This window comes from Buteo buteo, chromosome 3, assembly GCF_964188355.1.
Source record: "Buteo buteo chromosome 3, bButBut1.hap1.1, whole genome shotgun sequence".
Classification (NCBI taxonomy): domain Eukaryota; kingdom Metazoa; phylum Chordata; class Aves; order Accipitriformes; family Accipitridae; genus Buteo; species Buteo buteo.
In genome coordinates this window covers 52811523-52934656 of record NC_134173.1, presented here as the reverse complement: position 1 = coordinate 52934656, position 123134 = coordinate 52811523, and the positions used below count along the sequence as shown (strand labels likewise).

Sequence of the window (123134 nt, the reverse complement as noted above, 5' to 3'; positions counted from 1 at the left end):
GCTCAGAGCCGGGCCCTTCCAGTGGTCAGAGCAGCTCAGCCTGGGGTAAAACGGCTAATCCTGCATCCTCCTCCTGCCCATGCACACCTTAATGCCTTGGGAAAAGAAAAAGAAATTAAGGCCTCGATCCGTGAAGAAGGGCAGATTCAAATCATGTGGCAGAAGCAGCTACTCCCTTTCAAGCAGTTACCTCCAGGGTTACTCAGACGTCCACGTTTACACAGCCCGTGTCTGACTGTGCCACGGTCTGAGCTGCCACTAGCCAGGAGCTGGTTCTCGAGGTTTTCAGATATCCCTGCTCCTGGGATGTCAACGTCTGGGGGAGAGGCAGGATGACTAGCGGAAGCTTTTAACTATTTCAGTCATTTGGCTGAACTTCTCAAATATTTTACCAAGAAAAGAGCTCACAAAGGCTGCACAGCAAGTTTTCAATGTAGATACACAATGCAAATCTCTTTTGCCCCAGTCACTGCTGTAAGCGACTAGGTGGTTTTTCCTTTCCTACAAGACTGCAACTCATCTACTCAACAGCTACGACTGGAGATACTGCATCAAACTAGTGCCCGGTGTGGCCCTTTCTTAGCCTCAGACCATCTAACTGTCTAGCTAGACAGTGACCTGCCAGCCATAAACATTCTGCATTTTGCTACAAGTGACCCAAGGAGAGAGAAGAACTTTCCTCTTTCTCATCTTCCATGAAGAACACAAGTCCATCACACGTCCTGACTACAATGCAATTTGTTATCTTCTGTCGTGCTTGTTACTTTGTGTCTTCAGTTATTTGAGGAAAAAAAAAAATATCTACTGCTTCAAACTTCCTGAGTTACTGTTGAATGCATCCATACGTAAAATGGATGCAATTCAGAATATGAATTACAAAATAATCCTCCGGGAGATCATAGCTAGTCTGTTAGCATTATTTGTAGCACATTGTTCAAATTACTCTCTTTTGGAAGAGACATTTTACCAATAATTATGCTAAGCTTTACTTGATACCAAGTTCAGAAAAGGCTGCTTAATAAAAAGCAATAAAAATGTATATGCACTTCATGAAAATGTTCTAAGAGTTCAAGACTTTGAACAGTTGCCTTACTGGAGTTCTGAGGCTCAGCAGTTTTCATTTGCAGCAACAACATATGTAATATCCCCAGATGTAAGAGATTTTGTAGTTTCTTACCACACCATATGTCTTTAGAAAGGAGGAAAAATTTACATTAAGCAAGATGTGGCTATATGTTAATATAGCTACAATATTGATTTTTTATGACTTTGTAAGAACAACCAATGCCCAGCTGTGTAAGACTTCAGCATGAAGGAGTGGCTCATACTGACTCTTTGCTCCACATCTCTCTAATAAATATCACTATTTTAGTACCATTGATATAAATAATTTTACAAAATTAATACAGATTGTTTTATACAGTTCACATGGTGGTTTTGTTCAATCAATTTTCAGTTTAAATTATACTTGTTCTAATAGTATCAAAATCTTCCTTCTTGGTACAAAACTAATTTACATTTGCATTTTTTATGGCAAGTAAAATGATGAATATTGATGAAAGATCTATTTTAAAAACAGTGTTTATAAATCAAAGGAAGTGTCAAGACTTCAATAAAAAACAAACATTGAGTATCATGTTGTACTGGTAATTAAAAAAACACTGAGCAGAAAACAAAAAAACCTTTAGCACTCCAGAGCTTTCAAGCACTCTGTAAGCACCTATTAACCTTCACAGATCACCCCATGCATTGGGAGCTGCCCCTGTTTCAGAGAGGTAAGAGAGAAAGAACAAGGTGATATACCCATGGTCACAGAGGTGAGTGTTCAAGTCAGCGTTAGATTTCAGAAGCTCCTGACTCCCTTTTCATGCTCAAACCACAGTCCTTTTGGGGGGAGTGGGAGGAGGCAAAGGGGAACAGGGTAGGTTTCCCATGATTTCTGTTTTGAGGATCCCAATTTTCACAATGACTGTCCTGATTGAAAGAGTTCAGTTCCAACTTTTGCCTGGATGGCCTTTTAGCTTCTCTTCATACCTGCTATCAGCTCTTCTGTTTTCCCGCTGCAGACTCTGAAGAAGGGTTCCACGTGAAAAGCAAAGTTGGAAATAAAAGCTTACTGAATAGAAACTTTGCCCAGGTCTTAAAACTGCTTTTAAGAGTGTAAAATTGTCACACTAGCAAAGCACTATTTACAGCTAGGATCTTTCCACTCTTTTCCCCTCTTTACGGGTTATTAGAAAAATGGTCAGGCAGAAAAAGTCTCCCACAGTTGGGCAGCCTGTAACAGTGGGTGAGGTGGTGTGTGTGATGTCAGGGGAGATTACGGTTTAGGAGGGTAAGACAAAAGCTGACAAGAAACCCAGGAATTTTAAATGTTTTATATTTAACATTTAAATAATTATTTCACAGTCTAAAATGAATGCAATTAAAAAAAAAATGCCATACCCATTGTTACCCACCTGATAGGATTCATATTAATACTAGGGAGAAAATAATTCAAGTTCTCGCATCCAGGATAATTCCAGTAAGTCACTGTGGTCTACACAAATAAAAAGGGATATTATAATGCTATTCTATGCAAATCCTACATTCCAAAGTTTTCAAGAAAATTCATGCTTTAGAAGTCTTTGCACTTCTACCATTAAATAACTGTACAGTGCATATAAAAAGACCATTCAGATTATCACTCCTGGGAAAACTGAGTATATTATACTACTGTAACTAAAAACTTGCATCAAGTAAGTTACTTGATGTACCTTATATATAAAAAAGGGCATTTTTAAAAGTAGTGTCCATATGTCATGGTAATGTGTCAAGTTCCTTTAACTCTGGTTATAAATGTTCATTTGAGACCTTATAGAGTTCTTTAAGCTTGTCGAACTTTGACCCCCATTCTTGGAGGCAATCATAATTTAGATCTTCATCGCCACTAGTGGAGTCTAAGGAACTAAGGCTCCCTGCTAGAGAGCATTGCCCTTCTAAGCAGTAAAAATGAACAGTGTCAGCTGGAAGACTCTGTAGATCATTGTCTGCATCCCAGATGATTTGAGAAACATATTCCTTGAAGTCTGGGATGCTGGTAACAGCTGATGTTGATTGGTTTTGATGTGCATGTTTTGGGAGTGAGTCTCTTTTTTGGCCAGTGGGTGTCCTGGAGTGTGGAGCAGCTGCCCTCAAGGAGAAGTGGGGAATGGTATGGAGAGGTTTCTTCAGTTCAGCTATATCATAAGCATTCTGGAAAAAAAAGAATGCAAATATCAGAGGGAAACAACAAAAAAGGAAACAGGTTCAAAAAAAATGTTTTAAAATTCCATGCAACACAAACTGGATTCTGCGTTTTCTACAAACTGAAGAAAAGAGAGGACCTAGTTCAGATCATACCAAATCCCCTTGCGTAATGATAGTGTTCAGCTAAAGCAAGAATGCCATACACAGAGCAGCCCCCTCAAAGGTGGCCACAGATGACCAGCATCGCGAAAGGTACAGAATGGGTTGAAATAGAAGCCTCCCACTCAAGAGTACTTCAGGGTTTTGTTTTTTTTTTTTTAAAAAAAAAGCCAATTGGAAAGGACAGTAAGTTAAATAAAAGGTCTGGGAAAGGAAGGTGAGGAGAGGTTAGATTTGCAAAGACTGGATTGAAGTTGCATCATACCTGGTCACGTTCTCCACCTCCTTCTTCATTGTAATTGAAGACATTTTCTCTAACATCCTCCCAACTTTCACGCTCTTCAGGAATGTGGTAAATTCCTCCTTTCCGAAACCCTGAACTTCCCCACTGACTCCACACCGTGTAGGAGACCAAGAGTGCTGGAAGAAATAAAGACACATATTTGTTATGTGACTTATGACAAAGTATGATGCATGATAAACAAGTAGATATATGACTTCTGAGACATTAAATCAACTCTTAATTTGACAATCAAATTCCCAGGTAAGAAATGCGTAATTGTTAATATATAAACAACTTATATTCAGGAATGTAAAGAATCATCTATGTATATTACATCATAGACTTCATTAAAAGGGTATTTTACTTACCTAAAGGGATCCATTTAAATAGAAGGCATTTTGGCCAATCTCTGGCCTTTCACCAATCCTGAGTAAATAAGATACCCAAAGTAAGTAAAACACTGTTTTAATGAAGGTTACAAGTGTAATATAATCATGGAGTCTCTACTATTCTGAGACGTGTATGCAATTTATCAATAGGAAAACAGTTTTATGGTGTTATTAACTTTTCAGCCAAAGTGCGACTGAAACTGGACACACTGTGAACATCTCTTTTTGCCCCACACTCTTAAGGAGGCTTGCCTGTCAAGGTCATAAACTTTCTAGAGAAAGATCTCTTCCTTCCTAATACATGAACAGCAGGTACTAGCTGTAGATCCTACCTATTACAAATGTAAGGGCTCAGGGCAGGTGAGAGTTTCAGATGGTTGTGGCTGCACACAGATTTGCACACACAGATGGAAAGCTCTTACTTAAGAAGGACTGAAAATAAGTGATTCTGAAAGAGAGAAGTCCTAAATTTGCTTGAACTGGCTTCAAAGCAACTGAACTGTAACAATGTGCTGATGCCTGTCTCTTAGCATCCTCAAATGAACTCTCAACTGGTGATCTCCAGAAAAAGTGAAACACTGATCACAACATCCAAGGGTAAAGTAGACTTGATTCAATGGAGCAAGGTACAAGATTAAAAAGAAAGAAAAAAGGGACTTGTGTTCCTACCTAGGAAGACAAGGAGGCACATGCTGATCGCCAGAATAGAGCCAGAGCTGAGTCCAACGGGTCTTCCAGCCTTCACCTGGCTGATTTCACACCATCTTCCCTTGTAACCTTCAGGGCACTGGCAGATAGTCTTGTCTTGGGATTGAGCCACACAGGTACCGCCATTCCTACAGGTCCAGTGTCCACAAGGTGATGAGGTACAGTGTCTGAGCCCTGTAAGGTTGTCAGTCACTTCTACTTTCCCAGCTGGACACCTGAACAACCAAAGCAGAAGATATCTTTTAGGTAAGCAAAGCACCTGGTGGTGTTGTCTTGTGCAAAGTTTGTTACTATTTCTTTAAAGCTGATAACTAAAGTCTTTTCAAGCAGACCACAAATCCACACTGAGAGTATGAAATACATGTAAAGTCTAACATAGTGAGCTAGTAGGCTTATGAAAACATGAACATATGTTCTGCTTTCCCTATCCAGAGATATGCAGAAGAGCTTCATTCCTTCCTTAAAAAAGGGATCCATCAGCTTCTGAACAGACTAACCCTTTTTCTACAGATGTGTTCAAAACCCCTAGAAAGAAATGGAATGGGAAAAGGGCTAGCAAGCACTTAGTATAAGCTTTGTAATGTTCACTTGGACCTTTGGGAGAGATGTCATTGACCTCCTCAGAATGACCCATCTTGTCTTTTAGGACTGCAGAGAAAGCGATTTCTTCTGATATGTAATTGGAGAGGCCATGGAGGAATACTGTGAGGGCACAGACCTGCTTTCTGCAGTCCAAAGAAGAAATACTAGTGAATAAATGGAAGAGCCTTCATATTGTGCTTTCACAAGTAGACCAAAGAAAAGAGTGTCCTAAGGCACGCTTAAGACCATCTCGCAGCTTTTTTCAGCAATGAATCACCAGGCCTCAGAAGTGCCAAATTTTGGCTGAATTGAAAGAATTCCAGTGGCTCTTTCTCCCAGTCCTGCACATATGTATGTTTGGGTTTGTTAACAGAAATGCCTATATTTTGATTTGCATATTTTAATACAAATTTTGAAAATTTTCTTTAAAGAGTGGATCTTCTCCAAGGAACTAACTGTGTAGGACACCAGCTGGTAGACTTTGGTTCTGACCCTGGGCAGCCAATTTTAGAATCCAGTTTTGTGACAGTCTAATTTTGAAAGTCTTATTGTTTCATAGAAAGTATGATTAATTTCAACTTCTTTACAAAAAATATAAGTAAATATATATTGTATATGCAATGTGTATTTATACATGTATATATACATGCACTATATATGCTATATAAGAATATATATATTTTCACACAGAGGAGAGAGCAAAGCTTTTGCAATCCACCTTTTATCAAAGGGCGTTTCACTTCCTCACTGGCCTGTGATCTTCTCACCATGGAAAAAATGATGGAGTAAATAGGTTCTGTATCAGACTTGCAGGAAAAGGCAAATGTGGTCCATGATGGGAGATGGGATGGAGAGGAGGATTTGTCCTTGGGATGCCCCTCTCTGGCCAGCAGCAGCAGGGATTTTCACTGTTAGAAGCAAATTGCCTGAACTAAGGTGGAAAGAAAGAGCTTCCCTGTAGGGTTCGGCGTTCAGAAGATCACGCGATGTCATGGAAAGTTAGAGGGTTAGTCGCAGCCTTGCGATGTACCTGTAACCCCACCTCCCCTTGTTAGTATAAAAGGAATTAACTGCACAATAAAAGGCGGAAGTTGGCGCTCACACTGTGTGTGTTATCTGTCTCTTTCCCTGGTCTGGGGGGTTGATCAGTGATCTAATCGTGGCACCTTGATATGCGGTGAACGCTACACTTCCCAACCACCCCTGTATGAAAACAAAAGCTTAATGTACCGGCACTCATATTTTCTCCACAGGTCTACACAAAGGAAAGGGCTGTAACAGGGCTGGCTGCTGCAGGCACTAGAATGACATCCCATCGTGACACCTTGCCGCCTCAGAATTAAGCCAAACTCTGTGCTTTTGCCTTCCACGAGAAGCGGCTGACCATTCAGCTGGACATCACGCATACAACCTGTATCAAAGCAGGGGAGTATACAGAGAAATACATTGAGTCAGCAACTTCCCCACCTCAAACCTTGCCCCCAACACATATGCAGGAGACCTTACAGCATTGTAGAAAACTTAAAACATTTTTAAAAAAGTTCATTATACTGCTTATCAGGTTTATTTTAGAAGAGCTACAGGACATGTGCCTATGTGCTCTGGCCCATCTACAGATCAACAATGCTTTTCCAGGACAGCTTGGCTGTACCAATGCATCAGTTTAGCAGAACTGTGCTATGAACCAGAACAGCTCCACAAAATTAATCTAGATTTAAAATATAATCTTATAAGTGGGGCTGAATGAGAAACAACAGAATGGAAAAAGCTGTCTTCTTGTTGAGCCACAATCTCAAAGTCCCAGCACCCCACCCCAGGAAATGGAGACAGCACTATGAACTGCCTTGCAAATCCTTCTCCTCCTACCAGGAGGTGTTGTGTCTGTTCCTTAAACCCTTCCAAGGCAAAAGGGGAGTGAAGATTGCAGCATGAGTTCTCTGCTTGGGGCCTTTGGCAAGGGAAGTAAAAATCTGAAGTGCCGTTTTTTCATATCTACAGGAAATCTCACATCTTCACTAGGATACAATGGCAAACAGAGAGCAGAACATTGGCTTTTAATTCCCTAGAAGAGGAGGTGGTATTATTTCATGGGCATAGCAGTCTTCATGGGAATTCTTACCTGGGTTTTAGACTCTCCAATACACTCAAAGATGCCACTTTTAGATTTTAATTCCCTCCTTTTAGGAACCCATCATATCACTTACCTTGGAAATCACTCTCTGAATGATTGGGAAGGTGGTTTCCTAGCACAATGCTTGTCCAATCCATTTCAAACCATCTATTTGTACCCAAGACAGAGGTCACTTCTTGATCACCTCCACCACTGTTAACGCGCAGGGTAAACTCATTGTTGTAGCGCTCCATGGTCAGAAGAACCCACTGGCCATTGTTTATACGTAATGTCCTCATTCTCAGAGAATGATTTTTGTCCCCCAAGCTGAAGTTAACGCTAAAGAAACCCTCAACCACCTAGAGGAAGATGATGAATATCTTTAATAACAGAAATGCACTTCTAAATGTTATTACACAGTCATGCCTCAGGAAATGGACCCCAGTTTTTAAAATGGAAATGGCACTCTTATTTTTAAGTGCTTTATTCCTGGATAAAAATTACCACAGGAAAACTACAGTTCCAGGAATTATCAACTCTTTTCTTTATGGGCCACTCTTCTAACTCACATGAACCTTTTTATCAGTCTTCCCAGCTGACCCTCCTGTTACAACTGGAATAATTAGCCTCTGTCTAGCTAATATAATCCAGACAGGTTTTTGCAGCAGCAACAAAAATGTAGAGACAAGTATTATAGCCAGAGACAGATAGAAGCAAAGGGAAAAGGCAAACAGGACAAAACAATCTTCCCCATTCATGTGTATCACATGCACTCACCTGTACATTTTGCTGGCAGTGAAACAACTAGAATCTATGCTATGAAAGGGTAATACTGAGAAGGACAACACAAATGAGAGTAGTTACCCTCATGTGGAAAATTCTTGCTCTTTATTACATTACAGAATAGGTGTCCTTAATCAGAAACTGCATCTTTTTCTCTTACTAGGGTACTCCATGACAAATTAAGAGCGCTGAAGCAGAATGGCTTTTGGACTGCTCACCTCCAGTTGGATGTATCCATTCCCATCTGCAGAGGACAAGCTGAGAAGGGTGCTGTGGGAGATACGGGTGCGGACCATCAGCTGAATCTGAGTGCTGTGAGTGCTGAGGATGCTTCTCAGCTCATAATGGATCCAACTGTCCCTTCCAAAAGCCCATTCTGGAAGAACTAAGCACAACATACACAAAACCAAAGTGAAAATCTGAGAAATTACTGCTCCTTCAGATCTCTACTGCTCGAGAATTAACCAGTTCTGAATGTCAGAGTTTGAATTCTTAAGAAACTTTGGCAACGTAATGAAGCATCATGGAAAGCATCCCCTCTCTGCCAAGGGAATTAAGGGAAAAAGAACAAATCAAGGATATAGAATTTAGGCAGGAAAGGGACAATTAGATACTGTCTCTAACATTCTGCCTGTCACAAGCAACATGTTCTACCCAATCACACCTACACTGAGCCCAATAACTTTTTTTTTAAGATCTGAAACATATCTTCCAGTAAAATAGTTGTTATTGATCTGAAGACAAAAAAAAAAAAAAAAAAAGATAATCTAATGTTTCTTTCAGTAGCTTAGTCCTGTGGTTAGTAACCTCACTGTTAGAAAATATGCACTTTACTTCCCATTTCATTTGGCACAAGAGAAAACCTCAGGGCAGGCAAAGTCATGTGGTTTTTTTTTTAATTGCAAAGAGAGATTAAGCCAGTGTTTATTATTTTAACTAGAGAAAATGCACTGAAGTTAATTCTTTCCCCATCATTCTGGGGAATCTATCTGAGAATTGCCCAGCAGAGAGTTTGATGAAGTTGCACTGCACACTTCCATGGAAATCAAAACCCACTAAAACACTCAGACCCTGGTGCTCTAAGGCAGCAGGCACCCATTCTAGTCTCACTACCTGACAGCAATCCTAGATTTCCTTGTTCTGGGCACAGCTTAGTTGAAAAAAGAAGTTTCCTCTTACCAAATAAAGACATAGTCCAAGTTAGTTACTAGACAGGAAGAATGCTGGGTCAGCAATGGCTAATCTGAGGTCAGTGTCACACAAGTAGAAATCCAGAGAGTACCCAGCTCATCCTGGGGCATTTAGTCTGGTTCCCAGGACATGAAATATCAAATGATCAAGAGACTTCATTTCTGCACTCTCGTTTCCTTTCACTGTTTCTCCTCTTTCTTTTCTTTCTTCAAGCATGTTTTCTTTTATCCTCTAGCTTATTCCCCTCATATTATTCTTCGTAACCCACTGTCGTCTCTTGTTCACCATCTCTGCAGCTACAGGCTCTAACTGATGAGCAGGGATGGCTTTTCTTGGGACACTGCAGTGACTCCTGTCCCCAGCTGTCTGTTCCTTGCTGCGAGCACAGCTCAGCCGTTCATAAATTACCAGCTGAACACCAGCATTTTGCAGCCCAATATATTAGAAGAAGCTGGAACCAAAGTTTTCCTATTACATTCGGATGTGACTTATGGATTTCGAGTAATTACTTTCTGAGCATTTGGTTTGTCCCACAGTGGTGAAGGGTAGGAGCCAATACAGCAGTTGGGCTTGTGAACCAGCATTCCAAGATGATGCAAAACAGAATAAGATATAAAGCTAGGCAGATGTTTATAAACCAGTATCATCTGTCTGCAAAACATTAATACAAATAACTGAACTATATTAACCATTTCTGTGGTCATTATAAACACATTAAACAGTGAAGGCTTCAGGCCTAGAGCGTGCCAATTACGATTCCAGTCCTCACCCCACTGGACAGACAGAGCTTCCGCTGAGCAATTTACTGTCACATCTTTTAAGTCTTGTGTGGCAGATGCAGAAAGGAAGAGAGGGTCTGGCTTTATTATTGTTCTGTACACAAGAAAGAAAAGTAAGCACACTGAGCTGAAAGGATGTGTGTAATACATCACCAGTCCTGTCTATTAATCACAGCACATTGACTCAACACTACCTCACCTGTGCTCCTTCCCAACTGCTCACTGCTGCTCATCCTCACCTGTAGCTCCTTCAAACTACAGGACTGAGGGGGCTAAGTCTCTTCCAACACTACACAAAGCCCCCAAAGTTATGGGGCACTGGTGCTCATTATAGACTGTTATGATCAATCCCATCATTTGTACCTTGTATGTAGAGGGAGAAGGCAGACACAGGGCAGAAAAAGTCCCAATAAACACCTGTAACTCACTTCTGATTTCTGCTTCAGAGAAATGGCTGCTGAAGGGATTAAGATAGGGAGGACAGAGCCAAGTTCAAGTGTTTGTCCCCTGTACCCTGGACATGACTGTGGGCTACTGGAAGTTAAATAATTTATTTCCTAAATTTTTAAATTGTGTTAAGATTTTGCACTTTCTTACTATGTCTCTGAGGTTATCATTATCCACCCTTGCATGCCTTTGTTCTCTGATACATGTTTCATGCTGGTTTTGTATAGGATAACACATTTGCTGGCGCCAGCCTGATATTATGTCCCCACATGCACCCACTGCTGTGGTCTAGGGGCATTGCACAATCTTCAATTCATTCCAGTGACAGAGGCAAATAGAATTATCTGCATTTTACAGATGGAAAATTGGGCCTGAGGACTTGAGGACCTGAGGTCCCCCAGGTTTTGCAGAGAGAACCTCATCACTCTTATAACTGCTGCAAGATGACAAATAGTACCATGTTCATTAAACTACGTTTTGTGATCAGTATGATCAGAGGAAGAAGGCACAATGCAGAAAGTTTCATCTTTCACCACTGAGAAATAAGATGCTGTGATGAAAAGGACAAAACAACCCATCTGACCACTTGCCTCCCCCACAAATTAAAGCAGGTCTCAACAAGACCCTCATCTGTGACATTATCTTTATTCAACAAGAGTTAGAAGGATCTTTACATTGCTGCAGATCTAAATCACTCCCAGCACACAGCATGGTCTTACTAGGCTACTCAGTTCAAAGTCGTGGCAAATTTAGAGCATTATGTTTGATGCTGCTCCCACAGATCCTCACCATGAATTTCTTCCTAGAACTTGCAGTACCTTTTTCACACACTGGTCCAGCATATCCTGGGGAACAGTCACAGCGAAAGAAATCCCAGCCACCAACACACTTGCCATGGGCGCCACAGGAGGCCATCCCACCACTCTGACACATTTCATCCATAGGGACACAGCCGGGAGCGCTGTTCAAGGACTCCGCAGGGTGCTCTAAATCGTAGACCTGGAAAAGGACAAAGAGAAGCATCACATCAGGTGTCTACAGTTAACAGCAGCAAACCCAAGACTGGTCTTAGTAGCTGTACCTTACTATCAACAACGACATTGCGTATGCAGCCAACAAACCCTCTGAAGTGCCTTTGTGAATTGTGGTAAGGCACAGTCTTCTTAACTCCACCCAGCTGCAGGGGCTGATGGCCACTGAAGAGCCTACCCATGCTGAAGGGAAGGAAGGGAAAGAAAGAATTAGTGGCATGCAAAATACGGCAACTTGGCTGATACTTTCTCCCCTCTTTTTGCTTAGCTCTTTTGAGTAATTGTATTTCCATTTCTTGGGTTTTTTTTACCTTTGAGATCCCACAGTCTCTCCGGAGGCTTCACAGGCAGACAGATCCATTTGGGAGATCTTCTTAATGACACTGTCATTGTCTCCAACTGAGACATTCACGCAGTGGTCAAGAATCAGCTTCACTTTCTAGAGAAAGGCATTATTTAAAACAGTTGCATCCAGAGATGTGCATATATTTTAATTACACATTTTCTTTCACTTAGCAGAAGGGGGAAGTAACTAGCAATTACAGTGCAGGAAACTTTATTAAAATAATAAAACACTTCCTCATACTAATCTGGAAGGTTATTGCATGTGGCGTATAACTAAGGAGCCACACAAAAGAAAGATCTGACTCTACCATGACCATGCCAAGTCACTGACATGACAGAGGGAAGATGGGATTTTCTTGGAGTTTTCTGCCAAATCAAAACCCAGAGAGACAATCTAGCAGAGCAGACGGTCTGCCAGGCTCCCCATCCCAGATCCTGGCATGCCCCCCAGCTTGTCTTATGCAGGAGAGGAAGGGGGATCCTAGCAGATGCATTCACCAGTGTTACATCAGCAAGATGTTCCCCTTACACAAATGCATATCTATGTCCTTTGTGCTGCGTGTTTAAAGTCACTTGGTGGGGCAAGGTTTCCTGCTGAGAGAAATTAAGAATATTTTACTCCATCAGTCCAGGAAGAATTTAGCCTCTGGATTATCACAGCTCTGTAGTCTAACTGATAGATAGGATCATTAAACAAAGAAAATAGCAGGGCCAGTTTCAAAATTGGATTGGGCTTCTCCAGGCCCTGTTCTGCTTTATTGCTTCAAGACTAAGGGGACGTCTGAGCTGACAAACTTCAATCCCTGCTGTTGCAGAGATGACAAAAGACAGATTGATAGAAGAGCTCTACAGAAGGAAGAATTTGGAAGGAATAACTAAGTACATGAATTAACACTTCCACAGGATTGTCCATATTTACACTTGCCTTTCCATCATTTACAATTTTAATATTGTGCCATCGGCGATCTGCAACATTAACTTTTCGTGACAGCTGCAGGAAAAGCTCACCAGAGCTGTGGCTCACAGTCAGCGACGGGACACCACCAGAGAGCTCTGCAAAGGAGAGACTCTTATTGGATATGCATTAACCATGTTCCCACTCAAACTCAGTTGAAACGACTGCTGCAGTTAGATTTTAATTGGAGGAGTTCTTTAGACAGCTTAAAATAATCCAGCTTCTAACACAGTGACACAGGATACAAACTGGGCACACAGGCAAATTGTTCAGCTTTCTCAACATTTTTTTTTAAAAACCCTATCAACTGTAAGTAGAATCTCACCTTCACACAAGCACAAAGAATGAATACTCTTTAAGGTGCTAACCTAAAGCCAGGAAATCTTCCCGTTCTCCAGGCTGCCCTCGTGCCACTGGTCCATGGTACAGCAGAAGGCCATCGGCGACTTCAGTGATAAACTCTAAGGAGATGCGGCTCTCAAAGCAAGGCTTAAGAGGAGGGAACCAGGCATAACCGTGGCCTCTGAAGCTGTGTTTTGTCTGCTGGCAGTCTGGTCCATGGAAATTTGCAGAACATTTGCATCTATTAAATAAATAAATAAAAGCAAAAATCCACCATCCAAGCAGAAGTCATGAAAGGCTCTTACCACAGCAGGATTCCCCACTTTAAACACAGGAGCCCATGTTGCCTAGGCCATAGTGCAAGTTAAGCACTAGCAATGCTCATGTCAAAAAATGTTCCCTATTGACTGGTTTGTACAAACACAATTTAGCTTTAGTTCTAAATGAAAATATGTCTATGCAAGAATATTCTGTGAATAAATGATGGAGCCGTTGTAATATACAAAGCACATGAAAACCTCTAATCTCTTCAGCAAAAAAAAGGAACCCACTTTTCACTAGGCTTAGTTGTCAGCTTGTTTAAAGACTTTATAATGTTGACAGGGAAAGCAAAGGAATCATAGAATCATAGAATACCAGGCTGGAAGGACCTCAAGGATCATCTGGTCCAAATTTTCTTGGCAAAAGCGTGGTCTAGACAAGATGGCTCAGCACTCTGTCTAGCTGAATCTTAAAAGTGTCCAATGTTGGGGAACCCACCACTTCCCTGGGGAGATTATTCCAACAGCTGATTGTTCTCATTGTGAAAAATTTTCCTCGTGTCCAACTGGAATCTCCCCAGAAGGGTTTGGGAAGGTAATATCACCCAGAAAAAGTGAGAAGAGGTGTGACAGTCGTATAACTTGACATCTTCACTCTTATTGCAAGCTACTTGCTGGTTTATTTCCTTTGCACTACCAAAAATAGATGCTTGGGTTTTTTTCCTTAATACTCTGGGGATTCTGTAGAAAAGAGTAATCACAGCATGACAATAACAAAACCTGTAAGGGGGAAACCAAAGGAGCAACAGAAATGGGCAGGAGGACAGGAAGAGAGACCCGCTGGGCCCCTCTTTCTTAGTTTCTGCTTCCCATAGATTGCTAATACCTACAGAGAGCAGAATGGCAGGGGTAGGATGCAGAAAAAAATCACTCACAAAACTACTGAAAATGGAGCAGAAGCAAAGAAACCTCAGACTTGAGCAAATGATATGTGGCAGAGCCTACCAAGGGTTTCTGGGCAGCAAAATTTCCCTGGTTGATTACATCTGAGCAGCAATGTCAGACTCGGATCTTTACCATGACCAGGGTTTCTGCAGCTTCAGTCTGAGTCCAGTCACCCCTATCAAGGGTGCTCAGAAGAGGCTGGCCAGTTGTTTCTGCTTTCCAATGTTAGGATGACCATTTTTAAGCAAACATGCCTAAGGCTTGCCTTCTGGAAGGGGACCAGGCTCATTCTGAGCCTGTGATTAAAACGTTTAACAGCATTAAGGTAGGCTGCACAAAATAAGAGCATTTTGCAGGGTGGCATTCGTGGAACCAGTGCAGCCTGCAAACTTCCCAAGGTTTTCCCCGAGACTATGACAAACCTAAGTACTTACCTGAAAATAGAGGTTTGTTTGCAAGACCTGTCCATGAAGCATAACAAAACTCAGATCTGCCACAGTGAGAAGACATGCAATGATGCCTCCTCAAGCTTCCAGTCGTCCTTCCTACAGACTGAACTAGAAGCATTTTGTTTGGACAAAGCAGACAAAGCTTTACCAACCTGTAGCCCAAGTCAGTATCCACGCATGTGCCACCATTGAGACAAGGGTTTGTCTGGTATGAGGAGCAGGAGAGATGAGGACTCTCCCGAGCTGCACAGCCACACAGGGCATGATTCAGGACCGTCACAGACACCAGCGAAACGCTTCCAGCTGTGGTTATTGTTGGCACACGACTCTGTTCATGCTTGCTGAGGCATCCGCTGCTATGAGTGCAGTTTGCAGTCACGCATTCATCAATGCCAATCTGGGTGATATTTATATCTAAGATGTTTTCCAGCTGTGGAGAACAATTAGTTGCATTCATCTGACTTTTCCACAGAAAGGAAACTCACAAATGAGAGCAACGAAAAGCCCAAGTCTTATTTATTTTCAAAACTGGTTGCTGTACCACTTCCTTCCAACATCTACCTCACCCTAACCAGCCAAAGGCAGTTCAGCCTGGCATCTGTTAAGGCCAAAGCTTTGGTATAAATCAATTATAGCATGAGTAAGCACTTAGATGACAAAATTATTGTCATATTCATCATAAGCTGAGTGGACAAATTTTAATCACTGATGGTTCTGATGAATTATTTACATAGCATCTGAGCTGTATTTTTAATTTGGACTTCTATCTTAAAAATACTGGGAAGGGTGGACAGGCATTGGGCAATGAAAAAATAACTTTTCTGGCAAGAGTGAGTTGGTACTGCAGCACTGATTCTAAACATAACTCTACCAACAGACACATTTCCAACAGAGCGAGTCATTTAACTCTTATCGATACTTTTTTTGCAAGAGGGGCAGCAACTTTACTAAATTGTCAATGCACATTTCCAACCTGGTTTTCCACTGGAGAGTGGTTATTTTACTGCTTTGTCCTCTTAAGTCAGAAAGTTGGAACTTTTGACTGGTTTGTGAGTTTCAGCTACAGAATATTTCTCTGTAGAGGACTAAAAATTGAAACATTAAGACACCATGTAGAAAGGCAACAGCCAAACACAGTCTTTATACAGAGTTTCACAGTCTTTTCAATAGGAAAAATATGTTCACATTCCTAAAAGCTCATGGTGTTTCAGTGACTTAATATAATATAATTAATAGGCTGGCTTTCAAAACATTGGTATTTGAAACTTTTAGTATAAGTGCTAAAGGACTGTTTGACTTTACTGATTAAAACTATCCATTTTTCTCACACATTACGCCCTCAGTCATTCTAAGTATGTGCATTCACTAGGCAATGGATATTATCTGAATAGACACAAAGAGAAGATGCTGTGGTTTCATATGTAGTATGGGTACTTACCCATGCTCTGGAGGCTGCTACATTGCCATTAAGTTTTTCTGCTTTATAATAAGGTGGACCATAAACTGCAAACCAAACATCAACCCCTTGGGTTTGACTTGGGCTTTTTAATACACTGAAAATGTGAACATTTTCCAGTTGGACTGATATAATTTCTGAAAGCAGCTTCTTCATCTGGTAGTATTTACTCTGTTTTTCAGGGGATTGGGATATGAACTCCTCTGGAGTGATATCTGTAATAGAAGTTAAAAAACTGACAAACACATATCTTGCAACTGCTGTAGCAATAAAAGAGAGGACCACCACAGAATAAATATTAAGGTTGCAGAAAATGGACTGAACTGCAAATTCAGGAGTATTTTCATTTTTAGGTTCTGAAATTTTCCATGCTGGCTTCTGATCAAGGTTTGTGTTCTGAAGCTTTTTGACTTTTAATAATTTCTTGGTTTTGTTCTTTTAAATCAGAAACATGTTTAAGAAGATTTTACTTTTCCACAAATATTGAAACAATTTGGTGAATTTCAAGCAGATACATGTTCAAATAAAGTTTTTTTCTGAAATATAAATTGCTGTTTTGTTAAAAAGTTGGTGTAGAAATCTTTCATGTCTGTATTCTGCATCAGACAAGCATTTCTTGCTGTCTTTTTTCTCCATAGATGCTCCTTCACACACAGTGTCAGAGGACCATGCAAACAAAGATGCATTTTCAAACCCTTACCTAGAAAACTGTTAACTCCCATCCCATGTCTAAGAGCATTAGAATTCTAAGTAACACAGCAGTAACGTTAAACAGGTAGATTTCAGTATACCTCATCACATTGCTTACCTTTTATTCGTATAGAACCAGCATTATGGAGGGCATCATCTTTGATTTCCTTCACTATAACCTTTACGGTTGAGACAACATCTGGCCAGACTCCGTCAATGACTCGAACTCTTATGTTGTATGTTCCTGGTGGGGTTCCTTCTTTAATAGTCAGCAAACCTGAGTTATCATTAAGGATAAAGTACCTGTAATAAGAGTTAAGCCAAGGAACAAGCTATGAGAAGTTCAAAAGCTAAGTAGTAATTATCACGTCTGATGGTTTTTCTGATCCACTTTATTTTGGGAAAGCTATCAAAGAAAGCAGATGTGCTCCCTCATGAAGGGACAGAGCAGAACAGAACTTTTTTGCATTGCCTTCTGTTGGCTCCTAATGACTCTTCACCAGTACATTAAGAATGTTTCTTCCTGCTTCTATGCCATATTAACTGAGTGGGAAGACTCAGGCTACTGTAGTCATAACTTTGGAAACAGTGCAAACTCCTAGTGTAGATACATTCATTGAGAGTGACACCTCTGTCAAAACCTCCAAATGGCACATGTACATCTCAACCCTGGTCACAATCCAGACACCTTGGTGTGAATACATCCAACACAAATAAGGTCTTAAAATCAGTGGTGACATGGAAACACCAGCTCTCCAGGAGCCTGGCTGAAGGAGGATGGAAGTTAGTGGGTATTTTTTCTGTAGTGGCTCACTGATACTGATTATGGATATGACTGTGAACAGGAATTCAGAATGGTATTCTACCCCATCAGGCAATGGGAAGCAGACCGGTTTGGCATGCAGTGTTATTTACTGCAGCCTACCATACAGAAGGGCTTTTGGAGAGCTACGCGCAAGCATCTAACCAACAAAATGCTTTTGCACACTTGTTTTCAAAAAAGGCAGTTTAAATACTTTTTATGGTTTTGTCTGTGGACAAATTTTCCATACATTTCACCCAACTCCCATTTTTCTCTCCAAATACCTTGATGTTTTCCCTTCAAATTGGTAGATTTTGCGATCCCAATCGTCATCATCAGGGGCATGGACCTGGCCCAGTACAGTTGTGGGGAGGATACCTAAAACAATGTAGCATATAAGTGGCACAGTCGGACCTGTCACACATACACAAACAGGTTGGTCATTCAAGTTTTACTAGTTTGTCTTAAGTCTAAAACCTCTACAAAAATAGTTGTGATAGTTCCTGAGCGAAGATGTGCACCAGTTTGCAAATACCACATGTTGTCCTGCTTATCAGGTGTTTGCTGTATGGCTACATAGATTTAATTCAACAGGTGGCTGCAATGAAAAGCAATAGGAAGGAAAAAAGAAAAACCACCTCTGAGGAAAGATGTAAGAGATATCCAGAATTACTCATTTTCACTATTTTGGCTGCAGTATCCAACCAACTTACAGAGTGGTTTAGACAGGGATTGTGGCTTGGCAGGATAAACAACCAAAATGCTGACATGGTTATAAAGGGCGAAAAACAATAGCAATTTGGAGGAAATTACAGCAAGATAGAGAGGCTGTCCAAAATACAGTAACCAGGCTTATTTTGGGTAGATGGTGAGACTTTGGGGTGAGATGGAAAGCAGCATGTATTCTGCTGGTTTTGCATCCTCTCAGCAAGGCTCACAAATTAGTATTTTTTTTGTTTTACAAAAGCTATTTCTGAAGGAAAGGTCCACAGGTATCTGAATTCATAGATCTACTGAGTAAAGAATCAAGGATCACAAAAAAGAGGAAAAAATGTGGGACTTCACCTTTGTTGTGGTTTAAGCCCAGCTAGCAACTAGGCACCACACAGCCGCTTGTTCACTCCCCTGCCTCCCAGTGGGGTGGGGAGGAGAATTAAAAAAAAAAGGTAAAACGTGTGGGTTGAGATAAGAACAACTTAATAACTAAAGTAAAATAAAATGTAATACTAATAATAATACTAATAATTATGATGATGAAAAGGAATATAATAAAATAAAACAAAAAATAAAACCCAAGAAAAGACAAGTGATGCACAATGCAGTTGCTCACCACCCGCTGACTGATGCCCGAGCAGCAATCTGCTCCTCCTGGCCAACTCCCCCCATTTTATATACTGATCGTGACGTTCTATGGTATGGAATATCCCTTTGGCTAGTTTGGGTCAGCTGTCCTGGCTATGATCCCTCCCAGCTTCTTGTACACCTACTTGCTGGCCAAGCATGGGAAACTAAAAAATCCTTAACTTAGGATAAGCACTACTTAGCAGCCACTAAAACTTCAGTGTGTTATCAACATTATTCTCACACTAAATCCAAAACACACTGTACCAGCTACTGAGAAGAAAATTAACTCTATCCCAACCGAAACCAGGACAACCTTGTGAAAGGGAACAGCACAAACCCTGACAACTGAGGGACTGCATGCAAAAAGGAGAGAAAACTATACCTCTCCTGCAACTATGGCAACATTCATTGGATATTTTGCAGGAGACAGTATACAGGATGCCCTAGTATTTGGCTGCCACATCATATGAATGTAACATAAAACATGATAGCAGCCTTCTGATTCTGTGTCTCCTTAATATTTTAAATAACCAAAGATCTGAAGACTTGAATAGTCCTTCCCAGAAATTAACAGTACACATGAGTTTAATCTTTAAAGAAGCAACTAAAAGGGAATTCAGGCTTAATGAAAAGATCTGGTACTTAGGCTACAAGCAGAGCTTCTCAGCAAATAGCAACCAGACTTGGTTTCAACTTTACAATAAGCTGAACACAAGCTGCTGTTGTGAGCACACAACAGGCAGAACAACATTTCAGTACAAATAAATGTCAACAGCATCTACATAGTAGTTTCTAGTGTGCCCAGAATAGACAATCTATTTAACGTGCTATTGACCCACAGGATACACAGCAGAGTAGGAGAGGAAGGAATGACCTGAACTTACATGGTTGCAAGTGTCCCAAAGTGTTTTTTACCTGTGTGGTTTATTTTGCTGCTGGGCTTATTATGTGGGGACACTGGATCACAAGAGAACTGCTAGCTAATTGCCAAAGCAAGAAGGGAAAGGTGGCTTCTCTTGCAGTGCCTGCAGCCAACATTCACAGAAAATTCCCCCATAACAGCATTTGTCAGCTGAAGGCTTATATGAATGTCTCAGGCAGTTTACACGAGTTCAGCTTAAGTGTATTCACTAAAACTGAACTCAGTCTGGAGGAGGAAAAAAGAGTTTAAAGTGGAAGAAGAAGGTTCTCAGCATTCAGACTCATCGCTTCTCAGAAACATCATGAATTTTGTTAATTTTTTTCCCCCTGAAATGTTAATGGTGCTGGAAAACTGCATCTAAAAACAAGAGACCATTACTCAAGTTTGATTGATAGAAACATGCATATTAGCAGCCAGCTATGGTCTTCCTTCAAGGCTGGCTCAGTTTCTTCCACAAACCAAGTGGCCTGGAGTTCTGCACCCCACACACCTACTGCTTTCTGATGGGGCTTAAGCAAACTTCAGTAGCACCTCTACTAAGATCTTAGCTTATGTGGAACAGGATGGAGTCCTCCCGTGAATCTCACAGCTACTCCTTTGACCTTACTGTCACACTTGGAAGCAAGCATCAGGGAGTGATTTACCATCATAGCTGTAAATGAGACATTCCATGTAGCCAGCAGAATGCGGGTGGTCATTTTGGTCCCCGATATTCACGGTCAGTGTGTTAGTGGAGCTCATTGGCGGGATCCCGCTGTCTGTGATCAGGACGGGCAGGTAGAACACCTTGTGCACTTCCCTGTCAAAGGTACGCAGCGCAGTGAGCAAGGCACTTCCATTGTGCAAGTCCTGCAAATTGAAGTTAGTCAGACTATCGAAATCACTGAGAAGGTGAAAGGAGAAAGGTGCTCCGTTAGCAGCAGTGTCTCGGTCCTTAGCGTACAGCAACGTAGAGGTCTCATTCATTTGGACAACCTGTGGAGAAGCTGTGTTTTCCCAGACCACTGGGTTATAATGAGCCTCAAACTCTGGCCCGTTGTCATTTACATCCTGCAGAGTCACTAAAACAGTGGCACTGCCAGTCAGAGGGGGCTGCCCCATATCAGTGGCAATGACAATGAGTTCGTACTGTGTCACTGTCTCATGATCCAGCAGTCCTGCAACCATCACCCACCCATCACTAGCCACAGAGAACTGGCCACCTGGGTCAGACTTGTTTAGCAGGTGGAAAGAAAACCTTCCGTTCAGGCCAGAATCCAAGTCAACAGCAGAAACCTGAACAACTTTGGTGCCAACTGGCGCGTCTTCCCCCAGCGCAGCCACTTCATAGAACTGGGGATAGAAGACAGGAGCGTGGTCATTGGAGTCCTCCACATAGATCACACAGTGAGCGATGCTGAAGAAATCCATGTCCTCTGCTTTCACAGTCAGATTGAACACTCTCTCATGAGGCTTCTCAAAGTCAATTTGCTTTCGTAGCCTGATAAATCCACAGTTGTTGACTTCATCTGTCTCTATGGAGAACTTGCGGTCGTTGTCCCCATCAAGGATGCTGAATGTCACCATGGCATTTTCTCCCTCATCTCTGTCCACAGCAGACACCACTGCCACCTCAGTGTTAATACTCGCATTCTCAGAGACAAATGCCGTGTAGATCCTTTGCAGGAAGACCGGAGCATGATCGTTTACATCGGTCACCACAATAGTGGCGGTGCCCGTCCCAGTGAGCCCTCCTCCATCTCTGGCCTCAACCACTACTAGGTACTTGTCTTCCTTCTCCCGATCCAGGGACCCAAGCACTGTATAGATGGTGCCACTAACTGAGTCAACTGAAAACAAGTTCAGATTAATTTCATTTTGGACGTTCTGAATGATGCTGTATGTTAGCACAGCATTCATACCAGCCTTTGGGTCATCAAGGTCCACGGCTGTCATTTCCATGACAGGAGTGTCTGCCGGAGAATCCTCAGGGATGTGGCCCATGAAACAGCCATCCAACACACAGAGGAAAAGGGGTGCGTTGTCGTTCACATCCCTCACGTCTATGATCACATCTGCAAAGCCAGTCAGTCCCTCTCCACTCTCATCTGTTGCAAGAACAAGAAAGCGCCATGTTGATCGCTTCTCACGGTCTAACCTTTTATTTGCACTGATCTCGCCTGTGTTCTCATTGATGCTGAATTCGTTACTGGCCCCCTGTCCGTGCAGGGAATAGTTAATGGCATTTTGATCAGCTGCTTGGTCGGGGTCTGTTGCAGAAACCTGGAACAAACCACAGCAGGTAAGTGTTTATGTAAAAGAAAAGGGGAAATCACTGCTCTTTTACTGATGGCAGTTGGTATGGCGCAGGGTAAATAAATAGCATGCATTTTAACAGCAAACATCTATTGGTTTAAGTCATTCAGGTCAAGTACTCTTTCAATAAACATCATGCATGGCCTAGAAAAACAAAAAGATCACATTTAGACAGACCAATATATTCTACTTCCAAGTATGCTTTGGAAAGAGGAAATAACTGCAGGAAGAACCAAGTGGAAGTAGTAACAGATGTGCTGAGCAAATGTTTCTTGTGAAACTCTTTGGAGCTGGAATACAATGGCAAACAGGGACTGTTTCTCTCCAAGTGAATAGAAGGCTGCAAAAACAGGGTGGCCATGCATCCAAACGGATTATCAGCACAGGCCAGAGAGAACTCCCAGCTCCTGACTTGCATCCAGGGACTGTTTGGGAGACAGCCAGTTGGGCCAACCAAGCAATCCTCATGCCAGAGACTGTTCTAACAACAAAACAATGAAGATGATCAAGTTCCAGAGTCAAAGAACAATCCCTGGTAATGTTTATTTGGTAGTATAAATATAGCTAAAGAGTCTGTGACTGAAATGCATGAGGTACATGCATGAGCCAACCACACTATGCTTATACAGTTACTCAAAATACACTAACTCTGCTTTGTAAAGGAAAGCCACCACATTTTTTGACATATAGAATCATAGAATCATTTAGGTTGGAAAAGACCCTTAAGACCATCAAGTCCAGCCATTATTTATGCTGGTCAAGGGAGCGAGCCCACCACGCAAATTCAACCAGGCTTTCTTTATTCTCTTCTTTACAGAAAGTTGCTAGCTAAATCCCAATACCAGGGCTCACCTGCCCTAAAGAAACTATCTTTTTGGATTTGTGTGAATCTGTGAATAGATGGGACTGAGCTGAACAAAAAGTTGGGTTTTGCCCTGCTTTGAGCAAACTGCTTTACCTTTAGGACAAGTACAGGCAGATCTGTGAGCTCCTCGAAGACGCTGCCCTGGTATTCATTCTGAGTGAAGACTGGTGCTTCGTCATTCTTATTGACAACATTGATGATGATAAGAGTGTGGTTTTCCCATTTTCCATCAGAAGCTACAAGACGGAGCTCATAACGTTGTTCTTGTTCATAATCCAGAGGTTGAGCAATGAAGACAGTTCCAACCTCAGGTTCCACATCAAAAACCCCTTTCACATTTCCTGATGTGATCTGATACCTTAGTTTGGCATTTGCACCTACAAGAGAAAGTAAACGACCACTGCCTGTCCACTCTCTGAGCTCTGAATGTTCAATCTAGCTATACATGGTGGACATGTATCCAAGAGAAACCATATTTGCCCAGACTGTTACAGTGTGTGGGCGAGATAAACATAGACACGGCCACAAACAGAATGATCCATGCATGTAATTGGGAGGGTATGTGTATGGTAGATTGCGAGTTAGGTCTCCATTTATATTTACAAAAATAATTTGCAGTCACAGACAAGCACCTGTTTATTGATAATGCAGGAATTATGTGCCTTTAATTTATTGGCATTCATTTGCCAATAATAAAAAAGTAACATACTATTAAAATACTAGAAGCTATTTTTGCTCAATGTTTCCTAAGCCTCCCATTTCAAATGCCAATATTGCTTAAATATTTTTTTAACCACTGGATGGTGCTAAAATATAACAGAAGTCCTCTATTTTGAGCAAGAATTCATCTCAGAAGAATATACCACCTGTACAACAGCAATTGTTTGATTGATGCAAAAACGCTTAGCCACAACAACAACAAAATTGTTTGGTGCTTCATGTTTACTTTTTTGAAAAGGAAAAAAAAATATATGACATTTCACTCCGGGATAGAAAGTCATTTCCCAAATTAAATAGGTGAACTCCTAGGAGTAGAAAGAACATTCAGCATTTTAAATTGTGAGTCAGCTGTGGATGAGAAGACTAGAGCAACATGGATGGCAAGAAAGTGGAGAGGCTGTGCTCGACATTAGTGCTTGGAAGAGCTTGGCTGCCTTTGCAGCATGAGTTTGAGCATCACTTGCTAGTCACTTTTGCCAAGTTCTCTCAAGTGCAGCAGTCGGTTTTAAACGGCCTCTTTACTTCTCCATCGTGGGCACTAAGAGGCACAGGCATTACAGCCCTGCCACCGAAAGGAATGGTCAGCTCCCACCTGCTCCCAGCAACATGTTCCTCTGGTGCTCATTTGGGCTATGTCACCAATGCACCAGCTTGCCTTCTTTCTTTCAATGAGTTTGTTTTTCTCCAGCAAGTTGAGCCGGACCAACTCATAAAAGGAGCAAAAAAGCCACAGCAGAAGCAACAATGGAACTGACTGGTGGTGCATGCTGTTGGACTGGCTCAGCCCATCTGGTCTCGCCACACTGTAGGGGCAGTTTCACACCATCAGAGCTGATGTGTGAGCCCAAAAAGAAGGTCTGGCTTTCCCTTTTTTCCTGCTTTATTCCTGCCTTCTCCCTGCCTTCATTTCTGGCCATGTCATCCCACATTTTCCACTGTTTGTCAGAGTCTTCCACAAGCACATTCAACCCACTAACTCACCAAAAAGCACACAGGTTTGGTTTTCTTGCAATAGTAATAAGTAAAACTGACTCCCAGGGAGATCTGGAAAGCACCGGAGTCAGCGCAAAGCAAGAACATGCTCAGGAGTGAGTGAGTTTTTGTGTTACCTCTTGTGAAGTTACAGCAGGGTTGTGACTCCAGGTGATTTCATTCTGCCCCAAAGAGATTGCCAGCTAGCTTAACCTTTGCCTTGTGAACCTGAGCACCTAATAAAAGAAAATGCTCCCATCTGCCCAAAAGTTCTCTCCTCACTTTTACAAATGCTTGAAATGCTTAATCGTCTCCTGAATGCAGAGATTTGTTTGCCCATGAGGAAGCAGCCCTACACACAACACCCAGTCATACTAAGAGGACTTAGAAAGACATGCAGGGTCCACTCACCCTCATCTTCATCATCTGCTGTTGCTGTCACAACAGGACTTCCAACATCCCTGTCCTCATCTATGCTGACCTCATACACTGACCGAGGAAATGCTGGAGCGTTGTCATTCACATCACTGACAAAAATCCTTACGTAGGCTGTGTCTAAGAAGGAGACGCAAGAGCAACATGCAGACTAGAAATGGCAGAGGTGGAATACCTTGTCGTATTCCAGACAGCTCACATACGCCCCAAGTCTAGAAAACTCAAGGAACCCAATCGCTGATATCTTTTACCCAATATATTATTCCTTACTGGTTTTACCTGTGTTGGGCTGCCCATGAACACCAGGTCTAGCAGATTCTGAAGAGTCCTGAGACTGAACTTCAATCAAATAAGAGGCTCTTTTCTCTCTGTCAAAACATGCATGGGTGGAAATAATTCCTGTCTCGGGCTCAATGGTGAAGAATTGGTAATCCTCACTAGCATCTTTCAATATTAAGTAGTGAACCTAAAAAGGAAATAGTTAAAAGAGGTTATATTTTCCACTTCTATTTGTATGTCCAAGTGCTGTGACCTCCCCCTTCCCCAGCAGCCTCCTGGATCTGTCTGCAAAACAGCAACACTCTGAGAAAAGACAGTTCATCTGGACAGAATTTTTCTAGGTCTTTTGCCCATTTTGATATAATAAACCAGAATTCTCAAACAGAAGAACATCTGTACCAGTGATATCAAGGACCATCAAGCCCAGTATCTAATGTCCAACAGTGGCCAGCAGGAGCAGTTAAAAAAGATCATGAATAACAGAAGGAGAGAGAATGTATGGAATGACATCTTCCCTGGTGCCTCCCCAGCTTCTAGCAACCCACTGTGCTTCTGATCTCAAAAAAAATGGGGCTGAGAGTTTGGGTCACATTCAGCAGGACTGAACAAATGAAAACCTCCACTGATGAAAGCTATCCACATTTTTCCCTTTAACAAAGGTTTGGCTTCCTCCTCTGAAAAAACATTTCCACCCCCAAGTCATGCCCAGAGCACTGCCAGGCAGTTCTACCACACAGGTCGCTCTTCAGAAGTTGCAAAATGACAGTTACGGAACAGGAGATCTCTGCTAGCTAGAGTTCCCTCCCAGAAGAGCTAGTAGGATTTTTGGAAAAGGCTCAGGAAAATACACAGAAAATGAGCAGTTTCCTTCATAACACTACTTTTTCCTAGGGTTGGGTCATTATGACAATGATGGTCAAACGTTGGTTTGACCAACCATTTGACCAATGGTGGTGAAACGAAATGTTATTTAATTGACCATATTTAAACAGCCATGTTTAACTGACCGTAATCACTGATGGTCAATTAAATAATGAGCTGAAGAGACAAGAGTTTGGAAACATGTTCTGCAGCTACCTCCACTTGTCTTGTCATGGAGCAACCCTGAGAATCACGCCGCAGTGCTTTGTCGCAGTTGCTGGATCAGGATGAGCTGCTATGATGCAGGAGCTCAAGATCGTGAACAGCATCTTCTCTGCCTGTATCCCATATTATGCACATCAGGCATATGCTAGACAAATGCTTGACAAGAGCTGTATGAAGTGTTTGTGGCTCATTACCCTGTCATCTGCTGTCTGCGCACTCTCGCTAATTACAACACTAAAACTTGCCTATTGGGAGGAAAAGAATTGGATGTAAAGTCAAACCTCTCCATGTAGGCCAGAATCCAAGTCCGTAGCTAACACCTGAACCACAGATGTGCCAACATCAGCTCCTTCTGGCACAGACACCTCGTAGTTAGAAGACACGAAGAATGGAACATTATCATTGACATCTGCAAAAGGAGTTGATGGGGACCATGGTAAGAAAGTGTTTGAAGACTTTTTTTTACTGTCATGATTTTGCTTGGAGAAAGAACTCACATTGTTCACAGTAAGAAGCAATCCTGCTTTGGGTCTTCCCATTTTCATGGCAGCTGTCAGGCATTTTATAGACATTGAGCAGTTTCTGGGAGACAGTGGCCTAATTTCAGCTAAGATACCAGCTAATGATTTGACCAGCAATTTTACTTATAGGAAATCCATGAATGTCAGGACCAGGAGGCCTGTCATCCACAGTCTGGAAAGAGCTGATTATCTACAGCAGCAGTTAATTTCAGCATTTTATTAAGGGCTGATTAACATATGGTGGAATTAAACTTGCAGAGTCTATAGAGTTGACAAAGAGCACATGTAAAACAGTCTTTCCTGGCCTTTGCGGGGCAGTATAGCAAGAGTCATGTTAGGCTGTAGGACCTAATGATTATTTAGGATGCACTTGCACATTAGCCTCCCTCATCTAACTACTGGCCAATGTCCAAAGGAAGCATACTGATCTTCCCACTCTTGTCATCCTGCTCTAAGCCATGGGATCCCCCTTCCCACGAGCTGGATCACGTGGCCCCGTGTTGACAGCGCTCGTTTTGTTGCTCTGAGAGAGACTGCCTTTCCAGAGAGAAAAGGGCTCGCTGTGATCCGAAACGCTCTGCAGCCATGCAATCGCCAGATCCAACGCAAGGGACGTGGTGAGATTGTGCAGGTGAAGGCAAGGAAGGGCTGCCCCAGGGGCGGCCGTCTGCAGTCACGTCAGGTTAGGCACAAGGCAAAGCCACGTTAAGCTTACCCCAGCGCTGGTCTTGCTTGTCCTCCTTGCCTGACCCTTGTAGAGACCTAAACTGGAAAAGGTATGTCCAGTGTTTTGAAGGGCCAGTTTCTGACACATTTTCTCCCTAAAACTGCTGCGTAAGACCAGGTGAGCACAAGGGACAGGCAGCAGAACTATGGCAGCACTGACTCCAATCCGTTTAAACTGCTCTAGAATCACACCCTCCTGCTCAACCTGTGACAAATCAGTCTGGTGTTCCTCCTTGTCTGCAAGATGACTAAATTCAGAAATGCTGCATAGTCCCCTACATCTTTTTGCACTTTTCACAGTTTAACAGCCATGTATTAAGAAAGTCATTTTCCTGTGTCGTGGCACAGTGCCAAAACAGATGAGCTGTAATGAAAGTTCCTTGGATCCATCTGTCTTTATGAAGAGCAGACAAAATTCTTAGTATCTCATTCTGCAAACCCTTAAGCACACATTTAGTTTTACTACTGCCACATGACTCCATTGATTCTGACACAACTCTTTGCAGGACCAATGTCTTAAATTACTTTTTATTTTTAAAAGTTGTCAGTGTGGGGTCCTATAAATCCCAATTTTCTTTCTCTCTTATATGCATAATCATCTGTGAAAACTTCTTTTCTAACAGCTTTGGGGTTTTTTTTTTTTTGTATTTTATACAAGAGAATATGTCTTGTTAGAGATAAGTTTCAGAAAATTCACTGAGCAAGGAAGGAAAATAAGATGCTATAAAAGACTTCCTTTCCTGTGTGCTTGTGCATATATAAAGGACAATTCTGCATGTGAAACTTTCTGGTGGTTATTTCTCTTAAAGGTGTTTAAAGACATACATGTGTATGTAAACCTTTTTTTGTATAAAATACTAAGTTATTGAAAAAGGATTTTTGCTTGTGAGCAAAATGAAGTTTCTGCCAAATTCTGATACCAATAACTGCACTATAGGAAAAATCTTTGGGGTCATGGTCCATAATCTACAATGAGGCTCAGACCCTGACTTGAAGCACTCTTGATCTACAAACCTGAAGGGTTTTTGCATTGGTGGATTGTGGAAGACAGAACAATGCTGTGATAAAGTGAAGCAGGGAAGTTGGATTCCCATTCAAATTACCACTTAGGTCTCTCATGTCCATGGTAGTGAGGAAGACAAATGTTTTTGCTGGAGACTTCACTTACTCATGTTTTCATCTAAATGTCTACATATCAAAAGTAACTCCACTGGTGCTTCAAAAAGCAGGAATTAAAATCAGATTTATAGTTTTATGTGCATCTACAGGAGTAGAGCCTTACAAAAAGGTTCTACTATAAGGAGGGTTGGATCAAATTTTTGAAAATTGCATCTATTGTAAGAACCGTTGCATTTTCATTTCTGGAGTTTTAATCTCAGTGTCCAATAGAAAATTCTGAATATAACAAAAACCCCTAAACAGATATCAAACACAAACCCAACCTATCTGGGCTGTTTCTCTTTCTATAGCACAGAATATTTCCAGTAATACTCATCTCCTTTCAATAGCTTGGGGACATTTACTACATTTCTCCTCCTATCAAAAGAAAATCTTTCCAATTACATTTATAAAAGCAGGCACTAGTGTTGCGTAAACATTCAGACAGCCCATTTTTGCACTATCACATTTCTACATTTGATAGTTGTACTTAGAAATTGTCTCAAATAGACCTTTTCAATGACTGCATGACTTCCTTTTACAGTATAGAAACATACTAAGCACTCTTAGGTGATTTGTAATTTCATGGATGTTACCTGAATTCGTGGTGTTATACAAAAAATAACAAGAATATTGTTCTGAATGAGCTGTTCTAACAGTAGCAAAGCTTACCTGTTACATTCACACAAACAGTAGTAAAGGAAGCTAAAGGAGTCATTGCTACGTTTTGTGCCCGGACTGTCAGGGTGAAAAACTTAGTTGTCTCAAAGTCAAGTGGTTCAGCGACTAGAAGAGAAGCAGATCCATCAGCTCTGTTTGGCTTCAGATAGAAACGAACTGGCATGTTAGTCTCTGGAACTTGACCCTCCTCCAGATTATATGTAACCCTGGGATCACCAAGAGGGGATGTAGCTTTGATGGTCTGAAGAAGAAAAGAGCCACCACATATGTTCATGAAGCATGAGGTTGCAAGTGTTAAATGTTCAGTTTGATGGCAAGAACATACATGCCTGTAGGTTCTCCAACATACATGCCTGTATGACTTGGATAACAGACAAAAGAGAAACAGTTTACAGACCTGAGTTTCATTTTACAACATTTAGTTTTGATGCAGGTCTTTAATCAACAGTAAATTTACCTCCCGTAAATGTGCCAAGCAAGAACTGCATCACTGGCTAAAGGAAATCTCTCCTCTCTCCTCCTTCCAAAACAAAAGCAATTCAAAAGGAGATGATTTCTCCACTGAGTTGTACATTTTACCAGGTGAGACACAGACAAAACCTAAATTGTTTGCAAGTACTTGGATATTACATGCAGGAGGAGGAAAGCAGGGATCATCTGGCAATTTAGAGAAGAGACTATCCTTAAAGAATAAGTCTGTACGGGTTAAAAAGGAATTGGTTTGAGTTAGAAGAGTCCAAAGCAAACTACAGCTGTTTCATGATGTAGTACTAAACTGAGAAAAAGCTGTAGGAAAGATGGAGGCAGGCAACATGGCCCACTGAGGATGGAGGAGTGAGGAGCCGGCCCTTGGTGGGAACACTCAAGGATTTCCCACACAGACAGGGCACGGATCTTGCTTCTCATTCACAGCCACTGCCTGCGGGAGCACACCCCGAGGGCTGTCGGTTTAAGAAGTCACTGGGAAAACTGCTGCCAGCTGAAACACTGGCCTATTCTGCAACAGGTACTCCTGACAAACAGTGATGGGGTACACAGCTGTGAAGGCTGATCAGGAAACAGCATGACGCCGTAAGGTTGCAGAGCAGGCATCCATGCACTCTTAACATGGAGACAGAGCACAACAGAGGAAGAAGTTGAAATGAGGAGAGGGAGGGAAGTAACAGCACTTTCAACATACCACTATCTTGGTGTCACGAATGGTGTTTTCAGGGATGGTTACCCAGTATCTGCTCTGCTCCCACTGGGGCGGCTGGCTGAGTGCATTAGTGACAGTTACCGTCAGCTCCACCGTGCTGCTTCTGTTCCCTCCGTCTGTCGCTACAATATAGCGACTAATGCGCGTCGTCTATGAAATGAAGAAGATCGAGGATATTTGCAAACCATTTTGTACAAATCAAGAGACTGCCATTAACCCTCCGCAATGGATTTGAGGGGTTGGAGGTTGCTCAGTTCCAAGCAGAGAGTCGCATTACCTGGGGTAGCAGGCAGTTAACGTATACCCAGCCCGTGCTGGGGTTGATCTGGAAGTATTCCAGCTGGTGCTCTAACATCGAGTATGTGACAGCAGCATTCACACCTTGGTCACTGTCATGAGCTGCAACACGGAGGAAACTCATCCCCACCGGAGTGTCTTCGCTGAGGAAGTCTTTGAAAAGACAAAGGCATGGTCAGCAGGTCTTGCTCTGACTTACCAGGCTGCGTATAACAGAAACACTCCTGTAAGAAAAAAAATCTCTTCGTGTGAGATTGAACGTTTCTGTAATGAGGCAGGTTATAAAGTATCGCCACTAACAGAGTGTCTGCAGTCCTCTTTTAGCTCCCCCTTCCCTTTCCCCTGACACGCTGGGCTGTCAAGCCGACTGCTGGTGAAGCAGGTTTGCCGACGCCGACGCTGCCAGCACTTGTGCCTCTCCATGGTGGGGCTGGCAAAGCCGGCAGCCGCCCGCCCACCCACCGCTTCAGATCACAGCCCAGGCTGCTGGGCTCAGCTGCTGGTAAAAGCAGGTTGGCATCAAAAGGTATTCTGCGTGAATTGAATTAATCCCGAACGTGAGTGGCAGCAGCACCATTGCCAGCGGGAGGCAGTAGGGAATCACAAAGCATGAAGACTCAGGTCGTAGTGAGGATGCCCCCGACACCCCAGTGTTTTGGAGAAGCTGCCCAGGGCAAGGGCAATGAGCATTTATACACAGCCCTTTCCTTAGGTCTCAATCCCTGCTCCCAGCAATCCACCTGAGATAGAGGCTGTGCCTTTGTGTCCGTAGCCTTACACAGACCAGTCCTCCTTTGAACCTGCTTTTATAAACATAATCTAAAAAACCTGGAGGCAAAAGTCGCACAGCCGAAGTACCCATTGCACAGAAAAGTAGTTCATTTTGTCTTCCTAATGCCTGATTCCTGGCAAGGACACCAACAAAATGATGGGAAATTGTGAGCAGTCATTTCCTACTCCCCTCCTCTCTGCGAGACATAATTTTATATAAAGCTATTGCATCCCTGCCGGCTGCCTCTTTTCCATACCCCAGTCTTTAGACTGCTCTGATCTCACTTTGGTCCTGCTCTTCCCTCCATCCTCAGCCATCCAGCCCCAATTCCTCCTCCAAGTAGCTATGGGTGCTTGCCTGATCAGGTTTTTGAGCCATTTCCATGCACTAAGGCTCCATCAGCTCAGCGTATTGAAACAGCCCTGGCAGTGGGAAGGCTGCCACAGTTAGGTTTAGACAATCCAGTCAGTCTAGTTAATCACTTCTTGTTCAGAAGCTATTTCATATCTTTGATTTCCCTTGTATGTGTCTCCTTTAGCATTTTTGAGGTGGGACAATCAGGTTTGCACACTACTTATAAAGTGGAGTGGCCAAGTTTTCTGTTTTGGTTTTCTTCCTTAACATCTATGCTCCATGGCAGCGGGGCAGTAGAACCTTAAACCACCACCACTGCTTGCTCCATGAACACAAATTTGAACTTTAATTAGCTGCCCTTGTCCCCCAGGACATTTAGTTGGCCTAGGATTCATATTCCTGGTGTGTCAGTAAGAGCCAAAGCTGCTCTCAGAGGAGATTTACTGGCACTAAAATAGATTAATGGAAATGGAATTTATTGCTAAGAAACACTGTAAAATATCCTTTTTTGTGTGTTTAAATTTATGTCTTTATAGTCAAATCCTGTTAAATCACATTGTAAGACAAAATACAAAATTACTTGGAAGGGCCATACTCTCTCATTTCATGTACTTCTGCTTGCTGCTAGCATAACTCTAACACTTACTATACCACCCCTACTGCATAGAGTTAATAATTTCTTTAATGTCTGTTTTGCAGGCAGATGATAAGATGTATGGCTTAAATCAGGGATTTGACCAACATCCTAGTGCAGAGGAATAAAGAACCAGCAGTTGCCAGGAAGAATAGACTATGACTAATGGCATTTGATCTTGTTAGAGAAGAAGCTATTTTTAATGCTGTGACGTGCAGACATTGATTACTTATGTATAGATGCTGGAAAAGTGCTATGCATAAAGTGACCTCATTATCTGCCATTTCCCCATCCCAAAGGACTGCCTTTGCTTCAGGACCTTTGCTGGTTGTCTGTGTTCATGAAAAAAGAAGAAAATCAACCCATTCCTCAGAAGTGCTGAAGTCACCATAATTACCAAATGCGACGTCTCAGCTTCACTAATTTTCAAAAAAAATAATCCAGGGCAGTTTCACCTGAAGGACATGTTTGAAGATAGAATACAAAGGTTCATCTTTGCACAATCATTACCTTTACCTCAAGGACTTCTCTGCTCAGTCCGAAAATATTTCTCTCCAGTGAGATCACTCCCACCTGACTTCTCAGCACTGCTTTGGCCGGGTTTGCAGAAACCACTGGTAGGAATTTAGAAACAGCTATTCCCAATCTGCACATTTTAACCCATTTGGCACTGGGAGTTAGTCGCTGTAAGTTATTCTAAAAGATGGAACACAATTTTCTTTCTGACCTTGTGCATAACTCTGAAGTGTGGATGTATATTTAGACTATTTCCTAGCAGGTCACTTCTCCTTGCTAAAATCCTGCCATGCAAGCATCCAACCTCTTTTTGAATCCTGCTAAAATGCTGGCCCCTGTGATGCTAAAGACGACTTACTTAAGAGCCATCTTCAGTTTAATAAGGCATTGGTCACTGCTCTGCCTTACATGACATTTCCATAGAACTGGCAAAACATCTCCAAAATGGAGTTGTTGCCACATGCATTATCAACATTTTTTTTGCCATTTTGAGGCAATTATGCAAGGAAAGGCCTGTTCTAGTCCAGCAGCTAGGGAGTACACTTGTCACTTTTGGGTGACATCAAGTGTAGAGGGTCCAAGTGCAGGATTTTACTGGAGAAGCATCAAGTAAAATTAAATGCAAGACTGATGAAAAGCATGTCATGTGGGGATGAAAAAGAGAATGGCACCAGGACAAATAGGAAAAGCTAGCTCAGCAGCACAGTTACAGGAGGCATCAGGGCTCACAGCCAATGGCAGGCTAGAAGCCAAGGATTTGGGGCTGTTTGACAGGAGATAAATACCACTCCAGCCTATTTGAACACAGGTGCTGTGTCCAAGGGACACAGATGACAATTGCTCTTCTAGTCAGGGCCGATGACTTCTCAGCTAGGATGTCATGTTGTGTTTCGGGACATTGAATAAAAATTCAGTGCACAGAAAAACTAGGGAGGGAAAAGCCACAAAGGGATAGATCTGCCTGATCAGTAGGAGTGAAGACTCTCAATGTTTTTAAGAGTATTGCAATGAATAAAGAGGACAGCGGTCAATTCTGCATATATCCACTGATGACGGATTAAGTGGTAACTGGCTTAGTTGGCAGCACCTAAAGTTGGCTGGTCACCTAAAAAACTGACCACTGTTAGGAGGAACTCTTAAACAGGTTCATGTTGCAGTACTGGGACAGGTAGTTAAGAAACACTCACACTGATAGCGACTGTTCTCAAACTTGGGATCGTTGTCATTGATGTCAGCAATAAGGACGGTGATCTGACACACGCCGATCAGCGGTTCCTGTGCCTGGTCGGTAGCGGTAACAGACAGTGTATACTCTCTCTGCTTCTCCCGGTCAAAACTCTGCGTGGTTGTGATGACTCCTGGGAACACAGACACCTCCTGTTCTGCATGTCACAGCCTCGGGGCTGAATTTGCAGAAAGGGACCAGCACGTCTCCCACACAAGAGGAAGCTCTGACCGCATGCAGCACAACCGTCAAGCTTAATCCTCACCAACTCTGCAACATGTGTCTTAGACAGGACCAACACCAGTTCTCTTGTCTCTCCTCTCCTCACATGCCACATACTGCCAAGGGTCAACAGCTTTCTCTCCAGCTGCCCTGATAAGGAGCTTCAGTCTGAGTACCTTGTTATCTTACTCCTCATGGAGCACAATAGGACTTTCTCCTCCTCATCAAGAGGCATCGCTTAGGTTTACTCCAGAGATAGTCCAAGTAACTGAATATTTTGAAGACAGCTCATTACTCCGGGTAAGAGTCATACCACAGAAGGCATGAGTGATGTGATCAAAGTCATCTCCACTGTGGGAGCTGGAGGCTGCTTCACTGAACAGATTAAAATAGGGTGGAATCACACAGCTCAGTTAATAAATTGAACAATTTTCTCCCCGTATACAGCTTTTCCTCTCCACTGACCAGGTCTCTCCCTGTCTCAGATATTTTTTTCTGTTTGGGAGACTTCAAACTGGCCTTCTGGAGGCCACTTTCAGACCTATGTCAGTACTATGCTAGGGAACAGGATTCTACTGCTCTGTTGTTGGTCCTTCCAGTCTCCTGTGCAGTCCTGGACATGCAAATATCCTATCTTTTTTTGACTATAGCAACATCAACTACTTTTATAACTCCTTCACCTGAAATGCATCAAGACTGTCTGTCACTGCCCTGTTCTGGTACGAGGGTTTTGCCTCCACATTCACTGCACTGGACCTCCTATTTCTGCATGAGATGAGAAATAAACTGTGGCCACGCTGAAGGGAAGAACAAACTCAAGCTGTTGGCGTCACACTTTCTGCTCTGCATTTTTATAGCTACACTTGATCCAATAGGAAGATAACTGATACAGAATAGCTTTTTATCTTCCTATTTAACTGGGGTTTGTTCCCCTACTTAATTTGTCATTTAAATCACTATCATCTTAATTTAATCTATATGCATGGCTATCCATATACTCGGAACTTTTTTCAGTGTTTATTCCACAAGCTGTTATAGCTAACCCTGCAGTTACACCGTTAAAGCACGAGCCCACTTGGACACACTCATACAGTGGCATTCTCATTACAATACAATGCCATTTTCATTTTATCTCAGTAACGTGAAAGCTACTGACCTGTGTCTGGGTCAATGCTGAAGCCCAGGGAAGCTCCATCTCGGTGCATGAGCCCATACTTCACCTCTCCGTTAACGCCAAGGTCTGCATCGTAGGCTTCTACCTGTAGCACATACGTGCCTGGAGGCTGATTCTCCAGAACCCAGGTGCTGTCACTGTAGTAAGCGCACTAAAAATACACCCAAACATCCAATGCTACATATTACACAGAGCCACGTGAATTTGCTGCACAGTGTCAATATTTTTTCCAGCACGTCTGAGAAGAACTCAGAAGAAAATCACTTCTATTACTTATACTCACAAAGATATCAAGCTCTAAGGGAGAGGAAGGAAAAAAGGAGAATAAAGACTTTACACTTTAAGTATGAAGAAAGCTGGCTGTGTGTTCACTTACAGATTCATTCTGCTCTGCACACACAATCCCTTCAGCCCGCCAGCAACCACCACTAGCCAAGGAGAGTCTATAACCCCAATTATGGATGGGAAAAGAATATCTGCAGAAAGACATCTTACCTCTCTAAAGACAGGCTTGTTGTTATTAATGTCATTAACTCCTACAATAACCTCAGCAAAACTGCTGAGAGGGGTGGGTCCCCCCGAGGCATTGTCATCTATCGCAGTGATGTTCAGTGTGTATTGTGGCCCTTTCAGATTGGGTGGTGGGTTTCTGCGGAGTTTAATGATACCTAAATTTGGAAGCATAAAGTGTCATTTTATTTTACTGTGTAAACAAACAAAATCACGTGAGCATCACATTTCTCTGCCGCTCTATTTTTGGTTCAGCTTGTATTTTGGTTGCAAAGCATAGGATTCAGTCATCTTAAACCACACAGTCCTTGGACCAGAACCTCAAATTTTGGTTGATATTTGGAGGACAAGCATCATATCAAAGAGCTAATTCTCACTGATATGAAGCATCCCCATTTGCAGATTATATAAACATGGTGCTTTCTTATGATTTTTGACACAGGTGAAGCAGAGTCAATACAGATTAGACAGTAAATAACAGTGTTCTAAAACCTCTTTCCTTACCTTTCTGACTATCCAGTTCAAAGTTGCCCTCCTCATTACCTCCCGTAATCAGATATAGCAGCCCATCTCCGTCAGGGTCCTCTGCCCGAACAGTAGCCACTAAGGTGCTGGGACCAGCATCTTCCGAAAGGAAAGTTCTGTAACTGATGGACATAAGGGAGCAACGGCAGCACATTCAGTATCAGAATAACCATTTCCATGTTAACCATCAGTGAAGGATTATAAATTCACTATGAATGTAATTTTTTTTTAGCTTTGGGCATACATTCGTGCAATCTTTAATTAGTTTAAGACGAGATTTGGAGCATCTTTGTTTGGCATAGGGTTTGTATTTTAGGATTGTAATCCTGCATTTTTGGTATACATAATTTCTAAGGATCTTTCGGAAGATATCAATATGTACCATACTACATTGCACTGCAAACCAGGATCACTTAGCTCCTAAAGATGAGAAACAGGACTAGTATCTGTCATGCGGTGATTCTTATGTCCTTATCTACTAATGGAAAGCATCAGATACTACAGAGATGATGTAAACCAGTATATAATTTTGTAAATTAATGTATTTATGTTTTGTATTTAAAACATATCCATACTTTAAACTTATGCAAAAAAAATAGAAATTGTATTCATTTGGGAAATGAAAGAAGGCATTTTAAACAAGCAGGCCTCATGAAGTTAGCTTATAATGCAATCTGCTGATGATAAAAATCACATTTTAATGTTTGCTAACTACCATCTTTATCTGTCATATATTTATACATGGACAATCACTCTGAGATCCAGAAGGCAACACAGTCAAAATCATTCTCTGTGGAGTTAGATCTTTATTAATTCTGTTCTCTCTCTATAAAGTCAATATGCTGGTATCACAACTGGTGTATTTTTTTGATGCAATCTAGAAATGAAGGGCCAACTTCTAAAGCCTTTCTTCATACAAATTACCCCATGATTTCACTGGTGCTTACAGTTGCACAAAAAAAGTGACCATTTAGTCAAATATTATTAAGGTTACGCATATGAACAGCATCTGTAAAAAACAAAGCAGGCGTTCAAGCTGGCTTACACAGACTGGGAGAAGACAGGAGCCTCGTCATTCACGTTGGTCATTCGAATACGCACAGATGCTGTCCCTGTCCGAGGGGGATGTCCTTTATCGACAGCTATCACCACAAACTCATACATATGGTTTGCTCGCTCAAAGTTCAGCCTCTGGTTAGAATTGATGACCCCGTGATGTGTGATGGAAAAATCAGTGCTCTGGATGAAGTAAGTGATCTCAGAGTTGGAGCCAGAGTCGCAGTCTGTTGCAAGCACTATTAGAGAACACATTTAACAGAACAGTCATGCTGCAGAAGAGGTTTGGTTACACTATTTCCTACCAAGTCAACTTCAGATACTTTATTTTTTTTGAGAACAGAGGTCACCTAAATCTGTTTTATCCATAAAAGCCTTATTTTTGTGGTAAGAGTCTGGGAACTCAGCAGGAGGCTGGGAATAAAAAAGCAAAACAACTCTTCCCCCTCCTCCAACCCAGCCTGAGCGATTGCAGCAAGGCGGGCTTGCAAGAGAGCCGTGATCCCAATACTACACAACATGCTTTGTACAAATAGCAGTCAACACTGGTAATTACCGCACAATCAATATACATGTTGGTAGAACATTATCAGTCATAAACTGTGTCCTCACTCTCCCTGGGGATGCCGTTCAAATTTAATTAGCTCCCAGCTATGTTATAGCTAAAGTACTTTTTAATTACCTGGTGCTTCAAGGTACAAAGAGTGATTAAACATTCCTCCCCAGCAAGTGTTTATTCAGTACGTTGGGTGTCCCATCTGCTCAGAAGCAGCAAATCAGCAGAACAAAGAGCTAGAGCTCACAAAGTAGTGTCAGAAGTGATTTTTAAGAGCAGGAGCTCACCTCTTTAATTACCCTGTCATTTTTCTAGCCAAACAATGAGGCTTCAACTCATACCCACGCTGGTATTAAACAATCACCTTATTCTACCAGGAGGATACAGATGCAGCCATCGCGATAGCACACAGCCTTTTGGGAACGGAACAGTGATTGCAGTGCATGGACACCCTGGCAGACAGCTACAGTGTCATCCAAAAATGAGATGAAGAAACAACAACACATCACTACCAGAATATTAACTCAAAATAGGAGAGAGGAAAAGAAAGATTTCAAAAAGCGCACTGAAATGCTATGCTACTTAATTGCAAAAAACCTCAACTACCTCTGCCTGTGGAAAGTTACTCATCTTGGTTTAAAAGCACATTTAGGGTGGTTGTAACACTTTGTTTAACATCTCTCAAAATCCTGCTGTGAATAAATGTTTGGGTGTGTTACGGACTATAAGAGCAAGGGCCTTAGAGTTAGTCATTGTCTTGCTGTACTGAAAGACAAAATATATTAAAAACTCAAGAAAGATTGAAATGAAAGTGACTTAAAACTGTGAAATTTAGTGGTTAAGTATTGTTTTTAGGAAGACATGCAGAAAGTGAAAAGCATACTTGATTTGAAAAGTTCTGATTTAATCTACAGAGTCATTACTGACACATTGTAACCATTCACAAAAATACATTTTATGTGCTTAAGGATCATACTTTTTTCCCCCCAGATGTCTTCTGGTAAATTGGAAATGTGACGCTTACTTGTACATGACAAAAACATGTCTTACTTCCCAACAGCAACTGGGAATTCCATTCCCCTTCCATTTTGTTCCATCCTGCAAACAGATCTTTATTGCAAAGGTATTTCGAGGACCATACAGCAGCCACAAACAGGTCTGTGCTGGCTCTGTCCATGCTCTGAGCTAGCTTAGTGCAAGCTAACTCCAGCTCAAAGCCTAGTATGTTAGCACAAAGTTGCCAGCTACAACTCTAAGCCTTGCTCTGCTGGCACAGTGGTGCAGCTGAAGGAGCACACTAATCCCTGCTGAGAGCGTACCTCCATGCTTTTCAGATCATAGCTCATTTCCATCCACACCTCTTAAAGCACATGCAGTGAGCAGAAATCTGCCCGTAACAACTAAGTAGACAGACTGACTCAGCTAGCGTAGCATCAGCACTACAAACATGATACAAGCCAGGCTTCTGAGTGTGTTGAAATAAAAATGGTTGACAACTAAAATCTACATTTACATCATCCACAGTTTTAACAAATGGCATATATCATGGTAGCCTTTTCATTCATTGATAGCAACCCAATCCGCCACAGAATGGCAAAGGCTGTCTTGAATTTGCATTTCTTTTTGTTTGTGGGACAACCTAAGGTTGCGACATCCCACCTCTCAAGGAACTATAGCCAGGGTAAGAGCTGCTTTTCCTGAGATGATACTTGCTTTGGCAGTCAGAGTTAGTGGCACAGTACTCATCCAGCACAGGGTATAGGCTACAGCACGTACCACTTCCTTGCAGCCACTACCAACACTGATCTGCCCTTGAACACCAAGTGAGCATTCACCCACCCATTTTTACTGACTGTCACTATACTTCCACCTCACATTTTCTTATTTAAGAAGCCTCTTCCTCTTGAAATGTACCCTGTGTGGAAAGACAACCAAACAGAACGCAATTGCAAACCGAACTGCACAGCTTTGCCCTTCTGCTTGCTTTGGGCGTGGGGCATATTTTTCTGCCCCACAACTGGGTGAATTTTGATCAGCTTTACAAGTCTCCTGGAAGGAAAAATATTCATTTTTGTAACAAAAATCACATACCTAGGAATTTTTAGGAGTTGATCATTCCAATCAACTTATTTCTTCCCAAGAGCCCTTAAACAAAAAACAATGAGCTACAGCAAGCTCTGAACTCTCTTGATAAGTGTTTAGACAAAGCAGGCCCTGCAGCCTTGTTATCAGCACGTCACTACGCAAGGGAAGCTAAGCTTCTTAACACCACTGCAACCTGCACACGTTCAGCTTCAAATTCAGGAAATTTACATCATTTTCATCAAAAGACACATCTTAGACATGTAAACTTTTGCTAAGTCTTGCCTTGGCACTTACCCATTTCTCACACGGTTCATAATCCCCCTGAGTTCTCAAGCCAGTGTTCCCATTACCTACCCCAGTACCTGCCACTACTTCCAGTTTGAATACTGACAGCAAGCCTGTAAGTGTTCTCTGAGTTTTAGGCAGAACACACCTGTGGCACGTATCACATCATGACAGACTATGTCAGATCTCAAGACATCTTTGAAGGCATTTAACTGACACCAGTAAAACAGGTTGGAGAATGGACCTTTTTTCCTTGTCTGTTGGGCTCTGAAGACTGAGACAAGAGGTGCAGCATCATCCAAGTTCAGTCCTTACTTATGCAACCACAATATTTTGAGAGTGATCTTGAAGTTTTGGTTGGAACCTGGGGCTTAAAATTATTTCCAACAGCTCTGATCTTTCCACAGGATTCTAGCCTCTAAAAATGTCATCTGTGCACTCAGGTTTATGTGCAAGTGATATGTGGCCATCTTAAACACAACAAACTTGGAATGATGGCTGGTAAGCCACAACCAGAAGTATAAAAGTTCACAGGTCTTCCAAAGTTTTCTCCTTTAACACTTTGTAGTCAATTATACAGTGTTAATACCTATTTGAGAAAACCAGCTGCCCATTTAAAAACCTGCTTTTTTTCTTAACACATTAAGAAAAGAAAGATGAGTTGTAGCTGCTTCCAGGACACAAAAAGATCACCAAGCTGACTTAAAAGACAGCCATAAGATTTAAAGGAAACAAGCTATGGCAATCCAGTAAATCACTACCTGTCAGCTGCCTTAACTGCTCTTGGGTTACCACAAAAACCCTCCTTGGGCACACCACAGTGATCCTTGCCTGAAGACACTCACAACTCAACTTCCAGGGTACCTAAAAGCCATCTACAGACCTCCAGGAAAGCTACCATCCACATCTTACAAAGGCAGTGCCTACTGTGGAAGAGCCAGCACTTCCTCACGGTGAGAACATGAACATGTAACACAAACTAGCAGGTCCATGGCAAGACTGAAATAAAAGGTACTGGGATGGTCCTCACCTTGCAGTAGAGACGTGCCGACAGGAATGGATTCAGGAATGTTGTCTCTGCTGTAAATGGAGTGCTGGAATTCAGGAGAACAGTCATTTTCATCGGTGATATGGACCATGACCTAAAACAAAAGGACATGGAGAGAGAGGATTTTAGTTTCTACACTTTGGAAAATGGGTACCTCATTCTGGACACTGCCTGGGCAGTCATTGCTTTTGCTACTGTCCTGTCTTTACACCTCTGATGCTAAACTTTTTCTCACACTACTTCTGTAACACAGAGAAGTATTATCTCCTCCACTTCCACGCAGATGGGAGGCAAAGCCAAAGAGGAATAACAGGTATTTCGCAGAGCCTAAACCTGAACCCAGCTCAGAGCCCAGTCTTCTGTCTGGACCATAAGGGCTCCTCCCTCCCAAGCATCTTCACAAGTTCTCTAGGCTATCCACATGCATAACTGGTCCCGCTAATGAGGTAACAAGGATTGCAGGGACAGTGGGTAGGAAGTGAAGTGATTCACATACCTCAGTCACACTGCTAAGAGTGCTCTCAACTTCCATGGCTTTCAGTAAGAGGTGATAGAGGTGGTGCTCGCTCTCGTAGTCCACGGTGTGGGTCAGGGTGAGCTCTCCACTCTCTTGCCTCACCTGGAAGAGCCCGCTGGGGTTCGTCAGCAGAGTGTACGAAAGAGGCTGGCTCTGGAAAGAAACCGCCTCAACAACTGCTACTCTGTAAAGAATGAGAGAATAACCCTTTGCTTCAAAACAACAAAAAACTGTCTCCTGAGCACCTAGAAGAGGAAGATGAGGATGAGGAAAGGTGAATTGCTCACTCTCTGTCAATGCTGGACTCAGCTTTGTATTCAGACTGGAAATCCCCATGCTACAGGGAGCCCACCTACCCTCTCTTCTCTCACCAAACTGAACCCCTGACATAGCTGGGATAACAACCCATTTCAACCCCCACTAACATGAAAATATCTTTTTCTTCCCTATTGTACCCTTCCAAATACTTGACAGCAGTTACTGGCTTAGCTTCAGTTACAGAGATAACTGAGCTACTATACTTTTGACTTTCTTTGAAGCTGTATACTCAGATAAGGAACAGGTTCAGAGATGGATGGGAAACCCATGAAGCACAGGGCCCTACCAGATCCTGCTGTCTGCCTTGGCAGGGCATGAAATCAATGTTTGCCTCCCTACCATGACTTATGTTTTGAAGCTCCATCTCTCACACTAGTCTCTGGCCAGCGTGACAATACACTTTAAGCCCATCTCAGTGAAAGCTCCAAGGAAGGAGAAAAATTTCCCTCCTCCTCCTCATTCAGTCTCTTTTAAGGAGTAAGTGGCATATCTCCAGCAATTTTTCCTATTTCATCAGCTTATTTTGAGGCTTCCTACTCCTTAAAGGCCCTATGGCACTGCTCCACCTGCTACCTGGTGCCTTAAAAGCCCATGCTGCTCTCAAGCAGCTGAACAGTGACAATAAAACCAGAGCCAGCTCAGCAACATCTGCCCACTGTGGCTTGGCTTAGCTACTCTTCTTGCAATGGCAGAGCCCCTTGGAGACTTAGCTCTATCTATTTGCACTTCACATGGGTGTTGTTATCTCAAGAGTCTGGCAATGGCTTGCCTTTCTAAAAATTTAAATACAAGTCAAACGGGATGCAAACAGCTCCAAATCTGGTTAACTAAAAGGCAGTATTTTTCAAGCACTCATTTATATCTGAAGTGCTCAGGAGATGCATAGCCCAGAGTTTGGCTGTTTTAATTCACAATGCAAACAGTAAGGCCCCAAAAGCATTAAAATAATAATTTCAGCAGAATTCCAGCATCCCAGACTACACCATGTGCCACACTGGAGACTCTCAAACACCAGAAAAGCCATAAGTTCTTTTAGAAAGCACAACGCTATTTTTAAAGTGTAACAGGCAAACACATATGCATAGCCCTGACAAGCAACAACACAAAAATTTCACTTTATTGTGCTCTGTGAAGTTTCTCTCAGACTGCAGGCAGGGAGCTCGCCTAACAAAGTACAACTTACTTTTCTCCTGCTGGAGTATTTTCAGGGACAAACACACTGTAGGACATGTTAGTGAACTGCGGAGGTCGGGAGCCCGCCAGGATGGAAATGGAGGCATAAGGGCTTTTGTTGCCATACTCATCGGTGGCTTCCACAGTAACCACGTACTCCTTGTTCCACGTCAAAGGCAAGCCAGTCGTCATGATAATGCCAGTATCCTTATCAACTCGGAATCGCTCTTCACCACCTATCAATATATGCACAAATCTGCTCTGAAAAATGTCCCACAGCAAGAACATTTGCATCTTCACTATTTTAAGGTAAGCTATCCTCAAATCATCTACCTATGTCCTTGCATGCACTTCTTTTTTCCTCTCCAGTTGTGCACCTTATCTTTCACTCACACTGTGCTCTGTTAAATATGTGCAATGTTAAAGAGACGAGAACGGGTGAGAAATGGAGCCTTAAGCTAACAGTAAGGCTGCAATCAATTTCAAAATAGAAGTAAAGCACAGAAAGTGGCAGCAAGAAAGATTCCCATCCCCATAACTGTTTTACTTAAAGCACCTCCAGCTTCTATTTGCTGTGCCTGCTGTATCTTTTAGGATTGCCCAATGGAAAAATCTATCAACAAAATGATAAAATAGGAAATTGTTAAGAAAATTCTGCACCTTAACTGAATTTAATGATTTTTTTCAGAATAGACCTACCTGCAACGAGTGTGTAAGTTATCCCAGCACTGGTGTTTTCATTGTTACTGTAATATGCAACAAGCTGGTAGATGAGAGTGCCTTTTCGGGCATCTGGATCAACACGTGCCAGGTAGGGGTATGGGTACATGCCCCAGGACAGAAGTTCCTCTTCTGGGGCAAGGAGTGTCACATGGCAGAGGTACCAGTCATTATCTGCAAAAGATGCACGGATTTCTAGACAGCTTGTTCACAAACTTTAGCTGGGAGTGTTTAAGACCTTATCCATTAGTATTTGTAAACAAACTGAATTGCCCATCACATTCATCCTATCACATGAACAAAAAATTCAGTACAGATACGGACTTTGTAGCTTGATGTTCATTAAGTGCAATTAACAACTAATTAAAAATACTTTCAATAATAGCTTTTAATGAGTTAGATATGCATATTAAATACTATGTCAGTTACACCACTTGCCATGACACAGTTTTAACTGCGTACTTATCCAGACTCGAGTGAAACTTGGCCTTTTTATTTGCAACAAATTCAGCATAAATGTTGCCAGTTTTACCAAATCAGGTTTAGGACTTATTAAAATATTTCTCTTAAGTAGTAAGCAATCAAAACTCCCTAAAATTCTTCCAGCAATAATGCAAATTTGTTTAATTTTCTCAAACCACTGGATATGCAAGGAAAGGCAGACGTGCCTTCCCCCTTCTGTCCCCAGCATCCCATCTGGTTGCACCTGAGTGAAACACCAGCTTTGCAATAAAACGCCCGCCCCAGGGCAAAGCCTTGGGCTTTGCTTCTGCAGGGAGCAGCAAGCAAAGGGGCAGGTCAGCCAGCAGCTGCATCCAGTGCCAGGGAGAAAGCAAGCCCTACATATTGGCAGGGGAAGCACAGCACAAACTGCTCTCTACTGGCCATGGAGGATCTGGGGTTGGCAGCAAGCACCTCTAACCTGAAACCCTGGAGAAAAACGACACATACATTGACTGCGCCTGTACTGCTTTTGCAGCTTAGAAGTGACCTCCGATACCTAAAACAACGGGTGCAGACGATTGCATCTGCCAACCTTGGACTGTCAGACTTGGGAGCAGCCTGGAAGGACCCACACCACTGAGCATCTGACCTAGATCCCCTCTGACCTCCAGCCAGCAGCACAGTCTGATGGCTTTCAGGTAGCAGGGTTGACCACCAGTGGGACAGCTCTAGGAATCACCCCAGATCTGTTCCTGGGGTGGCTATGCCACCGCTAGTGCCAGCCCAAAAGAAGAGGTGAACCCCTGATGCGCAGAAGGGCTGTCCACAGAGAAGAAAGAGAAGGAACCTTCTACTATAAAGAACCTATAGTGATTTAATCACAATATTTGTACCTCTTGGGAGACCAAAATTCAAACCTTTTGAACTCACAGCAACTTGCTAACAGATGCTGAAGGTACATAGGAGCTTCTCAAAGAAATTTTCCAGAGATGGCCTTGAGATTTGACTTCAAATCAAAATGAATACATTATTGAACAGATAAAATAAGTTCAAATAAAAAAAAAAAGAAACTAAATGGGGGGGGGGGGGGAGTAGAAAAGTACATATGGGAAAAGCACATTTTCTGCCTGATAAAATATGATTGCATACTTGAACAAACTGCACTGAGGTTGCAGGTCTGTTAAGGACTACACTGCTATCAAAAGAAACACCCACCCGGGTGTACATATGTCTCATATAGGAAATCCTTGATCTCTGCCTTCAGGAAGGCCACATTTCACATAGGATGGAAGAGGACCGCAGCAGCATGTGGACAAAACCAGCACCAAAGGCAAGAAATAAGCTAGAAATGCCAAACAAATTTTAACTGTAGATCTCAAGGATCCAATACTAAATAAAAGACTATCCACAGATAGAGACATATGCTGACACAAAAGACCTGCATTTGTGAGCAGCCTTACCCCACAGTAAAAATAAGTGCTGGACAAATTTACCAGAGGTAATCATTCCCAGGAGGGAAAAGACTTCATTGAATTTTTGCGGGTGTTTTAAAGTCTTTAAAATAATTTAAGACATGGTTTCTTTAGCTAGAGGAAATTCTTAGATTACATGGTTTCTGGTTTTCTAATGTACCAACATTGCATACATGGGAACATTTTTTAAACATGCTCTGAAAGAATTTTTTCTCTGTATTGCTTGGTGTAAGACAAGGCACAACCCTTCGCACAAGCTAGTGGCTCACAAGAGTAGCTGTAGCAGTCAGTATTTTATCCATAGCCAAGAGGGAGGGCTGAGAAACACACGTCTTAATTAACCCAACTAAGACAGTGTCATTTTGCTAGGGTCAAGTAACAGAATGAAAACTTGTAGGCATGCAGCTTTAAAAATATTTTTGTTCATTCATTGATCTAATTCAGGCAGTTCTAACTTCTGTGGAGATGAATATCTAGTCAACCATTTTTCCCATTTAGTGAAACCTAGAGAATTGTTTCAAAGAATTATAATTATATGGCTTATTGCTCAATATTGTCCCATGTAGGGACAATCCAAGTGTTAAATACCAATCAATAATGAGGTCCTAATCCTGCTGTAAGAACCACCACCACATCAAAATGTCAGATCTAAACCAGAGCTTTATGCTTTAAAAAAGACAGAAAAGGAAATAAATTTGACTGAGTTCAGGACACCATGTCAGGGGAAATATACGTGTTGTTCAAATTAACAATAATTTTCTGGACTTTTACAAAAACTTCACCTCCCTCCTCTCTGAAATGTGTATTTAAAAAGAATCATAGAATCACTTAGGTTGGAAAAGACCTTTAAGATCATCAAGCCCAACCTAACACTGCCAAGTCCACTACTAAACCATGTCCCTAAGTACCACATCTACATGTCTTTTAAATACCTCCAGGGATGGTGACACCACCACTTCCCTGGGCAGCCTGTTCCAATGCCTGACAACCTCCTCAGTAAAGAATTTTTTCCTAATAACTTACCTAAATCTCCCTTGCTGCAACTTGAGGCCATTTCCTCTCTGCTATCTCCAGCCACCTGACAGAAGAGACCAGCACCCACCTCACTACAACACCCCTTTCAGGTAGTTGTAGAGAGCGATAAGGTCTCCCCTCAGCCTCCTCTTCTCTAGACTAAACAGCCCCAGCTCCCTCAGCCACTCCTCATAAGACTTATGCTCCAGGCCCCTCTGCCCTTCTCTGGACACCATCCAGCACCTCCATGTCTTTCCTGTAGTGAGGGGCCCAAAACTGAACACAGCACTCGAGGTGCAGCCTCACCAGTGCCCAGTACAGGGGAACAACCACCTCCCTGCTCCTGCTGGCCACACTATTTCTGATACAGGCCAGGATGCCGTTGGCCTTTTTGGCCACCTGAGCACACTGCTGGCTCATATTCAGCCCTCACTGAACCTTCGTAAAATTGTGACACTAGCAAAGCCTCAGATCAGAGCCTCATGGGGTGGCTGAGGTTGGCAGGACCTCTGGAGCTCATCTGGCCCAACCGCCCTGCTCAAGCAGGGCCACCCAGAGCAGGTTGCTCAGGACCGTGTCCACATGGCTTTTGACTGTCTCCAAGGAGGGAGACTCCACAACGTCCATGAGCAACCTGTGCCACTGAACCAAAGTTCTGGGGACTGGATTTCAAGAAAGATGTGGAGCAGCTGGCAGAGAAGAGCAAAGAACACAACCAGAAAATACGGGCTGTCAAGAAAGGTGGAAAGACCTGGAGATGTTCAGGAAACTGCAGGGGACATGCTAACAGGACTATAAGATGCCGAAGGACTGATGTATGAAGTCAGTCAGCTGTTCCCTACGCCATGAATCAAAAAATAACAAACTCTCATTGCCAAGGAGAAGATTCGCGTTAGATGTTAGGAAAAAAGCAGCCGGGGGGGGGTGGGGGGGGTGGGGGTGGAAATCCCCCAGCAATTTTTGAATTATAAGGATAATGGAGCACTTGATAGTGGCTGGAGAGGCGAGAGAGCATCCATCAATGAGATCCTTAAGACCTGACTAGACAAATATCTGCCAGCAATCACTTTGGTATAGCACAGCCTGCCTCTAGGCAGGGGCACGGTACCAGCAAGACGGTTAAATCCTTTCCATCATACTTTAATCCCCCTGCTCTTCAGCTTTGGCATTTCATTGATTTCTGAAGCTTACATGTTCACATGTCACTCGTTCCCCAGCAGCCTGAGGGAATTTCTAGCTTAAACATTCCTTGGACCTTGTGTTTTAATTTGCTGTTCGCTTAAAGGTTAAGAAGTGAGGGAAGGAGTGAACACCAATCTAGAAACAGACAGCATCGCACATGAAAGGAAGAACACAGGGTAAGGCCAAACCTGGAGGGCCGTGGTACAGCAGCAGGTGGAAACACACTTCAGCTATCAGGTGGAACATCTTTCTGCAGCTGAGACCTGGCTCACTCCTTCAGTCCCTCAGCATTTATTTCTGCTTTTAAGCCTCAAAAGAGCAGAGCTGTTCTCTCTGTTCAAGTGAACAAAACTTAAACTGAAGCAACCTGCAAGCATGCTGACAAAACAGCCCGGGTTATCTGCATACAGACATCAGAGCTCTAATTCTGGCAGGGAATGAATGGAAGTAGCAAGGTGGGTACTGGTCTCTTCTCCCAAGAAACAAGTGATAGGATGAGAGGAAATGGCCTCAAGTTTTGCCAGGGGAAGTTTAGATTGGATATTAGGAAAAATTTCTTTACCAAAAGGGTTGTCAGGCATCAGAACAGGCTGCCCAGGGAAGTAGTTGAGTCACCATCCCTGGAGGTATTTAACAGATCTGTAGATGTGGCACTTAGGGACATGGTTTAGTGGTGGACTTGGCAGTGCTAGGTTAATGGTTGGGCTTGATGATCTTAGAGGTCTTTTCCAACCTAAGTGACTCTATGATTCTATGAAGAAAAGATTGTTATATTGGTCAGGTCTAAGTTTGAGCAAGTCCCAAACTCTAAAAAAACCAGTGTTGAACATGCACCGGAGACTAACAGGAGGCCAGTCAACCACTATACTGCCCCATCATTCAGAAAAAGCCATTCAGAAGCAGCACTTTGAGCCATCACTACTCAGCAGCGCAGACATTTCTGTTCTGGTAGCTGTCTCCTCTTTGGACACACACCAGGCATGAGAAACTCAAGGATTTTAAGGTGTTATAGACACATGGGAATCAAATAGTATGGAAAATTATTGCATTGACTTGAAACAAGTCAGTGAAACAAAACCAGTCTTGATAAAGTAGGTTTTTTTCCCAGCAATGCATTGTTTTTTCAACTGTCATAACTGCAAAGGCATTAACAGATCAAGCCTCTGAAATCAATAGTGTTTTATTTTGTTCCACTGACAAAACCACAGCATCCTATTAAATCAAAATGCAACATCACCCAGTGATGTTACAGCTCACCCACTTTGTCAATACAAATCATCCACTGAAAAGGAGGAAATAATCAGGAAAGCAGGCTCTATAGCCTGTGAAACAAGACTATCAACAGGATAAAATACCTGGCCTCCACACCACATGTTTGAAAAAGAGTCTTGGTATGATCAATCTAGAAGAGAATATTAAGGGGGGATGATTTTCCTGGACATACTAGCGTATCCCCAAGGCTTTAGCTTTACTTCTTGCTTACATATAAGAAAGGCATGGCAGGGATGGCATGAAAGGGATGTCAACCAACCACCAGCTAAGAGGAACCTAAGTAAAAGGGTTAGGATATAGCAAGTGCAAGGATGGGGGAACTCACCACACGGCCATCTACACAATGAAGGCCTGCTTACTTTCCGTCTTTGAGGGTTAAACACACTTCAGCAGATCAGAGCAGATATACCTGCACCATCCTTGGACAAGAGCATGAAAGCAAAGAAAGAACGGGAAAAGGTTTTTAAACTGCAAGTGGCCGTTCTTGCAAGCTTCTGCCAACTCTGTGTGCCTTTAATTGTTTATTTTCGTCCCTAAAGGGAAGGAGGAAATGTGATAGAATTTTCTTTTCCTGAGATGAAGACTAGAGCTGCACTGACTGATGTGGGTTTGATGGGACTGATGTTGGGAAGATGAGAATTAAAAAATGTGCATAAAACCTGGTAGGTTTTGTTTTGCTTATATCCCTTCTGGCAAAATGAATCATTTGAATGTAAAAGAGACAGCGTGGTATGCGAAGACATTTCTGAACTACCTAGCTTGAAAGAGGAGGTTTCATTACACCAAGGGAGGATGCCCACACAGCCCCTCATCATGCTGTCAGGCCACACTGTTACCCCTCAGTGGCAGGGCAAGACGACAGGAGCTTTGGCTTGCTATTGAACCCTCACCAGGAAATGTACACCTGAGAAATGGTTACTACCACAGCTAAGAAACCCTTGTCATCTTCAGGACCAAAACACAAAATTAGTTTCAAATGACCTGTATTTCCTCAAAGTAAAAAGGAAAGTAATTCCCAGAACACACCTGATGCACTGAATAAGTTAATAAACTTCTATCTCAAATATCATACAAAATTATGTTTGAGATAGAAAATATTTTGTGTGTGTATATATATAAATATAATAGAAATACTATAAATGCTTGTGCTATAAATTTGCAACTTTCCTTATAAATTACAATTTACAAGATTATTTTTTTACAAAATGTAATTGGATATACTGAAGACTGAAAATATCAGTGTGTTTTGGCAGAAGCAAAAAGAAAAAAAATAAAGACTCACTTATGTAGGCTTAAGTTGGCTCCAGAGCCCCCCACAGACAGGGCAGTTGTGGAGGCAGCAGGGTAAAATGCTTCGCAGGCAGCAGCTTACACAAAGCATGACGGCAGGCAGCAGCCACCCCAACAAACACCACTGACAGAGCACGATGCCTTAACACTGCACTTCAGCGTGAAGATGGGGGAACCACTACCTATTTCCAAGACCTGTAGCAGAGACCAGACTCTCTGCTTGCCACAAGAAACAGTTTTCTTTTTTTTTTTTTTAATGTTTAACACTACAGTCACCAGGGGTTACAACGTGCAGCTCACACTCTAGTTTCTCAAATGTATGACAGATCTGGGGAGCCTCAGGAAAGATCAAGGGAAGGAAAACAAAGGGGACTTGTGCAGGAAGATGGGAGAAAACACAAGACTAATTGGAAACTGCAAGCCTTCGAGTTTAAGGATACTACACTTCACACCTCCTGCCCAACACAGAGTGATTTAAAGATAAGCCACTGACAGTGATGAACATTTCCCTTAGCTAGCAGCCCCATCCCCTTGATGAGGCTCCAGCGAAGAGGAGAGGGAGACAAGGCCTCCTGCTCTTCTGGGGGAGCAGAGAAAAAGCCACGGCTGTCATCACTGACACCTCTACAAGTCAACAGGGCTAGGATTGGGGTGAAACCCCCCTGCGGAGCTACTGAAACCACAAGCATGATGGCTGAAGCACTGAGAGGCAGCTTTTATGCCCCTCGAAAACTACAGACAACCAAATCCCCCTACTGTCATCTAATACTGTCATGATAGTAGATGAAAATGTCTCCTTGTTTTCATTGTTTTTTCTTGGGTTTTTGGTTTTGTTTTGTTTTTTTCTTTCAAGCACTGTTCACTTCTCTCACTCAGACTTAGTAAGACAGCTTTGCATAAACCACCTCGCAAATCATAAATGCCAGTTCATCAGCCTTTTTAATAACTAGATGCTCTGTGGTTGTGAGACACACTGGTGCCCCAGTTTCTAACCATTATCCTTGACTAACAACAGATATTTTTAAGATTCGAGCTGCTTTTGAACATTCCAGTCTTTGTTTTGTAGTTGTGGTCAGTCACGTGCTCCAGTACTACCTGAGGATCAGACAAGATTGGGTCACTGTATTAAGTATCTCATAAACTAACTCTAAAATATCCCTGTCTCCTAAGTACCTGCAATCCAGTCCTCATTCACTAAGCAGTATCCTACAAACACTGAAGTATTGAATCCGAAAAAAAATTAAAATACATATGGACATGCCTCGTGAAAACTTTTCCATGTGTATTTTTGTGCCTTTCAGATATTTTCCCCAAACTAAAGTATATGTAGGAATATTCTACTTAAGAGTATTTAAACTTCCAAGAAAATGTCTTATAGCAATAATTAATCTTTAACCAGAGTTCATAATCACTTTTAGAAATGCCTTTTAGCCTAAAGAAGTGATATTTACACAGCCATGCTGTCTACTGTGCCGCCTCTCTCCTGCCCAAGCAGTTTTTGAATCTGGTGGAGAGTTTGTTCCAACAAGCTTTATGAAAGCCAGCAGCTGGCCAGAAGACAGACATCCCAAATAAAGGTGCCCATTGAGAGAAAGGAAAAGAGAAAGCAGCTTTTGCTTGGTCTCGATGAGCAGACCGGTCAGCAACACCTATGATGTTCACGTGTTTGCCCCAGCTACAGCACGTGCTGTCAGCCTCACTGGGAGAAGCTGGAGGGGGAGGAGGAGCTCTCACAGCAGAGAGAGCCTTCACGGGAGAGCACAGGTCCCCCCTCCAAAATTAAAGCCTTAATTTTATGAATTTCTTTTCTCCAACTCTCCTAAGAAAAGTTGTATGAGGGCAGTGTTAGCACAGCTAGTCTGCTGTCATGAAAATGATGGGTCAGCTCCACCCCAAACACTGATGAGAGATTTCTGAGGGTGAAGTTTCTGTAAATTAACACATTTGGTTTCTCAGCAATACTTCTAAGGTGAATTAGCAGATGGATCAATGCATCAGCAGCAGAGACATCTGAAAATTAGTTCTGAAGAGCAGCACACAGACTATAAGTGTATTGGGACTTCATTTTATGATACATGCTTATGTATTTTGTTAATTAAGAAACACTAAAGCACTTCCTAAAGGGGTATCGTATCCCCTTGTAACACGCTAGCGCACCAACTGGACTCATGTGGGACTAAGTAGAGAGGGCCATGTCTTGACGGCAAGGTAACTTCCTTACCATCACAGTTATGGAAATAGGTGTGTTTACTCCCTTGAAAGCCCACAAACCACTACATTAGCTTGTGGATGAAGAGCCCACAGCCACAGAACAGCTAGGCAATGTGACCGTACCAACTGCCTCATCTAAAGCTACGTCAGTGGGTTTCAATTTTCCCTCCCTGGTTAACCACAATCAGCAAGCTCGACAGACCAGGCTGCAGAGATCACTTTGCATTATTTTCATGACATATTTCTTAATATACACCAGCACTTGGACATGTTTTCTACTCATACACCACCTCTCCAATTTTAGGAAGGAAGGTCTCAATATTAGTGTAGACTTATCCAGTGGGACCATCAGAGCTAAAAGGCAATTGCAGGTGCTACTGCACACACAGGCAGCAAAGACAAATCGTCAGCCAATTTTTCACTTTCTTTGTGAAGGCAAAGCTACAGCCAGCCTGTACACAAAAATTAAACCCTGCCACACACCACACCACTCCTGGAGTGCTAGACAACACTGAGAGCACGCAAGGATATTTCTGGCATGGTGCAGCTTTGAAATGGGTCTAAAACAGGTTTTTAAATGCCTTCCTGCTGTTGTAATGTAATGAAAACTCAGAAATATGAAATCATAGGCTGTATAAAAGGATGTAAGAAGTTAACATTAAGAATAAAGGGCTGAATATTCTCTTTTTAAGGTCTCCTGTTGCTTTTCTCTTTAACTTGTTATGATAAAGGCTTTCTCATCATTTAAATAGCTTCTTACGTATCTTACTAAGAATATTTGTAACATAAACTTTACGTTTACCTCTTTGGTTTTTAAGCTTTTGTTGGTTTCTCAGCTATAGACTTTATCAGAATTCTTGCCGCTTATATCTTGCCTCCGGGTCATTATGTATTTTCACATCAATATTTTTTTTACAGCAAGATTCTTCCAAAGATACATACAGACAGGGTAACACAATAACCTTCATCCTGGAGCTTGCTGTTTTGTCTAATAATCCCTGGCCATTAAAATGGTTTCACGGTTTAAGTGAAGCAAGCTTTTTCTCTGTCGGCACCTGAATTTGAAGGCATAGAAATGGTATCCACAGATGGTTTTAATCAGTCTGATACCAGGAGGGGAAAAAAAAAAAAGCAGCCTATAGTATGACCTCCAAATCTGATTGCCAGGTCAGATTTCTGTTTCTGGAGTCAGATTTATTTTGTTCTAAAAATGTCAGGGGGTGCCAGGAAGCAATGGGCCATTTCTGGCTCCATGAAAAAAAACAACCCTAAGCTATATCTTGATTTGAAATCATAGCCAGCAACATATACATATTACTTGTTAGTTTTTACAGAAGCTGTATTATGTGGATTGAAAGGTTTTCCCTTCCCAGTAGGCATCCTGGTGGAAGTTTTTTAAGAAAGTGCAAGGGACTCAAACCACGTAATCTTTCCGTGTGCAGCCTAGGCTGTATTTTCAGAAATTTCAAGATTTGACAGATGCTGTTTTAAAATGTAGTTTGCTCCCAGCAAGTCATAAGGGTTCAATACTAATCATATTCTACCATAAGACACTACACCCAAGAAACAGCATTATGCTACAGCCTCCTTCAGCACCTGTGAAACACCTACTTCCATTCACGACTTTTACATAAGAGATGGCAATTAATAAGGGTCCAATAGTTTTGTTTTTCAATTAGTGAGAGGATTAAAAGTTCGGCACATAGTTCCATAATATTGATTACTATGTGACTCGCTGTTAATTATATTTAGTAAGAGGCATGAGGAGAAATGAGGAGCAGACCAAAGTTAATTCTGTTCGGCTTTAGACAGTTCACCATGTTTCTTCAGATTAAAATTGGATGCTCAAAGCCTCCCACTGTTACATCAATCTCCTGTAAAACAAGCAGCCAGAAAAAGATCCCAAGTTTGTTACTGTACAAAGTTATGAGATTCGATTTTCAAAGTAGCTTAAAGGAGTGTCTAAAATGACCTTGTCCCACTTGATCATCGAATTCCTTTCTCCCTGAGGCTCATCTCTTGTCAATACATTATCAGTGCATAGACAGTGGTAAAAACATGCTGTGCAGCACCAGATTGGAGAGGACAACACGATTAATCATTTGTACAGCGCTGCTCACAAGGTTATTTACTTCCATTATAAATAAGCAAGGTGGTCAACCAACAGGTCACCTTTCCAACTCCATCTTCAGCTTGAATGAGAAGTTCTACTTTCAACATAGGGCGACTTGTTTAAAGTTAGTACCTAGAAATACCATGCAGCATTTTTATTATGTTAAATGTTTCTCACTTGCACAACACAGCCCATTCCTGCAAGAATAAGTTTCTCAGGCAGGCGGCTCTGGGATTCTCAGACTACACACAGTGCACAATGGTCAAGATCACAACCCCCAGCATGCTTCGACACATTTGTTTTCCTCCCAGCCCTATGTTTCGCATTTCCTGAGCATGAAGCTGTAAAAACCATTTACAGAAGCTGTAAATATTCCCTCTGTAGTGAAGTTGTAAACATCTAAGAAAAAAAATGAAAAACAAACCCCAAGCAAATGATAAGCAGTAATGTTATCAGAGACCTTGGCTACAGTTACAAACACACTATAAAACTTCCTCTGAATAAGATGAAAGTAACACATGGGAAGGATGCCTCTTGTAGCTGGTACGCACCTCAAACTTAAGACGATTTAAGAAGTTTAACTAGTCTAGCCATTCTCTTGGCTGTATTATTAGGAGAACCAGATACAGTATACAAGCTGTTGCTGTATAGAGGATTTACACAGTGGCATAACGGTATCTCCATCTAGTTCTCTACGCCAACGCCTAGGATTCCAGATTCAGATCTTTTTTTTTTTTTTCTTGTCCTAAGCTCATTGACATCTATTTTGCAACGGCTTCTTTCCCTTCCCGTGCACTGCTCTGCCATTGCCGTAGCTGGCTTCCAGCACCGTTTCAGGGCCGCTCAGCGAACGGTCGCAGAAGGATCTCCAGGCGCAGCGGGCTGTGGATGCAGGTCCGTAAGCGCGCGCTCCCAGGGCAATGTCACCTCTCCCTCCCGCGGCCACGGAGGACCAGAGGGAACCGAGGAGGCCCTCCGGTAACTCCCCCCGCCAGAAGACAAGCTGTCTGTGGTGATGTGCTTCCCCCCTTTAACTGCTGGTTAACCCGCCAGCAGGCCCCTCCGGTCCTACAGAAGTGAACCTGCCGTGACAGGAGCTCCTCACAACACAGCATCACCCGAGAAACCCGCCACCATCCACACGTTTCATCTGTCCCTTCAAAGGCAGGAGGTGAAAGCTTCTCTCGGGAGCGGAGAAGAGCCCCCCGCGCCGCCAAACCCAGCCTGAGCTGGGGGCAGCTGCCACAACGCCCCACGGAGGGCGGCCGCAGCTCCTCGAGTGACAAGTGCCGGGCACGGCCGTGCCCGCTCGGCGTCCCCCCTCCCTCGGGGCGACCCTCCGTCCCCGCCCGGCCGTTTCGCGGCCGTGCCGCCCCACCCGGGGCAGCGCCGCGGGGAGATGCGCCCCCCCCGTCCCCATCTCCATCCCCATCCCATGCTCATCCCCGTCCCCATCCCCAACCCCGTCCCGTCCCGTCCCCCTACCTCCTCCGCCGCCGCGGTGCACCTTGACCAGCACCTCCGCCCGGCCGCCCGCTCGCAGCTCCCGCCGGAGGTAGAGCCGCCCCGAGGCCCTGTCCACCCCCACGGGGTTGGCGCCGGGGGACGCCAGCTCGAACCAGCCGCCCGCCGCCCGGTCGCGGCTCCGCGGGACGGTGAAGACGGTGTCGCCCACCCGCGCCCCGGCGGGCAGGCGGGCCGTGTAGCGCCGGGAGCCGGGCGCCGGCGGCCGCTCGGGCGGCGGCAGCGAGCGAGCCCCCCGCCGCCGCCGCCGCCGCCGCCGCCGCCTCTCCTCGCCGGGCGCCGGGCGCCGGCCGCGCACGGCCAGGCGCAGGCACCGCGCGGGGCTGCGCAGCGGCCGCGGCCGGCCGTGGTCGTGGGCCGCCACGCAGAGGCGGAGCCGGCGCAGCCCCAGCAGCGAGCCCACGGTCAGCACCTGCCCGCTGCGGGGCACGACGAAGAGCAGGCGGCTGCCGGCGCCCGGCGGCCAGGGGCGGTAGGTGAGACGCGCGTTGGCGCCCTCGTCGCCGTCCGAGGCGCGGAGCCGGGCCACCTCCGTGCCCAGCGGCGCCAGCTCGTCCACCTCCAGCGGCCGCGCCGGCGGCAGCCGCGGCCGGTGGTCGTTGCGGTCCAGGACCCGGACCCGCAGCAGCGCCTCCCGCGGGGACTCGCCCGCCCGCCGCCGCAGCCGGAGCCCGTACTCGGGCTGCGCCTCCCGGTCCAGGCGCTCGGCCGTGCGGAGCAGCAGCAGCCCCCGGCCGCCGCCCGGCCGCCGCTGGAGGGAGAAGCGGGAGGCGCCGTCCCCCTCCAGCGCCCACTCCCCGGCCGGCTCCCCGGGGCCCAGCAGCCTTCGCAGCGGCACCCGCAAGCCCCGCACCGGCGTCCCCGCCGGGCTGTTCTCGGGCACCCGGCCGGAGAAGCGGAGCAGGCGGGGAGCGCCGCCGCGCCCCAGCCCCGCCGCCCCGCAGGGCAGCGGCAGCAGCAGCGGCAGCAGCAGCAGCGGCGGCAGCAGCAGCAGCGGCGGCGGCGGCAGGACCGGGAGCCGCCCGCGGCCGCCCCGTCGCGCCCGGGCCATCCCGCCGCGCGGAGCGGAGGGGAGCGGAGCACCCCACGGAGCGGCACCGCGCCGCACTCCCGCCGCGCACACCCACGCCACGTGGAGACCCGGCCCGTCCCCGCCGCCGGTCAGAGCCGTGGGCGGGGACGGGGCGAGCCCGCCCCGCCCGTGGCAAAGCGTACAGCGGATCCGGGCAAACGCCCCATCTGCCCCCGTTCCAGAGCTTGCTTCCCGGGCTGCTCTGCCGCTCAGCGTCCCGCTGCTCCGCAAGCGAAGCGGGCAGAGAGAGGAGCAGGAGCAGTGCTTCCCGGGGGAGGGGGGGCGTGGGTGGGTGCTGCGTGCGTGACCTCCGGGAATAACGGGCAAGCTCCTGCTTTCCTGAGCGCGTACGAAAAACCCCAGCCAAGCGAGAAGAGCAACCAGTAAAAGAAAGAGAGGAAAAAACGCTATTGCGTGAGGGAGGGAGGGCCTTGGGATACTTGAATCGCTGAAAAATGGTTGTGACCAAGCAGACACATTTTTCTGATGTGAGCTGGGCTTGTCTTGGAAGTGTGGCCTCTCAGGAGTGCATACACCGGTTGCTGCTCCTTCAGGTAAGATGCATTTTTGGCAGAAGGGGGAAGAGCAAAACAGGTCTCAGCATAATACGTGAACAATAGCACCAATTATCGCATCTAAAATTTCAGTCTCTGAATGAAACACATTTTGGGGAAAAGAATAGTGTGTGCTGCTCTTGAGAGCAATACTGAAACGGTCCTACTGAATTAGGCAAGCAGATGCGTCAGTCCTGCTAAACACAAGTAAAACAATCTGGGCATGGGAATCATTGCACTGGTTATACCATGATCAATGCAAGCGTGAATCCAATGCCAATCACTCCCCACTACTCGTCAAACCAAACATTACTCATTTTCTCGTCGCTCCAAGCAAAAGTCCCAGCGGCATCTTCCATTCCTGCAAATAAGCAAGAACAACACATCTCCCTCTGCATAGTGACGGTAACAGCTTAGGAACAGCCTTTTGCCGAGCCTGCACATCCAGCTGGTCAAACTGTGTTAACGTTTTTCCTTTAGAAATGCTCCCTCTTGCTGTTTTGAACACAGGTTTGCTAGTTTTACTAGAAGGCTGTTAGGAAGGCAGGGGTGTTGTAGCTTCAGTGAGGACACAGCTAGGCTGGAAGTGAAGCTTTGCTGAAGAAAGCCAGAAACCATTTCAATCAGCTTTAGTCAAATATTACGGGCAACAGTCAAAGGCGACAACCAACTGCCAGATCTGCACCTCTGCCGCCTGGGGAACTACCACTTTTAAGGAGAAGTGATCGCTGGCAGATCACATCACATTATTACAAGCTGTCAGCCTTTATTTTCACCCTAGGAAAGCGATGGGATGATTGTTTCTAAAAATGGGCATGATGCAGATCTCAGACTGGGAGGGAAAATGCAAACCCAAACATTTTTAAGGAATTGTTTACCAGTAACAACAGGAAAGTAACCATCAAGATCCATCCAGGGTTAACGTGCAAGCTGTGAGAGTGCTATATTTACTGTTTCAGCCCTATGTAAAAATAAAATGTGAATAATTCCCTGCCTCACAAATGCACAAGAAAGCTCATTAACTTACGACACCTAATCTCAGCCAGCCGGATGACCAGAAACGAGCGTTCAGTTTAGGAAAAGTTCAGATCAGCACGGAGATACAGTGCAGCACACGCTCTTCTGAAATGCGATGTGTCCTACTGGCCTTACACAAACTCTTAACATGCAAATTAAATCCACTCAAAATCAAGTGCTCAATTTTAAGCTACATTGCAAGATGTGTTGCCCTTTCTATTCTCTTATATTCATACACATGCATTTAGAAACATATGGTTTTGTCTACAGCCTCTCAAGACATGAGTTGGATTTTATTCACCGTTCTCCCTCACACATATGAGCCCATGTATCATTAATACGTTCATGAACACATCATTTTGGTGGTAAATTTAGGCTTCTGCTGTACATCACCCCCATTGACAGAATTTAGGGCACACCGTACAGAGCAGAACCAGCAACAACCTTGCCACCATGGATACTTACTAGCACAACCATGTTATTTTCAACATCCAATTGCACAAAACCTGTGCAATTTGACAAAACAAATATATATATATAGTTGCAGACACTAATCCTACCCTACAATTTGAAGAGATGCAAACATACTTGAGGTGCATTTGTGTGTGATTACCAGCTCTAAAATTATGTGACTGCATCCCAGCCAGGCATGGCTGAAATATTGCTCTTACTGGTGTCAGGCAGTTACATATGCGTTAAGTACATGTTTTGAAATGGTAAAAGTTATTTATAATGGGCTGTTTGGTTGTTTTTTCAAGCTATAACAAAAGGACCAAACTGCATTATTTTGTTGGAAATAGGAAAGTATTGATGAAAAGACTAAATGTCTCTATCAGCCTTTTCAATGAAGACCATTTTTCTTCTGGAACTGAAGAGTGGGGAGGGAGGTCCGCTTTGGCTGATGGGGATCAGGGAAGTCAAAGCACAGGCTCATGTTTGGGTCTCTTTAGTCTCAGTGGGTGATATTCTGTTCCAGCAACCACTTCAAAACCCAGGAAAAATATTTTCCACTGTTCACAGTTGACCCTATGTGCTCATCAGGGATCAACAGGCAGCTAAACAGTTTAAGGAATGGTAAGCAATTCTCAAAAGCTGTATTATGTATGTATACATATGTACAGTAAATATTGAAATGCTACAAGACCAACCATTCTGGAGGAAACTCATCTCCTTCTCAGAACACTGCCAAGAAAACGGTATGGCTCTTTCTGTGTAGCCGTATTTTGCAAAGGAACTTGACTCTTCCTGCGAAACTGAAGCAGAAACCACAGGGAGACTGATACAGCGTTAATCCAAGAGGCGACCTGAGTAAGGACAGTGGAGATGGCTCTTGGCTCTGATAGAAAACAACATGGAAAAGAAATAAATAAGCTCCTTGGATATCTTCAGGACACTATCAGCTTCTGTTGCCAAAGAACCATAGTGAAATTTATTTTTCGGAGTCTTCCCTAGCAAACCTTATCTGGTGAACTGGCGACTGTGAATTGCAACCACTAAATCTAAGAGTTGCTATTCTGAGGCCAAACTATCAGCAAGCCCAACAGCCTTCCTCTGGCCCTCGCTCGCAGCTGGGACAAGGCCCTAGAACCAGCAGTTCAGACTACAGCTCAAATCATCATAAAATGGGCCAAACTGGGAGGAGAAAAAAAAGAAGAAAAAAATTTAAAAAGCAGCGGCATTTATCTAGGTGTTAATAATGCAGAAATAGATACAAATTACTCTTAGTGTGTCTTTCAGAAACAAGTTTTCATGATTAAATGAAAACAAGACTTGGTTTTAATGTACCTTTTTGAAATTGCATAAACAGGTCAATCGCTTCTGCAGCAGTGATTTTGCATTATTGTCCAGAGTTGAAGTTAGATCAACCAAGGAACCCACTTTCCAGCATCCAACAGTTACTCCAGGGAGACCACAGCTTCTGTGCCCAGAGTCTCACAGACAGCGTAACATGACGCAGCGAAGAGAAGGCAGCTGCATTCTTGCCCGTCCTTTGTCAACTTTCTTCAGAGGGGAGAATGGCGTAAGGCATCATTTTATATCCACGCTCATCTTACAGAACCTGCTGGTATTTATTGCAACAGTGTGAAAAAAAAGTCAGTCTAACATGGTTTTGGTCTTTCTATAACCAGTCAGTACGGTACTGTCAGGAGTCAAGGGTTGACAGCAGACACGTTACAGTTGTAACTTTGAAACAAGAAGAAAGTCCAAGGGATTATAAAGCTGCTCAAAATGCTGAAGGTAAACGTATATATTGCTGGTGTGTTATAACCTACTGAATAGTTCAGTATTCCTCTATATTGCGTTATGTTTGTATATTCTATATATGCAATTTAATTCATAATGAGATGCATCTCATCTCATTACTATTAAAAAATGTCTATCACATTCGTTACCTAAGCAATCTGAAAGCATACAGGAACTGAAGTATGCTAGTCTGGTTTACAGCAAAAATCAGAAAATCTGGGAAACTAGGTCCTAGAAACAGATTACAGAGCTATCATTTAGGGGGGAAAAAACCCAAACCAACAGTAATTTTACCTAACACCTCTTAAACACTGATTATAATCAGAATATGTATTTTATACAGAGTTATATACACACATAAAATACATATACACATTTTTATATACACCTATTTATATACACATATCTATGAATACAAATTCTATTATATATAATAGAATATTCTGTATTTCACAGCTGGTAATGATGGTCTCAGTTTTGGATAAAGACATGGAAGAGTACACAAACACCAACATATGGAACCAACAAACACCAACAAACATGGTGCCAGGGAGCTCCATTCCCCTTTCTGCGAAGCAATCACAAAGCCTGAGTGCTTGAAGAATTTATGGATAAACTTGAGTACTTCAACATCAGCGCATTTCCTGACTGGTCTAAAAGGAAGCAGTCTGATGAATGTTCAAACTCAGAACCATTATAAATTAAAGATGTAAATATGTATTTTCTAAGGTGCTATATGATTGATTTTTGGAGAAGCACTTCACAAGGTATTTCTACTGTCTTCAGAATTTAACTAAAATAATCTCAAGGTTTTCGTATCATTACATGGTAAATTATTATACAGTAGTCTGCACTGAAAGTTTTCACTCCTACTAATATCTTATAAAATGACAGAAGGCTCCAATATATGTAACCATGATCTGTAAAAATGCAAGACAGATAATACATTAGTTGATTAAAAAAATTAAATAAATCAGTAAGCATTTAATGTTGCACAGGAATTTATTTCCAGGTGACATGCTTGCTGTAGGAGGATCTGTAGGGAGAAAGTCAGAGTTCAGTAATTCCGTAAGAAGCATCTCATATTTTGCCGCTCAGCTTCATACCAGTATATCTCAACAGGTAGGCACAGTCAGCACGACATATGGATCCAGTCTGAGCAGGCTGGTAATCCTCAAGAGCTGCAAGACTATTTATGCTGTCCTGTCAAGACAGATATCTTAGCTATGCTGTACAGTCTTCACTTGACTGAAAATTGCATATGCAAATAATACAACAGAATACAAAAATCATTTTATTACTTCAACAGCGGAAGGAGGTTAATTCATTACAAACTACATGGTTTTTGTGAAAGGGTATCAGACTTCTCAAAAAAAAGCATAAAACGGTGTCCCAAACAATCCATACTTTCTCGACTTGGCTTTTATTACAATTTTTTTTTCCCACAGAAAAAAAAGTTTGTCACAAGAGAAAAATATTTACGATGTATACATTATTTTGATAAAAAACAGTCCAAGACAACAAACAAGATAAAAGGAATTGGATTCCTTAGATTTGTTATTAAATAGCGGCACATAGATACGTCCATATGCCATACACGCTACTGCTAAATGTCACTGTTAACAAGTAAAGCACCACCAATAATTGTTCTGCATTACTGAAGTAACAAAGTTTGAAACTTTGAAAGGCATTAAACACCCACCTCTTTTCCATCAAATAAATAGGTAACCTTAAACATCACTTGAAAGGCAGAATTACATACATTTAACTGTGCTGAAATCAAAAACATTGCCAGATTAATTACACGTTTAAAAATCTAATTGAGGTACCAAACAATTCAGAAGACCTTTAGGCATTGCTAGCTCTGCATTTGGCATAGTAAAAGTGCAGCAACATAATGGTGATATTTTCTTTTAGCTGTACTCATGAAATAGAAATGATTACTAAAATAACACACACTGCATGTTTTAGAATTCTCACTTCTTTTTTTTCCCCTAAAGTTAAGTTTTAAAAAGAGTACTAAAGGCATGATTATACAGATTTATGTTGAGGTATTATTTCACATGAAATATTGCTTGTGTTGGAATAAATTCAGCTTTTCTTTCATCTCTAATACCATGGTACCCTAAAGTCCACCTGCCTGTAAGTTATTTAGAAGATTAATAGATTCAACCACCATTAGCGATAATAGAAGCTACTCGTTACATCTCTAAAATGCAACAGTAAACCAGCCATCTCTAAATGCAAACACAACATGCATGCCCACGCATACACACCAACAGCTTATGCTTTCTTCCTGTTAGATATTTGGTTAAAAGATAGATTTTATGAAGTTAACAGCAGTCATCAAGAAGTGTTTCAATGACAGCTTACAATCCCTACGACCCAATCCTGCAGCTCCTGTTCATGTGAATTGCATGGGAAAGCTGATGAAGGGTCACAAGATTTGGACATTTGCAGATGACTTAGTAAAAATAAGGTGGTAAGAGCAAGATTTGGTCCCTAACCTTCTACCTTTCAGTAAGTAGTAATGACACCAGAGCAGTCTGAAGAATTTTCAATGCCTGTTAAACCTTTCGGCCCTCCTACTTCCATATTTGTGTATCTCCTCCTTACCCCCCCAATGGAAATTGCATTTAAGATTGTATTGCATTAATTGTACTTCCATTTACTTTGGAAGAAATAAAACCAGTATTTTTTAAAATAACATGAATAGCAGCTTATGTTCTGAAATGCCTTTACTTAATTAGTCTCAAACATCTCCTGGCAAATCTATCAACTGAATTCAAGTATGTGGTAATTCAGGAAGTGAAAGAGCATTTTTTTAAGATTAAGACAAAATTGTACATGTCAGTTTAGCTGTGGCTTGACTCAACTTTCATCCACAAGTCTAACAGTAACAGGTGAGTGCCTGAAAATACTATACTCATTTATTCTCTCAAGGTAATTTTTTTGCATTTACTAAGATCAAGCATATCAGAAGTTGGAAATGTGAAGGAGAAAATAAGCCAGCAAAATAGCAACACAAATTGCTACGCAAATTCTCATTCTTCCCAGTGAACAGCTGTTAGATGGCTGGCATACATCCTAGCTGCACCACTTACTACACGAGCATCCTTGGAGGCTGGGCTATTAAGACACAACGGAAGCTCTAGAAATCAGAGAGATAGGAATTAAAAAAAAAAAATCTTCACAAAAAGAAACACAAATTGAGTTTTTTGTTTGTTTAATAAAAGCTTGCAAGGCACATGTTTCAACTGAATTGCAACATCTACAGCAAAACAGATCATTTTTTGCAAAATGTTCCCCCAGGCCTTTCAGGGAGTTAAACCTGTGACCTGGTTGAAAACCGAGCTAAGGTTGTGTGTACAAGTCTGATGTAATTACGCCCTATTGTTGTCCTTCTGAGGGATATCATGAAATGTACTGTTTATTTTTCACAGAAGATGGAGACTAGAATAGACAATAATTATTTTTGCTAATCCATAGCTGGGTAAGAAATCAAAGCTCATCATTTTCTTTGTAAGATATGATTCTTCCAGTCACTTGTTTTAAAAATTATGCCTTTTTACTGGAACAACAGCAATGTTTCTCCCACATAAAAGACTCCTTCTGTTACTTAAGGCTGCTGTGCCAATGGTGCTGCAATACAATTTTCTCTAATATAAAAAGCAAGGTAAAAATCTTAAATGATTCTCCTAAACCAGAATCAATTGAAGTATCAAGAATACATCTTAAAAACTATGACAAAACTAACAACAACTATGTCACAGTTAAAATGAAGTTCAACATGTTCGTTTAAACATGTATAAAGGCCAACATGCTACAAGACAGTTTTCTTTAGATGTACAGATGGCCGCATTTATGTTTTTCTTTACACATGTGCTCTACATAGAACGTTGTTTGAATACTTACATGTGGTAGCACATACATACAGCATTGCAGTAAAACACAACAGGCAGTCAAGGATAGTTAAATATTGCATCTTGGCATGGCAGTCTAAGGCATGAAGCCGTAAGCTATGCGACTTCATCCACCCAAGTGCAGTTGTAACCCTGAAGTTTGCTACCTGGAATGCCTTATTGCTGTTATGAAATGATATTCATGAATGATTAACTTCAGGCAAGTAAATGACTGACACACAGACATGTAATTCCTTGACAGTGATTCAAACAAACTTAAATTGCATAAGGAACTCTAAACTCACTTCCAAGTATTACACCTACATCCATACTAGCACATACAGAGAAGGTTCCTGCAGGCCTGCCATAGCTTAAGTTAATACACTAGCTTCTGTTGTTATATGGTAATTGAAAAGTCTGAAACAGTCCAGTGCAGTAAAACATATGCACTTGTGCATAAGCAAATAAATGCAGACTGTATTTGGCCAGAGACACATGTACATACTACCCTCAACACAACGACTGTATCCCCAGAAAGGATATTTACTTTTAACTTGTAACTCAGTTGTACTGATAAATGTTTCTCTCAATGATCACATCCAGTATATTCGATGGATTTATCTGAACATTGGTTTCAAATAAAATGCATAATTTAACATCTTGTCAAGACTTATAGGCCTAAAAATATAACTGAAAGTAAAAAAAACAGATTACAGACATGTTGACTATTACAACAATAAAGCTTTTTTCTTTTAAATCACTCCAATAGTGATAATAGGTTTTAAAAAAAATCTCAGCACTACCTGCTAGTGTAAAGTAAGCAAATGTATCTGCATAGAGCAGATAAGAATCACGCATATACACCAACATGCTGCAGTTCCTAATATTTTCAGAGTTAAAATCTCTGAATTTGCATTTTATCAAGAAGTGCGGTAAGGATTGTTTTGCAGCTTTCATTTGCAGAATCATTTGCAGATTTTTCAGTTGAAGGCTCATCCTGTTATGCCAGAACCTTCATCTGGGCTCCAAAGAATCATTCCCACATCCCTAATAGACTGGTCTCTGGGCCAGGTGTTACACGAATCCATAACTGCAGGTAACTCCTAATGGGTGAATAACCTCTTCCAAAACTTATGTCCTGGCTTTTTGTCCAGCTACACTTACGTAAGCAAAGTTACCATTACCTTTTATTGGATTTTCCATTCACAACACCAGGATTAGGCCCAGAGTTGGAATTAAAGCATCGTTCATTCTCTTGAAAGTATATCAGCCAGCAACAAACAGGATGAACAGATAATTTGTTAAGAAAAATAGTTGTAGAGGCAAAGGGGGTCATATAAGGAAGACAAATTTTAGAGGGAAGCAAGATTGCAGAGTACTTTCCCAAATTTTCAAAGATCTCGGTGTAGTTGCATAATTGATATAAAAATAGCTATGAACAACTGTACCATTATTTGTTAATGGTGGCAATTATAGTGTTTTAAATTACAGTTATGGCACTACCTTAATATAACTATCACATACACATACACACACACACACATATATACCAGCACGCACACAGAGGGGGTGAAACAGAAGTGCAGAAGTCTCAGTAGCAAACCTAGTTGTCCTGCTACACTTGTCTAAAACCAAGTATGGCATACTGTTGTATACTGGCCCATTCTGATGGTTGCTAAGACACACACATGCATACACACATACACATTTAAGCATGGAAAAATCCTGAAGACAAGTTCTTTCCAAACTGAAGATCTGACCTTGTCAACCCCTACTGCTAGGTCTAAGTCCAAGCACTTGCACCAACATGTCACTAACAATGTAGAGATCAGTGCCTTAATCTATGGAAGTGTTGTTTAAATAAAATCTTCCTTATTTGATTTATACAAACACTATAGCTATACATAAGATGTAGGAATGTGTGTTTGATAAACACAGAAATGTTTAGACTGGAAGACAGGAAGAATAAAACAACAAAAAAAACCAAAAACCCCAAACACTTACTTGAAAAGACTTGGGATACCGATTGCTTTCTTTCTAGAAAACAAAAGCTGTATGACTTAAATGAACTCTTTAAATAATTTTTCTGCTTTTACTGAAGTCTACCCACATCAGCTCTCTAACACTCAAGTTAGAAATCTCATTTACATGAAGATTAAGATGATTTAAATGGGACGAAAAATGCAAAAACGTGGAAGACTGTCACACTTTGTAGAGACTGTAAAATTGACAAATTTTCCTGTTTCCTTCAAGGATGGTATCTATGTCTGTTGATCTGTAGTTCAAAGAATTCCAGTTTGGTAAAATAAAGTTGTCAATACTCTGCATGTGCACACATGTATCTGCAAAAATAACTTCCTTGATCAAAAGGAACTTTTCCAATTGAATTTCATTCACAATCCTCAGAAAGAATCTTGCAAGCTTTTTCACGACTGGAAGGATATCACAGTGTTGATTCTATATACAAAATAGGATCTATTCCAGTATACCCGAGTAAAATAATTCACATATGGAGAATAGTTCATTTTGATTTCATGACAAAATCGTCCATATTTTGAGTAGGCATAGCTGTCGCCTTCCTCACAAACCACCTGTCAGAAAAGAAGAAGATCTAATTAAAATACTGAAGATAAGTGGTTACAGAACGTAATTCTGTACATTTAATTTACTTCTGTATTCTGTAAATTTCATTTACAATAGGCATTTAATTTCCATACTGTATGATTCCAATAAGCTGAAAATGTACTCCCCTATAACTTGTTTAACCATTTAAGATAGCTTTTGTGAATTAATACCTTCGTCAGGATAGCAGACATTAAAGCCAGTGTACTTTATTCATACAATAAAGAACAACAGCAATGGAAATTATCCACACGTCCTGTCTACCCAGTACTTCAAACCTGACCTGCACATAGCATACCACCTATGTAGGGAAGGAAATTCTCCATTACCTTTTCCAGGCCAAGTAAGTTTGACATACCTAATAAAGATTGAAGACACACACACGTATTGCCCTATAAATTCCAACCAACTGACTTAGAAGCAAATTGCTTGTGCATTTTAGCACCTACTATCTGATATCCTCGAAGAAATCCCTTCACTACTCCTTCTGATGGCACAAATTTACATGGGTTTAAAAAAAGGTGGTAGGACATCTTGCCCTATCAATAATCATATGCTCTCAGCCAGTGTCAGAAACAAGATTACGACTAGGACAATAGGACACAGTCCAAGCTAGGAATTAATACTTATCTTCTTAAACACAGCAATTTGGAAAAAAACATCCATAGGCCTGTCAACAGCATAACAGCCTGACCACTATCTCACTTACTTTGGGAATAGGTAAATGCTGCAGTCTCCAACTACATATGCACTAGCTTCTGCTAGTTCGGAATGTCTTGATAATGTTTCAATATGACTTAGACAATTTTGTTAGCAAGCAAACTGAGAATTTTGTTTCAAAGCTTCCTGAGACAACACACTATACCAACTTTCAGGAACAAATGATGTCAACTTTCTGAAAAAAAGACTTTATTCCTGTTGGCCATTCCCATATTTTCTCTACAACTATCATTTTTAGCATCCAACCCAGTATGGACTCAGCCACAGACAGGAAGCATAAGTGATGTTCATTACTAGCCAACCAATTTTTTTCTAAAAATATTGAACACTCAGTTCTCTATATTTAAACGTATATACCAGTTGTTTTGTTACAGATTTACAGATTACAGACATTCAGCAGAACAGATTTTAACTGAAACTCTTATCATGAACTTTCTTTTCCTCTCTGTAATCTCTCCACTATAAATAGGATAACCCTTGTCACTTCGACAATACTAATTACACAAAAACAGTAGATGTCTCACTTTTTGTACTGACAGTGCTGTGTGTGGCATTTATCAAAAACAGGCTCCTTGCACTGGATACTGTTTTTTGATGTTTTTTCCCCCCCTTTGATTGAAATTATCATCATAAGCAACAACTGCTCTGAAAAGTACTGGGAAGTGTTCCTTAGGATGAACTGCTAAATAACTGGGTGTTAGGAATTAAAGGAGGAAGAAACTCATTCTGATATATGAATCCAACAAAAACTTAAAAACCCAACAGTAAAACTGTGCTGCTGAAGTTAGGATGAGATCAAGATTGTGTGGAATCCTGAAATTGTGGTTAATTGTTCCAGCTGACATCCTAAGTGTGAAAAGGGAACAGGAACTTATGCAAAAACATATCTGAGAAGAAACTGAGAGATAACATGTGCCGATTATGAATGGTAGAGGTTATTCATACACACACACTCCGTTATGGTACAGTATATTAGTTACAACATGGAATAATCATGGTATACATGATTTTAGCAGCAAGGCAAAGAAAGAAAAAGGATAAATTTCAGCAATGCTACGAAAGTTAATAGAAAAACAGAGACAATATCCTCCATGGATAAACTGGCCAGGAAACCTACAAGTGAAACTGACACCACTTGTAGATTCCTGGAGAAATTAAAGAGTAATCCCCTAAAAACATATAATCCCTATAATTACTCCCCCAAATGAAAGCAACTACAGAAATGAAATGCTTGCATTACAAGTTCTTTTGAAATGTGTATCATCAAAAGTAGGGCTTATAAAATACCTAACACAGACGAACAGCTTGGATTTTTCCCCAAGAATGGAATATAAGACTATATACAAAAGAAACATATGTATCTTCCCCATTAAAAAAAACCAAACAACAAAACACCAAATATTCAAACCAAGGATTAACTTGGTATAGTTAATACACAACAGGCTGTAATGTCAAACAGATGCTTAAGTTCTTTTCCTTAGTCAGGAAACCAACTAAATGAAGCTAACCTGTGACTGCTTAGAAGTAACTGGTGACTCCCTCTTTCCTATTGACCTGAGAATAAGCAACCAAACCCTAAGTGAGTTGAGGGCCACTCCTGCCTCTATAAAGTCAAAACTTTTTCTGGAGTCCCAGGAAGCAGATGAACAAGTGGTAATGAGATCACTTTATAAAGCCCATCTCATTCCCTACTTTGGCAGGAAGAGCAGTGCTATCAGCATTCAGAACAGACAAAGCATGGCAATGACTGAAGTAGCATTCATGGGTATCCTCATAACTCTACAGTTCATTCAACCAATCTTTCTACCAGCTGGGGCTTAAACTATCTGTTGGGGTGCTGACTTATTTGCAGGACTGAACTGAATAGACTTGTAACCTCATCAGTACCAGACAAACTGTACTGAATTGAATGGCAGGCTGGTCCTCATCCCAGGCAGAGTTTTAGAACTGAGTTATCTGTTTGTTATGGGTTTGTGCGGTGCGGGTTTTTTTGGTAGCGGGGGAGGGGCTTCAGGGGCGGCTCCTGTGAGAAGCTGCTAGAAACTTCCCTGGCTCCGAGTCGGACCCACCTCTGGCCCAGGCCGAGCCCGTCAGCAATGGTGGTAGCGCCTCTGGCAGAACAGATTTCAGAAGGGGAACCGGCAGTGAGTAGGGGATCGGAGTGTGAGAGGAACCCCTCTGCAGACACCGAGGTCAGTCAGGAAGGCGGGGAGGAGGAGCGGGGGAGGAGGGGATGCCCCTGCAGCCCTGGTGAGACGGCAGGCTGTGTCCCCCAGCCCGTGGAGGGGAGCGGGGGAGCAGAGGCCCCCGAAGGTGGCCGGGACTCCATGGGAAAGCCCGCGCTGGAGCAGCCTGTGCCTGAAGATTGGCCTGCGGAAAGGACCCACGCCAGGGAAGTTCGGGAAGAACTGCAGCCTGTGGAAAGGACTCACGGAGAAGTTGGTGAAGGACTGTCTCCCGTGGGAGGGACCCCACAGTGGAGCAGGGGATGGCTGAGGGGTCCTCCTCCCCCTGAGGAGGAAGGAGCGGCAGAGACAAGGTGTGGGGAGCTGACCCCAACCCCCATTCCCCGTCCCCCTGCACTGCCACGGGGAGGAGGTGGAGAGAGAACCGGGAGTGGGGTTGAGGCGGGAAGGAGGGAGGAGTAGGGGGAAGGTGTTCTCAGGTTTGGGTTTACTTCCTAATATCCTTGTTTTGCTTTGATTTGTAGTAAATTAAATTGATTTCGTTTCTTCCCCAAGTTGAGCCTGTCTTTTGCCCGTGACCATAAGTGGTGAGTGATCCCTCCCTGTCCTTGTCTCGACCCACGAGCCTGCCTTTATATTTTCTCTTCATCCCACTGGGGGAGAGGGGGGAAGTGAGCGAGCAGCTGCATGGCGCTGTTACCAGCTGGGCTGAAACCATGACACCATTTTAAAATTTCATCTTTAAAGCTAGTAAAGAATGCCCTCTGAGGCAGAGCTTCACTGCTTTTGTAATAACCTCTTCAGGTGTTACAGTCTCAAACATTTATATATAGTTAAATGGTATTTAATGATTGGCAGAAAAGCAGTACAGCTAAATACTAATATACTGGGAGGGATTAGGGCAGTTAAAGAACAGTATGGGGTAAGATTACAGGTGTATAAGAAACAGACAACCCAAAACTTAATTGATCACTTCTAAAATTCATGAGTCTTTGTCTACATGTCAATTACAATCAGAAAAAGATCAGCATTATAAGAAGATTTCTTTTTAAATTAATTATTTATGCATTCAAATATTCATTTTTTTCTTACTGTTACTTACATGACCATTAGCAATGTCCAATAGATCTTTAACTCTACATCCTCTTGCAGGTCCCACTTCATTGCAAATTGAATCTTCAATAATCAGAAAATTGGCTTTGTAAGATGTGAGTATCTTATAAATATCTTCTGCTGACCTCTTTGAATAGATCTGATAAATCTATAAATTAAGCAAACATGTTCATGCAATGCAAAAATCAGTGATAAATTAAATATTGGGGCATAGGGGTGGAACTTATCTGCAATAGCAAATTACATGTACACAGCAAACTATAAAATATTTGGATTTGAAATCTCCAGAACAGGTGAGGTAATGGCCAGCTGAATGGGAAGTATTTGCCTCTGCTGATGGCAAGTTCTCATCTTATATATTTCAAGTGGCCTGAAAAGTCTTCAGAAATAATATTTTGATATTTGTTTCTGTCCAGAGTGAAGCATTGACAATCTACTTGATACTCCCTTCACTGTTTGCTGGACTCCTATGTTCTCCTTACTTATATTTGATTATTTTTTTTTCTCATTACATTTGGGTAAACAGGAAGACAGTTCCTGTGAGATGCTTTCCAAGTCAAGTATCTTGCTAGAGATTTCTGTCTCCCTACTGTAATCCTGGAGTGTTCAAATACAGACTGAGAACTAACGTAGAATAGCAGTTTTGATTTCTTTGCTAGGTAGTCACTGGGCAAGTCTGTTCTGCTTTGTGACTTTCTCCCTGACAAAACATGCAGAATAAAAATTGCTCACAATCATTCAGAAATGACAGCCTGCCTAAAATTCAATACAGCCATACTGCTCAGTAAGGAATCTTGTTCGTGAGCTTATTAGATATTGGTCTTATCTTGTTACCTTTCTTTACAAGACGTCATGCTCTTTTCTCACCTTAGACTGTAAACACTTTGGAGAAAAGGCAGTATTTTGAATGCCACTCACATGTAATAATTTGCATTACCAGGTGGCCTGGGCGGCACAGAAGAGCAATGCAAATGTGTGTGTTATAAGGAATGTTATAAGGCCATCTTCTTTCAAGCATTAATATTTATAGCACTCCCACACATCTTGATCAGGCTCTTCAGTCTTACATGGTGGAACAGTCTATAAATCACTGATAATACACACACATTTATGGAATTGGATACTCACATTTTCATTTCTTTTTAGAAGATCATCATCATTATATAAAGGCAAGCTTGACACCATCCATCCGGTACAAAGCTTAATCACACCCATTAACTGTGGGCTGCCTGCAAACACAGCAGCCACAGGAGCCTGTCGTCTGCAAAAGCAACATCAACATACACGTCTGAGTACAGGATACATTTGTGAAATCAATGTTTTTAATTTTATACACTGTGTGAATCTTTTAAGGTGCTACGGTATGAATTGGAGTACACGACGATATCATTGGGGGTCTAGTTACAATTGGTGTTAATGCTACAGCGGCAGTAGTTTCCTTGCCAGGAAAAGCTCAGACCTGCAGCAATACAGAGTTTGCAAGGAAGGCCTCCTGCTGGGGGCAAGGGCTGATGGCCATTCTTCTCCCCTTCTTGCAATCCATGGAGCACCATTCAGAGTGGTCCTGGAAGGGATCAAACTATTGCTTTTCTGAATGGTTGCTGACTTGTGACAAAACAAGCTTGGGAGGGAGGGTAGGGAGAAAGAGAAACAACATGATGTTATCTCGTAAGGGAAAGATTTGTGATTATTTTCATTTGATCTCCAGGACCATGTATTTCATCATCTACAAGTAAATAGTGTCATGATACAGAATAATGTCTACAGTAATTATATTTCTGGGTTTGGTTTAATCCTTTGACTATTCATGTTCCTGAATTAGTGAAAGAAATCAGTCATTACAGACTTTGGGCAACTTTTCCTGCAGAAAAAATTCAAAATAAATTCATATTATCAGAGCGAAAATTTTAAGAAAATATACTGTAATAATGGGATTCAATTAAAATTCCAATATGGATATCTAAGTATATCCTTAAGAAAAAAATCTTTGTTTTCATTAAAAAATATGAACAGCTGCTACAACTAAGGGTAGTCAAATTGCTCTTAGCTGAGTGAATCTCAATGCAATTCACCATGATTAATTATGTACTTGAAGTGTAATATATGCAGACTAATGTAAAAGCCATTAGGTACTTGGCATTATTCCACTTGCTGCCTTGAAGAGCTACAGCAGTGACAAACAACATACATTACTATTAACAGAAAGAAGAAATTGGCTGGAACACCGTAATTACCAGCCTTGCCTTTTCCGAAGATGAACAGGTTGACATTAAAGACTACATAAATACATAAAATAATATTCTAAAAAAAAAAAAAAATAAAAAAAATACAGTTAAAGATAAGTAAGTTATCTGAACACAGGGGATCTACTTTTCAGAGAAGTGCAGTTCCTAATGACATAGTTCAAAGTTAGATTGATTGAGGCCAGAATCCAGTTCCGAAACTTTTGGTGAGAAGAAAAATATACCTGTGAAAATAACTTGACTCAGTATTAGCTATGTATATGGCTTAGTATAAACTATATAACATAGCTCATTATTTGCTAAGTCCTGCCTAGCCAGACAGATGAGAACCCTTCCACCCTTTTTGTCAAAGGGGAAGTTTGAATCATACATGTTACACTGCATGTATCTTGACTGAAGTCTCTAAATCCTCACATTCAGGCATTTCATTTTACTGGCTCCTGCACACAAAAATTTCAGTGTTTCTGTCCCCCATTGGCATTACCATCGACATGAATCCTCTAATCTACTGAAAAGTTAGCGTGCAAAGAACCAAGTACTAAGATGTCCACCTTTATTTGGAAATTAGGCCTAGTAATGATACTAAACATGATTTGCTTGCATGTTTCAGGATCTTCTCTTGTAATCAATGATAAATTCCTGTTTCCTTCCATGGGAGTAATACCAAACATAAAATACACATTTCTCCTCCCATACATCACATGACTTAGCAAGGGAAAACTCAGATTAATAGAGGTAGCTCCACAAAATGCTGAGATAAAAATACTCTGACATAAAGCAGTAAAATAGAAATGTAGGACTTCATACTTACTTTATCCATGTCATAAGTTCTACTGTATCAGGATCATAGAACTCTTGTAGTTCTGAAAGCTCTGTCATTATCCTAGGGAAAAACTGATGGAAACATATTTTTGGTTACTTACAGTTAAAAAAAAAAAAATCTATAGAGCATCTCATTACATTAAGGCCTTAAGTAACACAACAGAAATGGGTTTCATCTGAGTTTTCCCTCCTGATCACTATTTTTTGTTTGAGTATTTTGCAAAACACAGTTTATACTTACCTGATGACAGTAGACCTTCTCCCAAATATGTTAAACACAAGTTCTCATCTCTCTCTATTCTATTAGAATACTTCTAATAAAAAAAAAATTGAAAAACCCCATGCACCAACAACATTCATCAACTTTAACTGGCCTTAAATGCATCAAAATCATAGTTCAGGTTTTCATATGCAAATGCATATAAATAAGGGCACTGAACCAAGAAGTTGATAAATCTCTCCTGGTAAACCTGCTTGAGCAGGAAGGGTTGGACTGTTGTGACTTGATGGAAAGGTGCTATGCAAGCAGAACAGGAGAGAAGAAATTTCCTAGAAGAGTATTAATGTGGGTAATCTGCCTCTGACTTTTACCTCAATCACTGCAGTGAAGGAAAGTACACTATATTGTATGAAGTAGGATATCTCAGTTTATGCTCTTGAAAAACATTTTGGGAAAAGGAGGGATTCTGGAAGTCAGACAGAAGAAGACCAGCCCAGGTTGCAAGCCTATACCATGGCTTCCCTATCCTGTCAGGTTTGAGGAGTGAAATAACAACGGGTCCTTTATTAAGATGGGAGATTTTGTCAGTCCTTGAGCCATTTTGAGTGTTTATCTGAAGAAGGGACAGCTAGAAGCTGGCCAGCCTTGAGGGGCTGCAGCATATTCATGCTGTTGTAAATGCTAAGTGAAAACTACTGGATGCCAGCACTTTTTGAAAAGGCTAAAGTTTACAGCTTATGCCAGACTAAAGGGACAACTTACTTCGGGACAGCCATAGTGGACAGACAGTTGGAAGTGGGAGCCTGCTTTTACCTGAGGAGTTTCCACCCCCATTACCTGGACAATTCAGCTAGCAAGTGATAGCAGTCTACAACCAGACATGTCAGGGTAGCACAAGAACAGTGCCATATGTTCGCATCAGGGCTGAAAGCTGTAGCAGTGGTGTTATACATATACCTGAACTGTCCCCAGAACAACAGCCGGACAGAAAGAGGAACAGCTACTGCCACCCCAATGAGATCCAGCTTCACTTATCAATCAGAGCACTTAGAAAAATCTAGTTAGATGAAGGACCATGCCAGACTGAGTCAGAAGGCAGCCAAGCAGAAAGACGCTGAGCTGTACATTCAGCCATTTATAGCCACGGTAACAGATTAAGAGCCTCAAGGCATTTGCACTGTCCCGTTACTATTAATCAAAGTTTCCAAGCTCAGGGATGAGTTATAAACCTGGAGACCAAACTGTTCACCACTGCTTAAAAACAAAAACTGGACCTGCAATGGATGAAGCCCTCTAGAGTCCAAACCCCCACACTGCTTTTATTAAAAAATAATCAGAAAAAAAATTATTTGGTCAACTAAACTATTTTCCTCTATTGTAATAGATTTCATAACTCTTTTGAGCAACTGTAGCTTTTTTTCAGGAGAATATCTATTGCTCTGGCAGAAATGTCTAAAGAGTCAGATTACATTGCAACCAGAATTTCTATTATAAGACAGATGTTACAAAATCTGTTAAAATACTGTTTGTCAAGACTGGCTTTTATATTTGAATTCTTATAAAACCATTCAAACTAACTATTTTGAAGCTATGTCAGTATAGCAGAGGGTTACACTTTAAGGGATATGTCCCATATTTTTTGCACTTACAGAAGTTTAAAAAATAATTTCCAAACACTCTTACCCCTAGTCTGTCTGTGACTTGCAATAAAGAACTAAGTATTTATTTCAAACATGGAAACATCTGTAGTTTTTCTTCCCTGTATTGTAGTATATACATACCTCTACACAGTGCTCTGCACAAAGGATTTAACTCTATTATAATTTGATGGGAGCTTTTCAAACAGATTATTTGCGTATGGCCTCCCATAATTTTACTTCCATCTAACCTCTCTCCCTCTCACTAAAACCAAGATTGGGGCAACACAGTTTTCAGTATCCTGAGTTTTTATTTGGCAGTATTTTCTTTGTTGAGTCAGTTTATATATCGAAAGCATAATAGCTGAATATCATAAAGTCTGATTTAAACACTTCTTAATTACAGTAAGTGATCATTAACAAATTAAATTGTCAAATACCTCATACTGAAAAATGTAAACAGTTTTGTTTAAAAAAACCACCAAAACAAAACATATTCTCAGCAGCTGACAGCTTTTTTTTCATCATATATATTTTACCAACTATATTGCATTATATTTGCTCATCATTTTGACTCATATTATGCCTACATACAAAACAAAAAAACACAAAAGGTACTTTTCTTACCTCTTTCCACAAGCTGAATCCAATTATTGTGGGAACTGCCATACTCAGAATAAGAGCCTAGAAAATACATGTTAGAAGAAATGGATTATGCATTGTTCTCCATTCTCCAGCCTCGGACTATCTGTTGATTCTGCTCATATAGTAGGCTACATTTACACCTGAAACCTTAGAGTGACAGTAGGTGACACTTTGCGGTTTTCTACCAGGCAAAAAACTCTCTGCAAACAAGAATTTGCCTAATTTAGCATAGAAGAACTTACTTGACCCACGATAACTTTACCATCAATATTAGGGATGGTTAATTACTACTCAGATAACAATGATGTAATATGCACATGATGTACAGAACAGAAGAAAAGTAAACACCTCACATACAAACGCAATGAGATAATCTGAGAAAAGAAAAAAAGTATGAAACAAGCATTTCAAACCTCTGATCTTGTTGATGCTTTTGTTCAGATTAACAATATTGATATGCAAAACCCAGAAACCCATTCTTCAGCACATCATTATTCTAGCTGATATAATTTTTGCTTTGCAAAAAGGAGAAAATAGCTCACAAGGTACAGGACACATTTGGTAAGGAATGCACACAAGGCATTCTCTTGATAATAATCTATTAACACATCTACTATGTTAATAGTAAAAAAGCAGGTCCATATAGCAGAAAGCATGACACATATAAAAGAATGCGTTTACTATGTACGTGAACATATTGTTACTCCTTGACTGGAAGAACACTGTCAATGTTTCTGATGTAACAATGTATGGCATTTTCACAAGTGACATGGTGAATCTCTGTTTAAGTATAAAATATTTATTCCTATAAGCCTCTCAAAATTAAGGTAAGTAATATCCTATTCTTATTTTATTAATAAAACAAATGCACAATGCTGCTAAAAATTGCACAAAGCAACTCTCAACATATTAAGAATAAAGTTAGGGTTGGAAGTGGGGAAGTTGTCTGCACTGTAGCACAAGCTCATCTTCAATCACAACACTTCTCTATAATGGCCACACATGAACAAATCTTACGCAAAGTAATTACACTTACCATTTCTTATGAAGCAGCTTTAGTCTCAGCAATTAAATACACCTAACTACCACATTTTTAGCCTCATTTCCTAGTGAGACAAGGCTTATATTGATGCTTGCCTGCATGCCTGTACTTTTTCTCCTGTGCTCCTCCTAAAAAGCACATGACCTTCTTGGCCAATCTCAACTAAATATGACAGAAAGCTTGAAGTCTCAAAGATGTGTTAAAATAAATTAAACAGATGAGTCAGAGAGAGATGAAGACTTCATGCTTCTTAGGAGAAAAGGCTGTAGTGTGAACACAACTTTATCAACAGCTACCACAGAACATGTGAAAACGTGATATTAAGAACAAAAGACACAGAAAAAGCAGACTATATGAAATCCACTGCTCACAAAACTACATGTTCTTTTAATGAGTTCCTCTATAGGTCTTGGGTAATTGTTTGAAAAGTTATATGCTTGCTAGCTGTAATTCCCAAGCAACAGCAACTCACCAGCAATATCGGGTGCACAGCTTTCAGTCGAAGCCACTTGAAAAGCGTCATCCAAAGCTCAGGAGAGCACACACCAAATGCAGCAAGCATGCAAACATAAGGTGTCCATAGATACTTCATTCTGAAAAACATTGCAATAACTTAATTGGGACTCTGCACATGCCTCTCTATTCAAGCTATTTATTAAAACATACAGATTATTTTTCATATGTCAAACACAGTCTAGATGTTCAAGCAATGTGAGATCAAATCTGATGGCACTGAAGGGTAAACCAGGAAAATCTCTAGCAGAAAAGGAGGCATCTGATTATCTGCTGCAAGATGTAGGAGCGAGATCCAAGGTAAAATGACAAAATCCTTCACAGAGTTTGGGGGGGGGATGAAAGAAAAAGAAAGAGACTAGTAAAGTCACTTGGCTGTTACAGTTTTCCAGCCAAGCAAGGATAAAAAGCAGCTATTCAGCAAAGCTGTACAGACACTGTACTGTAAGGGAGTTCCTGAAGAAAGGAAAATATTTAATAAACTGGTATTGCTACCTCTTAAGGATAGACTAGTCAAGTTAAAACAACTACTTGGTAACACAACAGTCTGCTCACTTTAAGAATTGGTGAATATTCAGATTTTAGGACAATGAGTGTAATACAAACACAAGTCTGCCACCTTCAAGCTGATTTAGCTGAGAGCTAACATTAGCTTCCGTAGCTTTAAGGACTGACACAATACCTTTGAAAATAGATTTGCTACTGCTTTAACATGTCAAGCAAATGTATACTTCATGCTAGCCTAGACACAAGAAGATGGATAAGAAATCTTTCACGTCCCAATATTCCAGAACATACACTGTTCATCAAAACACTACACAAGATCTTGCTAGAATACAATATTAAAAGAATTACAGCACAGTTCTACACTTAAATACGACAAAGAAAGTGACTAAAATTTGCTTCAATTAATGTCTCAGATTTGGCTGCATTAAAGCTTGGAAAACACGTTAAAGAGACCAAGCACAATTCATCATATACCTGTATCCAATTTATAGTCAAAACGATCTTTGCTTTCTCCCCTACTAACTAGTACCACTATATGCCAAATACATTTCTGAAAAGGGATGAATTTCAAAGGGGTGAGTGGCGTATCATGTCCAGTTAGGAACCCTCTGTTGCTTTCAAAAGAGATACATCAAAATCAGACTTACCCTTCCAAACACATCGCTAGACAACCAAGTAAAATTGTGTGAATTACATGATAAACTATTTCTGGCCTCTCTCCAATTCGACCATCCTCAAGTTTAACTGTCTCTTTCAGTGGTTCACCACTGCAGTTGGAGAAAATGAGACATCACTTAATTCAGACATTACCTCAGGCAAAGGTGCCAATAAAAATACTCTTATGACTGTAAAGTCACCAGTACACTGAGATCATTCTGTGCCATATCATAAAATATTGTTGCACTGCTTATTTGGTTTTTGTACTTCATCAATGATCTATCAGTACCTGCTGGCCCTTGGTTTAGACAGTAAGCTCTCTGGAGCAATGGCTATGAATTGATACAATAGGATCACTGCCTATGACCATAAATCCTATTTTGAGGTAATTCAGCACCAAGAGACAGTCTAATTTAAGAGCATGCACACTCCACAATCATTTAGATGAAGCATGCTGTACATGCATTCTAACTAAGTTTCTTCATATCATTAACTTGGTGAAGAATTACGGAATCTGTGGGATGATAATTGTATATGGAATGTGTATACCATTTTATAACAAAATAAGATAACAAAACCAGTTTTTAGTCACATTATTATAAATCCTATATCAGTAATATATTATAAATAAAAATCAGAACCAAAATCTTACAACAAACATTTTTCTACAAATGAGATAACAAGGTACACAATAGATAACATTTTATTCTACCATGATATAATTTCAGGTTACAATTTTATAATAAGCTTCCTCATGACAAATGGGAAAATATTAACTGCTTCAAAATAAAATAAAAAATTGAGGAGGGAGAAGGTTTATTTTAAGCTTTTATTTAAAAAGCTGTTGGCCATACTGCAGTCACTGCTCATTATACAGTAGTAAATAGCTATTTCAACCACTAGCAAAAAAATCAGAAGTTTGTTTCACTGTTTTGAATATACTATCACACATCCAACCTGACAAATATTTTCATTTATAGCAGTATAATCTTTATCTATTAGAAGTCTTGGTCCTTGAAAAAAATCTATTGATTTTTGCTGCAGACAGGTGAGAAATTTGCCCTAATACCTGAACAGTTATACAACTCATCTTCTACCAGAAAGAGATAATTTCCTAGCCACTGAGTTTCTAAGACAAGTTACTCTAGGATCTACAGTGTTGCTATTCTTAGTCTGTAAACAGACAGCTCCACTACCCTTTCTCAAGGGAACTGTGAATCACTGTGAAACTACAAATAATTGAGTCAGTTTTACTTCAGCTCTGTTCTGAGCAGCAAAGGCTGATGGACCTTATCACAGTAAACAAGATTTAAAAAAAAACAAAAAAACAACAAAACCACCAAACAGTGAAGCGTTAGAAATCTGAAATCCTCTCAACTCCACCCATCTCATCCTTCACAGTATGTAAACTTGGGAAAAAAACAAACAAACAAACCCAAAACAGAGAAACAAATTCGCTAGCAACAGTCAGATAACTTTTCTGTTGGAAGGGGAAAACAGACAAAACATCTTTCTCCCTTGCAGTGGGAAGAGACATAAACATATCACAAAACATTAGCTAAAGCTCTGCAGGAATTGCACCTATGGGGAAACAAACCAATGACAACTCCCTGTCCTGACTGGAGGGATGCTCAAGAAGCTCCTCACTAAAGGACTTTCTTTAGGAGCCTCTGGTGGGCCTTTCTACTGGTGCTCACACCCTGGCAAGCTACACAGTGCAACAAACTTTGGAGCAACAATTATGATGACCGTTCACTTAAGACATTCATGAACCTCTTATTTTTAACTTATTTTTCAGTATAAATAAGTTACTTACCAAATTCTCCTAAAAATGACCTGAGTTACAGAAAAAAGGCAGATAATTAATACTAAAATATAGAAAGGCAACAGTGATGACTGTGTTAGTCGCAAAAAAAAGTCTTGGGAGGGTGCCTGAAGAGATTCTTGACAAAGGAGCCAATTCATTGTAAAATTCCTAGTGAGGCAAAAACATCCCATTAAAAACAACAGCAATACCCCACAGATTAGCAAAAAAACCCCTGTACACAACCAATCACAGTTTAATCTATTCATGTCATAGGAAACTATTTCAAATTCATCCTTGAAAAGTTATCTTTTCATCATTTGAAACTGCTTTGCAAGTACTCTTTAGAGTAACTGTCAAGAGCTTATCTTTGAAAAAAGAATCAGTGATCTGAAGAGACCAGACTACAACTCTTTCATATCACAAAAACCCAACCTCCCATTTAACTCCATTATGGGGACCACAAAGCACTTCATTGTCACAGTGGATTAAGATTTTAGAGATATTGATGCAAGAAGGTATGCTTGTCCTCATTCCAAACGGGGAGATGAAGAAGGGAAAGTGGTCATCTGAGATCACAAGCCCGAGGCACTGCCAAGAATAGAATCCTTAATGCTGAAATTCTAGTTCTGTAGCCGAACCCACTTGATCATTCTTCTTTCTCAATTAATGAGCAGAAAGCTTATATACTCTGCCAAGAAGCACTATCGATGTGTATTCTCAACTGGAATTGGTGCAGCATGTGATGCTTTGAATGCATTCTTGTCTTATTTTGTTTTGCTCTCCTCCCTCTTTTCTTTTTCTTTTCCCCCAAGGGAAGACTAGAGAACTGAACCACTTTCAATTGGACAGAATCAGTTTAAAGATTAACAGCTGGGCATGTCCAAACTGGCCTTAGAAGACAGATCTTGAAGCTCTTGTGCTGCAAACCATAACTCCAACCCACAGTTAGACAATTTTCTAGGCGTAGTTGCACCCAGTTTGTCTCAATCACTGGCTTCATTGCAGAGTTTGACAGCCTGGAAAGTAACATGTAGCAAGTCCCTGGGGGAAAAAAAAATAAAATCCATAATACCTGGTAGCTGAAGAAACTGAAATCCTGACCAGAAGCAGTCCTTTCTTTTCTTGCAAAACACTTACAAATGAGCATGTATGTGTGTTAAACACTGCATCTTAGTCGATGTCATTACATCTTGTCTTCCAAAAATTCCCCAACAATTTCATTTATGTGTAATGTCATTTTGCACTTCTTCCCCTGAAAGGCCGTGAAGTAGTTTTGTAAGAGAGATGCAGTTCCCCGGAGAGAGTCCCAATTCCTGCACAGAATTGCAAGTCTTGGCTTGGGTCCAGGAGGTGTCTCAGTCCTTACCAATACTCCATTTGAAGTGCTGCAGAAAATCTGTAGCCATGATGTCATCTTCTTGTAGACCAACATTCAACTCTTCACAGATGCAAACAGTTTTTCTTAGAATCACAACAATTCCCTCTGACTTTTAAGTTGTCCCTTGTCCGAATTTCTTCCAAAACATACAGGGTTTTCTTCTGGGGTGTTATTCCTACAAAACTAAAAATAAAAGCCCACAACCCAACCCTGTTTTGAGATAGTACCAATAGTTCATGACTCTTTTCAGAGCCCTTTCTTTTCCAGGCTATAAAAGGTTAGTAGTACCACCACCTTCACCCTATTATCTCTGCTTTCAAGTCTTATTAGAAACACTAGACAGGGTACAGAAAGTTTTTGCTCTTCAGCATCAAAAGAAAACAAAAATCTATGAAATGTTTTCACCCCAAGGCATGAAAAATATTGAGGTGCCTCATAAACCTCAAAATCCTAAGTGAATTCTGTATATGCATCTTTTTTTAAGACAATCTTAAAACCAGGTGACAAATAGAAACTGTTTCCCTAACTCCTCTATAAAATTCTCACAACCCACTGAAATTTTACACTCACAGCAGTTTCAGAAGTTTGGATATCTTAGAAGGTGTAAAGAGTTTAAAAACTTACTTAGTTGTGTTTAAGCCAAGTTTTACTTCAATGAACTTCAGCAAATGCTCATTTTCTTTATGAGGAACAACCATCTGAAAATTAAGTTAGCAGAGAAAAATCTTATGAAGTGCTGGAAGCAGCTTTCATGTGGTCACTTCATTCAGATTACAAATGGGAACAATCAACTATTCAAGATTAAGTTAAAACTAACAAATTGGATTAAGTGTGCCAATTAAGGCACTGGTATAGTATCGTAAATCTTCACTTAAACCAATCTATCTTTAGGGTTTCCTTGAGAATATCATTCCCTTCGTTTCATTCACGTACCCCAACAGGAGGGCAAGTGAAAATCTGTCAATAAATTGTCAGAAGACTACCAAGCAGTGTAAAAAGGATCATGAAAAACATAGACTTACCCCCAAGCAAGCCAAAGGACATTGCATTTGGCTCCACTAAACAATAGGACTGCAGTCTAGCAAAAGTTATAAGCATTTGTAATCTTCACATAAATTGTTTGAGCAGCCAAAAGTTCTGTGTACTGTCTATGTAATTAAGTCATATTTTTCAAGGTTAGGTTTTATTTTCCTGGAGATACAGCAAGGCTAGCCAGTCTGAATGGCACAAGAAAATAATCAGATCTGAACTCCTCTCAAACTTTTTAGGGTTCAGTAGCTTCTTTATTTTTAAGTTGACACTGTTAATTAACACAACCAGGGTGAGTTTGAGACATAGAGGAAAAACACAATAAATTATGCAAAAGACTAGAGCCAGCAAGAGGGAGTTGCTAACCAAAATACAAGACCAGGCTAAAATCCTATCGTGTAATCTCAACTCCTAGCTGACTCTGACACTAAGCAAAGGTCTCTGTTCCCATGTTCTAGTTGAAACTTAATTGAAAATTGACATCTACCCTGAGACTACTCATACCGATTCCTGGCTACTAGGTCTTCTCCATACACAAGAATATCATTTTAATATTCAGACCAGTTTGTAGAGGCCATCCAAATTATAACAAAGCCCACATTTATGAAATACCTCGTGTGATTTAAAGAGTTTTTCTATGCCATGCTTTAACCTCAACCCAAAAGATCAAAACCCCAACAAGAAACAGCTGCTTGAGTTGTTAAAGACTTTTTATATAAATACAGAATGACTCAATTTTTAGTACTCCAATTTGCTATGAATTAAGTGATGAACTCTCAGATCAGTAAGATTAAGCAACATTTCAAAAGATTTTTCCAAGATACATCTGCAACTTTCCATTTACATTTTGACAAATAAAATCACTTTTTACAGAGGAATCTTACCTTTAGTAAGAAGTTCAGTGTCACTGTTATTGTAAGTACCAAATAAATGTACATTATTTTCAGCAATCTTGACATAAATGTACCTTTTTTCATATTCATCTGCAAAAATATTTTAAGAATGCCATATCATTTGGAGTTCAGTTTAAATAATAAAAACTACACACAGAGTTAGAGGAGAGTCTAGTTACCTGAAGGCATTTAGAGAGCATTAAAGCTGCTACAAGACTCAGTAATGGTGACACCAGTAAGGCTGAATTTTCAAACTGCAAAAGGTACCCCAAGAAGAGAGAAAACAAGTAGATTTTGTATACTTCATGGACCTGTCGAAGAAACAAAATAAAACACAATAAAATAAAATTGCAGTTGACACACGTCTTGCTTTTTAGAGAATTAGATAGCTCACTCCATTCCTCTGTTAATCAGGGGATTAATGGATCTCTATCCTCCAACTCATTAATCTAGCAGGGTACCATTTGGCTCTGGAAAGTATTTCACATCAAATGATCCTGGTCAGCCCCACTAATTAATGCACAATTACTTCACAAGAATTCTGTAAAAATGCCAAAAGTAGTAGTATTTTACAAAGCCTCGCCGTTCAGTAACACCTCACTATGATGCAGCATGAAGAAGTAACCACAATGCAACCATATGAACACACAATTTGTGTGAAAGAGCCGACTACTGTAAACATGTGCTTTCCTTGCCCTCACAATAAGTTGTTCATTTAACCTATCTTAGGAATATACAGACTGTTACTGATACTTTCTGTTATTTACTAATTGATAAGCAGACCTTTTAAACCCTGATACTTGATTTTTTAGACTTTTACCAAAACACTCATCTTCTCCCTTGTATTTTAAGGACCCTGCTTTGAACTAAAATAAATCAAACATTTCCCACTGCTGAGGAACAGAAAAAAAAGCAATTGAAAGAAGACGTGATGAATTAGAATTGCATGCAGTTTGAAATGGAAGTTACATCTAATAAAACTAGAAGGCACACATGTACAAAGTAGCATATATACCATGGCAATAGGCAGAGTAAAAATGCCTTATTGTTGCAACATTTCTAAGAACCATTTTGCAGAATAAATCCAAATACTTTCTTGTATTGAAAAATCAATTGGCCTTCAGCATCTCTCTAGCCTATTTACTGGCTAAATCAGTACAGGGTGGGCCATTCAGGGTGAATATGAGCCCTTTAACTGCACAGAGCCAACAGAGCAGTTTTTTGGTCAGCCCCACCCTACTGTGAATAGGGGAAAGAAAAGAAGAGGCAGCTAGGCCAAAAAGGATGCATGACTGAGTATCATTCATCACTCTTTCAGCTCTCCAAGGATGTTTGAGGTCTCAGCAGCTTTGTCTCGCTTCTGACCCTTTTGTTAGGAAAGCTGTCCCAAACACAGTAGTCCAAAAGACAGTGCGTTTAAACTCATTTTATTCTTCTGATGGACATGACATGCACTTCAGCTGGACCCACGCTGCAAGACGCTCAAGTCTTCACTCAGTCTGCACGCTTTGGAGCTCCTGAGCATTATTTATGGCAGGCACCTCTGAGGCTGTATTTAAGTCCCCAATTATCAGTAGGCTGAAGAGTTCTAATACCTTCTCTGTCTGGGCCAGGGCAAAGCTGTCTAGCAGAAAAAGAGAAACAGCCTGGACAAACAGGAGGTAATGACTGTATTCCCACATCATCATGAAGGTATACGTTGAAGCACTCACCAAAAGGTAACAAAACTTCTAGAGAAAAAAAGAAAACCAAAAAAAAGCATTAATTTCATACTATGCATCTCTGTCACTAAGTAACTGAGAGGTCATTAAAACAGAAATTATGGAAATTAATAATTATTTTAGGAAATAATCAAAATATTGACTTCAGACATATTTAACATTGTCAGATGGAAGAAATTACTGAAACATTCAAAAACATTTATAACCAATCAGAAGAAACATCTTTGACAGTGAGACAGGGAAAGGAAGTTACCACCATCTTCTCCAAGCAACAGGAAGAGCAACAAAATAGTTTACATAGTGAGAAAAAAATCTGCATCAGTTTATTTTAAAAAGACAGCACACAGCTCTTTACCACACTGTTCTCTCTGAACCCTCATGGGGGCATAACAGGGCAGGGCACGAGTCGCTTAGCAAAAACTGCACATGCCTAGGTGAAATCCAAGTGGCTGTTTTGAAAAGAACAAACAAAACATCTATTGTTTTCTGCCTAGTAGGGCAATAGTGAGAGAGGTAACTACTCTATAGCACAGTTCTACCAGCAACTCTTTATTAAGAAATTAATTTTGCTTTACCTCAGCAGAACAATTTAGGGTTTTTTTTAAATAGCCTGTGAGAGCTGCTACTTGACATGCAAAATATGGCAAAGCCCAATTTTCCCTTGATGGTATGGAGTAATCAATTCTTGTTGTATCTGTCCTAGAATAAAGTACAGACAAACAAAATTATTAAAAGATTTATGGAACAAAAATATCAAGGAAAGCCTAAATGTCACTTCTAGTTATCAGTGTGGCCTTGCAAGCCAACTATTCCTGTGTTAGCTGTAAAGTAATACTGACACAATTTTGCTGCCGATACAGGTCACAAATTTAACATCAGCATGGAAGGTCCAATCTTTAGTTATTTATTCAGCAGGTCTCCTTATTAGGTGGCATTTACAGGACTGAAGCCAAAGACCATCTGCCTCCAGCCTTTTCTGGCCCACAACACTGTGCGAGCCGGACGCATCACGCACTGCACGCAACATGCACTGCTTCTGCCAACCTGCACTGTGACAATGGAGCCTTCTTTGGCCACGAGCAGTGCTAAATGGTCTTATGTTATGTCCGTAGGCAGGGGATCGCTGCTGTAACAGCAGTTTTTCACATTACAATGAAAATCAGCTCACAGCTGAGAGAAAAGATTCCTTTCAGTTCTCACACAATATGTTTTAAATAAGTGATTTAAGTGGTCGAGCACAACATACTTAGAATCCAAAGTAGTGCTCCCTCATAGCAGCAGCACCAGCAGATACTCTGTCTACAGGGAAAACTCTGCCCAGCAAAACAAGAGATTAAAGACGGATGGGGAGCATGCAGGGTCTTCTCATGGAATGACTTGACAGTATCTGCACAATTAGAGCTGTAGGAGAAAGTTTTAAAAAGTGCTAAAGTGACTTAGAAGCACAAGTCACACTTTCAAATGTGATCAAAGGCATCAGTTTCAGAGGTACATAGTCTTCTTTGTGTCTACTATGCTTTTAAAAAGAAGCCTCAAGCTCCTTAATCATTTAGATATTTGAAAGCATCACCTTTCACTTTTACCTCTGAAGCCTCTTACAGAGGCGTATTTGGAGCTTTTTTAACTACTAGACCTTTCAATTTGTTAACACTGTTTAATCTTCTTTGCTGTTGAAAAAAATACAGCTTTATTCACCATTTTTCCTACTTTCTACTGTTTACACCAGCTTGATGAACAGTATTTTTAGCTACTAATCACAGATTTGGTCATGATGACTTCACACTCCTAAAAGACGCTTCCCAACAGTTCAACTTTAAAGGCATACCTCTAACATTTTGCTCCTCCATAAGTCTTTTCTTTCAAGTGCTCTCAAGCTCACAGAAAGCCCCAGAGCTTCTTGGTGACAAACCAGGAGCCTGAACACAAGTTCTCATTGCCCAAATGAGGCTCTCGATTACTGCAGTGTTTCATAAAGGGAAGGGACATTTTCTTGCAAGTGAAATGTTTTAAAATAAAAAACCCTTGAGATCAGGATCCTCTAAGAAGATTCCACTTTGCACAAAAACCCACTACAAAATGCAGATTAAAAAAAAAAAAAAAAATCAAAGACTCTTTACAAGAAAAATCAAGGTCATTTCCTTCTAAGCAACAGAACAACCGTCACAACATTTAGAGCTGGACACAGAGAACAATTCTGTTTTACAGCAGCTTTGGAAATTTGTTTTCATTCTTCACCAGCACAAAACCAAAACCTTCTGAGGAATGTTTTTGCAAAATGGAATTGCGTGAGAACACTCCTGTATTCACACACATACATAAAGTCAGTTCATCTAGCAGTGTGGATGGTTTGGACAACAGGAGGCCTTTCCATTAATAAAAGCATCATGAGAATGAGTGCATCTCTGGGAAATGTTTTGTATTCAGCATAAGAGCTTGCTCTCAAAATGAGAACACAAAGTTTAATAGAAAGCATTTCAATCCGCTCTAATATTTTAAAATGCCTTATTGACAAACTAGATTGTAGAAAGATGTTTTTCTTACCTGTTAATAATGAACCATGCTACAGTCAGCATTCCTGCCAGCCAAGTCCCACTCATAACCCAACTGGTTACAAACAATGCAGTCACATAAATTCCCTGCAGTCCAAAAACTATACCAATGTAGAAATACACTGGTTCAATAACTTCCTGAAATTACAAATAAAAACGAAGAGACATAGCGGCAACTGAGCTGAAGCTGGAAATGATTACTATTTACTATTTGCATACCGCTAACAGTGTGCTAGGTGCTTTACAAACAGGTAAGAGACAGCCCCTATTCTAGAAAAGTATTGAGCATGCTTTTATTTTGGGCTCAGGGAGAACAAAGCAGTGTGAATTAAAAGCACGCTTCAGGACTCAGCTTGCTAGTGCCATGATTTTTGTATTTGTTTTAGCATGAACATTGTTATGTGTCAGATTTAATAAATCTATACTGCAGTGAGATACAAAGTTCACAGGACTACTGGAAGAAGTTATGTAGGGGAGAAACTTGGAGAAGTAAAGATGTGGCAAAAACGGTTCCAAAATTAATAAAAAAGAAAGGCAAATGAGAGAGGACACAAGTATGCAGCATAAGCAGAACAAAGCCTGAGCAGAGCAGAGAGAGACAAAAGGTTTATCTACAAAAGTGTTTTTCTCTTTTATCTATACGGGAATGCGTAGAGACAGGTACCACTATAACAGACTTCTGTACTCTGAAGGAGCTAACTTTCCTGTTTTTAATGGATAGCACAGATACTCTCCAAATTTCTAAGCAGTTTGTAGAAGTAAAGAATAACAGACAGAAAAGTTTAGTGCATATAAACCCCCAAAATCCTATGCCAGAGACTGATCATAATTGAGGAGAACCTGGATCTGGTGAGAGGCGTAGCTCAACTCATTCAGCAAATATTGCATGTGTTTATTGTATACAGCATAGAAAGTCTCATACACACACACATACACAACCATAACAAAAGCACAGGAAGTAGGAGAAATGCACATACTTCGCTACCAGATGCTTGATATAAAACACTGGCAATCAACTCTGGGTACAAAGTCATTTGCTGGACTGCATTTATCGTCTTCAGTGATACTGTCTTATTGTTGTGTGTCAACTCATAAACACCTGTAGACAAAACAAAAAAGTATCATTCTTGGAATCACTTACTATTGCTGTTCTTAAAAGAGGTGAAAGCATACTCAAAAGTAGAGGGAAACAGACTTGACCATTAAAGCTAGTGACTGATTCACCACTCCTAATTTTAAAGGAAGGAGAAATTTCTGTGCCAGATGTCACTCCACCGTACTAATTTAGTGACAAAGTTACTACCATTTTTTGATCTAGTCTTTAAATAGAAGGCCCAAAACTAACCAGCTGAAGCGCAGCCTTTTCAGTAACCTACTGATGCAGCCCTGGAACCAGCTACCTACAGATCACCTTCACAGGAGGTTAAGAAGTGATACAAATATCTAATAGGGACAAGCAGGATGTATTAAACCCATCTCCACAAAGAGGTCAGATATGATGGCCTCATCACCATTTTCAGCCCTGTGTTTCTGAGACTTCTGAGAATCACTCACTCAACACAATACGCCTTTGTATGGGATCAAGATAAAATTGAAGCTGGCATACTTGAAGGATACATGATTCTGAGATACTATATTTAAAGACTTGTCATTACTTAGGACAATAGAGGGAAGAGGAAAAATAATCCAAATTAGAGGAGAGGGGGGAAAAAAAAAAAAGGAACAAAACCCCCAACAACAATGCAACAGCCAAACAAGCTAACTGCTTCCATCTCTGAGTGTATCTTGGTGTGTGGTCTGCAGCTGGTTCTCTGCAGGCCAAACCAGGTCTTGCAGGACTTATAACTGGGTCCAGCACAGCTATGATACACCTTTGAAAACTGCGTGCCCCCATAATACCTAGTAGACACATGAGTCTACCTGTTTGCACAGGCAGCATGCCTGGACGAGGCAGTCCATCTATTCAGAGCAAGGGTGATCTCCCCAGAGATAATGAGGAACTGACTGTATCGAAGACCCATTATATATTGCTGACGTGCTACACATCAGCTGGGAAACTGTTTAACCAATAAAACTATACATACAAAGTTTAACTGGCTTCAGATGAGGTTTCACAAGGGGACTGAACTAATTCAACGGCTGACCACTGAGAGATAGGGCTGTTCACTCCCTCTTCTGGAGTTCTCGCCTTTTCCCCATGCTAGCCCAGCTGCCCTTCTGAACTCACTAAACTAGCATTAAATTGTTCCATCTTCTTTTCATTGCTTTAGTTTGCTGCTGGTTTAGGGACCTAGGGTGAGTGAGCTCTAGAGCCAGCGCAGGATAAAGATCAGGGGTGCAAAGGAAGGAGAGACCATGGCCACCCAGTTTGTTCTCCTTCCTTTTGATTTCTGTCCCCATCACTCAGTGCTCATCAACATCTATTCATCATAGCTGACAGGAGTAGAAACCTCTGGCAAGGACAAGATGGAGCAGATCAACTCTTGACAGAAACTGTTCCATCTTCTCACAGAGGATGGAAAACAGTAATTTCCATCCCCCACTCCCAGATTAAACATAAATTATGCTTACATGGCAGAAAATCCACTATGTAGCATAGGCAAACCCAATGATAACTTCCATACAGGGCAGTATGAGAGTAATATTAATCCCACTGCAGAGTAGTGATTAAAGGCAATCTGGTGGAATACAGGATAGTTAAATATTGTTTTTTTAAAGGCACTGAAAAGTTAGGACAGTTTGCAGTTTTTAATCTGACTGATATACCTATATAAGAATATAAAATCAGTCTCCCCAGTCTGCAGGAGGTTTTTTACTATCTCCAAACGGAACAGGACTTTTCAAGGTTAATAAAACAAACAGGGTTTGTACCTCTTTCAAAGGAAGGAGCCTTTAGCAGTTCTTTATAGAATGAGTAATAAATGGCGCTGTCACCCTGAAATGTAATTTCTCGTTCAAGTTCCTAGGAAAAAAAAATATATATATTCACCTCCTGCAATCTCTTCCCATAGAAGACTATATATTTTCAGATAGACTGGTTTTGTAATACAGCACATGGTTATGACTCTACTGTACATCTTCAAAGTATTCCACAAAACATTAATCTTCACAGCACCTCCGTCAGGTATATAAAGGTCTCTATAACTTAGCAAACATGCTTGGAATCAGAGCAACTCAAATCTACATCATAAGTCAGCACAAGATCCACAGGATCTTTTCATATTCACAAACCTGAATTTCATTCAACTTTCCATACTTCACTAAATAATACAGTTCTTAAAAAAAAAAACCAAAACATACATTCCTGTTGTTTAGCTTATGCAATCCCAGTATGCTTCAGTTTTTTCTCCAAATTTTAGAAAGGTATTTCAATTATAAAGGGTGGCATGGAAAAACATACAAAAGCATGACAAGGCAAGACTACTGGTAGTAGGAGAAACACTTAAAAAAAAAAAGAAAGAAAGAAAACAAAAAAAAGAGACTATATCAAAGACAGAGGCCTGAGCAAGAGGACACAGGATTCTATAAGCAAGTAGTTCCAACCTGACATGGATCAGCTTTGATTTCAAGGATACAATTTGGCTTTTGTTTCAGTAGTTTAACTTTTTCTTTACCTGCCTGCTGGAAAACCAGAATTTCCGTTCATGATACGTTGAGAGGTACACAGCGTACATCATTCCACTAGTGACTGCCGCAAGACAGCCAAAGAAAAGTTTCGCAAAACGCTGAATTAACATATCTGAAAAGGGACAGCGAAAAAGCTAAAATAGTCCAGAGGATTTAGAAACAAACAGTATGCCCTACATATGACTCATTTCTGAACAGCAAGTAAACTTACTAGCATCCGAATTATCACACCATCAGCAGCACAGATACATTGAGAACTCGTTTGTTATTCCTGTCCTGCAGAATTTTCTTTCCCAGTTGTTACCATTGCTTCATACGACTCTCAAAAAAAATACTCACACACTACTCTGCAGATTTCTCTCCATTCTAGTAAGTTTCATTTTCAAATGAATTCCAAGAAGAAAAAGTGTCTTCCAAGTAAACAGAGCAAACTCTAGATTTTACCCAGAACACCGCAAAATTCTTAGAGGCATTAACAGAAAGAGGTGGCAATACAACATCTAGCATCAATAGCAACACATTCTATTCTCCATTCTGTTTTTAAATATGAGAGGAAGGAACTAATCTGAATTTTACCAAACTCATTCAATGAGTGTCTACTTCACCTGTAGCTCCTTCAAGTTAGTACGCATTTCTAATATAAAAGTTTTTGGTAGCTCGTGAGCACTTGCCTAAAATTACACCTGGGTTTAGTTCTGTTTCTTGAAAAGCTGTAAGGACTTTTTGTCTGTTCATGTTTCAGTACCATTACTTCACGCCTTTCAGCTCCCCAACCAAAAGATCACTCCAGGCACAATTAAAATATTTATTTGTACTGAAATAGTAACAACAGTAAGATTCTTAACCCATCTGCCTCTCCCCTCCCCCCCCGCCCCCAACCTGAAACAATCCAGAACTACCGTTTCACTCTGCAATACATAAAATGTCATTATTAAAGAATTCTAAAGTGCATGCCTGTTTTTTCTTGAAACATTCAAAAACCTAATTCAAAATAAGTCTGTTATAAATTACTGTGCTACAAATATCTTCCCATAAAATGTTAAAGAATAATGAAAAATAAATCAGAAGTTGGCTAAAAATTCTGTAGCTTACACTTTGGCGATCTTCCCAGCTTTGCGTTTTCTTTGTTTCTCTCCTCTGAAGCCATTTTGTCAGATTCTGTACAGTTTTGCTTCTTTCTCTGTCGCAGGTCTGCTGCCCCTGAAGACATTTTTTTTAAGTTATTGCAACACAATACCTAAAATCGCACTCTGAGAAATGCACACAGCAGCAAGTAACAGCCAGTAATTGCTACTGATTTAATCCCAGAGCAGATATATTTGACAAAAAGACTCAATTAAAGTATGTCATATGCCTAACTAAAACAATAATGTAACAATACAGAAATCAATTCGTATGTTATTCCTTAGAAAATCCAATAGTTTTCTCCTGAGGCCATACTCTGGGATTACCCAGAACCCAAACTGGAAGCTAACTGGTTTATTCCATGGTGAATGTATTACACAAATGAAGGAAAGCAGTAGTTTAGATAAGTTGATAGAGACACTGGGAGAAATTGGTGCCAATTCCATTGTACTCTCATCCTGGTTTCATGCTGCTATAGTACAGTAGTGTACTAAGCACATTATACTGTAATACAAAAACTGGGCTTGTCCATTACTTTTAAATTGAGCTGCCTGTTATTCATATGGTGAAAGCTTTTATAAAGCAAATATATGATACTATAAAGTAAATATATTGCCACTTTTTTCCAGATCTACTGGAACTAAGCAGATTTATGAATTTTTAGTCTAACATATAATTAAAAAGCCCAGTCTGCTGGGCCATGTAGATCACATCACAAGACTGAGGGCTTCTTTGGCTTCTGTTAAGTTTTCTGTAAACAACAGCAGTTTGAAGCCCTGGCCCATTTATTTTACAGTCTGAAAGGCAACAAGGCTAATTCACAGAGTGTAAGTCTCCATACAGAAGGACTCATTGCAAAAAGTCTGTTACAATTACTATATTAAAGATGACATCCCACAACATTTATGTCATTTAGAATTGCGATGAAAAGGTTTAACTGTAACTCATGCTCCAGATTTTTTAGCTCTCCAGTTTGACCTACTGTCCAACACTGCTTGAGATTTTGTAGCCACTGATTTCCTCTGGACATAGAACAGCTCTTTCATAAAGCCATTCAACTTTAAACTTGAGGTATCAATCTTCACATCCCACAACAAGCCTTTTAATTACTCTGGTTGTATATTACTTCAAGTCTAAACCAGTCTACTTTTAACTCCCAACTTTTAAATCTAGAAGTTAGAAACTAGAGATAGCAATATAAATAAACTGTTAAAGTGGTGTCTGCCTGTATCAGGACACATGTATCTGTGTTTTAACAGAATTTTCAAAGCAATTTATAAGTTATTCTGAGCAAATCAAGACTTCAATGATAACATTTTTCATGGAATGAACAGATAATGCCTACCTTCTTAAATAAGACAAGAATTGGAAATATATTGAACAAAACAAGGTTTAGGGTGTTTAGTATTACATTTATCATTCTGTCAATCCAAAATGAAATATACACCAGTATCTCTTCACGTCATGTATACGAGTTAATCAGCAACACAAACACTAAGTGCACTGCAATGAAAAGTCACTTGTACCACACAAAATAAAATAGGGCAAAAAACCCTAGATCACCGGAATGGGTAGATACGTGCTTGGAAACACAACTGTATGCCCTTGTCATAAGCAACAGCAGTGAGAACACTGGAGAAAAAGGCATTTCTTTCGCTCTTCTGGCAGATAAGTAAGCCATATTAGAAGTGTAACACACTTATGAAGTCTAGACTTACCAGCAGTAATAGAAAACGCCCAAAGAAAGAACAATTTAAAATTCTAATTCTGAAACAACTACATCTCAGTCAGCAAATTATCTTCACCTCAGTTTTGAAGACTGCTCAACAGATTCCCCCCCTCAAAGCAGTAACAAAGAAGGATCCAAGTATGCTACTTCTGTTGCATTTGCAGCTGCCTCAAACAAGAAAAATGCTGTTTCCTCTTCTATGAATCCTTTAAATGGGGTGAAATGAAAGTCAAACAAGGTGACAACTAAAAATAATCTAGGATTTTGAACTGATGACACAGCCTCCAGTACCTCTTTATCCAGCATGCAATTCTTCATGAGATTGCTTTCTAACTCTCTGTAAGTTCCCAGTGCATTTTTTTCCAACTCTTGTTCAGACAACTTACATTCCACTTTTTTTTGTGTGTATCCATTGCTCCTGTGTGCCACTATATTAATCCATTTTTCACCCGCAAATTGAGCGCTGCCTGCAATTCCTGTCCTCTCATCTAAAGAAGGATAAGATAGAGCTGGAAAACGTTTAGAGAAGGGCCACGAGGATGATCAAAGGTGTGCAATGGCTCCCATACAAGGAACAAGGAAGCAAGTTGAGGATGCCTCAGTCTGGAAAAGAAAATGACCAATAGAAACATGCCAGAGGTCTACAAGGTAGTGAAGTGCACAAGCAGGCTGAATAGAGAGCAGTGATTCACCTTCTTTTCTAATACTGGAACAAGAAGTTATCAAACAAACCCAGTGAGTCAGGCTAGAAGGAACCAGTTCGTTGCACATCGCCTTCATGTAGACCACTCCTACCCAAAGAATGTTCTGTAAACGAAGAGTTTACACAGATTCAAGAGAAGATGGACACATTTGTGGAGGACAAACAACCAAAGACTACCAAATACACAGAAACCATGTCCAGCTCAGAAAGTACCCCAGCTGAGAACAGCTGGGAGGCTGCAATATACCATGGGACAGTATCGCACATGCTTGTTTTGCTCTTGCATTTCCCTGGGTGCCTACTTACAGTCGTGTTTCTGCCAATTTCCCCAAGAAAACTAAGTGCTAACTCCTAGGGCCCACGAAGGGAATTAGCACAAAAGAGACCTAGAGAAAAATAATTGTATGGGGGGCTAAAAGGGAAACGAGGGATGTGACAGACTGAAACATACAGTCGGGGAAACGGAAGGGATGCCAAAGAAAAAGCACGCTCACAGAGGCACCCACGCAGCTGACGGCTGCTGCCCGGCGGGCTCTGCACGGGGGCAATGCCGGGCGAGGGAACAGAAACAGACCCCAGGTTTCTGGGCTCCCATCCACCCAGCTTCCTCCCGCTTGGTGCTGCAAACGACGGGCTGCCCTGGGCAGGGAAGAGGAGGCCTCGTCAGCGGGGGCCGCCGAGCAGGGATCGGGCCGGCCTGAGCCGGCACTGCCACCAGCCGCCGCGGCGGCGGGACCAGCGCTGCCGGGGGAGGCCGACTCCGCGTCCCGCAGGCAGGCGCTTTACCTTCGTACCGGCGCTGCTATCCCGGCACGTACCTGACACAAAACCGCTAGCCCCAGCCAAAGCCACGCTGCCGACCTGCGCCAGGGGAACCGGCCCCAGGCCCAGGCCCAGGCCCAGGCCCAGGCCACACACACCGACCTCCCTCCCTCCCTCCCTGCCCCCCAGCTCCGCGGCCTGAGGCGGCGGCAGCCCCGTTGGGCGCGCGCCCCCTCACACGGTACCGGCGGCGGAGGGGGATAAGGGTGACACACGCGCCGCCACCCCCCTCACCTTCCTCCATCGCCGGCCTGCGGTCCCCGCCCGCCGCCGGGGCCCCCCGCCGCTCTCTCCGGGGCGACGCCGCCCCGCCCGCGCTCCTGCCGCTGCCGCCGCCGCCGCCGCCTGCCTCTCGTCGGCCCCGGGGGCGGGAGCGCTCTCGCATAACACGGCGAGCGGAGCGCAGCGGCCCCTCACTTCCTGCCGCCCCGCCGTCGGTCCCGCCGTCGCGCGTCTTCTCCGGCGGAACTGTGGTAGCAGAGCGGAGGGGGGTGGCCGGAGCGCGGCGGCAGCGTACCGAGGCGTACCGAGGCGCGGGCGGCCACCTGGCCCGCGCTTCCGGCGGCGGGGAGCCGGCGCAGGGGGGGCTCCCCCTGCAGCCGGCCCCGGCCCCGGCCCCGGCCCCGGCCCGCTCCGGAGGCGCGAAGCTCCGACCTCCTGTCAGCCCACCCCGCCTCGCAGCCTTCAAAAGCGCCTTCCCACGGGCAGCCAAGTGCTGGTCCCTGCCGCCCCCGCCTGCCAGCCCGGCTGCAGAGGGACCGTGCCCCTTCAGAGGGGCCCACCCAGGCCGTGGAGCATATCCCGGGGGTGCCTCTCGCTCGGAACCCCACCTGCCCTCTGCAGAGAGCCGCCCTCCGTGGAAGGGGAGGCCTCCCCCCCTGCACAGCATTATCAGGAGAGTCCAGGCTCGATGGTCATGCACAAAGCCCTGGGCCAGCTGCGAGGGCCTGGTGAGAGAAGTGGTTGGTTGGGCCTTGACGCGCACCTGCCTTGGGCTCCTTTTTGCATCGTGAGGAACTACCGGAGCGCGGTGCCAGGGCCCCGCTGTCACAGGGGCTGTACAAGTGCAGGACAAAAGGATGCCCCCACCCCCGATGAAGTTACAGTTCGCTTTTGGGAAAATGGGCTGTGTTTGGGTAAAGGGAGGTCAGTGAAAGAGCGTAAGGAAGAGATGAAGCATCCTTATGCAGTGGAATAGGTGGGCGTTTCACCATACCAGCCACCTAATGATTACCGTGGTTATTGTCAGCACCCTGGCAAAAGAAGGATTTGGAGGGATGGGGTAATTTCATGAATGTGAGCTGGGTATGCCTTCAGGGCGTAAAGGATAGCATGGAAAAGTGTTTTCTGTAACTTAACAAAAGACCTGGGGAAGCCGGTATGTTCACTGATGGATGTGGTTAGAGTTAGTAGCTAAGTTAGGAGGACAGGGCTGGTGATGAAGGATCTTTAGAGTGAAGTTACCTACTTTACGCTTGAAATGACAACAGATAGGGGCTCAATGAAGAGATGCCACGAATGGGGTGACATGGCTACAACACCACCCATTGTTGTAAACAACATCATGTTGTTGTAACATTGCTGTAAATAAACACGTTTTTTTATTGCAGGAGGCCTTATGGACTCCCCCCACTCAAGACCTTGTCATTTTGGGGAGTCTGTGAAGCACAGTGTTTGGTTGCACCAATCCACAAGTAGTGCTGCTGTGAGAGGGAACATGTATCACCCTGAAGCAGTAGCAGCTTGCATTTTTGGTGGTGAAAGTCCTGAGTTCTCACCATGACAATAGGCTGAGCTGATTATATACACGGAGCCAGGTTCGTTGCAATATGACAATCCCCTGATTTCACAGCTATGGCAACATAAGCTACTCCTATGCTGCACGTGGGATGCCAGGCCAGGGCAAAGGCTGGCGCCTTCCCTGACCACTGCCTGGTGGCACACCTCAGGAGGTCCCACTAAGAAGGACTCTTGCTGATACTGATTGCATTTGCTGCTGCAGACACCTGAATGCTTCATTCCTGGGTTGGGATTGTCAACGACAGAAGTTCTCACCCTGCCATGCCCCAAAATCCACTTGCAGATCTCTGTGGTGGGCTGACGGCTCAGGGCTGAGTGGGCTTCTTGGACCACAGAGGGAATTTGTGGTTTAGTGGTTGGCCACAGCCCTCAGGAAGGCTGGGGAGGACCTCTAAGCTTTGCCCAAACCTGCTGTGCAGAGATAAGATCAAGACTGCTGGTGCAGGACCCAGCCCAGGGGGAAGGGTGCTCCCAAGCAGCATGTTTTCCAAGGAGCACCGTGTTGTCTCCTTCCCAGTGTCTTGCTAGATAGAGTTCTTGGGGATGGACTGAGCACAGGCACGGGCTTGAGTTGGCAGGCAGCCATTCAACGGACCACAGCTGTACTACAGGCTAGCCTTTCGTGTGGGATTTACCTCCACTCATCATCAGATGGTCAGGGTGAGTTCTTTAATAGGTCGTGTATAAGGCCCCATGCATTAAAAGTATGCTGAGAAGCTCCAGAGTCTGTAAGACTGTGGTCTTAGCAGAGATACTCTAGCAAAGCTGGAGAGTTGAGGCAAGATCTGATGCTTAGCTAAATCAGCTTAGATTTTACTCTGTCTTAGGTCAGACCTGTAATGTTGAAGGTTTGGGATCTTTAATGATCTGGGGCATGTGTGTGGAGATGCACCAAGGTTCACTACCAGGGTGCAGACATTGTTCCCTGCGTAAGCGCTCTGGACTAAATTCTGCCACCCTTTGAGGGAATCTTGCCCTGTACATGAACTGCCGGGTTAGGATCATCATCTCTGGGAGCAGGATGGTATTGACCAAATATTGAAAGGTTGCTGAAAGCACCCGGCTATTTGCTAACTAATAGTTTAGAAATAACCAGAGTGAAATAACAGAGGTGGCCAGGTTCTGTGCTGTCTGCATGTCATCACGTGTGTGTGTGCAGAGGGAGTTCTCCAGGTACGGTCTGCCGAGGGCTGTGCTGCCTGGGCTTAATTTTGGGTCAGGAGGCTGTGACCCCGGCAGCTCTTCAGCTGACCCTGTCCCACTGCAGGAATACATCACTGAGCAGAGCAGCTGGGCTTATTTAAACCTCTCAGAAGTAAACCGTTGGAGGATCTATCAAAGAGGTCTGTGGGAATCGCCCCTTGGGGACTGCACATCTTCTAGCATGTCTTCTGATGTGCAGTCAGGGCAGTGGCCGATCAACTGCTGGAAAACTGATTTGGTTACTTGTCTAGCAGCTACAAGGAAAAACTAAACTGATTTGTGTGTCCTACAAATTGTGAGTGTAAAATGAGATAATTTTCCTGGATTTTTTAATAAAATCTAAAATACTTCTGCAATTGTTGATTTATTGGATAGTTAAAAGAGTTGCTTATGTTTTTAATGATCCATAAATTATCCATCGCATTTTTAATATAATTGGTTTTGATCTGGTTTATTTTTTTTCATAACTTGATTCAGTTGTAAGTTACCGGAATAAGCACAAAAAATCACTGCAATCAAAACAACAATAATAATTTTAAATATTTGTACTCAGACCATCAATACATGGACAGGAATAAAACAAATGACTACTCGGTTATGCTCTAAATTTTGTTTTTCTTAAGCCTTCTTTGTACTTGCTGTTTCATACTGTACCTTGTTACATTTCTTGTGCTACACCATTTTTCTACTGATGCTCCAGCATGTGGATCATCCCACACCTTGAATTCAGTAGAACTATAAATGCACATCAAGTTATTTACATGCACAACTGTACAGATAGCAGAGAAGTGAAATATCCAGCCTGCTCACTTGGTTTTCATTTTTCTCCAAGGCCTTCTATGGAAAAATTGTGCAGTTGAAGGTGGGAGAACCAAAAATCATCTTTCATGCAAGTTTCTTTCTCACAGAATGAATATGCTGAAATAATTTTTAGAGTAATGTTGAAAATGTTATTACTGCTGTGCTTCAATCTTCCAAAATGCTTTCTGTAACTAATATTATATGAAAGTTACTTCATTTGACAGCTTATTATTTGCCCTAAACATTGCGCTGTAATACATTACAATGAATAAATATGGGGATGTTGTGTTCTTTTTCCAAGATTTCTCTGTACAAACATGCATCATGTATCTGCATGATGACATTCTTTCTCTATTTACATATTATTTCTAAGCCCTACAGACATAACTTTCCTTTTTGTTTGCAAGTCCATGATATTGATGCTTTCTAGTTTAACAATCTTTCTTTCTTTTAGAGATGTCAGGAGGCAAACAGACACAGATGTACCTTAGTATAAAGCATTAATACTGGGCATATTTGTCATTACTCAAAAGTAAAGAATGTGTACTTGTTTATTTTGTAAACAAACCAAGGTGTGGGTTTTTTACATTATATGTTTTGTAGGATTAATTTTCTGGCTTCTAATTAATTTATGGTTCTGGATTATCAGTATCCCGAGGTTTTGCTTATTTTAATTATTTCAGACCCTTCCCTCCCTGAGGCTGTATACATTCTACCAGGATGTAAAAATTAATGCCTACATAAGTGTTTGTGGGACCAAAATTTTGCACTGTGCTCTCCCACCTCATATGCGGAATGCAAGGAAATAAATGGGGTGATGTTGGGGGATAATGACAATATGGAAGCATTCCTTAAAACTGGACCTAAGAAGTCAGAAAATTAAACTACACAAACCATATAGAACCATATAGAACCTTTGGGATTTTCCCACCTATTTAATTCTCTTCCTACTCTATCTCAGCACAGCTTCCAGTGCTTTTGATCGCTTCAGCTCCTGCCTGCCTTGCCCAGGATAAAAATGAGTCAGGTTCTATTGCCACCTGCTTCATTGTAAAACTTGGCTAATATCCATTAAATTAATGGAGCTGATTTAGATTTGTGCACTGAAACTAAGCTGGGATCATGGAAACATGTTTTGGCTCTGTTCTCTCTTTGCTTCAAACCTCTGGTGGTAAATCCATGTTTTGATTTCCACTGGGGCCTTTGTAATTGTTTTTTGTCCCGCCCCAAAACAGAAGACACTACTGATGTGATTACTATGACCATCTTCCTCTTCTCTTTTGTCTTGTACCCTGCCTCTCATATTTACCATGTCTTCAGTGATTGTCCTGGTTTCAGCTGGGATAGAGTTAATTGTCTTCCTAGTGGCTGGTACAGTGCTATGTTTTGAGTTCAGTATGAGAAGAATGTTGATAACACTGATGTTTTCAGTTGTTGCTAAGTAGTGTTTAGTCTAAAGTCAAGGATTTTTCAGCTTCTCAAGCCCAGCCAGCGAGAAGGCTGGAGGGGCACAAGAAGTTGGCACAGGACACAGCCAGGGCAGCTGACCCAAACTGGCCAACGGGGTATTCCATACCATGTAACATCACATCTAGTATAGGAACTGGGGGGAGTGGGGGTGGGGGGAATCGCTGCTCGGGGACTAACTGGGCGTTGATCGGTGGGTGGTGAGCAATTGCACTGCGCATCATTTGTACTTTCCGATCCTTTTATTATTACTGTTGTCATTTTATTAGTGTTATCATTATCATTAGTAGTTTCTTCTTTTCTGTTCTATTAAGCCGTTCTTATCTCAACCCATGAGTTTTACTTCTTTTCCCGATTTTCTCCCCCATCCCACTGGGGGGCGGGGGGGGGAGTGAGTGAGCGGCTGCGTGGTGCTTAGTTGCTGGCTGGGGTTAAACCACGACAGTGATGCATTTTCCAATACTGTCCTTGAAGCAGCATGAGATCCTGCACGCTCATTTTCTTTACTTCTTCCCATCACTCCTGATGCTTCCCTGTAATCTAGAACTCATAAGTCAGCCTGTGTTTAGATTTGAGTGATGCTGTACAGCCTCTCATCCTGTCTGCTTTCTCTTTTACTTCCCTCTAACGATCCCATCATCTTCTCCATCCCTTCTTTGTACAACCTTAAATAACTCCTCACCCTTCTTTGTGTTTTCACCCTCAAAAAATGCATTGATCCTTATCACAGTTGCCTTTAACTGACCTGTAATTTTCTGTATTAGCTTCTCGCTTTTCATCTTTCTTCATAAGACCAAGCCACGTCAGCTGGCTAATTGCTCTATTGCTCCTCCAGCCCAAGTGCCTGTGGAGCACTATATCGGTAATAAAGTCATGGTAAAAGGACTACAGGAGAAAAAAATCGGTATTTATTTGTTTGTTTGCTTGTTTAAACACACACACACTTAGTGATGGGACTTGCTTTCTGTAGCACTTCCCTCTTTCTACTCCTGCTCTAGTTCTTGTTTGTGCTGTAGACGAAGTTCCCCAGGGCAGGAGCTTGACCCTTGCATTTGTAAAACATGCAGCCTATTATGTGCCCGGCCAGAAATAGCTGTAAGGGAGCGTAACTGGTAACTGGCCGATAGCAGCCTTGCCCTCCGCTTGGCCTCTGCTCTGCGAGGAGGCCCAGTGCTCTGGCATTGCCTCTGTTCTTTCCTGCGCTCCCTTTTTCTCCCTGAGCTGTCTCTTTGACTTTCATCCAAGGATAAAGCCCTTTGAGGTGGATGACTCACAACTCGGCACTTCCTTTGACTCATGCTTTGCCACCTAGGACATTGGTCAGCTCTTACTAAACCGCAGTTTGTTTTTTTATTGCTTATGATGACATCCCTTGCAGCTCACATCTCTGATTTCACTATCACTTCTGCTGGGTCAGAGTTATGCTTGTTTTTCTACAGTTGGTCAAAGCCGCATTTTCCCCTTTCTCCCTCCCCTTGGGTTTGATAGCCTTTGGGTTTTTAACCATCCCCTGCAGATTTCGGAGCCCGGAGGCTCTCTTGTCTCCAAAGCCCACCTGTTGGGGCTGCATTTCTGAGGAAGAAGGTGCTGCTCCCCGCCGCAGCCCTCACTGCCAATATGGAAAGGCAGCCTGGCCCCGTGCCTCCCTGTGCAGCATCCTCGCCGTTAATCAGCTGCCTGGCCACGAGCAGCGCAGCCTCCCCAGCTCCCGGTGGCATCCCCGGTGACACTTGTGCGATGACAGTACAGCTGGTGGCATTGCACAGGTGCTGATGATGAGAGCTTAGCAAACACTTCAGCTGGTGCAAAACAAGCACTAGAATCCAGGTCACTTCGCAGGCCCTGTGTTGCCCCTGCAGGGCAGGGCTAGCATGACTGGAAGTCACTGAAGCCTCGTCCCTGGCACTGACATCAGCGGGAATGACTGATCACATCCAGGAAATTGCTCTGGGAATATCATGCTGGCCTTTATTTATGTAAGTATTTTTCAGAGAAGTGGTGCAATGCGATCTTTAATATATTTGTGCCTTAGTGTCTTACTAAATACACTAGTTGGGCACATCTCCCTATCCCAACACAGCAACTCCCACTCTTAGCCCCATGTTCTTGCCCGGCCGTGTTACTGCTGGCAGAAGGAAGGGCAATATCACTGCTTTTGATGGGTTTCCAACTGTAAGCAGGAAGGAGTTTGGCCTGATGCTTGAAGATTATAAATCAGGAATACAACTCATAGCCCTAACACTAAGCAGAGTCTAGATCCCTTCTCAAGAGTTGCCTCCAGTGTTATTAAAACGTCTTGGACTGAAGCAGTCCTCTGCAGCTGGTGCTGCTTTTCAGTGGAGTGAGTATAAACAGACTCCAATACGGGCAAAACGCACTCCGACCAGGCAGATTAGCTATTACCAAGCTACCAAACTGTTTGTTGTCTGCTAGGATTTCCTAGACAGCAGGAAAAGAAGTGGATGGGACTATATGCTGCTCTTAATGTAGGGTGCAACTTCCACCTGGGATGTGGATTCTCAACTCCCAGGCAGCTCTGAAAATCCCAGCTGTAATTTTCTGAGGAGCAAACATAAGCCAGGCAGTTTGTTACAGAGAGGTGTGACTCCACTAGGAAGAGCAGTTCTGTTCCCTGAGCTTTTCTTGACTCCCGGTCAGCATTGCCAGGCTTTGACTTCATTCCTAGAACTGATGGTCCCCAAGCCTGGAGCTGTCTGAATTAAACTGCTGCATTTGAAATGATTTCTTTTACTGGCACCTACATTAGTCTGTATAACTGCTGTTATGAGACATGGGGTATTATGAAAAATGCATGGAACAAGTAGACCTAACGTATAGGCAGGACATGCATCACTGTATAATTATGCATAACTATACAGTTACATAAATGCTTTTCTTGGGGAATCACCAGTGACGGCAGCAAGCTTTGCCTATCATGTTTGGGCTAGTTAAAGCACTGATTCATCATACTTTGAATACTTCCTGCTTGTTCTACAATAAAAGGATTACTGCCTGCAATTTCAATAGCAATTAATGAAGATGGGAGATTGATCCAGTGATAAAACTGTGTCGTCTGAAGAAGAAGAATGATTTACCCCACGTGTCAAAGCTCAGGACGTTACTAGAATATCACTAACTTGTTTGCAGACCAACTCTTCCTCTTCCTGACAGATGGATTTCTATCAGCTGGGGTAACAAATCTAAGCATACAAACCATGATTTGGCTCTTTTGTTCCTCCTCCATCTGAAGTCTCCCCAACCTTCCATTTATGCCACTCGCCTTGGACTCATTTTTGCAGTTGCATATTTCTCGAATAGTCCCATCATCTGGTACGCATCGAGTTGGTCAAACCTTGGGCGCAGAAGGCAGCACAGCTGTGTTGCTGCAATGCTTGCTGCACTCAAATTTGTGCTCTGCTTTCAGCGAATGTCATCGTACCACTTCTGGTACGAATGTTTAGCTCATTCAGCTAGCTCTGGATGAAACCTTATTGTGTAAAATGAATGTGCTTAGATGGAGAGGGGAGCAAAAGGGAGCAATGCCATGAGAGAGAGGAGCTGGCTAGGCAGGGATTTCAGCTTATTCCATTCAAATGGAAACTCTGGAGGAGATGCCCACACTGACTTTTTAAAGCACAGTGTGATCCTGAGAGGAAAGGCACTAAATTAGTGCAAGATCTTTATTATTAGTGGTATCATTACTGGTGTTATAGTGGCTGTTACTGTAATACCTTATTGCAATGCTTACACAAGAAGCAAATATACATTGGCAGGTGGAGGGAGGGAGGGAAGGAAAACTATGGGTTTGCTTCAAGCAAAAAGTGGCTAAACTTGACATTTAATCTGAATACAGTAATCTCAAAACAAAAGCAGATTCTTTGCTTCCTTGTAAATCTTTCTGGGTGTTTTTGAGTTTATGATGCAAGTGCTTTCTGCACAGGTAAAACAGACAACCTGGATGGTAGGTGGATGAGAGATCTATCATTAATGAGCAATTTATGAAGAGATTAATTTATGGAGAGTTCAGATGAGCAAACATTCAACATGTTGGTGCATATTGCTAGTGAAAGTGCCAAGTGTTTGTATGGTTTCTGTGATGGGAGAGTCTGGGGAAACCAGGCTATGTGGTTGAGCTTAGTTGGCCATGCTACTTTTTCCTGTATACACCATGTTAGAGTCATTTGTTAAATATCCTTCCCAGCTTTATGTAACTCTGACCTTACAGGTGAAGAGTTTGGTCCTGCCCTAGGAATTGCAAAGAGAATGGTGTTTGTTGACGGAGGCAGATAATACCTTCCTCTTCAGTGAGTCAGGATGTCAACAGCAACGACTTGGACAGGAATTGACAGGAAATTTAGGCTTAGTCCTTGAACTCGTCATTTTTGGCAGAGATGCGAAGGAACAAAACACAAAGACACAGTGGGAGAAACCTGGATTCCCTCCTGGAGGGAAAGTTTACTTGAATTGCTTGGTCAGGGACTAGCTTATTTCATTCACAGAAAACGTTATGGATAGTCTCAAGAGAGACTACGGTATCCATCCCATTGACATCAGGGACCCTGAGAAGCAGCAATCACGTAACCCTTCCCTGTAAGATACTTCAGGAGGGTATAATTAATTGCTGTAAGGGCTCAATTGGCTTCACTGAATTCAAGTAGTCCCACAAATATCACTGAAACTTCTCTGGTGAGTTTTGTAAACAGGATTTGACTATAAATTAAAAACAAGCCTAGATGGCGAGTATTCAAAATGTCAGTTAATTTTATCCTGAAACCATTTCTTATATGCTAGAGTTTAAATTTTCATTAGTTCAAAGAATGAACATTTTTTTTTGGTTCATGTCTTCCAGATGTGCAGGGTTGCAAATCAATAGCCAGTCCCCTGCAATAAATTTTCTTTTAGACACTTTATGGCCAGGGCAAAGAGTATGTATATAAATGGGGGGAAAACTGATAGACTGCTAGAAAACGAGTGTGCCTGCCTTTCCTTAGAAAGGTTAATGGAAGTATTGGCCTGCGGGTATTACATTTGCTTGCAAAGTTTTCTTCCCTCCTCCTCCTCACCCTTGTTTTTGCAGTTGGCATTTGAAGAAGTGCCGAACTAAATCCAAGCTAATGCATATGTCATGTAACTCTGCTGAACTGAATGGAGGGACAAAAGGCTTACGAGACCAGTCCTGGGAGATTCTGGCTGCCATTTGTGCCCGCAATAGGGAGCAGCGGAGGGAGTTCAGGGTCTTATGAGAGCAGAATCTAAATTAAGGCAGACTCTGGCATGCGCAGTGGCAGGGAAATGCAATTTGACAGAGATGTTGAGGCTCTGAGGTGAGCAAATGCCACCTACACGGCTCCCAGGAGGCTCCTGTTTCTCAGAAATGTTATGGCAACATGTTGCAACCTAGATATTAGTTGTACTTTTCAGTTTGCTTTTGATCAGTAGCTTTTACTCTGTAACAAAAACATACTAATATGTGGTAATATAATCATATTAATACAAATGCGCGTTTTCTATGACTCGAAAGAAGTGGGCAGCATTCTGGCGCACACTCTTGCAGTTTCCAGACCTGATTGCAGTAAGCAGTTCCTATCCTAAACACTGAATTTCCATCATTACAAAGAAAGGATTCGCAGTAAATACAAAATTGTTAAGTGCACCAATAACACATAGTGGTTTTCCATTGTATTAAACATACAGAAGTTGTCAGGACTCATGGCTTGCTGGCCACGTTCGGAGGTAAGTAAGCCAAGACAGCAAATTCAGACAGAAAAAAAATTTCCTACTTCCACAACACTGTCCAATGAACATTTTTTGCCCTGTGAAATGTTCAGTGATGGGGTAGATATTTTCCCTCAATGGACCCTGATGAACAGACACACATCAGAAGGCTTATTTAGAGCTCGCATGTACAAAAGATGCTGCTCTCCTGTTTGCCAGTGCTCTGCTGCTCCCATTTGACCTCATCCCTAGAAGGCTGAAACTTTATTACTGTAATGAATCTTTGTTTCTCCTTCCCTGCACCTGGGGGATTTAAACGTGCTTGTGCCAAGACGCCTCCTTCTTGCTCGGCGGTGTATAATCTAGGATACATGCGAGCTGATTTCACATGGGAATTAGAGAGGATGGAAGAGATTTGTCACAAGACATTTGCGACCCTTGTTACATCAGCCTTTGGGAACACAGTATATCAGCGGAGATAAAGACTTGCCCTGTGAAATAGGCCGTTAGCACTGATAAACAAGGCTTCAATAGGAGTTGAGGGTCAGGTTAGTAGCCTGAAATACGAAGTCATTTGGGACGTTGAATCAATGTATTTACCCACAAACAGGTTCAGGGTGGAGAAGGGCAGGGCAGCCTTTCTCACCTAGCAAACACCATGCCCCATCTGATGCCAACCATTGTGGGAGGACTTTGAGCTTTGAATCCTCGTTAGCCCTCAAATTGCCGCTTAATTTTTATTAAATTGATCAGTGCAGCATTCAGCCAGTCTTGTGCCTTTCTCTGTTTGATTCACATTAGCACCAGCCTTCAGTTTTGTAATGATTTATTGATTTAATGGCTCTTGTCATACCTGATCTGATGCCCCATGGCAGTGATCACAAAATGTGTTTCCCAAGGAAGCTCTGCTCTGAAGGGCAGCGGACCCCTTCGCTTTTACACTGCTTTATGAATGTGGGTCACTTAAAGTGAGACGCGAATTAATATTTCTGCCTCACTTTTAGAGCTCAGATTAAATGCTTTTCATCGGCAGCTCCTGGTGGAATTGGATTTCTTCTTTGGTTGTTCTGTTTCCTCCTTTTCCTCCCGGGCCAAACAGTTCAGCACTGTGTAATTCTGGGAAAACCAGGAAACAAGAGTTATTGGGAAACAAGGGTGGGATACGCCTCTCCTATCTTGAGCCATCTGAATGCCTGGCATGCTGCTCCAGCTCACCATCCCAGCTCCAGCTGAGCTAATCTCCTGGGGGCCATTCACCCCATCCTGGGGGCTAGGAGAGGTGTGAGGAATCACACCCGGCAAGTTTGCCGTAGCCAGGCTGAGAGCTGGGGGTGCACGAGATGGATCGTGCCAGAACAGCACGACTGTGGGGCTTAGAAAGAGAGGAAAAAGTCTGAACACCAGGAAGCACACACTGAAGGTAACAGATACATAGGATGAACAGAGGAGAAAAAGGAGATTTTACAATGTGGATTGTCTAGTATGTTATTAATAAAGAAATCCACACAAATTCTACAAACATTCTCTCAGGAGTTTATTTTTAAGATCTTAATTATATTTTATTATAATGTATTTTTAATTTAATATAGAACATAAATTAATGTAAAATTGTAAATTTGTAATATATTTTTTCTTTTCTTTAAGCTAATATTAATTTCATTTGAAACCCTTTTTTCATATTTTTTCCAGAAAACCTTTTTTTTTTTTTATTTTCAACTAAAAGCAAGGTGAATCACAACTTAACCAACAAACCCTAGAAAAACCTCCCAGGAAAGCTAACAGTTAAATCTGTGTGACTGCCTTTGCATCTCAGAAGTTTTCAGCAACCAGAGGCCAATACTTCCACCTCCACCTGTAGCACCCTTCATGCATTATTAACTCTTGCCCTTTTTAAAACACATCACTGTGCACATTTACTGTATGTAAATACAGAGTTTGATTTTTATTTACTCCCACATAGTACTGCAGAGTTAAAGACCTTTTAAAGCTCATGTATATTGATAGTTTCTCAGAAAATTATTTAGTTTATGTTTAAAAATCTGGGCCAAACCAAGAACCTTTTACAGTGTAGATCATCTGTCACAATCATTATTTGCTATGTGACCTCGAGTTTATTTACTTGTGTAACACAATAACTGCCACACACAAATCAGTCTTTACAATGGTTCTGCTTCTCATGACTTCTGAATTTTCATATTTGTTTTATGTTTTGCTTTTAACTCACATTCCAGAAGTCACGTGCCTCAGGAAGAATCTCAGTTATCTTTCTGTTTTGCTTTTGGTTTGTTTGGGGATTTTTTCCCCGAAAAAGCAAATTCCCAACTTTCATGATTAGACAGAAACTTGGAAAGACTCAAAACCACGAAGGCAGATGTATCCCAAATACTCTCACAATTTCTAAGTTAATCCCCTGATGTGAGGGTTGTTAGTGCATGGGAGGCCCCACGCTATGCTGTAATTTATGAAACCCATACTGCCGCATGAGTAAGCAAAGAAACAACAATCACAGTCAGGATTTGGGGTAGAGGTGGTAGGTTGCTTTCTATGAAGGCTGTGAGGTTATTTTAACTGGGGAAAGAAGGATGCACAAGTCAAGAAACAGACCTGATGAAGAGAATATGGGTTGGAACAAGGCTCCTTATTTTCCTTTTACAGTGTGCTTCAGCAGTTAGTAACCTTCACTCAGGGCCCGCCTAGGCTTTGTGGGGAAGGATGCTCAGGGCTTGCCAGCGGGTGATGTACTGACCGGTACAAGCGCGGGGTTGTCCCATGCATGTTGCTGGCTCATTCCAGGAAAGGTACTGGTAAGGCAGCAAGCATCCCATTGCACGCCGGAGGGATGTTTAAATCCTCTGATCACATCTGAAGCATCAGTAGCTGCTTTGTTATTGGAAAGAAGAAAATTAAAACAATAACATTCAAGCTGTAAATTAAAAGCCCACTGCAGATGTAGATTTCATGAGCAAAGTTATTAAGACCATTAGTATGCATATTATGAGTAATTAAAAACAAGCAAACAGGAAGAATGCCAGGCGAGAACACGCAGGTCGGAGGAGAATTCTCCACTCAATTACACAAGTGCAAATGAATATCTTGTAAATAAACCCACCATCATTTCCATGGGTGAAGTTACAGTCATGCTGTTTATAAGCAGCTTAACCATAAGTGCTGGAAACCAAAACAACAGCATGCCATTTACAATAACAAGAAGACAAAAATGAAATGGAAAACAAAACCAACTTGTCTGTCTGTTTTCAGTGGTGTGCTGGAAATGAGGTTATCCTCTCTAAGGATGCTGATAATTCGCTGAAGTCTTTGCAGGGCTGGGACCAGTCTGATTTTTTCTGAGTAATGTCATAATTGGTTGGTTGCTTGAAGATATTTGTCTGAGAAGTCTTTGCTGATACTGTTACTGTTTTTTAAAATGTTTTTTTACAGTTACAGTTGCTCATACTATTTCATTGGTGAACTTCTTCCCTTTTGAATATGCATAGTGGTCCCCATTTTCTCTACATAAATTCCTTATTTGTGAGTGTTCTGTGAATAATACAGAGAATAGCTTCTCATTTCATGTGATGTTTAGAAATTCTTTATTCCTTGTGTTTTATAGTTAAGCTGTAAAATGTTTCATTGTACTTACTCCTGACCGGAAAATGAAAAGCTTTTAAAACCAGGTATAATCAACAACAATGCTCTTTTGATTAAAATAAGTAAAGGGCTTAGAAGTATTTTCAAGAAGTATTTTCAAGAAGTATTTTAATATCTGAAAGTTGTCCAACTAGTCAAGTAAAAGATGACTCATAGATCCCACTAGGAAAAAAAATATCCACCTTGTTTGCCCAAATGCCAGCCAATCTTTTAATCCTCTCCAGATTAGTTTACTCATGTGAAATCGATATCTCAAGGTGCTGTGGTACCTGCCAGAGCAAATAAGTTACTAACCAAGCTGGGCACTATAGAGCTTCTGCATTCCATCAGGTGCCACAAGAAGCCTCGACTGGTCTGCACCGACTGGGGGAATTAAGGCCAGGTGAAATGCCAAGCTCCTTAGTTCATCTGCTGCAGAGAACAGGTCTGCAGTGTGCCTGCTCAAGTCTTGTTAGCAGAATAAATCCGACGTGCCTCTCTTACTAGGTCAGAGAGAGTCTGCAGTGTCTTGATACGCAGCGTGCCACGATATCGTATGTATCACAGAAGCCGAAAGCACGATTAGGTTGCAAAGGCAAACACTGGAAAGTTAAGAAATGCCAGAATTAAGGATGCTTACTCAACCGACATTTGTCTCCTGGTGGCAAATGATTTATGATACAATCTCTAGCCACATGATCACCCACTGGTGTCTTCCCCTCCTCTGGTGCCCAGGATGAGCAGTTTGTTTACTCTATATTGAGTGTGCCCAGCCCATGTTTACTGTACACTCTTTAAACCCTGCTTTGTAAACAGAGCTATTTATTTTTACGTGGTTTTTTCCTATGATCATATCACTGCAGTAGCTCGGAAAAACAGAAGATATGCAGGGAGTCCCAGGCATTTCCCATCTGTGGATGTTTGACCTGACAATTGCAATAACGCTCCTGAGGGCGACGGGGCGGGCGGGTTCACCCGTGCAGGGGAGTGGGGAAAACAAACCAAGGGCAATTCCCTCGGGCACTGTCACAGTGAAGCCCACCCGACTCACCAGCAAAATTCAGAGCCTCCTGTACAGACATTCCATCTCCATCCACAATACCTTGCCCCAGCGTAAACCTCATCTCCTTCCTTCCCACAATTTATCCCGCCTATATCCTATAAATCAGGCCCTAAATTTCCCACAGCACTGCATTCGTATCAGGTGACTTCTTCACAGCTGCATTCACAGGTCACGTTAGGGACCTAAAATCACCATTTCCCCTTAGTTCTAGCACCTAGCCCTCGCTGGACTAACGGCACTTCCCACTTGTAACTGCAGATCAAGTCACGGCCACCTTGTGCTGGAGCACCCCGGGGAAGTTGGGTGTGATGCACTAGCACCTCAACTGGGTACGTGCTGCTGATTTATTTTTCTCCCAGAGAACATAATTTACCAGATTTCTCTAACTTTTCTACAAAATTGCAAAAAGTAGATCGCTGAAAAGAAATAATGCTGCCATGACGGACTCCTGAGTATAGAGAAATTGGGCTTCCTCAAAGAAAAAGTTGCTAGTGTCTTAATGTAACACAAGCAAAATGATGTCTCTTCCTCTAGCCTCACAGCTGGACACAGCTGCACTGATCTGCCTGAAATTTTCCACAGTAATTCAACAGGAGACAGATTTGGAATGAAAAATTTCAGTTCAAGTTTGACAAAATCATAAGCAACAGAAAACAAGGCTCCTAATGGGACAAGCTGGAGACCTTAATAATAGATGCTGTCAGCAGCTCTGCTTATAATAAGCTGTGGGAATTGATGGTGTTCATTTTAAAATCATTTTCACATTTAAATTTTGATGGGACTCGTTGGTCAGACACTGTGTGCAGGGTAGATAAAGCAAATAGTGTTGCTAAGCCATTGGCAGTCCTGCAGGAGTATTTCACACAAAACTCCCATTGCATTTAAGAGGAGGATGGGGTTTGTCTCCATCATAGCTGCAGACGACTGTTTTAGTGCCTCGCTCAGAAAGGCCCCTGGTGCTGTCCCACGTTTGATGCATGCTCGTGCTCCATACGTGCCCTTCAGAGACCAGTCCCCACATGGTATATCGGCTTACTCTGTAGGCTTGGGCTTTCTCAGGATGCTAGTCAGTGAGGTGTTGGTTAGGAAGCCCCAGTACCGCAACTGGAGTGACTGATGGGCATTTTCAGTTGCCTGGCTGGGCAAACCCAGCCTTCTCTTCCGTGGTTAGAAGAGGGTTATAAACTATTAGGAAGTGACCTCAGCCAATGAGTATATCATGTTCTTTCATTCTATTCACTTACAGCATTTACAACATCTCCCCATTATCGTTTAGACTTTTATAACTCTTAATGACCCTTTTATCAGAGCAGCAATAACCAATAAATCCCCTTTGGCATTTATTGCTCTGTCTCTAATACATAAAAGCCCCAATTTATAACATCTCATGAATGCTGAAGATTATTTTTCAAACTGCTGGTACTGTAAAACTTCTTCAAATGTCGCTACAAAAATAAATTTGCTCTGATAAAGACCGTGTTTCTGTGTTTCGCTCAGCATCAGACATAAATGAAACTCAGCAACAACCTCCTCCCACCAGGAGCGGTTTTATGCTTAGCTGCCAGGAGGAGTTTCAGGGCCAGGCATGTTCAGCAGGAGCTCTGGGGACAGGGGACACAGGTTACCAACAGCAATCACAGACAGGACGAGTGGGGTTTGTACGCCTGACGTGGTCCACTCAGAAGTCAGGTAGCTGAAATCCATTGCCTGGGCTTTCTCCATAAACGGTGGAGAGAAACAGGCACCGCCAGGAGAGGCTTCATGCCATCCCGTGGAAGGTGCCCGAGAGGGACACCTCCGAGGCACGCGGTCCCAGCTGCCCTCCTCCCTTCCACACAGGTGGAGCTATGCCCCTGGCTGACAACAGTCATCTAACTTCAAAACAGCTAAAATTAGATGTCACAAATCTCTAGGTCGTCATCTGCAGTGATGACAACGTAACTTTGAAGTTATCTCGGTGTTATCACAGGCAGGGACCAGACTCCAAAGGTACCTTGTTTACCCATCCTTGTAATTTTTGCCCAACACCTAGTAATGCCCTGCACTCCCTGTAGGACACTTAATGATTATCACCATTAGTACCATTCGAAACTACACCTTGGCTTGATTTATCTGCAGGTACAACACATGCAGGCACGGGACCCTGCAGAAAGGAGCAGGATCTCTGCTACCCCCTTGCTGAAATCCTCCCCTGCGCTTCCAAGCCCCAGCAATCGGAGCACAGCAAATTAGTCCTTAGGAATCATTTCAAACTGAACTGTTAATGAAGGCAACCCAAGGATACTATGTGTTCCTGGCAGCGGTTTCAGTTTTGCTAACTCTATTTCTAGACACCAGACTTGGGCTTGATTCAAAGCCCAGCGCCGGGAAGACTTGACGTCAGCGGATTTTGGACAGGCCCGTAGATATTTCTATGTGGTGAATGCATCGCTGTGTAAAGACGTCCAGGCTAGGTCTAAGTGAGCTACTGCCAGGGCTGGAGGTCGGTACTGCTGTGCTGGTGAGACACCGTATCCCAGCTAATTAGCCTTGATGAAAAACTGCCTATTTTGACCTGGGCAGAGAACTCAGTTAAGGCAGTGGCTTTCCTCCCGACTTGAGCTAGCCCAAGCATCTCTGTGCCATGTTAAGACGAATTCAGTGCTGGTGCAGCCGGGACTGTGCCGGAGAAAGCAGATATGCTCAGCTCATCTGGTTTCCCATCTCCTCAGCTGCCCGTTTGTTGCTCTTCCCTGCTCTACCCAGGTCTATTGCCAGGTCCTCTCACTACCCACTCTCTCATTTTCCTCCTGGCTCCTGCTGACCCTCTTCTCCTCTGCAGAACTATAAACCCAACGGCTCCCTAAAGAACTTTTCATTAATATAATTTATTAGTTAAATCATTCCTCTGACCTATTTGCCGTTCAACTAGCATGTCTCCCCGTCCACTCAATATAATTGGTACAGCACCTGAACTCTGCTGCTGGGGTTTAAATGGCCTGACATATATCACTGAGTCACAGGATATTAAGAGAAAGGTGAGAGGATTATTGGCGCGCTGCCACTGGGATCAGATTGGATTTCTTGTCCAACCACTGAAACATGCGGTTGTATAAAGAGAGTTCACGCAGGCTGGGTTTAGTCCTTACTCAAAGCTTGACTGCTTGAAAACAACATGTGAGGGTTTACTAAGGGTTGGGGGCTTGGCCATGTAAGGGAGCCCTCCTTGTGTACATTGTCCTGTTGATTTTTCGAAGGGGATAGTCTGCGCGAGGCTCTGTGGGATGGAGCTGGCAAGGAGAGCTGTGTCGACCTGCTCTCTCTGGAGCTGGAGTCACATCAAAGTTCTTGTACTGCCTGGCCTCGCCGGCCCGTTGTAAGAGCCGGTACAGGCAGCCTGGCCTCGCTGGCCAGCTTGCACATGGCCCCAGGCACCCCCATCACTGTGATTTCTTCTTTCGCATCGTGGTTGTCTCCCCACTGATCATCTTGTTTCTAAGTTTAAGGAAGTATTAAACACCGGGCTGTAGGTTTTCACTGATGATTAATTTTGTTGCACAATATTCTCCCTCTTTTGAATTATAAAACATCAAAGGGTGCAAAACACAGCCACCATCCTTGCCAACAGACATCCATTCTGCCTTTTTGTTCTTTTTCCTGGGAAAAAAAGCCTGCTGACGTCATCTGCCTTGTTCAGGATCTTTGCAATTGGCTCCAGTCTTTTTTGGGCTCCTCCTTCCCTCCCCTCATCTTCTCTCATCCCCTACCCCATACCGAGGGGTAACCAGGGAAACCAGGAACCATGGCAACCCAAAGCAGCATAATTTGTCTCCAAGGAAAAAAGTATAAGCATGCAGAATCCCTTTAATGTTTATACCAGGCGATGGGGTCCAAATCTTTCCTTTTCCCTCCTCTTTGGAGCAAGGAAACAATGGGCCTGCGTCCTCTTTGCTGGGGCTGCCGTTGCTGCAAGCCCCGGTTGATGCTTACCTCCCGCCACTTGCTTTGCCCGGCCAAAGCCCTTGGCTCCTTGTGTCCCAGCAAAGCTGATGTGGCAGCAGGGCCTCGGTTTCCATCAGCATGGTGGTCCTGTCCCACCAAGAGCAATCGGACATGCTAGGGCAGCTCCCCCCGAAGCATCTTGCTCCCTGTTGTTATTATCATGAGGACTTGGTTGCCCCATCACTAAGTGCTCCTCAGTTTTGACTACGTTTCTCAACAGGACGTAGGGAAGTGCTTTTATTGCCAACCAGAGATGGAGAGCTTGGGCACAGAAGGTTTAGGGTCTGGTTTTCAAAGGATGAGCCAACTGGGTGCTTCTCTGTAGCTCTGGACATCTTTTCATTGTTGCAAAATGAGTCTGCAATGGAGGAGAGAAAAGTGGGTCTTCCCAGTCCCACCAAGTCGTTCACTCTCAGGTTCCAAACTCTCTGGATGAGGGACAAGGCTTTCTCCCTGTTGGGCAAGGCCAAGGACATAGAAATCCATAACACAGAATATGTACTACTATTTACTATAAAATAATGATGGCATCGGAGGGGTGCGATCATCACTGCTCCTCCACATAGTGGGAAGGGAGGGCAGCTGGGGAGGAAGAAACATGATGGCTTCCTTTTTGCTCTCCCCCACCACAACACTTTCCCTTTTCCCCCAAAGTGGGGAACTGCCCTGCTGCCGCATCAGCAGGGTTGTGTGTGGGGAGAGAAGGGGAGGGCTCTGCCACCCTGCCTGGGACAGCATCGCCCCGGGGTAAAGCTCCTGAGGTTCAGCCCCCGGCTCCCAGTCCCCTCACCCTGCAGCCAGGCCAGTCTCCTCAGGGGCTAATAGTAAGATCCCAGCCCCTTGGAAACCCCACAGCCACTTCTTCTCCAAAGGGATACCGCAAATGTTGTTCTTGGTGGGGTACAGCAGGTTTTTTGTATCAGCTGTGGAAGCGTCAGCCAGCATTGCCCAGCGCTGCTCAGAGGCCAAGTCAGCTAAGGAATGACTGGCAGGTTTTGCTACTCTAAAGGAGTGCAAGAGACAAACTGCTTGACTTCTAGCTTATTTCTAAAATAGAACACTGACTATAAGTTGCCTTCTTTAGGAGAAGAACGATGACAGTAGTAATAAATTGTACACATTTATTTTTGAGTTCGCAGATGGGCGAATGTAGAGCGATTGTTGGGAAGAAAACAAACAAACCCTGGCAAGCAGTTATTTTTATAGGATAGTTTTGTGTTGAAATTTCTATAAGTTGGCAACAGAGTTGTCATGAGACCTTTTATCCAGATAAGACCATGCCAAAATCTTCAGGAAACATCTTGCACGTTTAATTTTTTATTTACAAAAATGGGGGGAGGGAGGGGAATGAAGGCTCGGGGGAATGTTTGCAGACATACAGTGTCTGCTCTGTAAGGCACCAAATACTTTTTATTCTGCAAATGTAAATGGACTTTTTCCAAACCTGCCACTTGCTAAGTCCAAATCTGGGGTAGCTCCAAGTCAGGCCTTGTACCGGATTTGCTTGCAGGCTGAGGAGGGGAATGTCACCAGGCCGAGTAAGCAAAGTTCACGAACCTTAAGGACCAGTCTGGGATATCTCACCTTTAAGGTCAATGAGCCTGTTGAGAGAAGACTGGCTCTCCAGTCTCTCCGAATAGTCATTTTAAAGACGAGAAGTCAAAACTCTGCTGGTCATGTTGTCCCTGCCTCCTGCCTCCCCGCCAGCACCCAAACAAGGTCTGTTCATGAGAAAAATTGAGACAAGAGGATGTCTGCTGCCTCCGTGACTGGAGCTTCAGGCCCAGTCCTTTGGGAAGTGACTTCTTTATCAATGTTTGCTGTTTGTGTTTAATGTCTAGGAAATGTCTGGACTGTCTTAGACTTCGCGCTATGTCATGAAAGTGTTGCTGTGTGCATGCATGCATGTGTCCATCCCTAAAATTTGCACTATGAAGAAAACATTTTAGAATTAAATGTTGGCTAATAAAGAAGAAGTATTTTATGCTAAAAAAAAATCTAGAGCCCTTGACACTGCCCCAGATAGTTTCTGGTTAATCAAATGTGTCAAAATTCTGTTTATTAGAGTTGTTTTGTTGAAATCTGTCACTTAGTCTGCCTGCAGAGGGGAGGAAAGGGTTACCTGCTCTGCGAGAACGGAAATCTAAGGCAGGAGCTTTATAACTGGCTCTGTGATGTGAACATTAGATAGTAATGTCTCAAAACTAAACTATTTAAGCAGCTCCAGTTTCTGTGTTAAATTGACTTTAGCACGTTTGTAACTAAAGGGACAGCTGCTTCCTGAAGAGCCTTTCTTAACGTTTACAAGGATTAAATGGTTTTGTGTTGAGATTACTGAGATCATCTTGATACATTTATTTGATTTTGATTTGTTGTCTCGTTTTCTTTGTAATGTTAATAGCTTAGCTTTAGGAGCATCTCTTCCTTGGTTTTACTCCCTTTGTTTAAACTCATTTTCTTTTAGTAAATGGAGCCAGAGGGGGGGTCAGAAATGGATGCCGGTTGGACATCTGAAAGCTTGACCACCTCCTCCAAATGTGCCCACAGTGATCTCTAAAGATTCATAGCAAATTTCACAATTTTCATGCACATGCGCAGTTGCAAGTAGCTCACCAATGTTCCCAACGGAATTTGTTGCAAGTTGAAGGACTGAGGGAAATTTTCAAAACAGTTTGTAAGTAGCGCACAGTAAGTCTTCTGAGTATTTCAGAGGTTGTTTGCAGAGGTCATGCCTGGGCCTGAACAGCAGGCTGGTCTCCACTGAAGAGCTCTCAAAGGACCCCACATGCTCACCCAAGAGCATGTGCCTTATTTACATTCAAGGCATGGCTGCACCACGAGGTTCAAATTAAAACCCTGAGGCATCAGTCACTAATTAGCTCCTGTGCTCATTGCATACCCATGGAGCCCACTCTAGGCAGATGAAAGACATATGCCAAGCACTTTGGATAATGAGGGAGAGGGAGAGAGAACAGAAAGAACAAAAGTTGGGGCAAGGCAGGAAGAAGGAACATCATTTATAGGCAGGTGCAGGATGGGCAGGGGTCAGGAGCCCTGAGGGAGGAAAAAAGGTTGTCTGAAATGATCAGCAACCACTAACAACCACCATAACCCTGTCCAGAGTGAAGGGCCATAGAGAGCAGGTGAAGAAGAAGAGGACAAGACAAAGAGCCTTAGGAGATGCCTATGTGCTCCACCAAGGAGCCAAAGAGGGTCCCACTTGAGCTTGGTTCTAGGGACTCTTGCAGTATGGCTCCCTTCCAGACAACAAGGTTCACATGCAAGGCACTGGGGTGGCACTCATCCTGTCTCTTCTCAGGTCAAGAGGACTCCTTGGACAACATGACTTCCAGCCTTCACAAAGGATCTTCAGATGAAGCAGAATGACACCAAGAGATAATTTCATTTTGTGACATAGGACTCAGCTGCTTCTGATAGACTTGTGTTTTAGCATAATACATGTCCTCCTAAGTACCTCTGCTTGTTTTCTACAGGATGTCTGAACTTCTTCCTTTGAGGCTGCATTTCTCTTACAATCTCCTAATTCCATTATAAAATATATCTAATCATTCCTCAGGCTGCTGATACTGCTTGCAACCAGGGATAATGTATCTGCATTATGCATCTAGGTACAACCGGCTGAGATACACGTGTCTGTCCATTAGCTGGTGTCTGTAATCATTGGCTGGGTGTTTCTGCCACATGGAGAAGACATGGGTGTTTCGCATGCAGAGGGCTCAAGGGCATGCTCCTGATGAGGAGGAGGAGGAGGAGGAATTCATCCCCCGACGAGAACTCCTGGAGGTTTGGTGCTGGAGCTGGAAGGCGTGAGAAACGATAAGACATTGATTAGGTCTCTGAGTCAGCGGCAGACGCACCCTCACCAAGCTGCCGACTGGCCTATTTGCTCTCCCACTTGTTTGTTCCCTAACTTATCTCCTTGACTCATCCCAAACCCAGCTGATACCAGAGACAGGCAAGCTACACACCACAGCCCCTTTGCCAGCCTGTGGTGCACCTTCTGCTGCCCTAACTCTTGCATTGGGAATAACAACACGACAATTAACTTTTCTTTGCCAAACTGGAAGAAAAAAAAGCTGAAAACATTGGGAGTGTAATGAGGAGAGGGGAACCTGGAGAGGAAAAGTGAGTTATGATAGCTCCTGGGAGAGGAAGGAGGTTTTTTAAAAAGAGATATTTCCCTTTCATGCACTTCCACTAAAAATGTGTCACGTTGGCACCAGTCCCGTGTTTCAGTAATGGTGATGTGCTCACTGTGAGTGAAGCAGCAACCTCTGTTAACAGCAAGGGCATAATATGAGGTACAGTCTTTCATCTCTCTCTCTGGATATGACAGGGTTCTGTCAATGCTTACATTTCTGGTTTTGTTTCAATGCTAGGTTGACATTTCACAGTGCCTGATTAGAGCAAAAGGACCAGCATGGTGCCCACAGGCACCCCAGTCCTGGAGGTCTGTGAGCATCACCACTGCAGCCAGTTCCTGCTCCTCACTGGTTCTGAGCTCAGCCATTTGGACCCAAAGTAGTGTCCCAAGCTCTTTTGCAGCAATTGCTTTTTAACTAATGTGCTGTGAGGTCAGGGCAGCTGTAGTGGGCACGGAGATAAAAAGGAACTTGGGGAAGCGTGCAGAACAGTTCCCTCTACCTCCCTGGGATCAGGTCGCCTCAAACAGTCATGGGCACCTTTGAAAAATAAAATTATTTCCCTCTTTT

The 123134-nt window shown here is 42.2% G+C and overlaps 2 protein-coding genes across 2 annotated transcripts; both read right to left on the bottom strand.

Moving 5' to 3' along the window:
- Positions 1-2316: 2316 nt before the first annotated feature.
- On the bottom strand, positions 2317-58696 carry LOC142029511 (neural-cadherin-like). Its single transcript, XM_075024367.1, has 33 exons — positions 57607-58696; positions 45103-45297; positions 44414-44639; positions 42892-43096; positions 42378-42489; positions 38411-38660; positions 37345-37487; positions 36826-36998; positions 36313-36481; positions 34897-35067; positions 31414-31586; positions 31119-31286; positions 29930-30179; positions 27134-27261; positions 25767-25953; positions 25464-25607; positions 23454-23737; positions 20845-22462; positions 18219-18312; positions 17251-17435; positions 16425-16657; positions 15139-15416; positions 13359-13573; positions 12961-13088; positions 12002-12129; positions 11741-11873; positions 11478-11658; positions 8461-8627; positions 7554-7818; positions 6580-6760; positions 4729-4982; positions 3653-3807; positions 2317-3234 (listed from the first exon to the last, which is right to left on the bottom strand). The coding sequence occupies exons 1-33, from the start codon at positions 58694-58696 to the stop codon at positions 2833-2835; spliced, it is 8685 nt and encodes a 2894-aa protein (XP_074880468.1). The 3' UTR covers positions 2317-2832.
- Positions 58697-63936: 5240 nt separating this feature from the next.
- On the bottom strand, positions 63937-99924 carry DPY19L4 (dpy-19 like 4). Its single transcript, XM_075023621.1, is given in 21 exon segments — positions 63937-69025; positions 73065-73223; positions 74204-74336; positions 76130-76212; positions 78625-78681; positions 80157-80277; positions 81352-81471; positions 83178-83336; positions 85171-85244; positions 86460-86558; positions 86648-86779; positions 88064-88198; positions 88765-88888; positions 90731-90876; positions 91716-91837; positions 93610-93700; positions 94353-94477; positions 95458-95565; positions 98979-99230; positions 99233-99329; positions 99331-99924. Coding segments are annotated over 21 exon segments (3096 nt in total). The 3' UTR covers positions 63937-68860.
- Between the last annotated feature and the right edge of the window lie 23210 nt (positions 99925-123134).

What these genes read in the sequence shown, in the direction of transcription:
- LOC142029511 (XM_075024367.1), bottom strand. Translation starts at nt 58,696, where the DNA reads ATGGCCCGGGCGCGACGGGGCGGCCGCGGGCGGCTCCCGGTCCTGCCG. An exon ending in TGAGAACAGTCGCTATCAGT is followed by an intron (nt 31,587 to 34,896) that starts GTGAGTGTTTCT and finishes GTCTTTTCAAAG; the next exon opens with ACTTCCTCAGCGAAGACACT. An exon ending in GAGACTGTGGGATCTCAAAG is followed by an intron (nt 11,874 to 12,001) that starts GTAAAAAAAACC and finishes CCTTCCCTTCAG; the next exon opens with CATGGGTAGGCTCTTCAGTG.